The sequence below is a fragment of the Sebastes umbrosus genome, chromosome 19 (assembly GCF_015220745.1).
Source record: "Sebastes umbrosus isolate fSebUmb1 chromosome 19, fSebUmb1.pri, whole genome shotgun sequence".
NCBI lineage: Eukaryota > Metazoa > Chordata > Actinopteri > Perciformes > Sebastidae > Sebastes > Sebastes umbrosus.
Genome location: NC_051287.1, coordinates 26,705,694 through 26,849,872, shown reverse-complemented (window position 1 = coordinate 26,849,872; position 144,179 = coordinate 26,705,694). Strand labels below are relative to the sequence as shown.

General features: G+C 40.2%; 5 protein-coding genes and 6 long non-coding RNA genes across 28 annotated transcripts in view; 4 read left to right on the top strand and 7 right to left on the bottom strand.

Moving 5' to 3' along the window:
• The window catches only part of LOC119478810 (disabled homolog 2-interacting protein-like), a 212,994-nt gene extending 195,065 nt beyond the window's left edge, over window positions 1-17,929 (top strand). For 13 of the 14 annotated variants that reach the window (XM_037753792.1, XM_037753791.1, XM_037753798.1 and 10 more), the window contains 5 exons: window positions 1-166; window positions 2,828-2,965; window positions 10,372-10,574; window positions 11,868-11,955; window positions 13,593-17,929. The exon at window positions 1-166 is cut by the window's left edge and continues 702 nt beyond it. In XM_037753792.1, the coding sequence (XP_037609720.1) occupies window positions 1-166; window positions 2,828-2,965; window positions 10,372-10,574; window positions 11,868-11,955; window positions 13,593-13,760 (763 nt within the window). In that variant the 3' untranslated portion in view covers window positions 13,761-17,929. The remainder of the gene's footprint in view (window positions 167-2,827; window positions 2,966-10,371; window positions 10,575-11,867; window positions 11,956-13,592) is intronic. The other variant, XM_037753793.1, reaches the window with a different exon arrangement.
• Window positions 17,930-26,852: 8,923 nt separating this feature from the next.
• ttll11 (tubulin tyrosine ligase-like family, member 11) lies at window positions 26,853-62,372 on the bottom strand. 2 transcript variants are annotated; one of them, XM_037752426.1, is made up of 10 exons: window positions 60,969-62,372; window positions 56,141-56,240; window positions 55,641-55,774; window positions 52,168-52,458; window positions 51,757-52,041; window positions 44,991-45,086; window positions 44,792-44,904; window positions 33,933-34,211; window positions 30,155-30,261; window positions 26,853-28,552 (listed from the first exon to the last, which is right to left on the bottom strand). In XM_037752426.1, the coding sequence occupies exons 1-10, from the start codon at window positions 61,497-61,499 to the stop codon at window positions 28,239-28,241; spliced, it is 2,250 nt and encodes a 749-aa protein (XP_037608354.1). In that variant the 5' UTR covers window positions 61,500-62,372; the 3' UTR covers window positions 26,853-28,238. The 2 variants fall into 2 exon arrangements, with proteins under 2 accessions (XP_037608354.1, XP_037608355.1); XM_037752427.1 differs by having other exon boundaries at window positions 33,933-34,175; window positions 60,969-62,365.
• Window positions 62,373-64,517: 2,145 nt separating this feature from the next.
• LOC119478041 lies at window positions 64,518-65,445 on the top strand. Its single transcript, XR_005204373.1, has 3 exons — window positions 64,518-64,659; window positions 64,755-64,853; window positions 65,189-65,445. It is a non-coding gene; the product is annotated as an uncharacterized LOC119478041 (long non-coding RNA).
• A 1,158-nt stretch (window positions 65,446-66,603) lies between these two features.
• Window positions 66,604-68,198, bottom strand: LOC119478040. The gene is made up of 2 exons (XR_005204372.1): window positions 68,047-68,198; window positions 66,604-67,670 (listed from the first exon to the last, which is right to left on the bottom strand). It is a non-coding gene; the product is annotated as an uncharacterized LOC119478040 (long non-coding RNA).
• A 288-nt stretch (window positions 68,199-68,486) lies between these two features.
• On the top strand, window positions 68,487-79,027 carry dipk1b (divergent protein kinase domain 1B). Of its 3 annotated transcripts, none has more exons than XM_037752429.1 (6): window positions 72,288-72,427; window positions 72,565-72,660; window positions 74,427-74,561; window positions 76,048-76,155; window positions 77,079-77,255; window positions 78,092-79,027. In XM_037752429.1, exons 2-6 carry the CDS (start codon window positions 72,592-72,594, stop codon window positions 78,902-78,904), a joined length of 1,302 nt encoding a protein of 433 aa, XP_037608357.1. In that variant the 5' UTR covers window positions 72,288-72,427; window positions 72,565-72,591; the 3' UTR covers window positions 78,905-79,027. The 3 variants fall into 3 exon arrangements, with proteins under 3 accessions (XP_037608358.1, XP_037608357.1, XP_037608356.1); XM_037752428.1 differs by having other exon boundaries at window positions 72,290-72,427; window positions 72,568-72,660; XM_037752430.1 differs by lacking the exons at window positions 72,288-72,427; window positions 72,565-72,660 and adding an exon at window positions 68,487-68,504.
• Window positions 79,028-79,086: 59 nt separating this feature from the next.
• LOC119478042 lies at window positions 79,087-80,656 on the bottom strand. The gene is made up of 2 exons (XR_005204374.1): window positions 80,053-80,656; window positions 79,087-79,897 (listed from the first exon to the last, which is right to left on the bottom strand). It is a non-coding gene; the product is annotated as an uncharacterized LOC119478042 (long non-coding RNA).
• A 314-nt stretch (window positions 80,657-80,970) lies between these two features.
• Window positions 80,971-81,446, top strand: LOC119478468. The gene is made up of 2 exons (XR_005204453.1): window positions 80,971-81,089; window positions 81,377-81,446. It is a non-coding gene; the product is annotated as an uncharacterized LOC119478468 (long non-coding RNA).
• A 3,752-nt stretch (window positions 81,447-85,198) lies between these two features.
• mrps2 (mitochondrial ribosomal protein S2) lies at window positions 85,199-89,294 on the bottom strand. Its single transcript, XM_037752556.1, has 4 exons — window positions 89,157-89,294; window positions 87,995-88,096; window positions 87,776-87,896; window positions 85,199-85,803 (listed from the first exon to the last, which is right to left on the bottom strand). Exons 1-4 carry the CDS (start codon window positions 89,179-89,181, stop codon window positions 85,260-85,262), a joined length of 792 nt encoding a protein of 263 aa, XP_037608484.1. The 5' UTR covers window positions 89,182-89,294; the 3' UTR covers window positions 85,199-85,259.
• A 15-nt stretch (window positions 89,295-89,309) lies between these two features.
• On the bottom strand, window positions 89,310-102,388 carry ppp1r26 (protein phosphatase 1, regulatory subunit 26). Of its 2 annotated transcripts, none has more exons than XM_037752555.1 (5): window positions 102,167-102,388; window positions 93,217-96,496; window positions 90,196-90,310; window positions 89,916-90,001; window positions 89,310-89,835 (listed from the first exon to the last, which is right to left on the bottom strand). In XM_037752555.1, exons 2-5 carry the CDS (start codon window positions 96,423-96,425, stop codon window positions 89,784-89,786), a joined length of 3,462 nt encoding a protein of 1,153 aa, XP_037608483.1. In that variant the 5' UTR covers window positions 96,426-96,496; window positions 102,167-102,388; the 3' UTR covers window positions 89,310-89,783. The 2 variants fall into 2 exon arrangements, with proteins under 2 accessions (XP_037608483.1, XP_037608482.1); XM_037752554.1 differs by having other exon boundaries at window positions 89,310-89,815.
• Window positions 90,490-92,247, bottom strand: LOC119478117. The gene is made up of 2 exons (XR_005204387.1): window positions 91,896-92,247; window positions 90,490-91,849 (listed from the first exon to the last, which is right to left on the bottom strand). It is a non-coding gene; the product is annotated as an uncharacterized LOC119478117 (long non-coding RNA).
• A 32,331-nt stretch (window positions 102,389-134,719) lies between the features above and the next one.
• LOC119477848 overlaps window positions 134,720-144,179 on the bottom strand; it is an 11,247-nt gene continuing 1,787 nt past the window's right edge. Inside the window, exons 2-3 of the long non-coding RNA XR_005204331.1 lie at window positions 136,530-136,534; window positions 134,720-134,730 (exon numbers count right to left, since the gene is read on the bottom strand). This is a non-coding gene — a long non-coding RNA (uncharacterized LOC119477848). The remainder of the gene's footprint in view (window positions 134,731-136,529; window positions 136,535-144,179) is intronic.

Here is a 144,179-nt window from a genome sequence, read left to right as displayed (position 1 = left end):
CACACCCCCGAATCTGCTCAACAGCGGACCCTACCCCCGGCCCTCCTCTGGCAACATGATGACATCATCACCCGACTGGCCTGGCAGCGGCGCACGGTTACGACAGCAGTCCTCTTCCTCCAAAGGTGACAGTCCTGAGACCAAGCAGAGGGCTCAGCACAAACAGGTAAGGGACTGGCTCTGTGGCGTACACATCTTTAACTTACAGTACAACAATTGAGGATGATATTCACCAGGCCATTATTCAGGACAGCCAACTATAGCCGAGTCAGTCTATGTAATCACCTGAAATTGCAGTGATGGAAAAAGTTCCTATTACAAAACACCCATTTGTCTCATAGCATGTTGAAGCCATGAGACAAATGGGCTGTGTGGGTGGACTCAGCACAGACACACTGCACATTGTGCCCTAATGAACTACAGTCATTGTGCGTGTAATAACAGTAATTTGCATACAGGCCGCTCATCACTTCACCACTGTTTTACTGGTCAGGTTTAATGGGCTGAGAAGGAGGGTGGTGGAGGCACAATTAGCATCTTATTAACTAGCGATATATTGTGCTCACACGTGCTCACAAGGCAACAGAAAACAGACGTCTTAGATACAAACAGATGTTGCTGGGTTGGTGTATCGATGCAGCATGTGTGTCAGCGTGTGTCGTCTCAGTGGGAGGTTTCCATTTCTTCAATGGCTTCGCTGGTAAGTCTATGTTCAATATTGGCAGGTCAGGACTGTAGGCTGTAATTAAAAACACTGGTCAGTGGTTGCCCTTGGTAACTGGCTGAAGGGGAGGACATCTGCATATTAACCATAATGCTTTGCTCTCCTCTCTATGGAATAGTCTCAGCAGGAGTGCTTTTAGATTGACTGATAGCACCAAACATATTTCATTTGCATGTTGGGGGAACTCAGCACACACATTTATTATCAGTGGTTGAAGAAGCAAAGGACTTTAAAGCCACTATGTGTAGATTGTTTATGCGATTATAGTATTTTTAAAATGATTCTTTTGGATGGTAATATTGGTTGCTCCATCACTTTGGTCCAGAATGAAATATCTCTGGATGGATTGCTATGAAATTGTACTCATGAATGGTCCCTAGAGGATGAATCCTGTGGTCCAGTGACTTTTCCTCTTGTCCACACCTCGAGGTCAAAGTCTTCACTTGTCCAGTGAAATATCTTGACATTTTCTACATGGATTGGCTAACATTTTCTACATGCATTCATGGTTCCCAGATGATGAATCTGTGGTGGCAGTTTCTGTTAAAACAAGACACAAACCAACGTAACAACTTGTCTTTCAGTGAATTTAATAAAAAGGCATACATTAATAACTAAAGCATCTGCAGATGGACTCACGAGCACAGCCACCTGTTGTGGACTGTGGCAAGTGAGCCCCGAATACAAAGAGTAGTCAGTATTTATACATTTAAAGCATAACATGAAGATAAGTGCAAAGAAGAAAAGAAGAGAAGGATAGAAAGTGTATCAATGTGTCAGCACACAGCAGACAACAGAGCATCACAAGACATAACAAGTATTTCAGCAAGCTGTTGTTTGCAGTTACAGAGAACTAAAATGTCAGGTCACTGTCCTATGGTGACAAAGTTGAACATGTGAGGCCCTGAGATTATCTAAAGGTACAGTGTTAAACTGCAGATATGAAAATTGCCATTACAAATCCTACTGACTTTGGTGATCCCCTGACTTTCCTCTTGTGCCACCATGAGGTTGACATCAGTGGTTTTGAGTGAAATGATTTGACAGCTGATGAATGGTTTGCCATGAAATCTTGTATAGACATTTGTGTTCTACTCAGGATGAGCTGGTTGATAGTGCTGGTGGTCCAGCGATCATCAGGTCAAACTACTGGTTGGTTTATGACCAAAGAAACTGCAAACTAATGACATTCCCATCAGTGTACTTTGCGTTTACTGATAATTAGCAAATGTTAGCATACTAAGATGGTGAACATGGTAAACATTATACATGTTTGTTTCATACTACTACTGAGGGATGCCAAAGTCTGAAATATTTACATTTGCATAGTGGCTTTAAGTTGAGTTTCCTTCCCAGTGTAGTTTTATTTGCATGTGAGTGTGACATATACAAAAGATGAAATAATAATTTATGTTTTATAAAACAAAAACAGCTAGATCTTGATTATAAATGAAATGAGATTATATCTTCAATCTGACAGGATGAAAATTAAATTTTTCTCCATTAATTGGCATCAGTCACTAATGAGGGTATAAAGCCAGCAACATTGATACATTTGATCTGTAGTCTGACACAAAATCAATTTGATCTGTTTGCAGATATTCAGATTCTGATATTTCAGCCTTTACAAAAGCCCTCAATGCTGATGAGTGTGCTGGACAATAAAAACATCCTACATTTCCTCTATGAACGGTTACAGCCCACGGCCACGTCCTCTACTCATCTGTCCATCATAAGATTGGCAGATAGAAACACCTTAACTGCTAGTAACTGCCTCAAGGCTCATTACAATTTCTCTTATTTAATCTTACAGTATTTATCTTCCCTGACGCTACTATGACACTGAAGGTGTACACATTCACACATGTTTAAATGGGTGCTTAGCGGTGTGTGCTCCGGTGTATGTGTGAGCTTGAAGACTCAGGGGTGTGTATCCATTCCACCTGCTGCTTTCAGTCCAGATGATTTGGTGCATTTCAAGCTTATTTCTGTTGTTTCTGTGCTGTTATTGCAACCTTCCCCCCCTTCCCCTCCCTGTCACTTGCACTCGGCTCATGTGTGTGTGTATGTGTGTGTGTGTGTGTGTTGTGTTGTGTTCACTAGGCCCCCTCCCCAGTGAACCCCAGTGCGCTGGACCGCACAGCAGCCTGGCTATTGAATATGAATGTGCAGTATTTAGACCATGAGGGGATGGAGCCCGAGTCACTGAGAAACAGAGAGGATCTGACTCAGGTGGAGAAGGTAACCTGCCTCCTCATCCAACCTTTGACCTTTACCAACCCCTCCTTTCACAATCCACCTCAACCTTCAGCCCTGATACTCCCACTTAACTCTCCTTCCTTTCTTTACCACTCATTAGTTCCCGCATACACCTCCCTCCTTTAAACACCCCCTCTACACTTAATTGTCTGCTGGATTTATTCCCTCTCTCCCTTTCCTCTAAGCCTGAGGTCCCTTAGACGTACCCAAATTGTCACTTAAAGTCATAATATGCACATTTCTAACATAAAATATGAGGTAAATAGGATATATTGTGCGTCAGTCTGGCTCTGCATGTGACCCCATAATACCTCAATCTCCCATTTTTCCGAAATTGGCTTTTCAGTGATGTTCAGGCTGCTGTTCTGGGATGTTTTCTGGCATTTTCACAGCCAGCAGTGAGCCCGGTTGTGGCTATCAACTGCAGGAAAGTCATAGCAACAGCAATAATGGCAGAAAGTAGCTATTACAGTCAAAATAATTTTGAGGCTGAATACAGCAGGCAAGAATGTCAGCGTCAGCAGCTGCCAGTAGTGAATATCTGGACAAGGATGATTTTCAGTATCGATTAATCTGCTGATTATTTCTCGGTAATCATTGGTTTATAATGTCAGAAAATAGTGAGTAATACCCATCATTAGCCCAAGGAGATGTATTCAGAAGTCTTGTTTTATTCCACCAACAATTTACTATCATAAATAACATGAAAAGCATCAAATTCTCACGTTTGAAAAACTAGAATGTTTGGCGTTTTTGCCTGAAAAATGACTCTTGAGGATAGAATAGGAAAAGAGGGTAAATAAAATATAACTAATAGATATCACCATGAAACTTCCCCAGTTCATTACTTACATTGAGGCAATTGTTTTTGGTATTTCAAACTTTCAGAAAATGTATGTTTAAATATGGAAATTAGATTATTACGTAGCCCCCCCAAACCCTTTAGGAGAACATTTTTATTAACTCGTTCCCTCAAGTTAGTATCTCGTTCCCTCGAGTTACTTCATAGAGCACTTCTTCCAATCATTCCTGCCTGTCCACACATTGCTGATGTACGGAGCCCCCCCAGATGATGTACTTCGATAAAGTGGGAAAGATATTGACAGATTCAAACTTCCTGGATCAATAACTCATAACAGAAACGTTGTTAAAACACAAACAACGGCTCTTTCTAACCGTAGTAAGGTAGACAACAAACTACAACCTCATTTTAATCAACACATAACACATAACGTTGGTCTCTATGCGCAGCCGGCGGTGAGACGAGTGGTCAGGGACCGTCTACAAAATGCAACGCCGAAAAGAGAAAAATATTCCATAACTTCAGTATTATACAGTGCAGTACCATCAAAATTACTTCACACATCAATGATCTCCTCATGGTTGTACTACAACATTTAGTTTGGAAAAAATATTATATTGCATAATTCTTTTGAATTTTTAATGGGAAAAATATTCAATAACTTCAGTATTATGCAGTGTAGTACCACCAAAATCACTTCACACATCAATGGTCTCTTCCTGATTATACTTACTCAACTAATTAAGACATTTTGATGGCGCTACGCTTTATAAAAGAGAAGTTATTGAATATTTTTCCCATTAAAAATTAACCAAAATTACAAAAAAGCACATTTTTCCAAACTAAGTGTTATATTGCAACTTTGTAGACGGTCCCTGACCACTCGTCTCACCGTCGGCTGCGCATAATTACCAATGTTATGTGCTTGTGTTGATTAAAATGAGGTTGTAGCTCGTTGTCTACCTTACTACGGTTACAAAGAGCCGTTGTTTGTATTTTAACAACGTTTCTGTTATGAGTTATTGATCCAGGAAGTTTGAATCTGTCAATATCTTTCCAACTTTACCGAAGTACATCATCTAGGGGGGCTCCGTACATTAGCAATGTGTGGACAGAATGATTGGAAGAAGTGCACTATGAAGTAACTCGAGGGAACGAGATAATAAAAATGTTCTCCTAGGGGTCTAGGGGGGCTCCGTAGATTATCTAATGCTAACTTTTGGTGAATTTAGGAGAAATCTACAGACACAAATATACAAAGTGTAGTCAAATAAACACCTAAATGTGTTTTTTTATGCTTTCTTCCAGTAGTCTGAAAGAAGACATCATTGAAGCAAAATAACCCAAATCTCAAAAATGTTTTTGCTTGGTGTGTCTCCCCTTAATCTCTAATGAAAATAATTAAAGCTGTCAATCAATTAATCGTCTAATCATTGCGTTTGGACAACTTAGCTAGCAATATACTTCCTGTATTGTCAAAAACTCTCTTGTCTCATATAGAAATGGAAGAATAACTTTTAGAAATATAGTGTTGATTCAGTGAGACTTCATATTGTAGTTTTAACCTTCTTACTTCATTAAAAAATGTCCTTCCACCTGGAATAACTCCACACAGCCTCACAACTTCCCCCTGTCTTTCTTACCATCTTTAGAATGAACTTAAAAGCCCAAAGCAGGTGTGTGTGTATGCACATGCAATACATCCACACAGACATGTTGGAGCTTGTGTGCGCTTGCATCTATGTGAGAGACGGAGACAGAAAGAGACTTTCTTTTTTTGCTGCTTCCTCTGCCTGTGTTACTGCTTCTCTTCTCAGCAACCTTTACAACCATTCACCCTCAGCTTCGCTTCCATGCTTTGATTGGCTGCCACATGCTCCCCCATTTCTTTTTTTCCCATCCATAATGAATACAAACCTGTCATCCTAACATAGCTCATACTTTATGGAAGCCAGCAGCCCAGGCAGGGAGAGCAACCAAAGAAGGCAATAACTTCAGTCTTAACAAAGAAGCCGCAGCCACCTTAAAATAGCAGAGCAGCAACACGAGAAGGATCGGAACACAGTACATCCTCCACAGCAGCTTAGACACAGGCTGCAGCTAATGGTCCATACAGGCTTAACAACACAGGCCCTATGGTAACCCTTTTAAGCTTTCACATCCATTTACATATACTGTATGTATTCAGTGATCCGTAACAAATTAGGGCATGACTTTGTCTTGTTAGGCGGAGTAGACCTCAAAATAGAAATTCCAGTAAATCAAATAATTTGCTCATTTAGAAAAACACAAGAACAATAATAAGATATTATTTGCATTTTTTTTAATTTAAAAACAGATTCTATTTGACTTTTATTTTCCAGTTGAATACCACTGAATATATAGGAGAGAGTATTTGATTGCATAGCAAATGTGAAACACAGGAAGGTCGAATTTTTGTTCCGTGCTTTTTTTTTTATCTTGATGCCTGATTCTGCATGAAGTCGAGGATGAATGTAACTGTCTTTAGGAGGGGTGTGAGTTCTTTTTTCCATACTTCATTGCAAGATAATACAAAATTCCCAATTGCATAAAGAAAAAAAAGGAAAAGAAAATCATATATAAAAGAAAAACATTTTATGCATAATTTATATTTAGAAAATTATCAAAATACAGTACCAAAAAAAATAATTATTTAAATAAGTTATTTTGATTAATGACCAACTTGTTGATTTCATTGATCATCCATGTAATGATCAAATTGCGGGCCTCATAATCAACAATTTACTCCATCATCTGCAAAATTTGGTTTCCTTTTTAGATATTGATTAATTTAAAGTGTCAGGTTAGCTGGTGCTATGTATACGTTTTGGTTGATCTGCTTGTTTAATTGCAAGATTTATGCGTTTGAATTTCCAATTTAAACTATTTAACTTTAGAAAGCAGAAAAAGTTGTTATTTTTGAGGTGATAACTTTTTCATGATTACCATGGAAACTGTTTGGACTTACACGTTCGGTTTTCAGACATTTTCCCAATCGTTCTCTGTTAACAGTCCTTCTAGCTCGGACTTCCATTATGACTTAACTGTGTAATTGTGTGAAAGATGTGAGTTCAATGTTGGTATGGTTGGAAGTAGTAGTATAGTCTATCTTGATTGATCATCAGGTGTAACATCAGGACAACAGGCGCAGAGATGCATCTGTTCAAACCACCGTTGTTTTCCAACTCTCTTTTGTTCTGTTCTGTTTTATCAATATATTAATGTGAATTCTATTCCATAGTTAGTTTAATTTCAAATGCACATAATCACAGAACAGTAAAAAAGAAAAAACACTAAGGTCATACGCTGTCTGTTATATATACAATCAATAGAACAGTTACAGCCATACAAGAATAAAATACTCACATCTCACTCAAATATTTATTGGAGGTCAGAGATGCAAAGGCACAGGGTTATATTTCAGCAAAACTCTTCTTATATTCTACAGTCAAAATAGACGATTGAACACGTTAATAATGTGGTTTCAAGGCTGTGAAAGAGGAGAACATCTGATTCATTCTGTGTTTCTACAGTAGTTGATCCCGTGTTTCAGATATATAGAGAGGATGCAGGTAAGAAGGGAGAGTGAAGGTCAGGAGTCAGCAGTTAGGTTAGACCAGGGGGCATTGTTCATTGCGGTGCCAATGTTTATGGATGGGAAACACAGGGTTGTTTTTGTTCAATATCTTTTGTTTGTTCATTTCTTTTATTTGATGTAAGAATACATTGAAGTTTAAATTTAAAGGCTTCCTTTCAGCACTGCGCAGAACGAGATGCAGTTTTCGTGGTTTGCATGTCTCTTCACGTGGGCGTAGTATCAGATGTTATGAGGTTGTATTTATTGGGGTTTTCAGTTAGTCTTGTTTTTACATAATCTACAGTAAATCTTATTAGTTTAGTTTTGATGAAGACTGTGAAAGTTGGAGGGCCATATTTGTTCCGCGGGCCGCCGTTTGCCCACCACTGGGGTGCAGAGTAGATGTATCGTGCGTTTGAGAGGGAGCAGTGCAGGACAAAGGCAGTTACAGATGCAGTAGATGTCATTTCATTCTCAGGGGATCTAGTGACAATAGCAGAGGGATATTAGAGATAGAGAGGGGAGTGGAGGAAAGGGTAGAGGAGCCGATAAGATGAGTCTATTTGAGGTCACCATTCCTCCTGGGAAGAGCACCCGGGGGAAAATGTCCCAGTGGTGGGAGGGTGACGTGGGAAAATAAGTAGTAGGTGACAAGGAAAGATAAATGATCCCAGCAGCATCCTTGTTGTGTGTAATTGAATCTGATAGTTTGTCTTTCACAATGTCAGTTATTGCTGAATAATGAGCTGGATTATGTTCAGATATAAACCACAGATCAACTTGTTCTTTTTAGTTTAGGCTGTAACTTGTGGTCTAAAAATGTTATATGAATACTATTAGTTAAATGATTGATATACGTTTATTTTGAATTCTTTTATCCCTAAAAGTCTAGTAGTCGATACAAATACCAGTGAATTTCCACGATTCTCGATACCACGGTAAAAAACCCCAATAAATCCCATGTAATGAGTACATGTGTCTATATCTATCCTCAGATTGCAGTAGTTTAAATTCACTGGGTGTAGGCTACCAGAGGTGGGACCAAGTCATTGTTTTGCAAGTCACAAGTAAGTCTCAAGTCTGTGACTCAAGTCTCAACTCAGGTCTTGAGTCCTAAACAGGCCATATGAGCTCTTCACCAAATGTAATGTCATTCTAACAGCAGAGTAACTGGATCCAACTGGTGCTCAGTAACAGAACATTAGTTCTTCATGGTTCTCTCCTGAAACTTGATTGGATGCTGTTGGATTGGTTCAAACTAAGTGGAACTGGGGAGTTAAGTGTAAGATAATCAAATGCAAGTCCCAATAACATTCACCGGAAATACAGAGTCCAGAGTTCAATAAAACAAAACACCACTTTTCAGAGATTTAGCAATAAGCAACAAGAGATAGAAATTCAGTTGGTTCAGTTCAGTTTCCCCCACACCCCCCTCCCGCACCTGAGTGAAACATCCTCTCGAACATAAAGGATCTCTGATCAGTTTGTTCAGTTCAGTTTTTTCCCCATACAAGTGAATCCTCTTCTCAAACATAAAGGATCTCTGCATCTCTGGATCTCGCTGCTGCATGGCGCTGTTGTGTGTGTGTGTCAAACTCTGACACAGAGAGCAGAGGACAGAAGCAGCCGCATTTGGCGCTTGGCGGGTGTTGATTTCGGACCCTGCGGGCATCTTACGGTACCGTCGGTACTGTAGAAAAAGAGTTCCGTCAAGTTTTTTAGAGTTTTTGCATCGACTTGGTACCGAAGTATCGGTTCTCGTGACATCCTTAAGGAGATGTAGCATTTTCTTAAAACAAATGAAAAGGCAAGGACTTAATGAAGTAAAGCAAAGTGATTCTAGTCTACCAGAGTATAATGATGTGATTAATCCTTACAGTCATGCTAGCAGCGTGGCTTTAAGGATGTCAGCGTGGCTCAGCTGGACTGGATTGCTATGAAAATGTGTAAAGACATTCATGGAAGTTGAGTCCTACTGACGTTCAACTTGTCATCAGGTCATTCCCATCAGCCTCAGCTGTGCTTTGTATTTGGTGTTAATTAGCGAATGATCGCATGGTACCACTCTAAACGTGCTTCACATCAACATGTTAACATGGTCATTGTGAGCATGCTGATGTTGGTGTTTAGCTCAAAGCACCACTGTGTTTCAGTGCAGCCTCACAGAGCTGCTAGCATGGCTGTCGGCTCTTATTCCTGTTTCCTTGTCTGTAGTTTCACTCTCACTGGTCTTCCAGTGACACGCTGACTGATCACAGCATCCCTCACTGTTAAAAGAAATGTGTTTTTCTATCCAGAGGAGATTCGATTTCTCCATTAGTTTCCCCCTCGCCTGAAGAAAACTACTTCAAAAAGCCTCTCTAAGGTCCAGCGAGAGGTCAGGGAGAGATTTCCAGAGCTTATTTCACAGACTAGACTCCTACTTCACTGGTTGCATCCCTCCCTCCTCACCTCCTCTTTGACTTTATTCATCCTAAACTTCCTTTCTTTTCTTTCTCTCTGTTTTGTGCCAGTTTAACCTCTCGACGGGTCGTTGGTTTCAGAGCCAAACCAGAGGTCTGACTGGGGAAAACAGCTGAATTTGACACTGTTTCTGGTTAACTTGTTTGCAATGAAAGCGTTGCTGGTATTGATCAAAGCCTCTCCGTGTTAGTAGGAGGGTTTGATTTGGAAAAAAATCATTCGATTCGATTTTTTTTTTTTTTAGGGCAGCTATACAGATCTAGTATGAAAGTGCAATAATGAAAATGGCTTGTAAATGAACCGTGTGATTCCCTTCTCTGTTCTAGACAGAAATTATACCCTCTCAGGAACAACAGGACATAATCTCAGGCCTGATTGAGAGATTTCTTTTTGTTCTTGTCAGCTATGGTAATGAAGAAGGGGACCCTGCTGATAGGGTTGATGATGATGATGATGATGATCATGATGATGATAATGACAACAGCGATGATGAGAATCTCCTCATCTCTCTGCTTCTTTGTTCAGTACCAGCAGGAGATCGCAGTGCTGCAGGAGAAGCTACGGGCGTCGGTGCAGAAGCTGGAAGAGTACGAGGCCCGTCTGAAGGGTCAGGACGAACAAGCCCAGAAGGTGCTGATGGAGTACCAGGCCAGGCTGGAGGAGTCGGAAGAGCGTCTGCGCAGACAGCAGGACGACAAGGACCTCCAGATGAAGGGCATCATCAGCAGGTAGGGAGAAGAAGAAGAAGAAGAAGCTGTTGAGTCAAAAAATGCAGATTTGTATTCTTAGTGTGTAGCATTTCAGGGGATCTATTAGCAGAAATGGAATAACATATTCCTGAGAGGAGGGAGGTGTCAGGAAGGAGGAGAGGAGGGAGCTGAGAGTAGAGAGCTGATAGGAGGAAGGAGGGATGTGAGAGCTGGGAGAAGGGAGGTGAGAGGGAGGTGTCAGGAAGGAAGAGGGGAGGGAAATGGGATGAGGGAGGTGAGAGGAGGGAGGTTAGAGCTGGGAGGAGGGAGGTGAGAGGAGGGAGCTGTCAGGAAGGAAGAGGGAAGTGAGATGGGTTGAGGGAGGTGAGAGTAGGGAGCTGTCAGGAAGGAGGAGGGAAGTGAGATGGGTTGAGGGAGGTGGGAGTAGGGAGCTGTCAGGAAGGAGGAGGGAAGTGAGATGGGTTGAGGGAGGTGAGAGTAGGGAGCTGATAGGAGGAAGGAGGGAGGTGAGAGCTGGGAGGTGAGAGGGAGCTGTCAGGAAGGAAGAGGGGAGGGAGATGGGATGAGGGAGGTGAGAGTAGTGAGCTGATAGGAGGGAGGTGAGAGCTGGGAGGAGGGAGGTGAGAGTTGTAAGGAGGGAGGAGCGAGGGAGCAGGGAGCTGAAAGGAGAGAGGTGGAAGGATGGAGTTGAAAGGAGGGCGGGGGAGCTGTGAGAAGGGAGGATGAAGCGGTGAGGAAGGAGGAGGGAGCTGTGAGGAGGGAAGTTTAAGGGGGGAGCTGAGAGGAGGGAGCTGATAGGATGGAGGTGGGAGGATGGAGCTGTAAGGGGGGAGCTGAGAGGAGGGAGGAGTGAGGGAGCTGGGATGAGGGAGGTGAAAGCTGTGAGGAGGAAGGTGGAGCTGTGAATAGGGAAGTGAGAGGAGGGAGGAACGAGGAGTGAGAGAGCTGTGAGGAGGGAGCTGAGAGGAGGGAGAAGGGAGCTTTAAGGAGCGAGGTGGGAGGAGGTAGGGGGAGCTGTGAGGTAGGAGGAGGGAGTTGAGTGGAGTGAGGGGGGAGCTGAGCGGTGAGAGGAGGGAGCTGATAGGAGGGAGGATGGAGGATGGAGCTGTAAGGGGGGAGCTGGGATGAGGGAGGTGAGAGGTAAGACGAGGGATGAGGGAGCAGGGAGCTGAGAGGAGGGATGAGGGAGCAGGGAGCTGAGAGGGGAGCTGAGAGGGGAGAGGAGGAAGAATCTGCAACCACACCACTAGATGCCGCCAAATCCCTCACACTGTGCCTTTAAGATTTGAATTCAATTAGTCCTTTTTGCAGGTTAATGTCGGTGGAAGAGGAGCTAAAGAAGGATCATTCAGACATGCAGGCAGTGGTCGACTCTAAACAGAAGATCATCGACGCACAGGTCAGTTTGCTCCTTCCCATTTACAACACATGGACAGAACATGTCTATGCACACGCTTCTGTAGATACTTTCTGTCTGTGCGTTTCAAATTTGTATGTGCTGTCACTTGCGTCCTCTGCTTGAGGAAACAAAGGGTCAAAGAAATGTTTAATTCATAGCCGTCTAAGCTCTGGCATTGTCAAGCTTGAATGGCTGAGCAGAATTTCTCGGCTCCCTCCCACTCTCTCCTTTATAAAACTTACATTTACAAATTTCATATCTAGTTTTCTGTCAACATGTAGCTCTTCTATAATCCATGTGGTTCTTATTCATATAAAACTGTGTTTAAAATCTCTCAGAAAACAGCACAGCGTTGCTTTAGAGCGCTTGGCTGCAAGGAATCCTGATTGTTGAGAATAATTATAAATGAAGCAGATCTATAGACTGGAATTATGTACATCATATGCATGCAAACACACAAATGTGCATGTTTGGAGATTAATGTCAAAGTGATTTCACAACAGAATGGGGGGAAAAAAACAGCCATGCTGCTACATGACATTTGCACAAACCCAGACACGGACATGCAAAGGTGATTAATCTCCTTCACGCCCAAAGTAATGAGACATTTGCATCTGCTAACAAACACGCCACAATATGGCAACACGTTGTTTCCCTCAGTAAACAGGCAGAGAGGATGAAAATAAGAAATCTCATTATAAAGACAGAGAGGGAAGTTTGCTTCTGTGGCTCAGTGCTGCTGATATGACATAATGAACACAGTGAGCCTCATGCAAGAACCATTCAAACAAAGACATTTCAATCATTTTCTCGCACTTAGAATTTTCTCTTAGGTTAGGTACGAAAACTTACAAGTGGCCGGGATGTGACGTACAAGTCATGTTGAAAAATGTCCTAAAATAGTCATAGTATAATATGTCATCAAAATGTCAACCAACTTACCAACGTTGCCTCTTTAGACCGATGTTCCCTTCTCGTACCAACGTTTCCTGTCATTTAAAAATTCATTAAAAAGTAAAAGAAAAAAGTTGTAGTATAGTATGACGAAAAAAAGTCAGCGAAAAATTAGAAAATAAGTAAGGGATAATGTACAGCAAATCAGTCAATGTCGGGGAGTGCAGCAGCGCCGTGTCGGGGGTTCTTTCACATTAATAACCCGCTAGCTGTACATTATCCCGCTTATTACACGGCTACTTACTAAAGAAATCAATATTTTGACACAAAAACGGTCCGCCAGAGTCTGACATCAGAACTCTATACAGAAATTACAGACCGCAGAACGCCGCGATCGACCAATCAGAATCAAGTATTCAACACAGCCGTGTAATAAAAAATATATATATATATATATATATATATATATATATATATATATATATATATATATATATATTCCCTTGTTTGAACCGTCGCAGGCGCTGCCTATGAGTACCGTTACTACCGGTAAAGCGTATATGTAAATATATATCGACTAGTTCCCAGTGATTATTGAATAGTATTCTTGCTTGGAATGCACATTCCTATTTTAAATGTGAAATAAACTCGTTGCATGATAACCTCAGCATGAGGAGGAACAGATCATTGTGGCTCGTCTGTAAATATAGATTCTACAGTACGTTTCATTTTTGTGTGAGCAGGAGAAGCGCATAGCATCGTTGGATGCAGCCAACGCCCGTCTGATGAGCGCTCTGACCCAGCTGAAGGAGCGCTACAGCATGCAGACCCGCAATGGCATCTCTCCCACCAACCCCACCAAACTGCAGATAACTGAGAACGGAGAGTTCAGGAACAGCAGCAACTGCTAGACATACTGGCATCTGCCAAGAGTGAGTGCTGAGTGCCTGTGTGTGTGTGTGTGTGTGTGTGTGTGTGTGTGTGTGTGTGTGCGTGTACAGTTATTCAGTGAGAGGACGTCTACATGCATGCACGGCTGCATGCCTGTCTGATAGACTAAGAGGGTGTGCGTGTGTTTTTAAAAGCGGACAATTTTTTGGAAGACATTTCAACTTTTTGGACACCGGTGCAGGAGTGAGGTCATCACTCTGAGGGGGCCGACCAGAGAAGGCGGGACTTCAGCGTGACAGACAGATCCCCAAGAGAACAAGATCACCAGACGGCCTTCGTTAACGAGGGTGACGGCCAGAGGAGGCGGGGCTTGTACATAAGAAACTCAAAGCTGTCCATCAGTCAAACACTTAGCCAGTGGACGTATGCGGTCGCTGGGACAGACCCTGCCTACGCCTGGGACAAACCATTATATAACCACACACAGTGACGACCGCCAGACACGGTCACCCTAGCAACCCTCCTCTCCTCCTCTCTCTTTATTCTTCTCCCTCTTGACGACCAAGTGGACCCACTTAAAAACAATAACAGGCATCGAGGGTTAACAAGTACGTTGTCTTGAGACCATTTCTTTCCAGTGCTTTATTTTAAACTCATTGTTTATAAAGAACCAAATAGAAGCTCAAAAAATAGATATTTTAATCCAAAATGATCTTTATGTCCCTTTTCACTTCTTGGGTGTGTTCCGGAGAGTCCCGATGAGCCCCCCCTTCCCTCCCTCAGCCCTATGTAGTGCACTTTGTGAGAAGCTATTGGTACAGGAAACGCCTTAAGTAAGGAACACACCTCGACTTTATCCCACAGCTCCCCTATTTCTGCAAAAAAATAAAAAGGCACAACTTATACTGTGGATTTGTAAAGGATACAAAATTGTACACACATAAATGTATTATGAACACTAAAGTAAATTCTATGTGATACTATATTAATGAAATTTAATATAGATGTATGCATTTCTTTTCTTCTATAGAGTATACACACATATCTATATTTGATAATCTCAAATATAAAAGCAGCCCTTTATTTAGGAGTGAGATCTACTTTTATTTTTCTTCTCTTCCGATGAAAGACTGTAGTGTGTAGCTTGCTTTAGAGCCCTGGAGGAGACGATCACACCGAGCAGTGATCAGCACCATCGCCTCCGTTTACCCCTTCAAATCTCCACGATGCTTAACCCTTTACATACAGGAAGTATGCACGACATCTGAGAGAAATGTCTGTACAGTAAGTTCGAACAGCTCCGGCGTAGCTTGCACAACTTGCACAGTCAAGTGATCGGTTCTTCTGGTGCTCATCATTGCTCCTAAAGACAATTAAACCCAGTTTTAGATTTTGGTTTGAGTCACACGTGTGGTCTTCTCACTCTAGTAGCACAATAGCTATTGAGAGACGTGTGTAGACACACTCACTCATACTATACACTGGACTGGTGAGCCGTTGTAATAATGGCCTCCTTAGTTACAACATTTTCTCTCTAACTGCTTTGTTTGTCAGTGGTAATGAAGTATGCTGCATCCAAACTGTGACTCTATTAATCCTTGTGGCATCATCTCTCTCCTCTGTCTCTCTTTCTTACTCGCCTCCACCCTCCTTCATCCCTCGTTCTTCTGAATGTGAAGATGCTAACTCACAGTTGGTCTTAACATGGGGTTTGGTCCTTCTACTCTCCCCCTCGCATTGCTCTCATTGCTCCACACCATTTCAACATTTTGTATATTTTTGTATTCATTTTTCTTAACTGTACCAGACTGTAAACATCAAGTGTGAGGCTCTGCATGCTTCATCCTCGCTCTAGAGCCAATGGTAGCGTCCGTATCACCATTTGTTTTCTTTTTGTTGCCAATTAGAAGGTGATGATGACGATGATGAATGCTTTGCTGCGGATATATATAGTGAATATATGATAACCGAGTGCATCAAGAGGCTGGACAGCCTGGGAACGTGTAAATAAAATGCTCACACTATTTTTACCTAATGTTAACAGAGCTTTTTGTAAATGTATCTCGTGCTCAAACTCTGCTGTATCATTATGGATATTGTAAATACAAAATAGCTCAGTCGGTCATCTGTCCTCATCGGGTAGAACTATACAATTAAATTAACCTTTCAGTGTTCTCCCTGTTAAAGCTCTTGTTTTTGTATTTAGAGTGTATATCACTAGCCAAAAAAACGGATTAAGTAGGAGTGTGACTCTTAGGAAGTCGTAGAGGATGCCACACATTCCTGGATTCCTCAGCAGTCTAGCTCGATGCACTTTTACATTCAGTGGTTGGTGTTTATAATTAGCTTCTTTTTCTTTTTTTTCGCACACCTGTTTCAGGTGTTAAAAAACGTGGCAAAGTTCAAAACCCAAGAAAGGGATTTTTGGTATAACTCATTCACAAACTATCATTCATCTATCAGATAAAACACAACTATTGAGCTTTTTCCTCTCAGAGAGGAGTCTGACAGCCTCAGACTGAAGAATCAAACCTCCTCTTCATCATATCTTACCAGGCATTCAGTCCGAAACAAACATTGTAGAACTGCAGAGATAAAAGCAAGACTTACTTTTGACATAAGAAAAGTATTAAGTTTCTTACAAATGAATAGTTGAATTCATAAGCAATAAAACACTATTGCTCAATTCAATCCTAAAGCCTTACTGCTACATGCTCTTTTTTGAACCAGTAGCTTTTGGTGGCTAACGTTAGCACATGTTAAACTTGACTGATTCAGTTTGCTGACTTGTGACTCTTCACTTGTGCTACTCTTACAATAGCTTAGCATTTGAGCTAAATGCTAAACGGTAAACTACTATTGAGCATCTACACTTGATAACCATGCAGAAATAGTGATGCTTAATGTTACAGACTTATAGACGGGTTTCTGTGCAACGTCGTCACGGAGACGTCAGAGGAGACAACCGCAGAAAAGATGGACGTAAAGTGTTAAATATTCCGAGGGGATCACGTGCCTTTGCTAAAATCAGAAGGAGATTATGGATCCAGGCCTGATGGGTAAAAGCATTCTAGTCACACAGTGCTAGCAGAGCAGCGGGTGGTCATGGCGAGCTGTCATGCTCCACAGATCGATTAGAAACAGGCTGATCGACCAACACTCTGAGGAAATATAGCGACTATGCCTTCAAACTTCAAAGTGATGGAAGACTTTGTTACGGCTCTAATTTGCTGTAACGTTACGCAGCTACGGCGGGGGAAAGCTCACTCCGGTACGCCGTAACGTTACATTTTGAAGGGAAGACGTCTGGTAGTCTATCGGGCCGCCGCTCCTCCTCCCCCGCCGCCAGGTCTGGTAGTCTACCGGGCCGCCGCTCCTCCCCCGCCGCCCAAAGTCCAATCACACTACTGTCTGATCTAACATTACCCATTTCACAACAGGTGATAACAATAAACAATCTCACACTAATACCTCATATGATAATAGTATCTGGTGGTTCCGTCTAGTATAGGCAACAAGAATATACAAACAATGCTAAATCTACGTCGATTACAATGGTGGTTTTTCCTCCTGAATGCGCATGCACCTGGTAACGTTCGTACACAAGCAATCCGTCTATTTGGTCTGTTACGACGAGTAGCTTTTGCCAAGCTATTGTTGAGCTAAATCGTGAAGTACGGTTTAGCATTAAGCTCAAACAGAGGAGTAGCATTACAGTATAGTATTGAGCGTCACATTGTCTTGCTTTAAACTGCAGTGTACAATAAGAACTGATAAGGCTGTCATGTATGTAGGCTATCCGTACTTCTACAAGTAAAGAAGGAGACGCACTCTGCTGGTTTCTAGCTCTCAGTTCATTTATCCCATCCATGTTCCCACCTCAGTTCTAATTCTACGAGTCAGAAAACCCATGAGCTCACTCTCCAAACAGTTCAGCCAGTCCGACAAAAGATCAATCAAAAATATAAAGCTATAAATAAAGTAAAAGATGTTGTATGTTTTCTATTATCTTGTAGAAAATACTTTTGTAAGTATGTTGAAAGTATAAAGTATTTGCTGGATTCTGCTTCCTTTGACGACAGTGACAAAACAATAATGTACAGAGGAATTTGTGTTGACAAAATGTGGCTGTGCAATTTATGTACATTTGCAACTAGACCTATTAAAGTTTTATTTAGCTATTTTAAAACTGCGTGGCCTTGTGTCTGTCCCTCATAGCCTCGCTTGCATTGTTCTCGGTGACATTTTGTTATTATGAAATGTAAATGAAGCTTAATTTGAGTGCCTGCGAGATGAATCACATGTTCATTAAATACTCAAGCAGGCCTAGATAGATGACAAGCAGCTAGAGAGACCATATGCTCAGACTGGAGGTCCAAAGGCAGAGTGGAGGGGATGATGGAGGGATGTGACAGACTGGTTTGAGCGGTGTCTACTCCTCAGCGAGGCTGACCTACATACTGCCTGATTGTTATTCCCCACAGTCGGTAGGAGAAAGTCTGAAAATGGGGGCAAATGTCTCTCTCACATAGCTGTAGCTGTAAATTGAGCTGATTGTTATATAAAAATGTTCACACTTCTAAGTATAGCTCACAGCCAGGAGAAAGTCAGTATTAAGTCTTTATTATGATACGATGGAATGGGGGAAGTGGACCTCATTAACAGCAGATCCTCATCATGTTTATTTTACAGGAAAGCTCCCGTGTTGTTAATTGCTCCCTGTGAGGCACACTTATTTCTTTGGCCAAGTGGAACCGGCTCCCTGGGGCTCCCAAAGACATGCAGTTAGGACATCAGACTGATAACACAAGGTACACTCCAATCCTCCCACCCATCATTCAAAAGTATCAAAGGATAGTAAACAAAACCACATATTAAGCCACTTATTGATGGCCAGATGATCTCCAAATATGCAGTGCAACAGCCGAGGTTCTTTAATTCCACTCCAAAACATCTCCAAATGGAAAGGCCAAAGACATAAGTGTTGTGTTGGATATCTATTTTATGCATAACTAAACATTTTATAGAAACATTATTTTTGACCTATCACAAGGCTCTGCATTGGGTATCAGGTTGAGCTTCTACGCTCAGTCAAGCAAAGAGCAGATACTCAGCAGCATGACTCAGCATTATATCTACAGTATATCTGCTCAGGTTAAACTACAGTAGCTGGCCCAGCTGTGGCATTAGTCCAACCACCATCACTGTAGAACTAATTCCACTAGTCTTACCAATAGCCGCTAACTAGCAGCCCCTCTGGTATGACATGTCACTTGTCTTACCACATACGGGAACATGGTAGCAAAAATAATTTGTGTGAGTGTAAGAGTGGACGCAAGTATACAGGTTCCTCAGGTGGACATCCGCTCAATAACTGGTGTTTCATTGAGCTGGTCCCACAACATATGTATAGTATGTCTTAAAAATGTCACAGTATAACATGCCATAAAAAAATTACATAAAATGTTATAGTATAGTATGGCATTAAAATGTTACAAAAAAGTACTGTATGTAGTATAGTAAGTAATATAGTAGGTCATAGAAATGTCATAAAAAAAATCGTAGTATAGTATGTAAAAAAAAAGTCATAGTTGCGTATACTATGAATTTTTCTTTTACATACTATACTATGACTTTTTCTTTTACATACTATACTATGACTTTTTTCAACATACTATACTATGACGTTTTTCGACATACTATGACTTTTTTCGAAATGCTATACTATGACTTTTTTAATTTTTTGAAATGCTATACTATGACTTTTTTATTTTTATGACATGCTATACTATGACTTTTTTATTTTTTTGACATACTATACTATGACTTTTTTTATTTTTTTGACATACTATACTATAACTTTTTTATTTTTTCGACATACTATACTATGACTTTTATTTTTTTGACATACTATGACTTAATTTTTTCAACATACTATACTATGACTTTTTTTGACATGACTATTTTTATTTGTTCAACATACTATACTATGACTTTTTTAAATTTTCAAAATGCTATACTATGAATTTTTTAATTTTTCGACATGCTATACTGTGACTTTTTTTTTTTTTTTGACATACTATACTATGACTTTTTCAATTTTTTGACATCCTATACTATGACCTTTTTTCAACATACTATACTATGACTTTTTAAAACTTTCAAAATAATATACTATGACTTTTATTTTTTCGACATACTATATTATGACTTTTTTAATTCTTTCGACATACTATACTATGATTTTTTTTATTTTTTCGGCATATTATACTATGACTTTTTTCGACATACTATACTATAACTTTTTTAAACACTGACTTTTTTTTACTTTTTTTCGACATACTATACTATGACTTTTTTTTTTGATAGTCTGCACTATGACTTTTTTAAAATTTTCGAAGTACTATACTATGATTTTTTTTTATTTTTCCGACGTACTATACTATGACTTTTTTTAAATTTTCGAAGTACTATACTATGATTTTTTTTATTTTTCCGACATACTATACTATGACTTTTTTTTATTTTTTCGACATACTATACTATGACTTTTAAAAAAAATTCGACATACTATACTATGACTGTTTTTTATTTTTTCGGCATATTATACTATGACTTTTTTCGACATACTATACTATAACTTTTTTAAACATACTATGATTTTTTTTATTTTTCCGACATGCTATACTATGACTTTTTTATTTTTTTGAAATGCTATACTATGACTTTTTTATTTTTATGACATGCTATACTATGACTTTTTTATTTTTTTGACATGCTGTACTGTGACTTTTTTTAGTTTTTCGACATACTATACTATAACGTTTTTAAACATACTATGACTTTTTTACTTTTTTCAACATACTATACTATGACTTATTTAAAATTTTCGAATTACTATACTTTGATTTTTTCGACATACTATACTATAACTTTTTTAAACATACTATGATTTTTTTTATTTTTCCGACATGCTATACTATGACTTTTTTATTTTTTTGAAATGCTATACTATGACTTTTTTATTTTTTCGACATACTATACTATGACTTTTTTATTTTTTTGAAATGCTATACTATAACTTTTTTATTTTTTTGACATGCTATACTATGACTTTTATTTTTTTGAAATACTACTCTATGACATTTTTTTTTTTTAAATACTACACTATGACTTTTTTTTTTTTTTACATGCTATACTATGACTTTTTTATTTTTTTGAAATGCTATACTATGACTTTTTTTATGACATAGTATACTATGAATTTTTATTTTTTCAACATACTATACTATGACTTTTTTTATTTTTTCGTCATACTATGACTTTTTAAACATACTGTGCTATGATTTTTTTTACTTTTTTCGACATACTATACTGAATTTGAATTTTTTGACATACTATACTATGACTTTTTATATTTTTTCGACATACTATACTATGACTATACTATGACTACTATTTTTTCGACATACTATACTATGACTTTTTTCGACATGCTATACTATGACTATTTTTATTTGTTCGACATACTATACTATGACTTTGATAAAAAACTTTTCGACATACTATACTAGGACTTTTTAAAATTTTCAAAATACTATACTATGATTTTCTTTTATTTTTCGACATGCTATACTATGACTTTTATTTTTTTGACATGCTATACTATGAGTGTTTTTTATTTTTTGACATGCTATATTATGACTTTTTAAAAAAAAAAATTGACATACTATACTATGACCTTTTTTCAACATGCTATACTATGACTTTTTTATTTTTTTGACATACTATACTATGACTTCTTTTTCGATACTATAGCATGAGCTTTGACTTTTTTTTCGACGTTTCTCACTACGACATGCCATACTATGCCTTTTTTTCAACATGCTATACTATGACTTTTTAAAATTAATAGTATACTATGTCAAAAAAAGTCATAGTATAGTATGTTAGAAAATGTCATTAAGAAGTCTAAGGTCCTGGTATAGTATTTAGAATTTTCTTTTTTTTAAGTCATTATATAGTATGTCAAAAGACGTGATAATATAGTATGTCAAAAGAAGTCATAATGTAGTATGTCAAAAGAAGTGATAATATAGTATGTTAAAAGAAGTCATAATGTAGTATGTCAAAAGACGTGATAATATAGTATGTCAAAAGAAGTGATAATGTAGAATGTCAAAAGACGTGATAATATAGTATGTCAAAGTAGGTGTCATAGTATAGTGTGTTAGAGAAAGGTTAATTGTAACCCGAAATAACTTCAAAAGGCCCCCAAAGCACTTAATAAATATGCAACTCAACTTTATACTACTATGTAAAAAAATGTAAAACATTGTTGTACTACATTTAGCTGACAGAGAAATGTTAGCTACTTGTTATGTTATGTTCTATTATTCATTTTAATATCCAGCATCATATTAGAATTGAAAGCTCCACCTTGAACAGACGTTTAGTAAAATTAAGTACATTGTGCTGATAATTACCTCTCTTTCACTCTTCACTTGAAGTAAACACTTGAATGCAGGACCTTTACTGTATTAGTTGTTTTACTATAGAAACATTGTTGAGTATTTCTTCTACCACTACACAGATAAAGATAAAGAAACGGTTCAAAGTTAGCAACATGGCGTTTGCCTGGGGATCCCACATCATTAAATCGGCCCCTGGGTAGCCTATTCATACCTGCCAAATCAAACTGATTCTGACTCAACAAGACAAACATTACCAGCATGGCATAGCCTGGCACGGCACGGCAGGGCGGCCACATATCCACACACACACAGCTGACAGACGCAACAGCATCATTAATCAAGCGTATGGCTAGAGCACTGGCATTAAAGCTGAAGTTTAAAGCTTTTATTTATTTATAATTATTCTGATAAAATGGTCACTATATCTTGGAGCCTGCCGCCTGAGCAGCTGTCAATCACTCGCAAACTCCAATCAAACTGTCAAACTAGGCAGCGCTGATCAAATATGAATCAATATTCTGTCACTGTAATGTCTATTTCTCGCATAAAATGTTTTCATAATCTGTAAAATGAGAAAGTTTACTCCGGCTGGTGGGCGGTGCTTGGTGTTTCCTCAGCTGATCTCAACATTGCCACAGCCCATTTTAAAGCTAAACAGTACACTACAAGATGTTTCTGATAACATAACAGCCAATAGGAACGCTCTCTCTCTGAAATGACCTATGATTGGTCAAAGTCTCCCGTCACTGTCTAGATGTTCTAAAGCCTGAAAACAGAGCCATGAGGAGGAGCAGAAGTCTAGTTTTCTCTCAGAACACTTGAATTACAATATGCTGAAAGGTTATTATGGGATTTTTGCCCAATGATGCCAAAAACATTCTGCCTACTGCAGCTTTAACGTAAAAAATGAACACTTTAACATAGTCTGGCACGGCGGCCACATATTCTCACGCAAACAGCTGGCAGCAACATCAGCATAAAATCCAATTGTTCACTGAATAAAAACTATACCCAATAAACAAGAATATTGAAATAGGCCACTAGTCCAAAATTGTAAATGAGCTTCCCTCCGTTTGCTGATGACAGCAGGAGACGGCGGGGCTTCTTGGTGTTGAACACTGAAATGAGTCTCTTTCAGAGGAGAGCAGGGCCAAGAGTTCAGTCTGATGCCAGGATTTATTTATCCGACTGACAGTTAATACCAGGTCTGAACAGGGCCTAAGTCTTTTACCAGCAGGCCTACAGCTTGTTACGGGTGACGAGGGACCATATAACGTGTCCTTAACTTGACATTTGTTGAGGAGAAAGTGGCGCAGGAGTAGTACAGTAGGTCTTGGTTGAGAATGATGTTTGAACTTAGAGTAGATGTTCGTCCTCGTGCTCCTCATGGGCTCGTGCTCCTCAGGCTTGTGCTCCTCATGGGCTCGTGCTCCTCAGGCTCATGCTCCTCAGGCTCGTGCTCCTCATGGGCTCGTGCTCCTCAGGCTCGTGCTCCTCAGGGGCTCGTGCTCCTCAGGCTCATGCTCCTCATGGGCTCGTGCTCCTCAGGCTTGTGCTCCTCAGGCTCGTGCTCCTCATGGGCTCGTGCTCCTCAGGCTCGTGCTCCTCAGGGGCTCGTGCTCCTCAGGCTCATGCTCCTCATGGGCTCGTGCTCCTCAGGCTTGTGCTCCTCAGGCTCGTGCTCCTCATGGGCTCGTGCTCCTCAGGCTTGTGCTCCTCAGGCTCGTGCTCCTCATGGGCTCGTGCTCCTCAGGCTTGTGCTCCTCAGGCTCGTGCTCCTCAGGGGCTCGTGCTCCTCACTAGGCCTACACAGGTAGTTCTGTTCAACGAGTCTGGTGACTTTCAGACCGTGCGTCTGTGCGCTCCTGGTAACTTTAATGTAACTGTTAATATAATAAACATAGAGGAGTACTTATTTAAAATGGATAAAGTAAAGTTCATCACCACGTGTCTACAGGGACAGCAGCTGGACTGATTGAAGGAGGAGGGGCCGCTCGCAATTGGTGAGATGGACTGTCACTCAAAGAATCCGACCTATCACGGAGCCTGGACAAAAACAAGAATTGCAGGCCGGGGTCCACCCACCTGGCACTTTGGAGAAATTTACATTACAATATGAATCGTACAGAACAGTCAACAACTACAAGGGAACAGACAAGCCTGGGAATTGGCGTACAGTGTAGATGAAGAGAGAGAGAAAAAAAAGTGAGGGAATGTGGGAATAGTGTTAATATTGTTAATAGTGTTAGGGGTTCTCTGTAGGTTGAGGTCCTAAACTAATATTGAAAGCTTCATAGCATTCTTTTTCTTCATATTTTTCAGAGATGAAATATAAAGACATAGCTCCTTATGAAAAACATAGAAATTTGGTCTTGATTCCAGGAATCTATTTTTATGTATAAAAAACTTTCCAAGAATGATTATGGAATTGATTGCCAGGTCATGTACGGGAACTTTCACAATTGTACCAAATATAACATTTTCCTTTGTTAGATTAGAAAAATTTACAAATTTAGTGGACAACCAATAATGCAGATCATCCCAGAGAGCATTAGCATTAACGCCTGACTCGCCTGATCAAAGAGCTGATTGGCTCTTAGTTTTGACAGCAAACACCACGGGTTGTAGAAAGTCACAACTTTCTGTGTAGTTGTAATATTTAACTCTAGATTGTATTAGTCTCATGTTGTGCAATGAAGGTTTCATCTGTTAACAAACACATCTTGTGTGGTTGATAATAATAATTATTATAATATTGAAGGTTATCTATATATAACACTTAATAATAAAGGATAGAATCCAACACCAGACACACGCACATTTGTGGCCTACAGATTAGCTCTAACAGGAAGTCACTTTTTCTATGACTTCCTGTAAATTCCGTGAAGGCTGCTCGAGACGGCTGGAAACTGTCCGACTTGACAGCAGCTTTTAGTCTCCCAAACCCCCCCCCCCAAACTGGAAAGTTTCTGAAAGCTCTGAGTTTACGACGTGACGTGTTTGTTGACGTTGTCAGAAATGGCGGCGACCATGGAAGTTCATTTTTCGGTGCATAATAAGTTAATATATTGTACTTTTAGTCATATATTGTTTTCCTTCGTAATTTTATAATAGGTCTGAGGAAAATGTTGATATTCCCAACTGGATAATCTTTCTCCTCTGTCATGCCTTTGCATTTCCTGCATTATGTTAGCCACTCTTTAGCTTGCTAAATTGTAGCAGCTGTGTTCTCATGAGTTAACCACTTGAACGCCAACTAGGCCTATATCATGTACACGTCTTCCCATGGTGCAAACACGAGCTCACCAGTTTCATTTGAAGGCACCATATAACATGAAATGACCTGTGATTGGCCAAAGTCTCCCGTCACATGTTCTAAAGCCTGAAAACAAAACAGAGCCCTGAGGAGGAGCAGAAGTCTAGTTTTCTCCTGGAACACTTGAATTACAATATGCTGAAAGGTTATTATGGAATTTTTGCCCAGTTATGCCAAAAACATTCTGCCTACTGCAGCTTTAATTGAAACAGCGCTGACAGCTATTCACTGGATGATCCAGCAAAAAAGGAAACCTTCTAATTGGGGGGACCTGAGTGCCCAGTGGATGGACCCAATCAGACTGATTCGACCCCAGTCTTTGGTCTCATATGTGTGCAATAAAAGTCCAAGAGGTCTGTGCTTTATTAATAAAGCTGTAATACTTTTGTTCAGAGGCATTGCATTAAATGTAGATGTGCAATATGTTACAGCAAAATAATTCATAAATGCATTGTCAAAAAAGCCTACGAATATTTTTTTGCAGACACTTCATATAAATGGACCTTATTGGTGTCCACTGCGGGCTCATGGATTCACTTCATGGTTGATATTTATGGAACATTTCATATGAGTCGCATGGTGATGTGATTGGAGAATGACATTCATTAACACAGACTATTACTTTATTTACATTCTTACTTGGTATCAGATGGAAATGTTATACTATTGATTGTCTTTCTAGTGTACATTGCCATATTTCTCAGTTATTCGTCGCTCTTCTTAGCATAGGAATATAGTTTAGTTCAAAACTGTAAAAATGATTGAAGCGCAGACCAAAGACAGACCAAAGTCAAGGACAAGACGAGGTGTTTGACATGTGCAAACCAGTACAGCATTTCAGAAGCTAAACGGCAAAATCTGTATTTGTGACTGGTGACGGACGCCTCAGCTGCTGAACCACCGGGCAACAACAACCAAATCTATGAAAACCAAATACACGAGAGCTTCAGCATCAACCGGCGTCGCCAGCCTCCGCAACAGAAGGTTGAGGAAACATTGGCAGATGGTTGTGCTGTGAGACATATCTAAGGTCTTAGAACATGCAAAAAAAAAAGAGGCTCATCTATCTGCCTTGTTCAAGACAGAGATGTAAATAGAACAAACAGTCAACAGGGCTGCCATTATGACATATCATCCCCTAATGATGTGACAAATGGTGTCTTTTAATGAGCCCATGGGGGAAATCAGTCCGAGGGACAGTAATGGTGTACATACAGGTTGGACAGTATTTGCAGCAACATGCACATCCAGCACATATATGTGGTTAATAAGAACAATAAAAAAGATATCATTTGTTTAAAAAAGAAGAAAGAAAGCTAAAAGTATTTTAGGACTTTTATTTTTTGCAGAGCCATCAATACATTTCATTCATATGATTGATCACTGTTAATAACCTCATAAATCTACTTCATGTTAACAGATACATACTGCAGTAAATATGTTAGTCCTACAGTACATACAGCAGAAGTCTTTGTTTAGTTCACTGTCTGTGTTAAACTGCTGCCCACGTTGCAGTTAAGTGATTTGATTGGTTTGATTGTTCTTCTGTGTAACACATCACACTTCATTATTGGTCTGCATGTGAGAAATTAATTTAATAATCTTGGTGTAAACGAAGAAAACATAAATATTAACATTCAGCGAGTAACTTTAGTGTAAATAATTTAAATGTTTACGATCTACGACCTTTCTGGTTGGCAGTCATTTAGTGTGTCTCCACATCACACATTGGATGAGGTTTTGTTACAAACTTCATCTGAATCACATTTAACAAACATCAGACTAAATTGTGAAATTTTTGTGCCATGCAATTACTTCTGAAATAATGACTTGCCGATGGCAGTTGTGTGGCTACAAAGTTATCATCCTAACAACGTGTTGGCTGGAGGGCTGAGGGCTGCCTGACTGGGATAGCTGCTGAACTGAAAGTGTAGAAGTGGCGGCACGGCCTTTCCCTTTGAATACTTATTCACTTAACACATCACTAATGGGCTCACGGAGCTAGGATGCACAGCTGTGCCCCTGGCTGTAAATAGGCTTTCACCATCAAGCTAAACACAAATAAATACAGTACAGATCAGTACACACGCACTCAAACATACACAATATGCCCACACAAATGCTCAGTCACCCTCACATCCATGTGCAAATGTAATAGTTTAAAGAGTTGTGCAAATTCAAGAATATAATACACACACTAAGGACACTCCCGTACACCCATTTATTCATGTGTGATGTGTGTGACTGCATTGAAAGTGAATCCCTGAAAAGAAAGTTTGATTCAGTGTAGGCGTTGCCAGAGGAAGGTGAAGGGAAGCACATAGCTGCCCTGTAGAATCAGTGAGTATATTAAAAGCAGCCATATCTTCCTCCTGACTGGACGTATATGATCACACCAGGAGGGGAGGAAGAAATGCACCAACCTCCTTATATATCGTGTTCTATGTCGTCTCCAACCCCCCCCCCTGTGGACATCTTCCCCCTCTGAGGAAAAAGCAATCAGGCAGAGAACAGTTCTCCTGCAAGTCAGACAGCAGGGGTTAAGCAAGTCCTTCTCTCAGCTCCCATCATGCCCCTCTCTCTCAGCTCCCATCATCCCCCTCTTGCGGGAGCTGCAGAGCAGAGAAGAACATCTAATTCCCTGCTCCTGCGGAGAAGGCTAAAGGCAGTGTTTGGGAGTTGGATGTCTAGTTGGGAGCCGTCTCTCGTCAGTTGTCCACGTTGGCCCTGAGTGTGCGAGGCTTGAGTCTTTGATGCAGCCGGTAGTCCTGGCTGGACGCCCTTCGCAGGGGAGCCGGAGAGCAGAGCTGAGGGTTGGTGAGACCCAACGTCTGGGTCTTGATGGCTCGTGGCATCGCCCTGCTGCAGCTCACGGAGCGCCTCTCTTCCACGCCCGACTGGGACTCGAGCTGAGCCTCGCACAGCTCCAGCAGTGACACTACCTGCTCCCTCAGCGCCAGGGATTTGAACTTGCGACCTGCCAGGTAAAAAAAGGCTTCCACAAACGCTTGTAGTCCCATACCTGCAAAACAGAGAGTGGAACTATGCTCAGTAAAAGGAACACCTCCTTTTTGAGATTGTGTCTGCATGTCTTTGGGCTGTGGGAGGAAGCTGGAGGACACAGAGAAACGGCGGGTTTGAACCCAGAACCCCTCTTGCTGGGAGGCGACAGGGCTAACCGCGGCACGGTGGTGTGGTTTTACATTATGGTGACATTATTATTATCTAACATTACCACAGGCAGTATAGAATGCTGGGGGCACCAGGATGCTGAAGGGTTGAATGCATCTAGAGGAGAAACTGAGGATATTGGGGAACTAAACTAAAACTAAACTAAAACAATGTTTTTTGGTTAAAAAACGGAAAAAAACTAACGTAAATTCATCTCAGTTTTTTTTTTTATTTTTTTTTTTTAAGCTATAATATATTACTGCCGAAAAAGGAGACAGCATGAATTTCCATCAACTCTCATAAAATCGAAGTACAGAAACTGAACGTGCTCGACCTTCCAGGAGATGTCGCCATGCCGCAATCGCTTCACATCGGACACTAAAGTAGCGGGAAGATTAAACATTAAACTTTATGGCCATTCCTATACAGATCTCCAACCATGTATTTTGTATGTATATGTAGCTGCAGTATTCTGAGACATTATACATGGCCCGAACAAAAACAAACTACAATTGTAAAAATAAAAATAAATATATAAAAACTAAAAATGTAACCATTCTGAAAAACTGAAACTAAACTAAAATGATATTAAAGTCAAAACTAAAAAAAAATAAGGTGGGGGCAAGGTCGGAGCGACTGAAGGTCAAAGAACGAATAAGAAAACAATGAACTGCTTAGAAAACGATAGCAGGAGCTGATTTTCCACCCAAAGGCTTTAATATTTCCTACTGCAGCATCTGTTCTCCTCAACCTAGAAGAGGAAGACAAATGTGCAGAAAAAGGAATCCATTGAGAGAAAAAAAAGAAAGAACAAAGATGTCAAATCATAGCGTACTAACATGGGGAGGGTTGGGAGCTCATTTGATGTGAAATTATCAAATTTGTTACAGATCTCAAGACAAGTCCGTTGCAAGAGAGCATTTTCATTATTCCTTCATGTGTCCTTTTAAAACTTTGCTGCATATCCCCCCCAAAAACATCATGATTTGTAAACAAGTGTTCTGCCTCCTCTTGGTTCCTCACAAATCCTCCAAAGCACATACACAGAAATAACAGACCTTGACACTTCAGTCTCCCTGAATACGTATGAGCTCATTCTAAATTCAGCCCACAATCTCCTCTGTACAGACCCTTCCATCCTGGTCCATGTGATCTCCATCCATCCGCTTCGCCTCGCAAACATTCCTCGCAAGGTGCAATGTGTGAATAATTCATGTCGGAGAGTCTCTTCGCTGTCACATTGTGATCTCGGCTCATTTCAATTACGGTAGCGCAGTCAGTGTCAGAGGGAATCTGACAAAGAATGACAAGCAATTATCTCCAAGCACATTATTTGCTCCGAGTCTCAAGGATACCCAGCTCTCTGTCCTCTACATGCTGTTTCTTTGTGTGAGCTGTGTGTGTGTGTGTGTGTGTGTGTGTGTGTGTGTGTGTGTGTGTGTGTGTGTGTTACCTGCTTCTCTAGCATCGGGCATCGTTCCTGACCACCGACGTGTGATGTCTATGTAGAGGATGTCCACTGATGCCATGGAGAAGTTACTGTTGCTCAGCTTACAGGTCCTAAAAGCAATCAGTAAATCTTACATGTTTAAAGCTGCAGTCACTAACTTTGAGCAAAAATGATAAAAAAAAAGGTGATTTTTATACCGTCACTATATCTTGACAGTAGTGCATGAGACAGGTAATCTGTGAAAAAGAATCATGTTCCTCTGCCTCCCCCTCGTACTCCTGATGGCATTTGTAAGTTTCTACCGCACCCGAAACAAAAACAGTCAAACTAGGCAGCTGAAATGTCGATTATTCGCCTGTATCGCCTAAATCAGGGCTGTCAAATTGGTTTTAACGCCTCTTATTTCTTTAACGCAATAACGTACACTTGTGATTTAGGTTGTAGCAGCTTAGTTTTCAAGCTAGAGTGAAGATACTGATATCATGAAACTACAAAAAACCTGATGAATCCATCGGTACCAACCATACTGTCATATTAGCTTGTTAGGAAAGAGGTTTAATAACGCTCCAAACTAATTCAAAATTCTTCCAGGAAAAAATGTCATGTCCATTTTCAAAGGGGTCCCTTGACCTCTGACCTCCAGATATGTGAATGTAAATGGGTTCTATGGGTACCCACGAGTCTCCCCTTTACAGACATGCCCACTCTATGATAATCACATGCAGTTTGGGGCAAGTCATAGTCAAGTCAGCACACTGACACACTGACAGCTGTTGTTGCCTGTTGGGCTGCAGTTTACCATGTTATGATTGGAGCATATTGTTTTATGTTAAATGCAGTACCTGTGAGGGTTTCTGGATCAATATCTGTCATTGATTTGTGTTGTTAATTTATTTCCAGTAATAAATATATACATATAAATTTGCATAAAGCAGCATATTTGCCCACTCCCATGATGATAAGAGTATTAAATACTTGACAAATCTCCCTTTAAGGTACATTTTGAACACAAAAGAAATGTGTGAGTTCATTTGCGATTAATCACGATTAACTATTTGAATCGATGGACAGCTCTAAGCTAAATCAATGATATTTGGAAACAGAAGGAGACTAGCTCATATTTCCCAGCTCTACCTTTCTATTCAGGGCTTCAAGGAGCTACACTTGATTACAACATCTTTATCTGGTCACTGCATATCCACAATATGTGAAGTCTTGATCAACTTCAATTAACCCAAAATAAGGCTGCTAGACTTGTTCTTCGTGTTCATACCGTACTAGCATTATTGATGTGCACTGACTGTAACATACCAAATGGGGTATGTATAAGATAAGTTTGATCAACTAGGCTACATTCAGTTTGCAGACAAATCAGATTTTTTTGCGCATATTTGACTCAGATCTGTTTTTTCCATAATAGTGTGAACAGCACAAATCACATGGATTCTGATCTTTCCAACTCTCATTTGGGCCACTTTCACATGTGGTTCTAAATCAGAGGCAGGTTGGATTTTTTGCAATGCGACCGCAGTCTGAACAGTTATATCGGAATTCATGAGACTTTTATGTCCCTCTAGATCGACATTTGTCACAATTGTGCGCTGTGAAGCCATTCACATCACGATCCCACTCCTCCTGGCTCTGATTCTGCATCTAAAAAAAACCTCCATACAGATATAACAAGCATTGCTCCACAAAAAGGCTCTCTTTCTCCTCGTCCTCGTTATCATCTACTCATAATTCTTTGGCTTTCGCTGCACATTAACGTATAAATAAAACCGTTAACACTGACTTTAGTGGCCTCTGTTTACTTCCGTACGACAGCGAGCTACATATGACGTCTTTATTATTGTCTTTTGCGCATGCGGGTCAGTTCATAACCGCGACCAGCTCACACTGGAATCTGATATCGGCCACATTTAAAAATAATGTGAACGGCCAAACAAAAAAAATCTGATCTGAGCAATAAATCTGAATCTTGCAGTGTGAACACAGCCTTAGTTCTCTCTAGACCCAAGACTTACACACGTGGACAAAATTGTTGGTACCCTTCCGTTAAAGAGAGAAAAACCCACAATGGTCACTGAAATAACTTCAAACTGACAAAAGTAATAATAAATAAAAATTTACTGAAAATGAACTAATGAAAATCAGATATTGCTTTTGAATTATGGTTCAACAAAATCATTTTAAAAAACAAACTAATGAAACTGGCCTGGACAAAAATGATGGTACCCCTAGAAAAGATGTAAAATAATGTGACCATAGGGACATGTTAAACTAAGGTGTGTCCTGTAATTAGCATCACAGGTGTCTTCAAACTTGTAATCAGTCAGTCTGCCTATTTAAAGGGTGAAAAGTAGTCACTGTGCTGTTTGGTATCATGGTGTGTACCACACTGAACATGGACCACAGAAAGCTAAGGAGAGAGTTGTCTCAGGAGATGAGAAGGACAATTATAGACCTTCATGTTAAAGGTAAAGGCTATAAGACCATCTCCAAGCAGCTTGATGTTCCTGTGACTACAGCTGCACATATTATTCAGAAGTTTAAGGTCCATGGGACTGTAGCCAACCTCCATGGACGTGGCCACAAGAGGAAAATTGATGACATATTGAAGAGACGGATAATACGAATGGTAACCAAAGAGCCCAGAACAACTTCCAAAGAGATTAGAGGTGAACTCCAAGGTCAAGGTACATCAGTGTCAGATCGCACCATCCGTCACTGTTTGAGCCAAAGTGGACTTAATGGAAGACAACCGAGGAGGACACCAAATCATAAAAAAGTGAGACTGGAATTTGCCAAAATGCATATTGACAAGCCACAAAGCTTCTGGGAGAATGTCCTTTGGACAGATGAGACAAAACTGGAGCTTTTTGGCAAGTCACATCAGCTCTATGTTCACAGACGAAGAGATGAAGCATCCAAAGAAAAGAACACTGTACCTAATGTGAAACATGGAGGAGGCTCGGTTATGTTCTGGGGCTGCTTTGCTGCATCTGGCACAGGGTGTCTTGAATCCATGCAGGGTACAATGAAATCTCAAGACTATCAAGGCATTCTGGAGTGAAATGTGCTGCCCAGTGTCAGAAAGCTTGGTCTCAGTTGCAGGTCATGGGTCCTCAAACAGGATAATGACCCAAAACACATCTAAAAACACCCAAGAATGACTAAGAACAAAACATTGGACTATTCTGAAGTGGCCTTCTATGAGCCCTGATCTAAATCCTATTGAACATCTGTGGAAGGAGCTGAAACATGCAGTCTGGAGAAGGCACCCTTCAAACCTGAGACAGCTGGAGCAGTTTGCTCACGAGGAGTGGGCCAACATACCTGTCGACAGGTGCAGAAGTCTCATTGAGAGTTACAGAAATCGCTTGATTGCAGTGATTGCCTCAAAAGGTTGTACAACTAAATATTAAGTTAAGGGTACCATCATTTTTGTCCAGGTCAGTTTCATTAGTTTGTTTTTTAAAATGATTCTGTTGAACCACAATTCAAAAACAATGTCTGATTTTCATTAGTTCATTTTCAGTACATTTTTATTTATTATTACTTTTGTCAGTTTGAAGTTATTTCAGTGATCATTGTGGGTTTTTCTTTCTTTAACGGAATGGTACCAACAATTTTGTCCACGTGTGTAAATACAGGGCTTCTCTTGTTTTCATGAATCTGTTTTATCTGGACAATTTGTGTCTGTGCGGACCCCAGAAAGATTAGCAACTGCTATGGCAGAAGCAACTGGGGATCCCATCAAATAAATGAATACGATTTGTACCTGATGAAGGTTCGGAAGGCAGTGGGGCCCAGACGCATGTTGCCCTTGACCCCGAGGAAGCGTATGAACAGAGCTGCGATCCGCTCCACCAGCCGCAGGTAGTTGAACTGTTTGGTGTACTTGGGGTAGACCTGCTTCAGACACAGCGAGGGCAGAGCTCCTTCATCTGGGCTCCTCTCTTGTGTCTCCGCCTCCATGGGTATCTCCTCCCCGTGGTCAAGCCCACCGGCCCGCGGATGGAAACTATAGCCATGAAATGATAAGACAGGAAAAAAACCACTAACATCACTATAAATAAAGCATTGTATTTCAATGACAGACATTTTATAAATGTATTAATTAGCGAGTTGACTGAACATGGAGTTTTTTACTGCGTTTTGTGCTGTCCAGCAGCAGCACAGAGTGTCCTGCAGGGCTGGAGCACAGGAACATAAAGCCAACCCAGAGAGCTTTTGTCAGCTGAGTTACAGATCACCTGAGGTAGATAAATGCACCAAGATTTTCATTCAAGCCTGCACTTACAGCCTGGCACTGTAGATAACTCTTTTAACTCCCTCATCTCTCAGCCTCCGTACAGCCTTTTTACCGTCTGTGCTTACATCCACAACATGAAATGCATCAGTAGTGTGATGGATCTACATGGTACGGGTTTTGCATTTAGAATTTAGAGATCAGTTTTGAATTCTTGTGAAGTTAACGGTCCAGTGTGAAGCATTCAGAGGCATCTAGTGGTGAAGCTGCAGATTGCAACCAACAGAAACTTCTCCTGTAATCGCGTAAACACAAATGGTCCTCTCTCAGTGTTTGGTTTGTCTGCTCTTGGCTACTGTAGAAACATGGCGGTGCAACATGGCGGACTCAGTGAAGGGGACCACCTCACTATGTAGATATAAACATTGTATTCTAAGGTAACGAAAACAACGATTCTTAGTTTTAGGTGATTATACACTAATGAAAACATACTAATAAAACATACTAATATTAATATTATATCCCATTTCTGCCAGCAGATCCCCTTAAATCCTACACACCGGACCTTTAAGTGAGACAAAGCCCAGAAAGGAAAGACACTTTTAATGGGAGCAGCAGTGTGACTCATAAAACACTGCATACCCACGAGATGCCTCTTGAAAAGCTAGTTGATCTCTGCAGTGGTTCTTATTCTGTGCAAAACATTAGTTAATGAAAGCATGCACTTGGAAAAAGGCCAATATTGCCAATTCCATTGCAACTGCTGATGGGGGACAAATTGTGCTTTAAGAGGTTAATTATTGACATCATATATGATGCTTTGAATGCTGATGAGGCGAAATAAAATACTTATGTCAGTTACTTAAATCACTCTCCTGTGGCACAAAGATAGTCAAGGGATGAGAGTTCAATGCAAATAAGGAAGTACAACTTGGTTTCAGAATATTCAAAGAAAGGCTTTGCAGATGCACACCGAGCCCCGAGGAAAAGCACTGCACTGTGGGGATATTTTCTTTAAGTCATGTGATCCCCACTGGCCCAAAATGACTTTTTCCTCATTCACAATCAGCTCTAAAAAGATGAACACTCTGAAGTGACTTTTTCTGATATCAGAATTAGACCCAATAGAAATAAAGGTACCCTGCTTAGATTCAGTGTTTCTTTGTGTATATTGTCAAGGCCTAAAAAAAACATGAGTACATTTCCTTCCTCACTGAATATTTGCAAATTCAATAAAACTTGAAAACTCATTGTTTAAATCTATGTTTGCCAGCTTGCCATCATCATACTTCCTGCATTTTTCTGGCATATTGCTATATTTCTTGGCGCTTTACCGCCACCTGTCGATGAGAATAGTATGAAACCGTTGGTAGATACTAGGGCTGTCAATCAATTCAAATAGTTAATCGCGATTAATCGCACATTGTATGTAAATGTACCTGAAAGGGTTTTCTGTCAAGTATTTAATACTCTTATCAATATGGGAGTGGGTAAATATGCTGCTTTATGCAAATGTATGTATATATTTATTATTGGTAATCAATGACAACACAAAACAATGACAGATATTGATCCAGAAACCCTCACAGGTACTGCATTTAGCATAAACAATATGCTCCAATCATAACATGGCAAACTGCAGCCCAACAGACAACAGATTATCATAAAGTGAGCATGTTTGTAAAGGGGAGACTCGTTGGTACCCAGAGAACCCATTCACATATCTGGAGGTCAGAGGTCAAGGGACCCCTTTGAAAATGGCTATGACAGTTTTTCCTCGCCAAAATTTAGTGCAAGTTTGGAGCGTTAATTAACCTCCTTTCTGACAAGCTAGTATGACATGGTTGGTACCGATGAGTTCCTTAGGTTTTTTAGTTTCATATGATGCCAGTATCTTCACTCTCACTTTAAAACACTCATTAAATCAAATTACATATATCTACAATAACTATATGATGAGTGTCAGGTGTGATTGGTTACCATCCCACTACTTTCCACCTCACAGTTCATTTATTTGATCTCCGCTCTACCTGCCTGCCTCTCGCCGCCAGCCATCCCTTTGTGCTTCTTGCCCGAGGGATTTGCCGCTTCTCATAGAAAATGAAGAGGAGTCATGAATGTGTGAGTGTGTACACACTGTGCTTGACTGACATCTCCCTCCCTATCGTGCACCTGTTACTGTAGGGCAGAACCAATTACCCCTTTATCATTGTTATTAGTTCATGGAGTGCTGTGACCTCAAATAATTCCCACCACAGCAACCTGAGCCGAGGTGGCATCAGCGAGAATAAGTGAAAACACCTGAGTGGGTGCGCAAGGCCGTTAAAGACAACTCTTCTGGTCAACACATAACACACAAGCAACAAAAGAGAAGCTCAAAAGGTACATTCACGTCGAGGGGATTCAGTACTGCTGACTTTTATGAGGCAGTTTCTTTCTCCATGAATTAGTAAGCAGTGTGAATGGCACTGAGAGAGCACTGCTGAATGTTTAATAGAATCAATCATCCCTCAGCAGCCAGAAGGACACCACCCACATGTATTTAGACAGGACAGGCTCAGCTAAAAACGGACACGTCTTCAACAGAAGCTGACAGCCAGACAGACAGTGAGGGGAATGTCGACAAACATTCCCAGCAGACGGAGAGAAGAAAATGATGATGAAGCGAGAGGGTAAAAGGTGAAGAATGGCAGGTTATTAAAAAGACATACAGAGGCCTGGTGCCAAATGTTAGCCGAGTGTACCCGAGGAGGGCTAGGCCTAATTTAGCTGTCATTACCCGGTGTAAATGCTATTTCTGTCCTCCTGGTGAATAAATCTTCAAAGCTTTTACACACTGTCAAAAGTCTTACAGAGGTGCCAGATGTGTCAATGAAAAGAAATCAAAAGTGTCTGCACACTTATCTCCATTTCAGAAATCTGAATTATTGCCTGAGTTTTTCTCAGAGCATGAGTCATACCAAAACACACACCCAACAAATTAGTTTCCCACATGTAGAAATACACACTTTGTGAGTTTAAATGATTTACAAGTATCTCCAAGAAATATTTATATTTCCAAGAAACGTATGAGCACATCTCTGGTAAACAGCAGATTTAAAGTGGTGCTATTCTGTGACTCTTTGTGGAGAAACTCAGCTTCACAGATCTGTCGATTAAATCTGCAGCTCTCCCCGGCATTACAGAGCTCAAGTTTCAGCTCATACTGCAACTTAGCTGTTTTAGTTCACTCACACCACTCTCATAGTGCTACTTTAAAAGCTCTACAGACCCACCGTGCACTACCTGCTCAGCACCAAACGGCACACAGTTAACAACTAGCTGGTGAACATAGTGCAGCATTTAGTAAACATGGAGAGATATTTTTAGAGACAAAAAACAGAGCTAAAAGATAGTGGATATTGAAATTACATTCACCAGCTGGCCAGAAACACAACTCCAAATGATTGGTCCATAACTGCTGGATGTGTAAGTAAGTAACTATTACAAGTTCGGCATATCAACTTGCAATGTACTGCTGTGGACTTGGCCGGCAGCAAAACATATTTTAGCGCACTAAAAGAAAGACCCACCTAAGAAAAAATCAATATCAGTTTAAGTGTACACTATATTTAGAATATTTTCACTGCTTCACCTTACCGTGAGACAGCTTCTTACAACGAGGAACTGAAGCCGTTATCTAAGCTCTCTTCAATGCCAACAGACTCCTTTGACAAAAAAAGTTATTTTACCTGGCAGAAAACGAGAGCTGCTGGTCTACCACTACCTCGGTCGGTTAGTTAGTTTGTGTTCTTGTGTGACTTTGGTGTTTTAAAGGGTTAGCTCGGATTCGCCAAAGTCACACAATAACACAAACTAACTAACCGATCAAGGCAGCGGTAGACCAGCAACTCCTGTGTTCTGCAAGGTAAAATTACTGTTTTTGTCAATGGAGTCTGGTGGCTTTAAGGAGAGCATAGATGGATATAATATCCCCGTCAGAAAGGTCTGTCTGACAGCAAGGTTAAGTGGTGAAAATATTCTAAATATAGTGTACACACAAATACATATTGTTTTGTTTTTTTAGGTGGGCCTTTCTTTTAGGTGGCTAGAATAAGTTCTGCTGCTGTACATAGCAGTATATTGCTTTGCTCCTGTGTTGGTACTCCTGTCTGTTTCTCCTAACTACGGGCGTGCCGACCGTCATCTACTGTAGGTAATACACTGACTATGGATAAGTACCTCATACAACCCCACTGAGAAATACCCGAACAATCCGTTCGAGACGTTGATATGTCAATGTGTGTTCACAAACTGTTTTCGCTGCACCCAGGTAGCCAAACAAATCGGTTTATCTGTCAGGTTTAAAATGGAAGATGTGAGCATTTAATTCACAAACTAAAAAGATTGCATTTTGGATACATAGTTCAACCTTAGTTACCTTAATCCACTTCAACATGTATCATTTGTGTCTATGCAGATGAGGTTTTAGTAATCGTGTCCCTTGCAACCTATTTTAAGAAATGGGTGCCTACATATATCAGCTTTTTGTTCTCACCCACACTCACCTCTCATAATGGCCCTTAAATCACCCACAGAGACATCATACACAGGATTAATGAGCTGGGTGTGAGACGAACATGTCTGAGAGTCACTGATACCATCACACCCTCCTCCTCATAATTCCCCATTTACCTCTATCCCCTTTTCTCCATAACACCACTCTTCTCCCCTTTATTCTACCATTTTGTATTTACTTATCTCTCTTATATAAGCTTAGAATCTATCTCCTTTAAATAGCAACGCTTTTTTCTACTTAGCTGCACCTTTGTATTGTGTGCCTGGTCAGTTCTCACCTCTCCTTCACTTCATCTTGACAAGTCAAACTCATACGGGGGTGGCTTCAGTTTAAACTCTGCATTCTGAATGACTGAATCCCATCCATCCCACTGCAGAACAGCTGTCAGGGACCACAACACAAGTATATTTACTTACGGGTGCACCATCTGTGCAGTAAACAAATTACTTAACCTCCCGTAACGATGTCGGGAACATTTTGTTTGTGCTCCAAAAGACTGCTTGGTAATGATTCTGAAAGTTTGCAGAAGAAAAAGGAATCCGTTTTTCCCCATTAAAATACAACTGAACTGAACCTAAATCTGTGCATATGAATGGCAGCTTAAATCATGTCTTCTTTTTATAAAAGACTTAATCCATTTAAAGGGACTGTTTGTAAGAATCAGAAATGCTTGTTAACAGTGACATCTGTGGCTGTTAAGTCAACGAAAGTCAGCGTCGGGCTCGCGCTTGCTCGCTCTAAATAGACATGAACGAGCATCGCTCAACACAGTGAGGCGACGCACGTCAGCTAAAACCACAATATCACTCTATATTTCAGCTGCTTGGCAGTAATGTTAGCTGACCAGACGAAGGTCTCTCCATGAATCAATGCTGATCCTAGTGTTGGCTTTTCCTGCTTCAGCCTCCCGACTGCGGTCGGAGGAAACAGGGGAGACACCGGCACCCGGTTGGAGACGATAACGTTTCTCTCTGCGGAGCCCCGTCACTTCACAAGACACGGGAAACCTCTGTTGGTCTGGAGGAGCTGCAGCAGTTATTTCTGCACAAACGTCCACTGTACATTCACTAGATATTCTCAGAGCTACAAAGTCTTCTGCAGTGAGGAGTGTGCGCGCATGCACGTGAGGTGGAGCGAGCTGAGTGAAGGCAGGCAGGAAGGCAGAGGAGCAGAGTACAGCAGAGACTCCGGTCCTGGAGACCAAAGCTACAGTCTCCCCCGCGTCCTCCGACTGCGGCCAACACTGTTTAACAGACGGGCTTCACTAGATAGAACTTTGCGGTTTTAGTGCTTCCGTGTAGTTTGTGTTGGAGTCTTGTCTGAACAGCGTAGCCACACGTAAGCGTGCAGACGCGCTGAGCGCACATGAGACACCGACCCGGGTGATTTATACATGTAAGAAGTTACAAACAGTCCCTTAATGGCATCCCTGAGATGTATTTTATTCTGTGATAATCAAAAGACTGTTTGATTCTAATGTAAAATGGTTACCCAATTTCTGTCTCCCTTGCATATTTGCCTCAAATCAGTCAGCGGAGTTTGTTTTTCAGAAAAGCTTTGTTCACTTGTAGCTTTGTTCACTTTTCACATTCTTAGGTGGATCTTGGATGCTGGAGTTTCTCTTATTTTTAGCTAGTGCCAGTGGTAAAAAGAAAACAAAGAGTATATTTACTCAAGCACTATACTGAAGTACATTTTTTTGGTACTTGTACTTTACTTGAATATTTGCATTTTATGATACTTTATGTTGCTACTCCACTGCATTTCAGAGAGAGATTTTTTTACTCAACTACTTTAATTTGACAGCTGTTACCAGTTGCTTTTCAAATTAAGGTTGCATATAAAGAATAAAATGCATGCATCTCATACCTCACATCTCGTCATATAAATTATTAATAAATCAGATACATTTCTTGCAGAACGATTCATTTTGTGTTGATTCTTAAAATTAGGGCTGAAAAATTTTGAAAAAAATACATAATTGCGATTACTTTGACTGATATTGCAAAAATTGGAGGAGGCCATATTGTGATTTCGATAAAATTTAGATTCATTGTGCAGCCCTACTTAAAATACATTTGCTGAGGATACTTCTGTACTTTTACTTTTCAATGCAGGACGTTTACTTCTATTCATATACTATGGTTACTTAAAGGGGAACACCACCTAAATTAAGAATTCCAATATGTTATTTCCATGGCCTGAGAAAGTTCAATCAATATGGAGCAGTTCCACACTTTATGACATCACAAGTTTGAGTTTTAGCACTCCAGTTTTTGGATTTGGGAGTTGTTCATGTTTACTAATATTTTTGGACTCTCTTAGACCATAGGAATAACATGTAGGAATATTGAAAATGAGTGTAGATCCCCTTTAAGTAAAGGATCTTAGTGCTTCCACCACTAGCTAGTGCCAGATCTTTACACACAACTGGCTTGATTTTAAATGATAAATTCAAGGTAGCATTCAATGTCGTAAAGATGTGTGTTTTCCATCAGACAAATGTATGTACAATGCATCTGCTTTTGTTCCCATGTAAACACACAAAGAACACACTGTGGAACTGAGTGATTAATGAGATCTTAGTTTGAGCCCGCGTCGTTGGCTGCAGTGATGATTACATTTTTTGGAGCATATCCAATCTAATGGCTGATTTAATAAATATTAGCACTAGCTAGTTGGGACATAATTAGCATATCACCCTCCCACCCCCAAACCACAAAGCTCATTCACTAAATGCTGACAGCACACTTCCCAGCAATCAAAACCTGACATGAATGCTAAATGTTTGTGGTGGAGGATACACACATTTTCAAAATCCCAACAGAATTATTACTGAGTTTTTTTTTATCATGTATACAGACCATTGGCCAAAGGATTTTCAATATTACAGTCCTAATTTGTGATAAGATATGTTCTCAAAGAGGTTCAGCTGACAGCCACTGATTACAGGTTAGTGGACCTTGGGTCCACTTTTTATCTGCAATCATTGATTAGCAGTAATAAGTATTCTTATTACTGCTAAGTATTCTTATTACTGCTAATCAATGATTTGTATTATTTAATAGCAGAGTATTGACTGTCTAATCATCAGCATCCCAAATCTCTAACCACACACCCCATACACCTGCAACCTATTACCTGATAGACTACTGTACTGTTACTTACTATTTGATGTCATTATTGACATTTAGCACTACTTGTAGTTATTATTGCTCTCTAAAAAATAGAACTGCTCAATTTATATATGTTTAGTGTCATGGTATGTCCCGTCACTGCAAACAAAGATATTTATGCTAGTCACTATAGCCTCTCTCACAACATAAACCCTGTCTTTTTCACTGTCACTGATAAGCAGTGCTACACTCTTATAGGCACGCTGAATTCTATCATATTAAAGACCACTGGACTTGTTTCCTTCATGATGCACCATGATGCTCCAGTCTGGACTTAAGCCTCTTTTCACCACATGAGTGCAGATTTGAAATGCTCTCTCACACTGAGATATTTTATAAAGATATTCTTCCACTACTTAATTGGCTTTAGGTGGCTTAAAATTTTGAGATAAAGTGACTGTGTGTGTGTGTGTGTGTGTGTGTGTGTGTGTGTGCGTGTGTGTGTGTCGAGAATAGAACAGTGAAATAAGGTACACAGTGAAATGAGCCAGATGATTTAAAAAAAAATCAGTACTGTTATAAATCACTGAAAGATTGCTGTATATTAGTGAAACTTGTTTTATGCAATGTTAGGAGTAATAGCTAACTAACTAAAAGCTACATTTACAATACAATAAACATTGTTTTCTTAAATTAATAACATACTGCTCATGAAAAGGGTCTTTGTGAATACAAAATTATAAATTGTGTAGAGCTGCAACTAACAGTTACTTTATTATAGTTCAACTGATACTGGATGTTGTGGTGGATACCAACACACTGCAGAATGATACATCAGCCAATACAATTTCAGAAAGGATCCTTTGAATGAGTAAGTGAGTGAGTCAGATGAAAAATAAACTTTTCAGTGCTTTCTGGTAACAATCTTTTTAACGGAGACACTGCTTCAACATATCCTTGGTATTTCTGATACTGATTTTTTTTTGTTATTTGACGAAAAACAGCAGCAAATCCTCACAATTGAGAAGGTGGAAGAAGAGAATGTTTGACATTTTTGCTTGAAAAATGACATGAATGGTTAACTGATTATAAAAACAGTTGCATCTTAACTGTCTGTTGATCGACTAAGGAGGCTTTCACATCAGGGACCCGGGCCCGAGTACACTTGACCCCAACACACTACACTCCAGTTCGTTTGATTAGTGTGAACGCTCTGTACCGTACTCGGGCACGGTTCGTCGATCTGTAATTGAGTCCACTTAAAAAGGTGGTCTTGGGCACAGACCGGATGTGTACTTGGGTAAGGTTCGCATCAGGTGTGAAAGCCAACTGTACCAAAACACGGACGTGTACTGCTAGCTAAGGCGAGTAACATTTAGTTTTGAAAGGGCAGGCTTTTCTCAATACCGCCGGTCTCCTCTAAAATCTGTAGGCTACATGCTCGCAGCATGCGCCGATCTCATCCTCTGAACTGCATGGCCACTATAAACAATAGTAGGCATTAGGGTTGAGTGTTTGTTATTTTATTTACCTAATTTAAAGGTCAGCCTCTGTAGAACGAGGGCCGCTCAGTGGGCAGAGAGAGAGACAGCGGGGGGGAAACAGCGTGTAGAGGTGGCATATTTTCACATCTTACTCTGTCAAACCAGAGTTGGTGATTGTTGGAAAGACTAGGTTTACTTTGTTTCTGTCGAGTTTGAATGAAGTGTGTTTTATGATGCTCCGCCACTAGAACAGCTGATCTCAACATAAACAAACGCATGTGGATGATGACGCAAGTGTACTCGGGTACGGAACAACTTTACTACAACTACTTCTTACTTTCGTACTCAGACATGATACGAATCAATCGTACCTAATGTGAAAATGCCCTGATTGAGTATTATTTGTTCAAGCTCAAAATGTGAGAAATGTAAAGATACAGATACAAAGGTTTTCAGTAACTCCCACTATCTCAGGGCCTGAGGCCTAAATCAACATAAAAAGTATGAGGGACATTAGATTAAAGGATTACGAGTCTCTAAAAGTACATAGATAGGAATTAGTGGAAAGGAACAAAATTCTAAATGTGTATACTACATTATACTGTAATTCAGCCACGGACAAGTTCCAGATGCGGTTCTGCTGATTCTAGCTGGATGAAAATATCTAGCAACGCGGGAGGGACGAGGATTAAACTTATTATAGGCGTATTATATCAATGTGTTGCTGGCCATGAATGTAAGAGTTAAGTGGGTATTATCCCTGAGAAGATATCCCTGTCACTTGCAGAACAAAGCAGATCAAATATCTGATATAGAAGATAATCTGGAGAGGAGAGACGTGAGGGAAGGAATTTCTCAAGAAATTGAGATGGTGGTGGAATAGAAACAGTAAATCCTCTTGTCATAGAAGAAAAACAGATTAAGAAGGGGGAAAAAAAAAAAACACAAAACCTAATGGTAGAGGAGATTTATTGCCAGGCACCACGCAGGGCCGGGCAGCCATCAGACTACAGTACAGTAATGTGTGAATTTCCACCTCGGCTCAGCTGAATTTAATTTTTCCATTTAACAGGCTTATGGAGAGCTGTTGAGCGGTGCAGTGCTGGGCTCTGAGGAGGGATGGGCAGAGTAAGGTATCATGTCCTTAAAAGTGGACAGCAGACAAAGAGAGGACGATGGAGGAACATCAAACTGTGTGTTTATTGCACGTGCATGTGTGTGCATATTTACATTGAAGGTTTCTTGTGGCCAGGGTCCATAAGGCGCAGAGTGTCCCTGATCACACCCACTTTGACCTCTTCGTCGACCGGACTGGGAACATATTCAAAAACTCCTGGTGACACCTGAGACAAACATATATACTGTATATAAATACATATTACAGCAAATTGAATAATAAGGATAATATACTCTGATAATACGACATTACCTCCTGTTCATGTTCTATTCTCATACTGGGGTTGGAGTTGACCTCTAGTAATACTGGCTTCAGGTTCTTCATCAGCAGGATGTCAAAACCTAATATCTGAAACACAAACACATCCTTAATTAAATACGTTGTATATTTTAGAATAAAGTGGACTGTATACTAGGGTGTAACAGAAAGCTGTATCTGTTTGTGTCACGAAATTATATGAATTTCTATCGGATCTATGCAGAAAGCGGTCATGGCTTACACCAGAAGTTGTTAGAAATAGTCTAGTCTGCTTTTATTTTCTGTACATATATAGTACAAAACTGTGTAACTGTTAAAGCTGGGGAGGCAGTTTATTTTTGGCATTATTGGGCAAAAATTCCATAATAACCTTTCAGCATATTGTAATGCAAGTGGCACCCCGAGATAGGCAAAAAAAACGGCAGAATTTGGAAATACAGCCCTCATCCTGCAGCTCTCCTCTCTCTGTCCTAAACCCCTCCCACCAGACGAGCAGGGACATATGCATGCACTTCATACAGTAACCTGTACTAGTACTAGTCATTCAGTTCAATCACCATCCTTCATACAGTAACCTGTACTAGTACTAGTCATTCATTCCAATCACCATCCTTCATACAGTAACCAGTACTAGTACTAGTCATTCATTTCAATCATCATCATCCTTCATACAGTAACCTGTACTAGTACTAGTCATTCAGTTCAATCATCATCCTTCATACAGTAACCAGTACTAGTCATTCAGTTCAATCATCATCCTTCATACAGTAACCTGTACCAGTACTAGTCATTCATTCCAATCATCATCATCCTTCATACAGTAACCAGTACTAGTAGTAGTCATTCATTCCAATCATCATCCTTCATACAGTAACCTGTACCAGTCATTCAATCCAATCATCATCCTTCATACAGTAACCAGTACTAGTACTAGTCATTCAATTCAATCATCATCCTTCATACAGTAACCAGTACTAGTACTAGTCATTCATTCCAATCATCATCCTTCATACAGTAACCAGTACTAGTACTAGTCATTCAGTTCAATCATCATCCTTCATACAGTAACCTGTACTAGTACTAGTCATTCATTCCAATCATCATCATCCTTCATACAGTAACCAGTACTAGTACTAGTCATTCAGTTCAATCATCATCCTTCATACAGTAACCAGTACTAGTACTAGTCATTCATTCCAATCATCATCATCCTTCATACAGTAACCAGTACTAGTACTAGTCATTCAATTCAATCATCATCCTTCATACAGTAACCAGTACTAGTACTAGTCATTCATTCCAATCATCATCCTTCATACAGTAACCAGTACTAGTACTAGTCATTCAGTTCAATCATCATCCTTCATACAGTAACCTGTACTAGTACTAGTCATTCATTCCAATCATCATCATCCTTCATACAGTAACCAGTACTAGTACTAGTCATTCAGTTCAATCATCATCCTTCATACAGTAACCAGTACTAGTCATTCAATTCAATCATCATCCTTCATACAGTAACCAGTACTAGTACTAGTCATTCCAATCATCATCCTTCATACAGTAACCAGTACTAGTCATTCAGTTCAATCATCATCCTTCATACAGTAACCAGTACTAGTCATTCAGTTCAATCATCATCCTTCATACAGTAACCAGTACTAGTACTAGTCATTCCAATCATCATCCTTCATACAGTAACCTGTACTAGTACTAGTCATTCAGTTCAATCATCATCCTTCATACAGTAACCAGTACTAGTCATTCAGTTCAATCATCATCCTTCATACAGTAACCTGTACTAGTACTAGTCATTCATTCCAATCATCATCCTTCATACAGTAACCAGTACTAGTACTAGTCATTCATTCCAATCACCATCCTTCATACAGTAACCAGTACTAGTACTAGTCATTCATTCCAATCATCATCATCCTTCATACAGTAACCTGTACTAGTACTAGTCATTCAGTTCAATCATCATCCTTCATACAGTAACCTGTACTAGTACTAATCATTCATTTCAAACATCACCATTGTGATCCTAATGCCATTACATAGTGGCAATTCTATGAGAAGTACCGTTGTGTTTTCTTTGCAACCTTGTGGGCCTGTAAAACCCTTTAAGATGACAAACTGTGATTCGAGGCTCTAGTGAGCTACAATATCGGCAAAGCATTTCAGAGATGGAGAGAAGAGCTCCGTTTTCTTTATACATCCACAGTGAGCTCTCGCAGCAGGCTAAACTATAGAGATGGAGAGAAAATGAGGCTTTAACCGGCCTGAGCTATTGTCATAGCTACCATAGCCGTTTGGCTAGCTCATGGCGGTAACCGCAGCCGTAAACAGAAGGCTAAACTATTAGCAACATTTTCTCTCCATCTCTGAAACGCTTCGCCGATACTGTCAGACTCTTTTAGATAAGTCCGTCTTCCTTTTTTAGGTTGCTTTGCAGCGTAGGCAGCTGTTGCCAATGCTATAATAGCAACTTGAATCAAGCTTTCACTATCTGAAGGGACGTGCTGAAGATTATTATGGAAGTTTTTCCCTAATGATGCCAAACAATATATTGCCTACCCCCGCTTTAATGGTCTGGGTGGAAATCAATAGTGAAGATAGAACGAGTGGTTAGTGGAAAATAAACAAAAGTCTGATATGCGTTGGGCCATATTGCAAGACTTTCTTTAAAAACTGGAGGTTGGGTAAATAATGTGAGGGAGCCCAGAAGAAAAGACATTTGGTTTTAAGTGTAAGAGCAAGTTATTGACAAAAAATGGGCCATTATCTTTCCTCAAAGAAGGTTGTGCATGCAGTAGGAGAAGCTCACGATAACAATAAAGTTAGTTTGAAGCAGGCCTGGAATTTCATCATTTTGGGGGCAAGGCCACTTGGCCTTTGGTGTTGTCAATTCTTTGAGGGCTCAAAGGCCAAATGCCAGGGAAGCAAGGTCATCAAATAAAACAATGATTGAAGTCCGTGGAAATAATAAATTTAACTTAAGGGTTAAGGATGATTTTATTTTGAATACATAGTGTAACTCTCAGTGAAATAAATAGATAAAAAGCTGTTTATGTCACAAAAATGTACCAAAATTTGTTGGTATTTACGTCTCTGAAGCCGAGTGGTTTGCCTGCCTGATTTTGTTGACTTGCAGGTTTTTATTTGGTCATTTTTCCTTGAAATTTGGGCTTTTACCATAGCCTGCCTAGGATAAGTATACCTAGTTAAATGGTTTCTTTTTTGTCTGTTTTAATTGTGTTTATTGTTGTTATTTCCTACTTTGTTGTGCTGTAGCCTATAAACAGTTAATACAGTTAAAATTCCAGTTGTGAATGAGGGGGGATAGAAGGACAAGGAGCTGCTTTTGGGTGCATCGCCTCAACCAGCGAAGGAGGCAGTCTGTATACTGCGCTTCTGTTATGCTTCTGAAAAGCGCAGCAGTGCGTTGGTGGAAATAAGCGTTGTGTGGAGTGGCCGCAATCAGCTCCAGCGACCTCTGGTGGAATCCAGGGGTAACATTTGTGTCAAACTATCGTCATAAATAGCCGGTTTTACAGCAGTTCAAACCAGGCTCGATATCAAACCCACTGGTTATACGCGCATGGTTTCACTTGATGTTGCCCGAATTCAGAATCACAACAAAAGACACCGGTGTCTAAAACATCGTATTGACAGGAAAGAGGCAGAGGAGAAAATCAGCTTGGGCAGTGCGGGCGGGGCATCAAGGCCACTGTGGCCGCAGGGTATATCATTTATTTGAGGGGCAGAAGGCCAAACTGAAGGGGCACGGCGGCCATGGCCCTCATGGCCTCTGTGAAATTCCTGCGCTGGTTTGAAGTGTCTATGAAAACACAAAGACAATGCTATTGTTTAGGATTGTTTTGATCACGTGGACTGGGAGATGTTCAGGACTGCAAACGACAGCATCAGTGGCTTCACAGACACAGTCACCAGCTTCATCAGGACATGCACGGAGGAAGTAGTCCCCACAAAAACCATAAAGACAAAGCCAAATCAAAAGCCCTGGATAAACTTTGATGTCCGTGCAGCCCTCAATGCACGGAACACAGCCTTCACCTCAGGCTCACCAGACGACTACAAACATTCACGTTACTCTTTAAGGACAGTAATCAAACAGGCAAAGAGAGACTACAGACAACGGGTGGAGTCCAAGCTCACTTCCAACAACCCAAGGCACTTGTGGCAAGGACTCCAAACCATGACAGACTTTAAAGGACCTAGACAACAGATCACAGACACAGCACCCAACCTCCCAGACGAACTCAATCATTTTTATGCCAGGTTTGACTCCTCTGTCAGACCCTGTGTCATGTCCTGCCCCACCCCCACCCCTGCAGACAATCAGAACCCCCCCTTACCACCACTACCATCCAACACTGACAACCCCTTCCCTCTACCCCTACCTCAGCTGAAAACATGGATTGCCCACCATCTCCACACCCCTCCCCCATGACTGTTGCAGAACAGGACCGTCCCCTCTCCATCACAGAGGCTGATGTTCGCCGGACCCTCCTGCGTATCAACCCACGCAAAGCGGCCGGCCCAGACGGCATTCCTGGACGCGTCCTGAAGTCCTGCGCACACCAGTTGGCGGGGGTTTTCACAACAATTTTCAACCTATCGCTCTCTCTCCGGACTGTCCCCACCTGCTTCAAATCCACCACCATCATCCCCATCCCCAAACAACAAAAAGTAACCAGCTTAAACGACTGGCGCCCCATAACCCTCACCCCCATAGCCCTCACCCCAATAATCAGCAAGTGTTTTGAGAAGCTGGTTAAATCCCTCATCTGCCCCATGCTTCCCCCCACACTCGACCCCCTACAATATGCATACCGCCCAAAGGCACAGAGGACGCCATCGCCCATGTACTACACACCGCCCTCTCCCACCTGGAAGGAAGGGACACCTATGTGAGGATGCTGTTCGTGGATTACAGCTCAGCGTTCAACACCATAGTGCCCTCCAGGCTCGTCAGTAAGCTAAAGGATCTGGGCCTGAACACACCACTGTGTGACTGGATCCTGGACTTTCTGACGGGACGCCCCCAGGTGGTGAGAATCAACAACCTCACCTCGACTTCACTGACTCTCAGCACAGGAGCGCCTCAGGGCTGTGTTCTCAGCCCCCTCCTGTACTCCCTCTACACCCACGACTGTGTGGCAACAAGAGCTTCAAACACCATGGTGAAGTTTGCGGACGACACAGCAGTTGTGGGGTTGATCTCCCATGGCGACGAGACGGCTTACAGGGAGGAGGTGACCACCCTGGAACAGTGGTGTCAGAACAACCACCTCTCCCTGAACATCTCAAAGACCAAGGAGGTCATCGTAGATTACAGGAGGGGGGGTTGCACTCACCCCCCAGTCACCATCAACGACACAGCGGTGGAGAGGGTGGACACCTTTAAATACCTGGGTGTCAACATCCATAAGGACTTGACATGGGCCACCCACACCACCGCTGTAGTCAGGAAGACCCAGCAGAGACTGTACGCTCTGAGGCGACTCAAGACTTTCAGACTGAAACCGCAAATCCTCAGGGACTTCTACCGGGGCACCACAGAGAGCCTCCTGACAGGCTGCTTCACCACCTGGTTCGGCAGCTGCACCAACGTGGACCGTAAGGCGCTGGGAAGGGTGGTGCGCTCGGCCCAACACATCACCGGGTGCGAGCTGCCCAGCCTGCAGGAGCTTTACACCCAGCGGTGCCTCAGGAAGTCCCTGAGGGTCATTAAGGACACGACACACCCCCACAACAGCCTGTTCTCCCTCCTGCCCTCTGGTAGAAGATACAGGACCCCCAGGACTCTCACCAGCAGACTGAGGAACAGTTTTTCCCCCCAGGCCATCAGACTTTTAAATCTATAATTAATTCGACACATTCTTACACAAAAATATTTCTTATACTGTATATACTGTATATATTCTTAATACATATGTTCTTGATATGCCTGTATATGTTCTTAATATGCCCTTGTATAAAGTATTTCCTTTTATAATTGTAATGTAAATGTAATATAATTTATTATTTAATGGAGCTTCCCAGCGAAAAGTATTTCACACGTTTGTACCTGTACAACCGGCGTGACAATAAACATCTTGAATCTTGAATCTATTGACAAAAATATGGAAAGCTCACTCAGCCCAACTGCATGCACTTTTGAGACCGTCAATAACTTCAATTCTTCAGATTCCAGTCAACTGTAAAGTCACGCACAGCGCCAGGAAGATCAGTAAAGCTTGATTCGTGCACTGAACAACAAATGGTGAAAATGAATGACAAGTTCTTTAGGAAGGACCTCGCTGAATGTCTGAATATTGAACTTAAACCTCAGCACACCTGAGCACACACCTTCCTTGTTTTTAGCCTATTTGTTTATATTCTGGCACATCTGTATCAAGAAAAGTTGTGCTGCTGTGGCTAATAGTCTAGCAGTTCCTGTTCGCACTGTGCAGACAACAATCACCTGGATTACTTTTACAGAAGACAATGCAGTAATGTCTGAATTTGATGGCTATGAGAGAAGATCTGAAGTTATTAGGAACTCCTTCTTATATGATTTGTAAACAGATTTATGGACGTTTACTTTGATGGACATTGTAGAAGTGCATGATGTCTTTGTGTTTGGTATCTGTTCAGAGACTCTTATGTGTGCATATCTGAACAATGCATTTTTATTCATTTACAGTTCTACTGAACACATTCTAGTCCAAAGACAATGTTACCCACTACCCACCTGGAAGCAAGTGGGTCCCGGTTTACCAGGTGGTATATCAGCCTGATAGTAGACTCTAAGTTCAGGCACCACGGCGATGGCAGTCTTGATGACGAGCGCGATGATATCAGACCACACCTTCTTGATGTCTACGCCTTTAGCTGCCAGCCTGTACAGCACGCTGGACAGAGTGCGCTTGCTGCCTGTGCTCTGGCTGTCTGAGTGGACAAAGTTGCCGCTGTGGACATTGAGGGAGTAGTTTGTCAGGTGCATGAAGACATGGCTCAGATTCTTCTGGCTTGGTTCCTACACAATCGGAATAAGAGTGGCCTTAATTATATGTATGCTATCAAAGTATGGGTACATGGTTCATAGCATCAAAGCAAAGTAACAGCTTCAAGGTAAACCTGCTGGCATCATCGTCATGGCTACCTGGTAGGGTTCGGTGCAAAAACGTGTCAGGCCTTCCTTGGCAATGTAGATCTCCAATGGCTCCAGGGACTTCAACAGCACGTAGAGGCGGATATCAAACTTGAGCTTGTCAATGAGCAACGGCTTCTGGATGTACTCCTGGACTACAGCCTGTTTGGCCTGTGAACCCACCATGAGTTTAAGGTCACCGGGGTCACGAATGAGGTAGATGCCGTCCCCCTGAGAGCCCCCATCTGGCTTGACAATGAAGGTGGGATTCACTGTGGCGTCGTTCTCCTTCACCATGCGAATCTGCAGCAAAATCAGAAGGTTAACAAAAACAAAGACTCAAAGACTGTTATTGGTAACACTTGAATCACACAGGTTTCACACACACTGTGGCAAACTTTAAAGGAGCGGGAATGTTTTTTGACCTGCAGAAAATATGGATTGAAGCAGAATATTTTGTTAGATGAAAACTTGATGTGAATTTTGGGAATGATCATATTTTGACTTTTTAATGGAGACAATTATATAGAGGAGGACTGAGTGCCATGTCACTCGCTCTGTGTGTGACAGAGACAGGGGAAGACAAGGAGGAGGGGGGACGAGGCCTATTGCTCGCAATGTTTCTGTAAGTTATTAATAACAACAATTAGAATGCCAATGTTATGAATGAAGTTTCAAAATATACGGTACAGCCATAGTTCTGTCTCTCTCCTCCAAATCATTCAGGTTTATATGCGAGGGATGCTGACGTGAAACTATGACAAGGCCTACTACTACTACTAATAATAATAATTTAATACATTAATGGGTAAAAGAGACAAATATCGTCTTGATATTAGCAAAGGCATCGGCTACTGGCGATCGTTCTGACAATTGTAGATCCCCGAGATCATCGTCTATTGGCACAACCCCATTGGACGGACTTATTACAGACCTGCAACAGCCACAGAAGTTTTTATTTTTTTTGTCATTTGATTTATTGATTGCTGTCAGGATGTTATACGAATTTCAACAAATATATATGAAAAAAATGCTTCTAAAACAAATTGCCTACCCTATCTTTAACAACTCGTCATATCTCTTTAACAATCTGTCATTAAATAAACAGTCTTATTTAAAAATGGAACAACCTTATAATGCAGTTAATGGTTGAGTTACATTACATATGCAATTAAACATTGAAATAAAGTCACTGTTCATCTTCTGAACTTAAAAATGAATGAGTTAATGCATTTTTGTAACAGGTCACAGCAGACTGGCGGCAGAGAAGAACAATATGACATAACGTTCTGATGCCAAAATTAAACCAAGAAATTGCGAACATAAAAAAGTGTGGTTACTCTAACTCCAGAGTTGAACCCTTGATGAGCAATATGGTCAAATAAATACCCTTATTTCATTTCTAGCTGTATTGTATCCATATAAACCAGATAGAAGTAATCAAATATATTGTCTCATGATACACTGCATACCTTAACTTGGGCATTATCTCTGCCTACAAGCTAAACATCTATCTTTAAATTATACCTTTGAGTCAAGTATTTGCATATTATACATGCAAAGTCAAAGCCAAACATTATATTTCTGTTTTAGTTCGATATTTTATGTTATACTCATTTGTGTTTGCTATCACGTGCCTTATTCCTGACACTGTAACATACAGAACATTTGGAACACAAGATAAATTAGATTGGGATATAAACCGTGATAATCTGGTGCCCCCTGCTGGACATAATATATTGTTGTTATTTATGATTTCCTTAAATCTGAATTATTGACCATCTGCTCATGTAATTGCATCACAAATTTAACTGGCACCTGTCGAAATCACTTAAGTTTGGCATTAAATATCTAATTTGATTTAATTTTCTAAATAAAAAGCACACTGAATTTCTGAAATGATATATGATGACAAAGTGAGGAAAAAATTGATAACAACGAAACACATATTGTAAACGGTTCTTTCCTTTTCTGATCAACTTTCAACCTAAATTGATTACCATAACACACATTTAGGTAAATGATTTCAATTCATTTATTTTTTTTTTTGGTTGGTGAATGGCACACTTGTTAAGTGGTTGTGACGTGCTTGTTCACTGTAGTCAACCAGGGAAAAGCATCTGAGGGAGGCTCATTCCCCTATTCTCTTCACGGCTCTCCCCCCCTGTCATATGTTTACACTCACTCAATACTGTGTCTCCTTCACAAGATAATCCTACTAGATTCAACCATGTGTTAAGGAGTGCTTCATGACCATAAAGGGTCATATTCATAAATGTGGTACAGTTTGTCTTTTTCCCTCAAGGAGAATGAGCAATGAAGCGAGCACATGACACAAAGACTAAACAGGTCATACCATTAAGAATACTACGGTTACCGTGTAGCATGGTGAGCAGTTTTAACAGTGGACAGAGAGAAAAGAGCTCTAGCAATGTAAAGACAACAGTTTTCAGAGCTCTCTTTTATTTATAAAGCTACTCTGGGATCTTGCAATCTTTATCTATAATAGCCATAATCTGTAGCCTGTCCCAAATATAAGAGCAGAGGTAGGAAAAAAGGCAGACTACTAGCAAACTTCAATATGTTCAAAACTGTGCTGCCCGTAGTCTCACATGGCACCTCCCCACATCAACATATAACTCCAATGTTAATTAAAGATAGGGGCAACGATGTTGGAAAGCTAGCATAATTTGAAAGTAGCATCGCCTCAGGAGCTCCGTCCAAGGCAACGCCCCCCCCCCCCACACACATGCACAAGCACCGCCGCATCGGAACTACTTCACAGACACAGAGCGGAGAGAGGACCTCAACTCAACAACGCTACCTCATGACAAGTAACCTCGGCAGTGCTACTGCAGGCGGAGTTTTCTCATCCATTCTCCAGGAAACGTGCGGCGGCGACGCGCTTTGAGTTCAGGCTGGTGCACGCCAAGGGTAGAGAATGAGCAGGGAGGCAGGGAGGCATCTGATTGGTTCTTTTCAAGCGGACCGCGAGGCAGTGATTGGTAGACGTTTTTACAGGATTACAGCAGCTACAGATAACGGCTCTTTTCTGGTCCTTTTTCAGAGCTCATCCATAACGGATCGCTGTCGGGGGGTAAAGACCATTTCAACCAATATAACAAATAGTAGCTACTGGAGAACATTGTCAACCCTGCCTTTAACTCACACTAGCTTCCTGTTCACCCCGCATTGAGTACAAAATCCTCTCACTAACCTAGACATGGCTGTAGTAGCCTACCCATTCTCCATCAATCCCACTATAACCGGAAAAGTCTGGGCGAGAGAGCCTTCTGCTGCAGTGCCCCTTTTTGTCATAATGCATAATTTTACTGAAACAATTCCATATCTGCTTGATTTTCTACTCAGACAATATATAGAATCAGATGTTTTCACTGCACACAAAACGGTTTCTTTCAGTTCATCAAAAGGAGATCTCCGTGTATCATGTCCGGTATCATAATGCTTTTGTTATGCAACTATACCTGTGTGGAAAACTGCTGGCTCTCCTCGGGCAGGATCCAGGAACGGGGATAGAAGTCGTACTCTTCTGGGAACAACTCTTGCATAGTCCGCACTGCCCGACTCATGTTGATCTTCCTCAGCATTTCAATCATTCCTGCAATGCACAAACAACTGTTTCACATATATCAAATGGAAGAGTTAACTCAATACGACACAAGTATCATATAGTGCAAGATAAACGCAAGCCAGGAGACTCCGGTGATGTGCATGTCTTACTAATACAATAATCTCTGGAGTCTTAAAGTAATGATTATTGTCATGGCATGAAAAGGTTAGCATTGGAGCAATGAGGATCAGTAAGGGTTTAACTAAATCCCTCCTGTTGTGATTACAGAATACTGAGTACACATGAAGTACTGCAAGCTGAAATAAAGCCATCTCTCTATCTACTGTTCAACAAGCCTTGGTGTAAGGTGCTTCACATCAACAGAAGGTTCTAGCGGCAGAAGCATTGAAGTACCTGGGAACTTGTTCACCTGCCCTGAGACGATATTTTCATTGTCATGGAAGGAAACGCCGTGCCAGTAGATATCACAAGCTGCTCGTCTTCCCAGAGGAAACTGAAGAAAGAAAGATCATTTAAAAAACAAAGAATGATAAGAATATTAATTTTAAAAAAAAACAACATTTTGTTGCATCTGTGAATGAGAGAGAAGGCTTAATCTGTTAATATGACTCAGGACATTAGCAGGGTGTTTGTCCTTCTGGTGATCCCTGAGTGCAGGGATAATCTTGCCTAAAGATGGTACTACTGTAGGTAGTGCGTGTTCTGTTGTGATGAGCTGGGAAAAAGGAAAGGAGGTGAAACTATAAAAAGGATTTAGAAAGCTAGGAAATCCTGCTGTCACAAGGCACTGCTTTTGTCCTCTACACCTCAACTCCTGCCCACACTCACACACGCCAAACTAGGGCTGCCTGCAACTGATGATTATTTTCTTGATTAATCGATTAGTTGTTTGGTCTAAAAATGTCAGAAAATGGTGAAAAATGTTGATCAGTGTTTCCAAAAGCCCAAGATGACATTCTCAAATGTCTTGTTTTGTCCACAACTCAAAGATATTCAGTTTACTGTCACAGAGGAGGAAAGAAATCAGAAAATATTCACATTTAAGAAGCTGGAATAGTTAGCGATTAATTTAACATTTTTTTTCCAAAATAAGGTCCCATGGGGTCCACTGGAAGGGGAGGCACTTCGCCTCTCTATTGAAAATTCAAAACTATGATAACTTTGGTTGAGATACAGCTCCTACATATGAGAAGATCATCCTATTTTAATAGGGAAGCTTTCTCTCCTCCGAATATCAACTGCAAAAACAAGGAAACGAGGAAATGAGTTCCAAACAGGACGGTCACCTGACATAACTGTCTGTCTTTCTCTATTGAAACAGATCGGAATACTTTATTTTAAAGACTGTCTGATTTAATTTATTAAAACTTGACATCTGAGCTTCATTCAACATTGGGAAGAATTGTGTAACGGGGTCTGTATATATATATATATCTCAAGTTATACTGAAAGGTCAACAGTATATCGTCACCATTTCTAAATTCTACTGTCATACGAGCCACCCCACTGCCCAGCTATAAGACAGATCTCTGACAGAGTTGCATCTCATTAACGAGTTAGCATGGGACCGTGTGAAACAGGGAAACCCTGTTCAACAGCCAAGACCTGCTATAAATACTGCCACACAGATGCCAGCGTATAACTGTCTAATCGCATCAGGGAAGGAGGTCAAATTAATTTGAGTAGTTTCTAGGGATCAGGCCCAAAATAGCCATATTGTTTATTAATGGACAGATAGATATAGGAACACTTTCAACTAGGGCTGTCAATCGTTTACAATATTTAATTGCGATTAATCGCATGATTGTCCATAGTTATTAATCGCGATTAATTGCAAATCACACATTCTGTTCCAAATGTACCTTAAAGTGAGATTTGTCAAGTATTTAATACTCTTACCACCATGGGAGTGGACAAATGCTTTCTTTATGCAAATGTATGTAAATATTTATTATTGGAAATGAACAACAAAAAAAATGAGAAATATTGTCCAGAAACCCTCTCGGGTACTGCATTTAGCATAAAAATATGCTCCAATCATAACTTGACAAACTGCAGCCCAACAGGCAACAACAGTCAGTCGTGGGTACCCATAGAACCTATTTTCATTCACATATCTGGGAGGTCAGAGGTCAACGGGCCCCTTTAAAAATGGCAATAGCAGTTTTTCCTCGCTAAAATTTAGAGTAAGTTTGGAGCGTTATTTAGCCTCCTTCGCGACTAGCTATTTTCAAACGGAGCCCGCTACGACCTAAAAATCACAAGCTGCGTTAATGCGTTAAAGGAATTAATGGCGTTAAAACTAATTTGCGTTAACGCGTTATTATTGTTAACTTTGACAGCATTACTTTCAACCCATTGTTGTGGACTTCATGCGAAAGCCAAATTCGCTTTCCGAGCCACTTTGTAGATGAAAATATTATACTCACTGAAGCCCAGCCAAAGGACAATGTATTCCATTTTAGGTATTATAGCAAAAATGCAGCCATTTATAGGATATTTCAAGTTGCAGCACATTTGTCATGCCTCCAGTGAATTGCATTTATAATCTCAGTTATACAGGTTATTACTTTCAAAATGGTAACTCAAAGGTAACCTCCAGGTGGCAGGCCTTTTAAAATGTCAGCTTAGTCTGTAGAATCCTCATCAACATACCCACCCCATGATTAAATGCACGGTTATTAGTCTTATTTTATGAAGTTGTCACTCAGACCCTCTGGCTTGGCATTCTCTCTCTGCCTCAAAGAGGACTAAAAGTCTATCGGATTAGAGGCGCTTAAGGCTAATCATTTCCAGGGTGTGAGAGATGCCATATGTTGAAAGTCAGTTGACAGCCGTCTCTCAGGCCAGAAAATACTGCAGCTGTAGAGACGTAGTAATTTGGATGTACATAGACCAAATTCATCAGTCACTAAAATGTCTTCATCAACTTTCCAGAATTGTGTCCAGTATCCTATTTTGTAAACCTACTGAAGTGCTTCGTCTTACAACTCATTTAAGGGATCTTCACCAATCAATGTTCATTTCATAATTGATAAAACAAGGCTACTGGAGTTTCAAACCCTTCAAAGATGTTGACAGGCACTTTCAAAATAACACAGTTATCTATAGCACCCTTCACTTTGTTGGGGGTGCACCGTGAGGACAAAGCGTGGCAATGTATAGGCTTTCTGTCTACCGTTTCCGATACCAGACCTGGAAGGGTTTAAGTGTCACTGCGTGGTCACCGGTGATAAGTAGAGTCTTTACTTCACCGGTCTCATCGCGCTGCCCTTCTTTACTTCTCATGCATAATGGAGACCATGTTAATAATGGCTGATAGCAGGTATTAATTGCATCACATTCAAATTGCCCAGATGGTGCTTGTGGCTCGGACAAAGAAGTACTGGATCATAAATGTTTTAAAGTTGTTGCTTTTCATTTAGAACAACTTTCATCCTCATCCATCCTCTGTAACTTTATACATTAGAGGCAAACCGGCACTGTCAGGTTGTCTCTGAGTTAAAGGTGATCGCGTCATCTAATTAATAATGTGCCAAGTTTTCAATCAAGGATTTTTTCAAACCACGATTCATGTTAATACGGACGTAACTTGCACAATATGCGCAAAACTTGCATACATTTTTATTAATTATTAAAAACTTTGTGAATTAAATATATATAGTAAATTGTAAATGGAGTCATCAATCAAGAAAATAATCTGCAGATTAATCATTAATTAAAATAGCAATACTTGCAGCTCTAATTTAGAGTATGATGACTTGTTATCCTCTTAAAAAATAGATATGACAACACTGTCTGACAAGAAAATGACCACACAGATCTATTTTTACTGTCCATATAGATCAAAAATTAATGCTCAAAGCCAGTTGTCCATACTATTTTAATGGATGGACAGATTCATCAACATATTATGTTCACTTCACTATCAAATCTCCTGTGCATTTTCTGACAGTTTGTCACTTTATGACGGGTACATAAATAACTTTAAAAGGGCCGTCTAACTCCTGGAATGCTGTGCATGAAGTGCTGCAGCTTGAAATATGAAAAAAAGTCTTTATAACCTGTTTTCATAGATTCCATTAATGAATTAATTGAAACACTACCCTCATGATTTTGCGTAAAATAATTAAATCATTTAAGTTCAAGTGTGTAAAACTTTCTTGCAAACACATAACTCATGTTTTAGAATTGATTTTAAGATATTACTGATTACGTTTTAGCCAGTTCATGACCTCTCGCCCTGCTATATCTCTGACCACTTAGTACCACACACACCGGTATGTACTCTGAGATCCTCGGGTAGAGGTCCTCTGTCGGTTCTAGAGACCGGCTGAAAACTAGAGGGGCTAGAGATTGTATTCAGGGGCCTGAGGCTCTGGAACGATCTGCTCGAGGAAAACAGGTCAGCTGAGTCAGTAAACATCGTTAAATCCCTTCTTAAAACACTTTTATGGTAGGGACTTTCCTGATTATATTTTAGTTTTAATTTCCCTGAGCTGTCTTCTTCCTTTTAAATAATGTCTTATTTTGCGGTCCGTGTGAAGCACTTTGTAACATGGGTTTTGAAAAGTGCTCTATAAATAAAGATTACTATTATTATTATTATTATTATTAGGGCTGTCAAAGTTAAGGTTATAATAACGCGTTAACGCAAATTCGTTTTAATGCCACTAATTTCTTTAGCGCAAACTTTACAAACTAAATTTTGGCGAGGAAAAACTGTCATGTTCAATTTCAAAGGGGTTCCTTGACCTCTGACCTCCAGATCAGTGAATGTAAATGGGTTCTATGGGTACCCACGAGTCTCCCCTTTACAGACATGCACACTTTATGATAATCACATGCAGTTTGGGGCAAGTCATTGTCAAGTCAGCACACTGACAGCTGTTGTTGCCTGTTGGGCTGCAGTTTGCATCATATTGTTTTATGTTAAATGCAGTACCTGTGAGGGTTACTGAACAATATCTGTCATTGTTTTGTGTTGTTAATTGATTTCCAGTAATAAATATCAACATACATTTGCATAAAGCAGCATATTTGTCCACCATATAATCAATACTTGACAAATCTCCATATAAGGTACATTTCGAACAGATGAATCGTGATGAACTATTTGAATCGATTGACAGCCCTAAATAAAACCTGTACAGCACATGGGTGAATAGCATTTCTCCAAGTCAAACAGCAAAAGAACAAGAAAGAAAGTCAAGTAGCACACCTCTTTCCACTTCAGCTGTTTGATGCTTAACTTCAGTGCCTCCAACGAGGTTTTGGCTTTCGAGGTATCCACTGTCACTGGTCTTCTTTTCCTTGCAGCTTTCAATCCGTCTTCACGGCGTGTCTCTTGGATGTTTTTAGAAGGATGGATGGTCACATAGTTCCCATTAGTCTCAGACTTGCCCTGCAGGATTTTTCCAGTTCCTTTGATGTGAAGTGTCCTCTCATGTCCTAGTCTATTCAAGTTCTTCCCAACATGAACTGCAGACCCATGCAATGACACATCTGACGTGTGTTTGCCACAAGAGTTCTTGGCATCTTTTCCCAGCTTGCTTCGACTTTTGCCCCTGTGTTTACACGCGATGGAGGTGTTGGACGCAGCTCTGGTGATGCTGGGCAGGTCTGCTGAGAGAGAAGAAGCAGGAGGAGGACACACTGGACCCTCAGCATCCACACCCTGCTGCTCTGCATCCTCCACAAGTGACTTCATCTGCTCCACTTGAATCTGGACTTTTACATAATGATCACTCATTATGTGAGATGCTACTAGTGAGGCTGCTGGGCAGGGCACGGTGGGACCACGGAGGACAAAGATCAGACGCCGGCGGCTCGCTAACGTGATTCTGATGTGATGTAGACCGCATCGCTAGCTTCAGTGGCTAACTGACTAGTAGAACCATCTGCTTCTGTCCGGTGAGCAGACCGCGGAGATCTGCCCACAGCCTGTAACGTTCTCTAGCTAGTTACCGGTTGAAGAAGCCACGGTAACGCTGGCTAACGCCTTCTGCCAGATGGCCACATTCAATGAGCAACTTCAGATGGCTAGCGGCTCTCACCAGCTGGCGATCACCGAGCTGCTGGTGGCTGCACTTGTAGGTTTAGCTAGCTACTTGAAGATAGCTAAAGCTGACGTTAGCCTGTCAAACTTCATGTAGCTAACAGATGGCTCTGATGGCTCTGTGCAGTCTGCAAAACGACCCGTTAACTGTAACTCATGACAGACTTTACCTGACGCGTACCGTTATATCTACTTTTGAAGCGATGCCCAGTGTTGTAATGATGCCCACAGTCCTCTGCTTCTGCTCTGTGTGATCGTCCCTGTCGGTGTTGTTTAGCAGCAGCAGCAGCAGGAGGAGGAGGAGGAAGACCAGAGACCAGCCTGTTGTCCAGCCTCCATCTGCTCTGAACCGTAGACTGCACTGTACCCAGCTGATGCTGCCTTTAGTGCACCTCGTAACCTCCAGCTTTCAGAAGAAGTATTGACTCTATGACTTGTTGCCAAATGTCAGAAACTGATACAACACCAATATCACATGAAGCCGCTTCCAGTATTGTGTAGGTATTAATCTGTTGATTTTACAGGTGGGTTGTTAGCACTGTGAAGCCGTACTATTTACCTTTTCAATTGACCTGCTTATAAGTAATATTTCTTTCCGACAGTACCTGAAGGTAACACGGGGATGCCATATTGTAGAGGCTGTGTCCCCCTATTACAGCAAAGAATGATGCAATATCATCAACCAAATACCATTATTCACCTTACTGAGAGCTACATTAGTGCTGTTCTCTGTACGTGATGAAAACAAATAGTAATTAGGTAAACCTATGTTTAATGTCTTTTTGGATTTAATTTCTCGATATGTTCACCAACAACTTCAATTACAAGCACCTTCAACAGCCCATGTATACTGGCACCCTTAGCAAACTTAAACTCTATGCATGAATATAAACAGACACATTCAAACAAACACTGTCTGTAAATCTGATATCTGTGCATGCCTGGTGTGGAAATGATATGACCCGGCCATTCATTCATGCACCTGCAGAACAGCTGTAAACAGATGCTGGTATCACTCATTAATTAAAGAGAGGTCAGAGATCACAGTTGCATGATCGATGCAGATCAGCTTCTCCCAAGAGGAAATTTTTTCTTTATCTACGTTGCTGAGGGCAATTTCAGGCAATTTTACATGCTAGGAATAATCAAAATCCTCGTTACCATTTTATTCTTGTAGTCATATTTGCTCTGGCCACGTAAGACGAGGTGCTGTCCCAGAGGGCACAAATCTGTCACAAGTGTCCAGCATTCTGCACACATACTTGCCTTCATCTACCACATACAGTCCATATGATTAGATAGGCCTACAGGTGTATTTAGGGCCGGATGTAAGGCATGGACCATATAGGCGGTCGCCTAGGACGCCACCTTCTGGGGGGCACTGGTTGCCATCTAAAAATAAAAAAATAATAATGTTTTTTTTTCTAAATGCCAGTGGGCACCCTTCCTTATTTTCTGAATTGAATTAACAAATGAACGAATAAATAAAGAAAGAAAGAAATATTCAATGTGAACAGGTGACTGATTTTTAACATGTTGAAACTGGTGTATAAAACTGTCAAATTTAATCTTGTAAAACAGAATTTTGTTTGAACGTTATTAGAGTGACTTTAAACAGTGTAATATTGGAGCAATTGAGAGCTCTAGAACAGTGGTTCTCAAACTGTGGTACGTGTACCACTGGTGGTACGCGAGCTCTCTGTAGTGGTATGCGGAGGAATATCTGAAATATTTTTTAAAACTTATTAAGAAATAGAGCTGACCCATAAATCATATTTTTCTTCGGCATCATATGAACATGCGCGATGAAGACATTGCAAAAGGCTGTCTGAAACACGATGAATCAGAAAAATCATTATATTTAAGGATGGTTAACGCTGCCGCCTCTCCTCTGCTGCGCTGTGTCAGAGCTCTCCACTCACATCAAAACAGTCAGTCAGTCTGAACAGCTGATCAGAGAGGCCGCGGTAGAGACAGCTAGAACTACTCGTTACTGTAAGTTCAATAAAACTTTGCAAGTGTAAAGCCAAGACACGTTATCATTTCACCTGTTCAACAAGCATAAACATGATGAAACGGTTAAACATGGAGGAAAGTGTAGCACTTATATCGACCGATACAACTATAAAGCCACTGGACCAGTTCTAGGTTCGGATGGAGTGGGGGTAGCAGTATAAAAATAGACCATGTACTTTAAATGCAAAAGCCGGCACTTTACTGAACATAGGCAAGGTAAACCACAGTAAAACACTCAATCAATGGATGACTATCCTGCAGGTACCAAAAGCAAAATAAAATTCAGAAAATGTTAGTACAACTCACTTTTCCCTGTTTTAGGCTCTTTAAACTTCACTAGGAATAGTTTAGTTTGATCAATCCATTTGGGTGGGATGGTCCCCAAATAGCAGTAGTCTCAGGGGCGGATCCGCCCCCAGGTCGGTACATCCGCCCTAGTTTCTCACTCATTTCGGCTACGCGCCACGGATCCGGCCCGCCTCAATAGAGGGCACTGTCAAACAGCGGACTCAATGCTGACACCAGGCGGATCCGCACACCGAACTCGCCTTTTTACTCCATGCCACAGCAATTACTGATTAATATTGTTGGCTATAGTAGGTAATTGAGTAATCACTTAATTGTTTCAGAACTTCTTGGAACAGGAAGTTATATTTCTGTGATTAATGGTGCTGTTTGTTTTTTTCCTTCTCAGTTAAGGATGTTCCACATAATAGAGTCGGTGTCACCTTTTGGCCAAACTATAAAAATGATGAAAGAGTCGACAGGGCAGTAAGGAAAGCTGAGGAGCCTGGACCTGACTGGCAAAGCTACGATGTCAGAGTTGTTAAGTCATTTGGTATGCTAATTCTCAAAAATATATATATCTACAACTGTTCTTTTTTATACTGTTACTTTGAAACTCAAGTGACGTGTGACACATTTCATTTTTAGATCATTACTTTGAGGCACGTCATCTCTTAAAAAATCTGCAGATTTACAGTCAGAAGAGGAAGAGAAGGAAGTTCAATCAAAGAGAAGGCTAAAGCCGATGTAAGTATTAGGGGTCAGAAAAAAAACTATATTGCTTTTTTTTCTTTTCTTTTTTTTTTAACAATTCCGAAATCGATTTTTGTACAAAGAGAACGGAGCTGACACTTCGATGACACAGCTGGTTGAAAAGCGACTAAGCATCCCTTTAAGGCAGAACTGTGCATGCAGAATATTCCTAACAACCATCATGGCATTCTTGACCTTTTACACTAGTTTACAACTTGAGTTCTTTAGCCAGTGAAAACATATATGATATTATTAATAAGGGAGTCTGCAAATCAAGATAACATTATGTTGACAGCTGAGCATGGTTATTTTTCCATCCCACTTTATAGTCATTTCTTTGGGGACTCCGATGATGACAGTGAGGAGGAAAGTCCTCTAAAAAAGAGAGCCAGAGGTCCAGCCAAACCCTCACCACAGCCACCAGCTCCCATTATCCCACCCCCACCTCGCTGTGTGCCAAGTAGCGTGACAGTTGCCCTTCCTCCACCCGTTGCTCCTCCTTCACCCACTCCACCAGCAGTAGAGCAAACCCCTTCTTCAAGCCAGGTCTACAGACCTACCTGGCAAGGGGGAAGGTGTGGATCAGACACCACGACCTGTTCGGGGGAGCAATACCTCAAACGGCTATGAGATTCAAATTGAACCTTTCAATCATTGTGCATTCGAATTGTTGAATCATAATCAAATCGTGGGTGCCAGTGAAGATTCACACCTCTAGTAGATATGTATAACATGTAAGACATTAATTTGACCTTTACCAAATCAAGGCTTCTTTGTGGTAAAGAAATAAGCAAAAATAAACATAACCATCTGCTAAGTTAAATCTTTCTTAATGAGTTGTCCAAAGCAGACTGACATTTTTTATATACTATATATATATATAAATATATATTCTAATCTTTTTTTAACAGCGGCAGAAGTCCATATTAGGAGCTTACTGGAGTATATAAAACACCAGCAAGAGCAATTAATTGCCAAAGTGAACTATCTGACCAGCAAGAACCCAGCTGACCAAGAAATGGAAAGGCCTGTCCCTGTACAGTTTGTAATGCACTACAATTAGGCTCAAAATGTTGTGCTCATATAGGATGACATCTCCCTTGGGTCTTAAGAAAACATATGTAATTAACACTGGATATTTATACACTGTCTGATAAAAATATATTTTAAAAACATTCTGTAAATTATAAGATATTCTATAGACTTTTTTTGTTCCATTTTAGATTTCCTCCCTGGCAACCATCGGGGGACATGACACAAAACGTGTGACATGGAACATCCTTGCCCAAAGGGATAAATGGGAAAAAGTCTTTCAGCCAGATGGCATCGAAGACGTTGCTCCTGAGTAAGCAATTGTAATAAATATAAAAATCAATTTTAAGTCACTCAACAGTTTTAGGCAGTGTTCAAACTGACATCAGCACTCATGAGGAAAAAAACAGCCATGATAATTAATTTGATTGAGACCACTGCATTGACACATAAGGGTGGGGGCCAATGCAGGGGGCTTCAGAAAACATTGCAGGGTATGTCTGGCTAAAAAGTTGAACCAGGCTCAAGTTTTGCTGCAACACAACTTCATCTGGCAAACCACTCAATTGGCCAAGATACGTGCAAGTGCATATTTCTGGTAGACTCTGACTTTACTGTTTACATTACAATTGTTGGTAGACATTACTCCTTTATAACTTTACATAGACAATAGTTGATGATGATATATTAATGCTCTGAATATTGTATAGAGAACATTTACATGTCAGAAAGCAGCCTTTCAGTCTAAAAGCTAGTGGTTATGTGTATCCTTTTAAAACATAAAAACTGGTGGTTACAATGGGGGTTCATGAAATTTTGTATGATAATCTTCTTATGTGATTACAGATGCCGTGAGAAAGAGTGCCTTCTCCCGTGCCGCCACTGATGCTGACATTTCAAAAGAACGCAATACGGTGGTTCGACCTTGCCGCAGATCGGGGGAGCTCGAGGAAGCGTGCCACTGTCGGCATCCCTGCTGAGCCGACCGGTATTTAACCCTCTGACTGTCTTTCAGAGGCTCTAGTAGGTTCAAGTTTAAGGCTAGAGTAATGAGCTCAACATCAACAACAGCCAATCATATTTGTTGCCTCCGCTGTTTTCATACAGTTGAATTTGCTGATCCTCATCATCCTGTTAACCCTCTGAGACCCAACTTTACTGTCTTTCTGAGGCTGTGGCAGGTTCAGTTTTAGAGCTACAAATATCTTTAAGTTAGTTAGTCAATGTTATTTTAAATTACACCAGTCTTTAATTAACTATCTTTTCTTAGGTTAACAAGTTATTCCTGTTTGGTTTAGTTATTTTCTCGAGTTAACTTTTTTTTTCTTTGCCTTTTCACAGGTAAGAGATTGATATCACAAAATCCAAATTAAGTGAAACCATATACCATAAATCAAACTCTTGACAATTATGAAGGAGTACAGCATACAGTAGATAACACTTCAATTTGATTCAAATTGTTTTAAACTCAGTTCAAGTTCAATTCTTGATTCCAGATGTGTTTCCAGATCAAGTTCAGTTCTTGAATCCAGATGTGTTTCTGAATCAATTCAGTTCAAGAAAAATAGGAAAAAAGGGGGTCAATACTCCTACCGCTCTGGCAGTGAGTTTACCAACAGTCCATCTGTGTGCAGCAGATCTTCTCACTGGCACGACGAAGCAGGGTCTGTAGAAACTTAGTCCGTGGGTTTGGCATCTTGTCTCCCGTGTCGTCCCACACACACAGCAAAACCTCCACTCCAAGTCCAACTTTAAACAGATATAACAGAAAAACCTGACCTGCACAACAGGTCATGAAAGAAAGAAATGACTTTCAATATAAATCAACTCAATAAAGCTTTACAGTTACTGTGAGTTGTAACATTACTGCCACTGTGGCTCAACACGGCGGCGTAACGTTCCTGTTGTCTACACAGGCCTAACATAGCGGCAAAGCTACAACGCGACTCTCACTCCTCGTGTCTAACATGGAACGAATCAGCATTTCTCCACTTAACACAATGTACATTCACACAATACACTTGTAATATTAGGTGTTTATGGCCTTCTACACACAGCTACATTAGCTCTCTGCTAGCATTCATTCACTCATGTGTAAACTTTACAGATAAAGTGCATCACGAGTAAAGTCTCAATTGAAGGAGTTAAAACTCACCAAAACCGATGTGGTTCATTGAGATAAGGTGCTCATGAATCACCAACCAGGTGAGTATTATTTCACAGGTTCTAAATCAACTCTTTATGACTTATTTCACTCGTTCATTTCTCTCTCCGCTTTGGGCTCCTCCGTGCTCAAGCTAGGTAAACAAAGTGCATGGAGGCTCTTAAAGGGGAAGTGTCACTACCATTATTTGTAGGCAGACTTTTAACTGTTTCCATTAAAGGGCTATTAAAACGTTTTTAACTGAGTCTTTATCAATGAAATGTACAGATTTTAACCATTTAAACATATTTATGCATTTTAGTGACATTTATATTTATTTATTTATATCATGGTTTTTAATATGGGTTACAGAAGCAACGTTTCATTCTGCTCTGTCTGCAGTCTCTCATCCACCGCCGCTTTAGACAGACACGGTTAGCTCGGCGGCTAACAGCGATCTGTAAACACGTGTAAGTTATTTAGTTGAGTTGTGACTGACTTTAGTTCCCTGGTCAGCAGTGATCCAGTGTTCAGTGTCCGGAGAGTTTATTGTGAAGGAAAGGAAGAGGTGAAGCGGTGATGCGCTGCAGACTGAACCTCTGTTATTAATTTATTATCTTCATAAAGTATCATAAACCCTCAGCTACACCAGCTGAAACTAAAGCTGGCAGTAGGCTGTGTAGTCTCACTGTTTAGGTTATTGTCACATATCTTACTAGTAAACTCATCAGCTGAAACCAAACAGCCCCTCTTCCCTTTATCAGCCCTAATGTTACTGTAGCAGAGGACAGGAGGACAGAGGACAGGAGGACAGAAGGACAGAGGACAGGAGGACAGAGGACAGAGGACAGGAGGAGGGACTGATACAGACTGATGCCTGTGTTCTTCAGTCTTTATAAACTTCATTTAGTATTTTCATGTCAGGAATATGATTTATTTTATTAACATGTTAGATTGTTCCCAGTGAGATATTAATGAGTTTATATGGTGGCTTTACTGTTGTAAACATTACTGTTGCTGCTCTAGAAACAACATTGAGCCTAGTTATATATAAAATACAGTAGCTATATGTATATGTATAGCTAACATGCACACTTCAATATTTGTTTATTTATCGCAAGTCATATCGTCATCACAATATTGAACAGTGTTATCGCACATGGCAGATGTTCCTCATATGGTGCAGGCCTAGTGTGAAAGGCTGCCCCTTGCGTAGTATGAGAGTTGTGTGAAAGAGTTTAAGTGCCAGTTCTAGTGCTCCCTCTTTGACAAAAGTCAACAATAAGTAATATTCTTATTAGGAATAAATGTGCCTCCTGCGTGAACTGTGCATTGCTGAATAGGGTAGGCCTACGCTACTCTATTTTAACATTGGTCATAATGGTGGTACTTGGAGAGCCAAATATCTTCTGAGGTGGTACTTGGTGAAAAAAGTTTGAGAACCACTGCTCTAGAAGGTTAATTAGTTATGTAAATGTAATTATAGGCTATAGATTATATGGTGAAGATAGCTATTTGTTTTCCATACAAGTGCCAGGCAAGTTCAATGTTAAAAGCATCCTATTTTGACACGTTATTTTATTTGATAGATGTAAGGGTAGGCTATAGGATGCAATTTAGATTCCATTTAGAATATGAGGTTTGGATCTTTTCTGGGAGAAACTTTTTGTAACTGGACCTCTCTTTAAAATTTGCCCCTGGCCAGAAGTATAAAGACTTTTGACTTAAGTAAATACTACAGTGTAAAAATTAGGGTTGTCAAAGTAAACACGATAACGCTTTAATGCAGCTATTCTCAACCACTGGTCCGGGGCACACTGGTGGGCCTCAGAGAGTCACCCAGTGGGCCGCGAAGGTGCTGCCAAATGCTTAGATTAACTGCTATTCTGTATTTCAGAGGTTGTAGCGGGCTCACTTTTAAAGTTAGAGTGAAGATACTGGCATCAAATGAAACTAGAAAAACCTAATGAATCCATTGGTACCAACCATGTCATGCTAGCTTGTCGGGAAGTAGGCTAAATAACGCTCCAAAATTAAGCTAAATTATGGCAAGGAAAAACTAGCATAGCCATTTTCAAAGGGGTCCCTCGACCTCTGACCTCAAGATATGTGAATGAAAATAGTTTCTATGGGTACCCACGAGTCTCCCCTTTACAGACATATACTGTATGTCACAGATGCATGGACAAATTTTTTTTGAAACCAGTAAAAGTGTGTGGTGAGGAAATATGACCCTGAATACTTTGGATTCATAATGGCAGGCCGTGATGGGTAAGGGTAAGCTGAATATTTATGTGGGTCATTACACCTGACAGTGGCATAACACATATTTATAGCCCAGTTTGTCATTTATTTGGGAAGGTGGTCCTCGGAAATTTTTTAACAATCGGAAGTGGGCCTCGAGTTACAAAAGGTTGAGAAACCCTGCTTTAACGGAAATCTGTTTTAACGCCACTGATTTCTTTTACACATTAACACAATTGATCTGTCGGAGGTTGTAACCTAAGAATCCATCGGTACCAAACCATATCATACTAGCTTGTCGTGAAGGAGGCTAAATAACGCTCCAAACTTACGCTAAATTTTGGCAAGGAAAAATTGTCATGTCCATTTTCAAAGGGGTCCCTTGACCTCTGACCTCCAGATGTGTGAATGTAAATGGGTTCTATGGGTACCCACGAGTCTCCCCTTTACAGACATGCCCACTTTATGATAATCACATGCAGTTTGGGGCAAGTAATAGTCAAGTCCGCACACTGACACACTGACAGCTGTTGTTGCCTGTTGGGCTGCAGTTTGACATGTTATGATTTGAGCATATTGTTTTATGCTAAATGCAGTACCTGTGAGGGTTTCTGGACAATATCTGTCATTGTTTTGTGTGGTTTTGTTGTACATTTACATAAAGCAAGCGTATTTGAAAATTAAATACTTGACGAATCTCCCTATAAGGTACATTTTGAACAGACAAAAAATGTGTGATTAATTTGCGATTAATCATGATTAAGTATGGACAATCATGCAATTAATCGCAATTTAATATTTTAATCGATTGACAGCCCTAGTAAAAATACTTTGTTACAAGTAAAAGTCCTGCGTTCAATTAATCAATCAAACTTTATTTAAATAGCACCTTTCAAACTAGTCAAATGCAATTCAAAGTGCCGTACAGACGATTGACAAAAATGTAGAATGTTAAAAATGGATTTAGAGACTAATGCACACCAAAACATCATATATAAAATTTCATTGAATAAGAAAGCAATAAAAGATGGGTATTTAAGATAATAAAAGATAAACAAATACAACGAAATAAAAATAACAATAAAAATAAATAAATAAAAATTATGAAACTAAACAAAATAATGTATTAAAATAATGAAATTTTAATAAAATAAAATAAAAGAGATGATAATGATCGTCAATAAAATGTTGATTTAACAAAACAGTAAAATAAACAGTATAATGATGATGATGAATCAAATAAGTATAAACAAAACCATAAAATTATAAAACACTACATAAAAGTCAGACTAAATACATGTGTTTTTTTCAGTCTTACTTAAGTAAAAGTACAAAAGTATGAACATCAAAATATACAATAAAGTATGCATTATGCAGAATAGCACATTTCAGAATAATACAGACTATATTATATTTGAATCATAATTAGGCCTGGTGATGCATGTGTACATCACTTTAATGTTGCAGCTTGTAAAGGTGGAGCTCATTTTAAGTACTTTATATGCTGCTGATGCATCATAATATATTGGTTGATTTTTTTTATTATTATTTTCTATTAATAATCTGAATAAGTAACTAAGGCAATTAAAGGTAGTGGAGTGAAAAGTTCAATATTTGCTTTTAAAATGGAGACAACTTAACTACATATATGAGATACTTGTACTTTACTGGAGTATTTACATTTGATGTTACTTTATACTTTTACAGTACTTGAGTAAATGTACTTGGTTCCACTCCCCCGCTGCCCCTGGCCTGTTGTCTCCTCACAGGGACCTTAATACATCCATGACAGGGACAGTCACAGGAAGGAAGCACAGGCGGGATTTCTGTCGGCGGAATAAAAGCTACTCCCAGCTGAGCTCCAGCATGTTCCCCTTTAAAGGAGCGCAGTGATGCGTCGCTGTGTCTCTTCATCACTCCTCATCGCTCCTCATCAGGACCCGCTGCCGCTGTTATTATAGCACCTTTTATTATAGCACCTTTTAGTCTGGTTTAATCTGCTGAGATGAAAGAAGAAGATGCTTTTATATGACTCTGATGAGGATCTCTTTGATTCTGCAGCTGTAACGGACATCTTCTGGCTCATATGGAGCTGAAATGTGAAACTGCTCAATCTCAAGGACGCACTCTTCATCATTTGATTTCTCCGGTGATTTGTGTTAAACAACCGTAAAGCATCGTGTTGGATCCCGTGTTGTGGTGTTGTAGTAAAGGAGATATGATGGCATCCGCTGCGTGTAATAACTAGACGCGTGTGTGTGTCTGTGTGCGTCGCATGGCGTCCAGTAGGTCTGCCTCCTCACAGAGACGCTCATGATGCCGAGGGCTGTACGGAGACTGGTCCATCTGGTGCTGTTCTGTCCTCTGTCCAAAGGTCTGCAGGTATGTCGCCTGTATGGACAGCATGATGTCACTCTGCCTTGTGTTGCTATAGAACAGCAGATTCTACCTGTGTGCATGTCAAACTACCAGGGCTACTGAGGGCTCCATCTGCTGCGGACAGACCAACACGCAGCACAAAATGTCGCGAGTGTTAACAAATAGAAAAGAGAGAACTCGAGACCAACAAATCAGCTGTCTTTGTTTAAGGTCAAGTGACCAGCTGGGTATTCATTTATGTAGAGAGAGCAGCTGAGTCCGATTGTATGAGTACTGAGCAGGCCTCCACATCATTAGAGCTCATTGTGATTATTGGTGTCTACAGGCCTCAGTGGTGGAAAGTAACTCAACAGCCTGGATTACATTTATTCAGACTTAAAGCTGCAGGAGGCACAATGTTTTTGGCATCATTGGGCAACAATTCCATAATAACCTTTCAGCATATTGTACTGCAAGTGTTCTGAGAGAAAACTAGACTTCTGCTCCTCCTCATGGCTCTGTTTTCAGGCTTTAGAACATCTAGCCCGTGACGGGAGACTTTGACCAATCACAGGTCATTTCAGAGAGAGAGAGAGAGAGAGAGAGAGAGAGCGTTCCTATTGGCTGCTCATTCAATGGAGGCAGCTGTCAATCACTTGTGAACTCCAATCAAACGGTCAAACTAGGCAGCGCTGATCAGATATGAATCAATATTCTGTTACTGTAATGTCTGTTTCTCTTGTAGTGGACTGTTTAGCTGTAAAATGAGAAAGTTTGCTCTGGCTGGTTGGAGGTGCTTGCTATTTCCTCAACTGTTCTCAACATGGCTGCCGGGTCACAAACTTTCTCATTTTACAGCTAAACAGTACACTACAAGATGATTCTGAAACCACCCCCCTCTTGTGGTATTCACGACCTCATAAGTGGAAAGTTTCTTAAAGCTCAGAGTACACGAGTTGTGACGTGTTTGTTGACGTCAGAGATGGCGGAGGCCATGGAAGTTCATTTTTCGGTGCATAATAAGTTAACATATTGTAATTGTAGTCGTATATTGTTTTTCTTCATAATTTTATAATATGTCTGAGGAAAATGTTGATATTCCCAACAGGATAATCTTTCTCCTCTGTCATCATGCCTTTGCATTTCCTGCTTTATGTTACCTACTTGTTAGCTTGCTAAATTGTTAGCCTCTGTGGCTTCTAGACGCCGACAGTAACGTTAATATTGCCGTTGCTTAGCAGCGGTGTTCTCATGACTTAACCACTTGAACGTCAAGCATATCGTGTAACTTCCCATGTTGTAAAAACAAGCTCATGAGTTTCATGTGAAGGCACCACTACACTGCAACTGTAAATAACCGGGACACATTTAGAATGTAGAAACGTTTCAAACTGTGAAATTGTCTGTATATTGTATATTTGTGACATCACAAATGGACAGAAATCTTGACAGCTTGTTTCAAAGGCACAGTTTCTGAATACGGGCTGTGTGTATTTCTCCATGGATTGAGCATTTCAATACTTTCACAGTAATTTCTATAGCACTTAAACCTGCTTTATAATAAAAAAGACTTGACAATCTCACTTTTTACGATATGGCAGCTTTAAGTAAATGATCTGAATACTTATTTTTCACCCGTGCATATCAAATATCTTGGTTTTATCCTGAGGTCAAGTGATCATCTGTTCTTTCAATTATTATTAGTTATGTCTTCTTGGCTTACTGTGTTTTCTCTTTTCCCTCCCATCCATCCCTCCATCCCTCCATCCCTTTCCTCCCCCCCTCCAAAGAGTCGTCTCCCAGCCATTAAGGTGAAGTACCTTCTCCTGGCATGGCTGGGCATCCTCATTGCCAGCTGGGTCATCTACATGCAGTATGCCTCTTACTCTGAACTGTGCCGCGGGCATGTCTGCCATATGGTCATTGTAAGTATACTCTTTTTTTACTTACACTGTGACAGCCAATATTCATAACTTAGTTAGTTATGAGTTAAATGGTTCATTTGTGGTAACTAAATTCATATTATGGTCAGATTTAGGCAGAACAGATGTGATGTTTGTAAAATGTTGTTGCGATGCAGGAAGGAAAACATATTGCAACAAATTCAGATGGGGGAAAGCTCTGCTAGCACACATGCAAAGTAGGATGTCAATGTTAGCGCGGTAATAACAGGTTAACGCAAATTCATTTTAATGCAACTTGCGATTTTTAGGTTGTAGCTAGTTCTAGCGTTTCGTGAAGGAGATTAAATAACGCTCCAAACTGTCAGCGACATCTTCAAAGGGGTCCCTTGACCTCTGACCTCCAGATCAGTGAATGTAAATGGGTTCTATGGGTACCCACGAGTCTCCCCTTTACAGACACGCCCACTTTATGATAATCACATGCAGTTTGGGGCAAGTCATAGTCAAGTCAGCACACTGACACACTGACAGCTGTTGTTGCCTGTTGGGCTGCAGTTTGCCATGTTATGATTGGAGCATATTGTTTTATGCTAAATGCAGTACCTGTGAGGGTTTCTGGGCAATATCTGTCATTGTTTTGTGTTGATTGATTTCCAATAATAAATATTCACATAAAGCAGCATATTTGCCCACTCCCATGTTGACAACATTTTTCCATTTTCAACAGATAAAAAAAATGTGTGATTAATTTGCGATTAATCACAATTAACTATGGACAATCATGCGATTAATCATGATTAAATATTTTAATCGATTGACAGCCCTAATGCAAATCAATACAAAATGTTTTGAGCCAAGAAAAAGAAGATGCAATGCTCTTTGTTTCATGTAATTCTGGCACATTTTGTAATATTTCGGACTATGCTTGGGGTAGATTTGAAATGAGCCTATTTGTTGTTGCTCCAGCTGCGTCTCAGAACTGCAGATAGTCTTCAGGCAGAAACAGAAGAATACAGCCTACATGGAATAAGACAATAATGTTCCAGTGTCTGTAGTGAAGTGCTTAGACACCTTTTAACGTGCAAGAATTCAAAACAAAGAGAAACTTTGACGCTGGGTAAAGATACAGCCTATGGCTTAGCTACTCTCCTGCTGTGCCCAGCTGTTTCCAGAGCCTTCGGCTGTTGACAGAACAGGCGCTGACATTTAAGGACATGAAACTCAAACATGTTGTCTATATTAGCTTTGATTCTATTTCTAATTCTATTCTATTCTTTGAATAGATCTAGTTTAAAAGCATAAAAACAAAGCCTTGTTCTGTAATCAGTCACTCTGGGTTTTGACCGTATATAATAACCGATGTCATAAGCATGTTTGGATAAAGGAAGAAATCTTGAAATAACTGATAAAGGTTGGATTCGGCATTGCAAGAGGACGAGACACTCGGAGGACCGGCCTAACTGTTTCCTGTTTTTAATGAAGTGCATTTCCTGTTTCCTTTTTGCAGTGTGATCACTACAGGAGGGGTATAATATCAGGCTCGTCCTGCAAGGCATTGTGTGATCAGAGAAGTCTAACCCTGCAGCGCTGCATGTCCACCTCCTCCACACAGCAGGTCAGATATACACACACTGTACACACACCCAGAGAAGAAGGAAAACCCCTTCCAAACCAGGCACACTTTGCATGTTTATGATAACCAGAGATGCCGTGACCAGAGCATTATGTTGTCAGTTTGTCCCTCCGTCCGTCCCATTCTTGTGAACGCCTGTTGGAAATTTCTTCAAATTTGGCACAAACGTCCACTTGGACTCAAAGGGGTCAAAGGTCAAGGTCACTGTGGCCATAACTCAAGAATTCATATGCTAATTATGACAATTTCACACAAATGTCTAATAGGATAATGATGAAGAGATGACATTTTGGACAGACATGGTTGGTGGAGGCGGTAATTCTAGTTTATATTAAAAATATTGAATAAAGTGGCACAGGTTTTATTTATTCTTTTAAATATAAGCATATACCCCTAAGGAATATTCAATGCGGCATCATCCCCATATGCATATTCCTGAAAATGATAAATATGTCAATGACATGATTTTGTCATTTAATTAGAGGACATTTCTAAAACAAATTTAGTAGCTCATCAATTTACAATTTAGTCTGAAACACAGATTTTCCTGTTTTCTGCCAATTATTGTCCTGGGGGATAATAAAACTTAAGTGTAGGGCTTATCCACAAAAATATTATAAAATATGACATCAAATTTTGGGAACACAGGCAAAATGTTTGGACTACATTCAGTATCAGACATGACTCATGTCAGGTTTACTGGTTTTCTTCCATCAGAAAAGGGTCGTGTTGAGCAGTGCTCATTAGTATAACAGCTGATGGTAAATCAGTGTAAAGAACAACAGTTCTGAGCACTTTATCAGCTGCCTGCATTTATAAAAAAACAAAACACTAGCCTTAATTGTATCACAAGCATACATACATTAATTTCTGATCTCTTATTATTGTCCCATTTTGACTTGCAGGTGTACAGTGGACTGTGGAAGGAGAGACCTGTTGTGATCAAGTGTGGGATTGAGGATCCAGTGAAGATTGATGGGGCTCCAGACTCTTTACTGCGACAGGAGATGAGCTTATTTGACAAACCCACTCGTGGAACCTCAATGGATGAATTTAAAGAGATGCTGCACAGCTTCCTCAAGGTCTTTTTTCAAGCAATCAAGCCATATAATATATCATAATATATACAATAAGGCTGTCAAAGTTAAAGCGATAATAATGCATTAATGCAAATTTGTTTCAACGCCTCTAATTTCTTTAACGCATTAACACAACTTGCAATTTTCTACATTGTAGCGTCTCAGTTTTAAAGCTAGGGTGAAGATACTGGTATCATATGAAACTGCAAAGCCTAAAGAATCCATCGGTACCAACCAGGTCATACTAGCTAGTCAGGAAGGAAGCTTAATACGCTCCAAACTTGCGCAAAATTTTGGCGAGGAAAAACTGGAATGGCCAATTTCAAAGGGGTCCTTTGACCTCTGACCTCCAGATCAGTGAATGTGAATGGGTTCTCTGGGTACCCACGAGCATCCCCTTTACAGACACGCCCACTTTATGATAATCACATGCAGTTTGGGGCAAGTCATAGTCAAGTCAGCACACTGACACACTGACAGCTGTTGTTGCCTGTTGGGCTGCAGTTTGCCATGTTATGATGTGAGCATATGTTTTATGCTAAATGCAGTACCTGTGAGGGTTTCTGGATCAATATCTGTCATTGTTTTGTGTTGTTAATTGATTTCCAATAATAAATATAAACATACATTTGCATAAAGCAGCATATTTTTACACTTCCATGATGATAAGAGTATTAAATACTTGATAAATCTCCCTTTAAGGTTCATTTTGAACAGATTAAAAAATGTGTGATTAAATCCCAATTAACTATGGACAATCATGCGATTAAATATTTGAATTGATTGACAGCCCTAATATATAATAATATATCTCACCATGTGATACCTTCTTCTTGCAGACTAACCTTGGTGAGCAGCCATCTTTGAGCAGCTTGGTGGACAGGGTCATTACCCTGGCTGATGTCAACCAGGATGGCAAAGTGTCTCTAGCAGAGGCCAAGTCTATCTGGGCTCTCCTCCAGATCAACGAGTTCCTCCTGATGGTGGCGCTGCAGGAGAAGGAGCATACCCCAAAGCTGCTAGGTTTCTGTGGAGACTTGTACGTGACAGAACATGTGGGCCACAGCTCCCTCTACAGGCTAGAGGTGCCTCACTACCTGCAGGCTCTGGTCCCAGAGGCCTTCAGCTCCAGCCTGAACCACTGGCTCGCACCAGCCTGGCCCCGCAGGGCTCGCATCACCATCGGCCTGCTGGAGTTTGTGGAGGAGGTCTTCCACGGGTCCTACGGCAGTTTCCTAATCTGTGATGCCAGTCCTCGCCATGTGGGATACAATGCAAAGTATGACTGCAAGATGGCAAACCTGCGCAGTGTGGCATCTGAGGCAGTTGTGCGGGGATATTTGAGGGGGCGGCGATGTGAGACTAACACAGACTGTACCTACGGCCGGGACTGCACGGCCACCTGTGACCGACTAGTGAAGCAGTGTAACACTGAGGTTGTGCAGCCCAATCTTGCAAAGGTGTGTGTGCTTTTGCAGGATTTTCTGCTTTTTGGAGCACCTTCAGACCTCCGTGGGGATCTGGAAAAGCAGCTACGCACCTGTATAACACTCAGCGGTCTGGCAAGCCAGATGGAGGTGCACCACTCACTAGTCCTCAACAACCTGAAGACATTACTGTGGAAGAAAATTTCTAACACTCAGTACTCTTGAAAGCAGGTTGAGATTATCCGACCTGTCCATCTACATAATGAGTGAATTATGACATGAACACGAGTAGCTTTTGCTTATGAAGCTTTGCCAAATGTTGTAGAGGGTGGTGGTTATTTATGTATTTTCACTCTACATTGACTGTGAAGAACAGGAAACTGTGAAATAATGAATATACAATATGAAACTGCAGATGAAGAAAACTTTATTTTTTTCTTTTGTTTTCCAATGCATTATTTTGAGAAGCACATTCATCTGTTTAGACATACTATTCTCAGGGCACTGCCTATAACTTTATTTGTAAAATAATCTGTGAGTAAAGTTAGTTTTTCAAATAGTTTGATAGAATACTCTGTTGTCTATCGCTGTAGAGGCAGAACGGCAAATATGACATGGTGTGATTTTTGTACAACTGTAAATATCGGTGGAACTTTGTTGTTTCCTGTGTTTAAATGAACCTCCATGTGAAGCAGAGACAAGATACCAACAATGGATGAAATAATGCATATTTACAGTAGCGCTGAAACGTGATCTGATATTGATAATGTATTTAAATCAACCTGAACAGAGTTGTAAATGATGATCGGACATTAACTTGAATGAACTTCTAATCCATGAATAAACGTAAACTGGTTCAAACGATTGCTTTTCAACTATTGTGAATAAAAGTGCATTCATGTAAACCGGGCAGCTGGTGTCAGTATCAGAAGAAGTCAAAAGTCAAAGATTGGGAGCAGATATAACTTGATCAGCTTTACTGATCCTTTTAGAGCACACAGTCCTGTTTTATATGATTGAAGACTGGTGGCTGCCTTTCAGTTGTTCATGTGTTTATGTGAACTGCAAAAATGTACACAGACAAGCGGATGGATGGATGGAAACACAAATCACAATTAGATGTCCGCTTATGTTCATTTTCAAATTCAACAATCATTTCATCTTTTACCAACTTCCAAAAAGTCCTCTGTTGTGAACCTCCATCCCTCCAGATCCTCCCTGTTGTTGGTATTGAATGCAGATGATGACGTAGACATTTTATTCTCTCATGACACAGCCTCAACACAATGTGGGACTGCAGCACCTCAAGTTGCATGCTAGACGAGCGCAAAGGAAAACGCAAGAAGTCTGCAAGTGTCAACATGAATTCTCACCTCTCCGAGTAACTGTGCTGCTGCTCCGCGGGTTGATCTGGTCCATCAGAGGGAGGGGGGGTGCGCCCTGGGCCTCTATATGAAGAAGACCTTAATCAGTGGGAAACAAACAAGGCCAAATGTTAACTGAGTGTTTGTCCTACTCCCTATGTGCCTCTTAAGGTGTCTTATCAGCTTCAAATATGGATGTACTGCACATTGATTTTCTTTTAGAAAATAAACAGGACTATTTGAAGTGAATAGTTGCAGTAAAAAGATTTATGACCAACTACATATACAACAATTCTGAAGCTGCTCATTTCAGAAACATAACACAACTAATCCTTTTTGTTTTTGGTGTAACTGATGGGAACTATGTGCTTATAGCAGCCTCAAACCCAATAAACAAGACACATTGATTAAAGGCAACAACAAAAATGTACTCAAAGAAACTCAGGTTTTATTCAATGGGAATAATATCAACATTGTAGTGAAGTGTAGTCAGAGTATCTGGCTCGGTTCTATACCCAAAGCCCACAGAACAGTGGAAATTGAGCCATCATGAGCCAGTCACTTACTGTCTGCCCACTTATTGCACAACAGAGACACTGCAGCCAGAGTTGCGTCTCAACATCTTAACTGATGGTGCACTGTTGTAACTATCTATATGATTTGATTTTGTTTAGATTTTAAGTTCTGGGTGTTAATTATTTTTTATCATGCTTTTATTGGAAAGCACTTTGTAACCCTGTTTTGAAAGGTGCTATATAAATACAATTATAATTATTATTATTAGGGCCGTCAAAGTCAACGCAATAATAACGCAAATTTGTTTTAACGCCACAAACTTCTTTAACGCATTAATGCAACTTGCAGTTTTGAGGTTGTAGCGGGCTCAGTTTTAAAGCTAGAGTGAAGAAGGTGTTGATATGAAGTTACAGATAGATTTTCTTTCGACTAATCGTCGCAGCCTTAGTTTGTATATTGTAGTCTATGTTAACATGGTGTTGATATGAAGTTTCTATCCATATACAAGAATAATAAGACCTTTGCTGAAGGTTAACTATAAGGTGTTTCATATGAATAAGATATGCACTGTACTCCCAGTCTCATTAAATCTGTTTAAAATTAGAAAAAGTGCATCTTGACTGTAATGTCGTCATTTCTCTTCAACTGATGAAAACACAAACTCAGCTCAGCTAAAGTAGGATCTATTTACTCCCACGTATCCGGGGCCGGATCGCGGAAGGATATTCACTGAAATGTTCTCTGGTCAGGTAGTTTATGAATCCATATTCCATAATGTCCCTTAATTATTGTGTAGTTAATAAGACCTTTGCTGAAGGTTAACTATATGGTGTTTCATATGAATAAGATATGCACTGTACTCCCAGTCTCATTAAATCTGTTTAAAAATAGAAGAAGTGCATCTTGACTGTAATGTTGTCATTTCTGATCATCTGATAAATGTTTAATTCTACTATTTCTTATTCTTTTAGGAATCTTAATTCAAGCAACTGTTTCTTCTGTTTCTGTTAAAAAATTCATGATGTTTTTGATGCTACATAAATACCTAACACTGTCTTAGTTTATTATATGAAGACATTTAGGTCTTTTTCACCAAAGACACAAACTCTCAGCTCAACTAGAGTAGGATCTATTTACTCCCACATATCCGGGCCGGGTCGCGGAAGGATCATGACTGAAATGTTCTCTGGTCATGTAGTTTATGAACTTATATTCCATAACGTCCCCTACTTATTGTGTAATTAATAGCAAACAACTAAATGGTTTTTTTTTTACATATGATATATAGTATCAAACTAGTAAACCTGATGAATCCATGGGTACCAACCATGTCATACTAGCTGGTCATGAAGGAGGTTAAATAACTTTCCAAACTTAGGCTAAATTTTAGCAAGGAAAAACTGTCATGTCCATTTTCAAAGGGGTCCCTTGACCTCTGACCTCCAGATCAGTGAATGTAAATGGGTTCTATGGGTACCCACGAGTCTCCCCTTTACAGACATGCCCACTTTATGATAATCACATGCAGTTTAGGGCAAGTCATAGTCAAGTCTGCACACTGACACACTGACAGCTGTTGTTGCCTGTTGGGCTGCAGTTTACCATGTTATGATTGGAGCATATTGTTTTATGCTAAATGCAGTACCTGTGAGGGTTTCTGGACAATATCTGTCATTGTGTTGTATTTATACATTTGCATAAAGTAAGCATGTTTGCCCACTAACCATGTTGATAGTATTAGTATAGTATTAAATACTTGACAGTTCTCCCTTTGAGATACATTTAGAACTGATATGTCTGGTTAGACCTACATGCACTCTCATGCACTCTCATGATCATGTAACCGATCTGACAGGACCTGAGACAGCATCTAATAATAGCATGTTGATCACCATGGAAGGTAAAGCAGCAAACTGTGAGCAAACACAACGAACAACACTGTTATGAGCATTTATCTGAAAGTTAACCTCGACTGTGATGAAACCTTCAGAAATATTAATATCACACTGCTAATATTAGTGAGATTAATATTAGTGATATAGATGTCCAAGAAATCGCGTTCACTTTTTAAGTCAATGCAAACATTTAAATATGGACACACTTGAGGCATGGTGTGATACTACATAATAAAATACAACGGTTATGAACTTATGGGCTTTAATAAAAGTCCCATATTCTAACTCACCGTTTGGTCCTCACAGCTTGCAGCCTCTCTGCTTTCTCCATAGACATTAGTACCCGTATGTCTATTAGTACCAGTGTAGTACTAATAGTCTGTAGCTTCACTCCTCATCCCCCTGGTGGTCAGAGAAAGTCATTACAAGGTAACCTGTACAACTACGGACACCGAGAGCGACCAAACTTCATGTATTTAGCGAACTGCCCCCAGTGGATTAACAGGCTTTCTACTGTATGTGACAGTCAGTGCACTCCAGTGACTCCCTTAAACAGAGAGCCATACTGCTTACTACCATTTACACTCTAAGATGCCATTGGAACTATATGTATTTGATAACTTTTCACCCTAAATACTTCAGAACTGTTTTCTCCTCTCTCTGAGCAACAGAGAGACTGATGACGCTTTTAGAACTAGCAGGCTGGACTATTGTAACACTCCTTTCTGCTCTACCAAAGAATACAAGAAATCTGCTACAATTAATTCACAATTCTGCTGCACGAGTGCTGACTAAGACCGAAAGGAGAGCACACATTACTCCTATCTTAAAGTCTTTACACTGGTTACCTGTTAGTTTTCGTATTGATTTTAAAAATGTTTTATTAGTTTATAATAAGGCACTACATGGCCGTGCACTAGACTACCTTGCAGCAATGCTTTTGGTTTATGAACCAGGAAGGCCCCTCAGATCCTCCAGTTCTTCTCTATTATTTATTTATTTCCTTGTATTTTGTTTATCTTTTATTATCTTAAATACCCATCTTTTATTGCTTTCTTATTCAATGAACTTTTATATTGGTTGTTTTGGTGCATTAATCTACATTTTTGTCGATCGTCTGTACGGCACTTTGAAATGCATTTCACTTGTTTGAAAGGTGCTATATAAATAAAGTTTGTTTGTTTGATTGATTGATTGATTGATAGTGATAAACAGAAAGACACTTCAATTTAAATCATATTCAAATAAGATAAGATGAAATAACCCTTTATTAGTCCCACAGCGGGGACATTTGCAATGTTATTAATGTTAAACCCACTTATATACTGTTAAACAAGGTGATTTCATTCAAATTGCATTTGGACTCAATTTATCTGTAATAAAGTGAAGGTGCCATAAAAACATTTTAGTTGTGTGCCATTAACTACACAATAGGTAAGGGACATTATGGAATATGGATTCATAAACTACCTGACCAGAGAACATTTCAGTGAATATCCTTCCGCGACCCGGCCCGGATACGTGGGAGTAAATAGATCCTACTCTAGTTGAGCTGAGTTTGTGTTTTCATCAGTTGAAGAGAAATGACGACATTACAGTCAAGATGCACTTTTTCTAATTTTAAACAGATTTAATGAGACTGGGAGTACAGTGCACATCTTATTCATATGAAACACCTTATAGTTAACCTTCAGCAAAGGTCTTATTATTCTTGTATATGGATAGAAACTTCATATCAACACCATGTTAACATAGACTACAATATACAAACTAAGGCTGCGACGATTAGTCGAAAGAAAATCTATCTGTAACTATTTTGATAGTCGATTCATCTTTTAAAACTTTGGGCTCTGGGAATTATAACAGGACTTCATCAAACTGCTTAAAAAATACCCGTTTGAATCTACTCCCACGTACTGCAGCAGCGTTTTTCTGCTAAATTTGTATCAACATGGCCCCAAGGGTGCACCATAGTGGCAACAAGACAGAAAAATTGGACCTAGAGTTGAAAAGTAAAAAAGAATCTGTCTGATTTAGAATGTGAACAGTCAAGATTGTGTCCACGTAAACATGCATGTCTGTAACAGGGAGACTCGTGGGTACCACAGAACCCATTTTCATTCGTATACTATGACAGTTTTTCCTCACCAAAATGGAGCGTTATTTATCCTCCTTTGCGACAAGCTAGTATGACATGTGGTATATGTATATCCATGTTGGTACCAAAATATTCTTTAGGTTTTCTAGTTTCATATGATACCAGTATCTTTACTCTAGCTTTAAAACTGAGCCGCTACAACCTAAAACACAAATCACATCAATGCATCAAAGAAATTAGTGGCGTTAAAAGGAATTTGCGTTAACGTGTTGTTATCGCGTTAACTTTGACAGCCCTGCATAATTAGCATATGAATTCTTGAGTTATGGCAAAAAAAACGTGTTTTGTGAGGTCACAGTGATCTTTACCTTTAACCTACAAATTCTAATCAGTTCATCCTCGAGTCCAAGTGGACGTTTGTACCAAATTCGAAGAAATTCCTGAAGTTGTTCTTGAGATATTGTGTTCAAGAGAATGGTACGGACAACCCGAAAACATAAAAATGTTAAATCAGAACCAGAAAGAAGTTAAAGAGTAAAATGCACACAACTTCAGTCTTAACACAGGACAATGTTGTGGCCTCGGACCCGAACACTAGCTTCTGATTTTTTTCCAAATGCAGATGCATGATGAAGAGGAGCAGGAGACGGTTTGACTTTTTAAAATGCTTTTTTTTAATGTCTCTTATTTAAGAATATATTATATCACTAGCTTGGTGTGGAGGGAGCTGACAGGCCGTGCAGTAGCTCCATCTGTCTCCTTTTGTCCTTGGCACGGTTAATAGTCATCTTGAATAAGCGACAGTACATCTCCACAGCAGCTGGAGTGTCATCGTTCCCAGGCACGGGGTAAGTCACCAGGCTGGGGTTGCAGTTCGAGTCCACCACACCGACTGTTGGAATGTTCATCTTTGCCGCGTCTCTGATTCCCACGTGCGGCTGAAACACGTTGTTGAGGGTGGATAAGAAGATGATGAGGTCTGGTAGGCGGACTCCCGGGCCGTACTGGATAGGGGCGTTGGTAAGGAGGCCGCCCTGCCAGTACCGTGTATGGGCGTACTCCCCACAATTCTTAGCAGTGCTGTCCACCAAGTGGCTAAACTGACGCTTGCGGCTGACGAACAGTATGACGCCACCCCGATACGCTACATGGGCAGTGAAATTCAGAGCTTGCTGAAGGTGCTCCACAGTCTGGTCCAGGTCAATTATATCTTGTTCCAAACGGCAGCCGTAGAGGTACGACTCCATGAGCCTAAGAAAAAGAGAATGAGATTTTAAAAAGTCAAATTAAAATGGAAAATTGATGCCTTCCACCTCGAGGTACACAATTATGCGCGTGATGTTTATACTATTCTTTGTAAAAGCATCCACAGCAGCATACTGTGCTTCAATTTTCAGGGTCACCACAATCCAATGTGCATAACATTGACTTGTTGATTTGTCAGCAGTCGCTCTATCACACTATTTCCTGTTCTGCTTTGTTTTTTCTGCTGTGGTAAGCTGATGTTGGTGCATAAAGTTAGTGTTGCTACTAACTCAACATTTCCTTCATGTGTTTTAATGTAAAGGCAGTGGTGGGCCTTTATTGTGGCACAGTTTAAATCTTTGTTAGAGGTGCAACTGTACATTTCCAACTTGCAAACCACAATTAAATAGAGAGGCTCGGGAAAAAAGGAGACTGATGTTCAATCATAAATAGCAAGTCACTTTTAGCAACCTGAGGAAGTGGAGTTATGTCGTTTAGCGGTGTCTGTAGTTGTACCATCACTTTTAGTTGTTCTAGCTTTACTCCAATGCATTGGATCTGAAATTAAACCATTATCATCCTGAGCATAGTGCTGGCTAAAGATGATATGTACTGTGCCGAGGTTTTGAATCGTGTGTCGAGTAATTCAGGAAGTTTTCTGTGAAGCGCGTATCGAGGCTTGTATCGTCTTAGACCAATGACGTCATTGAAGCCGAAACACAGTTATGAAATTATTTTTCCTGAATAAAAACAAATAAAGCCTCCTCTCTATCATTCACTGCCTTCTGCCCGGTTCAACCACTGACTGACATCTGGAATATATCTGCCTGTTTCTCACTCTTTGACCAGCAGGTGGTATGAAGCCCAGATGAAGCCTCGTGAAATGAACCCTTTGGCGAATTAATTTGCTAGAGAGCTTCAGTGCTTCATGAAGCGCCACCTTGCTATCACTAGTGCTGACTCTCAGCTTTACTCTCAGTCTTTATCACATCCATAGTGGGTGTGGTAAAGACTTGCAGCCCTTTCTCAGCAACAGGAGAATGAGACCCAAACAAGCACCTACACATGAGCAGGTTGTTTTCATCAGGCTGAAACTAGTGATTTACAAAAGGTTTTGCATTGACGAGGGCTTGGTGAGAGAGGTTAAGGATAAGAATACAAACATGTTGTAGGCCCAATAACCCTAAATATATAGCCAAAGGAACCAAGACTTTTAGAGCCAATGGAATGTTTTTGACTAGACAAGTCCAGATGGAAGGCAAAGATTCAGAACAAGCAAGAACTGAAGATTGGTGCAGTGCACGCCCTGCAGAGCATCACTTGTAGATTTCACACAAGTATTGACTGCAACTAGATTTGCAATCAAATATTAAACAAGATGAATCAAAGTGTGTGCTGATTTTTCCAATCGCATTTGGTCTCCTCAAACAGAAAGACTGTTTATAGAAATGACTTGAAAACCCTCAAGTAAACACTTTATCACAGTCGTTTTATTAGTTCACTAGAGCTGAAACAATTAGTTGACTAATTGAATAGACCAACAGAAAATTAATCACTAACTATTTTGATAACCGTTTAATCATTTAGGTCTTTTTTCAAACAATAATGACAAACATTCTCTTGGGCCGCCTTCTCAATCATGAAGAATTGCTGCTTTACGTGATCTTTTGTGATAGTGAAATATATATCTTTGGGTTTTGGACTGCTGGTAGGACAAAACAAGTGATTTAAGGGTGCAACATTGGGCTTTATAAAACTGTAATCGCTGGAAAATGTGATCTTTCAGTATTTTCTGACACTTTAGAGATGAAAATAATTATTAGTTGCAGCCATATCCCTCACACTCAAATGGTGTTTTCCTCTGCACTACTGTAGCCTATAGCTGTTGAAGTAATTGAGTGCAGATCCCTTTTGACAACGCATTTGGGTGACAACTTTTAGGTTAAATAGTTGATGGACTGTGGAAAGCCATACCAACCTGTGCCTGCAACCTTTTTTATGGCCAAGATGCACTCTGGCGTCGAACAGGTCTTTCAACGAGAAGAGCTCTGACACACGGAAGAAGTCCGGCTTCTCAAGTGGCTCGTTTAGCACTTTTTCTGTATGTGGGAGAAATCACATTACTGAAAGTCTGGAGAAAAAACAAAATAGACTTAACTCATACACACTCCTGTGAGTGTCGCATTCTGTAGCTCACCTGAGATGTCGTCAGTTTGAAGTTTAGGTGATTTGATGGACGTTGCGGTGGCATACTTTTGTCCGATTGTAACAGCCCGTGAGTGTCTCAGCCCCCAAAGCCCTAAATATTAGACACAAAGTATCAGTCAATACATTGGACATTAAGTGCTGGATTGGATTGAACAACCTTTTATACTTGGGTAATGCCATACGGTAATGCTTGGAGGGAATACCTCAATATATAATTCCAAATAGAATCAAGGAGTTTCTATTTCAGATTGTACACAGGTACTACCCTGCTAAAGCTAATATTTGCAAGTTCTTTGCAACTGTTAACAGTGGACACACGTTTTGTAATTGTGAAGGGGAAACTATTGAACACGTGTTGGTAGATTGTTTCTTTTTTGTATTTAATTAACAGAAGAATTTCTCAAAACATTCTGGAAAAGATCATCCTAACAAAGATTGAGATATTACTCACTTAATCCACATTTTTCGGCAGATGAAATTTACATAATTAAGTTGATTAATAACTTAGCAAAAGTATGACATCCATAAAATGATATAGCTTAAAGAATACCCTCCTTTTATACCTTTAAAGATACTGATTTTAAAATATTTTCCTTTCCTTACATTTTATTTGTTGTATAATTTATTTCATTTTTATATTATTTTTTTACTGTGAAATATATTTGCTGAATTTTTTGTAATGAAAAATCTGAACATGTTTATTTTACTACTATATTGAACTTTGGAAATAAGAGTATGGGACAAATCATGGCTGTATTAAAAGAACAAGCTGCTTGGAGGGAGAGGCAGGCTGATGACGTCAGAGAGAGGGCGACGTTGTTGTTGGTTCTCTTTATACAGCCATGATTGTGATGCTGTCAAATAAACCTGTCGCTCCAAGAGTACAACTTCCTGAGATTATTGTATACATAAGAGACCATTCTTTGAGCCATCCAGCTCGATGAAGGCTGTTCAATCAGCGTTAGTCTAGCGGTACACTTCTACATGCCTGCTAGTTAGCTCCACAGCCGGCTACACACGAGCTACATGATACACTTCTAATTAGTCCGGACTGTAAGCATGAAACAGAACAATGACAACTCTCCTCTAGATCTATTCAGACGGTCATTGACTCTGTCGGATCATTACATTACTTGTGTACAGATAGATACCTTTGGTGAGCGCGCGGGCAGCCATGCTTCATGTAGCACCTCAGAAGGTCAGCGGACTGCGCCTGCGCGTCTGTAGTTCATGGACTGTCGTAAAGTTGTGTTCTGTCGTGACCGTTTTCTACAATACACTACAATACCCATGGCGCCAAATGATTATTTTCAGCTTCACAACTTTATTGAAAGAGGAATACAACACAACGCTCTCGTGTTATTTAGCTACAATAATGTATAACAAAATGTATGTTAATACCTTCTGATATGGAACAAATGTCTTCACATAAACAACAGATGTATTATAAAGAAGAATTGACACCAGTAAACTTTACATGTGGATTTAGTTCTTAGTTAATGCCCTTCATTGACTACATAAAATAAAAAAAGTGAACTTCCATTTATTGTTATATATTTTGGAGAATCTCATTAATATGTAATTTACAACAAAACATGGCAAAAATAAATAAATACCAAAAGAAAATCCAATACCACGTGCCTGCAACATCAAATCTAACAGGAGGCAATACATAAACAGCACTTGAAAAAGTGCAAACTACTCAACAACCCACATGCTGTAATATCAAACGTGAGATACATCCATGTTTCAAATTCAGAATGACGTTTTATTCTTGGTTATGCTGTGGTGGCTGGGTGCTTCATTTCTCCTGAAAAAGATGAGAATAATCTTGGATGAATGGGTTTTTATTTGACTGTGATCACTCACTCACCTCAATCATTTGGGTCCAACCACACACACACACATACCTGTTGACTGGAATGAACTGAAGCTTTCTTTTGACACGTTGCACAGCCTTGCTTTGCGATGGAGCGCTACGGTGAGAAGGCAGCCCCTGCAACCATGGTGTTATACATATTTCGCATTCACTGGATATGGACAACTTTTTACAAACCAAGGTAAAAAATATTCCCAGTTTTCCTTGCCATTGATGGGGCTGGTGACTTCAGCAAACATGTTACTGAATACCTGGTTTCATCATAAAGGGATACAAATAATGGAGTCATTCACGTCTCTACATAACTGTACCTTCTTGTATTTTTCAGCCAGGTACCTCCTGTTGAACATCCTGCTTCTCTCCTCTGTGGTAAGAGCTATGCAAGGTCTGAAGCTGATGCCAGGCTCAATGGCACTGGACAAAGACCTGGGCAAGGCAGAGCAGGACATTCAGTACATCAGACCAATCCCCAGTGATGACTTAATAATTCATCCCAAAGTCCATCTTAAAGCCAGTAAATGTAGAACTGTTCCATTAACCAGGTGTTACTGTAATGCAATTAGTGTTACTCTTATACATTATTAATGAGGAAGACCCATTGTGGCTCGGATTCCACTCTTTATTACACAGATGCACTTAAAAGACACAGCAAAAGTTGTTTTTTTCTGAAAGAGTAAAAGAAAAAAGAAACACTTCTTACAAAATATTTACAAAACCTGGCAATGCACAGCATGTTCAGTAACTTTTTTTTTTTTTGATAAACAAAAATAAATAGCCTTTTTTTCACATAGGAAATTCAAGAAAACTGCAACATGACAAAGAAATGAACACACTAAATATCAAGTTTAGCAAGACAGAGAGGGGTAACGATGTGGCTTTTGTGGAATCTGGAACAACACATGAGTCATAGAGGTAATATGTCCAAGACTGTTACAGTGGCTTTCATCAACAACTGAGCTTTAAATTCATCCATATGAGTTTAAACCATACAATGAACTAAGAGCACTGTGTTTGAAAAAAACTAATGTTGTTGGGAAGATGTAGTATAATATCTCCATAGTTGTCGAGAAAGGATACAAGATTGTTCCAGTACCAAATGCTGACCTAAAATTGCTCTGAAAACAGTGCCTATTAAGGGTCGAGGGTATAATCTGTATAAGTGTACACCGGCTTTTCTCTTTATGTGCAAAAGTTAAAAAGGCTATCCTCATTTTCTGGAATGATCATCATTAGAAGAACCCAGATTTAGAGCTGCAGCAGTGTGAGGTGATGAGATAAAGAGGTGGGGTAGGGAGGGATAAAGTAAGGTGATGAGATAAAGAGGTGGGGTAGGGAGGGATAAAGTAAGGTGATGAGATAAAGAGGTGGGGTAGGGAGAGAGAAGGTGAGGGGTGAAGTAAAGAGACGTGTTTTAAGTGACTCCTGTTTGCTGGACTTGAGTGGGAACGTACTATTTGACACAAGCAGCCATATTTAAACATTGATAAATACAGTAAATGGTTGGCAGGGTAGAACGTGGGCAGGTAAAGTCATGGTAAACTGTATTATGCTAGATTAGTTGGCATCTTTTTTTTATTATGAATTTATTATAAAAATAAGCATTTAGGAGAATAAGCATTGATTTTGAGAAATGTAACTGCATGTTATAGTATATAATATATATATGTCATATTTTTTCCAAATCGCCCTGCTCTGCATAAGATATTCCCAATAATACAGTAGTGTTTAGGGACGCTACTAATGCTTATTTTAACTAGTGATTAATCGTTTAATTATTTTATTGATCAAATGATTAATATTTTACTCAGGAGTGAAAAAAAGTTTTGTTTGACCAACTATCCACAACCCAAAGAAATTAAATTTACAATCGTCTGACAAAGAAAGGCAGCAAATTTGTAACAATTAATCAATTATCAAAATAGTTAGTCATTTTCCTTAAACAAACCAATCATTTCAGGTGTTTCACTCTAACCACCCCCGTCATCCTACCAAGCTGTGTGAAATGTGTCACAGAGCATGAATAGATCTAATCATAAACTATATGTTTTGTCTTCTGGCTTTTATTGAGATTGTTAAGATGAATGCAGTGATGGAAACATGTTACTACTAGGGCTGGGCGATATGGTCAAAATCTTCTATCCTGATATAGGACAGAGCAATTTCTTTCTTTTATTTAACAACAACAACCCGCTTGCTGTACATTTTTCCGCTTACTACACGACTGCTTACTTGACGAATCAATAATTTGACACAAAAACAGTCCGACATCAGAACTGCGCCCATAGCAACAGTCTGCTATGCATAGCAACGGTCTGTTATACGTAGCAACGGTCTGTTATACGTAGCAACGGTCTGTTATACGTAGCAACAGTCTGTTAAAAAGAAATAACAGACCGTAGAACGCTGTGATTAACCAATCAGAATCGAGTAATCAACAAAGCCGTGTAAGAAATCACAATATAGCATGTTCTCTGGTAGTTCAAAATGTAAATAGTCTATATGAAATAACCACATGGTAAAACCTTTTTTTAAATACTCCTGTGTGAATTGAATACTTGACAAATGAAGAGTATTTCTCATTTTAAGAACTTGGGTTAAGTGAAATTATAGAGAAAAAAAGAAATAAATAGAGGGATAGCCTATATTATGAAACGATATAGAAAAATATATACGATACTTTTTAATATAATTTTGGCGATATATATCATCATATTGCCCAGCCCTAAATATTACAATAACATCCGCAATAATTATTTTTTAACTTTTGCACATAAAATGACTTCTTAAAGTAAACCCACATATCACAGGTAAACTGGGAAAGATTATGTAATAACATGTATTTTCTTTTTTGGGGGTGGTGGGGTAGGGGGTTGTTAGCATTGCTAATTGTGTCCAAATCTTAAGCATTTGGTCTTAACCATAATCTTTATTTTGTCATATTCAGAGGTTATTTTTCTTGGTCACTTCTTTTTTACATAAAATGTGAGAGATATTTAGGATGATGTTGTTTTCGGCATTTTGATGGTGCTACGACTCATGCAGTCTGCCTCTTGTACCAAAATGTCACTGTATTGCTTTTCAAAGATGTGACGTCAGAGCACAAAGAAATGATGGTGCCACTGTGTCACATAGCCGTATAAATGTACAAACACATTTTTAAAAAAATGCTTGTTTTGTTTTATCGTATAAACAAACATTCCCTTCGAGCCTATAAATGAATGAGCTTGATCATAACCTACATTATATTTATTAGCAGGGCACAATCGAGAAATGAACTCCTATAAAATTGAATTATGATGCTATGGGACATAAAGGCCAAAGAAAATACTTACAATGTGGAAAAGCCCTGCTTCTTCTCTGGATTTCTCCTGTTGCCTGACTCACAATCTGCCTCATCTATAAATTCTTCCTCTGTTCTTTCTAGATGTACTTCTTTATCGTCTATCTTCATGCTCTCGCCTTCTCTTTTTTTCTCACTTAGCAAGTCCGCTCTCTCCTTTCCCTCGCTCCTTTCCCTGCTTCGAACCTGGACGTGGTTGGTCCTATTAGATTCCAGTTCGACAAACACACTCTTGTCCTTAGACATATGCACCATACTCTCTGTCTCTCCTTCTATAGGGCACTGGGACCTGTGGCCGGGTGCAAGACTCCGTGCAAATGACATCCTTGGATGCAGCCTGGCAGTAGAGAAATGATTCAAAACGGGGGATCTGAACGTGGTATTTACATTAGTCTCTGTAGAGCAGGGGAAAGGTGCTCTGCTGGTCCTTGCAGAGGACCAAACAGTGACTGGAGTCTGTGGTTTGGGCCCCCCGCTTTGATATGGTGCAGTTGCTGCTGCAATGTTGCTGATTTTAGATGAGGTGATATGGAATGAAGGTCGACTGAGAGGCCTGGTGTCAGCCGTGGGGAGTCCGAGGCTCTGGCGCCACTTGTTTGACTCCGAGCGAGAATGAGCAATGTTCGGACTAAAAACTGTCTGAACTCTCTCCACCTGTGGGGTGACATCCTGGACGTCCCCTCTCCCAGAGCTAGGCCTCCTTTGCTCAGTTCTAGCAGACCCCGCGCCGTCTGCTGGCTCCAGAAGACTGGGGCTGCAGGACTGGACCGACGACAGACGTGATTGTGCACCAACCGTAGCGATGTCTGGCAGCAAACTCTGTGGCGTTGGAAGAGGAGATTGTCCAGAGAGAGGACTTTTTCTTGGAATTTCAGCCAGCTGATTTTCCTGTTTCATGTCTTCATCTCGGAGTGCTGCACAAACCACGACAGTACCATTCCTCGATACATCTCCATCTTTACTTTTCTCAGTGGTGGAAACTTTGGCCTTTTCAGCCAGAAACCTTTGGATTTCTTGCTCGATGCTATCGTCGCTGTCTACTGAACTGCTGTCTTCCTTTATCTCAAGAGCAGTCTGAGTATTGTGCGGCAACAGGGTCTCTTGAGCTTCATCTTCATGCACATCATGCTCTTTACTCTTATTAGTTTGCTTATGTTGTGAAATGCTCTTTTTACTCAATCCAAACCTGTCTTTCATGTCATCCTTACTCTTTTCTACTTTTTTCAAAGGACTGTGCTTGGACGTAGGATCAGGTTTCAACTTTTTTAAAGCATTTCCCAGCAGCGGTTCTCCATCCTTGAGGCACATCCTCGATTTCCGCTTTAAGTCTCTTGTTTTTTTCGTTGACTTCTTTTTTGTCTTGAGCAGGTCTTTTATAGCGGTGTCTAGGTCCTCGTCACTGTCAAGCGAGCTGCTTTTGTCTCCACTTTGCTCCGTCTTGCGTGATCCAGCTATTGGGTGTGTTTGACTTCTCTGGGAACATACCGATGTGCTGGATTCTTTTCCGTGCTCAGGTGAAGGTTTAGTGGCTGTTTCTAGAACATCATCTGCTCCTGACGTGTTGGAAATGCTAGAGTTCTCCGCTTTGTGTTTTCTTCTCTGTGTCAAAGACAATCTTGGAGGTTTCTTTTGTGTTGCAGCTTGTTTTGCTTTCACTTTCTCCGCTTCATTAACACATTGAGGCTCTGGAGTCGTAGCGGTGGGCGGCTGTTTTTGCATTTGGGCCTTCTGCTCAAGAAATTTCCTGATTTCTTGCTCTATCCCATCTTCACTATCAATGGAGCTGCCATCACTTTCTTCATCTGGGCAGTTGTCAGGAGGCGAAGATTGCAAGGAGGATTCGGTGGGGGTGCAACTGCTAAGGCTAACACTATGATGGAAGGGCCCAGGCATGACGGTTTTTGAAATGTCCAGTATCGCCTCGGCACACATGAGCTCTGCACTTGTATTAACCTTTGGAGGGGTAGGTTGCTCCTTAAAACCTTCTACTTTAAACAAAAGCAATCCATTTCCTTTACCCTTGGAGCTCTCTGAAAGTGTGTTCTTGGGGATGAAAACAGATGGAGGAGGAGGTTGAACAGATTTCACTTCTTTCTCTGCTCTGCTCCTTTTCTTTCTCAGTCTGTGTTTCTTCATGTTTTCCGTGCTTGTACTTCCAACTGCATGTGTTAATGATTTAGTAAAGGGTTTTTGCTTGTGTAAGAATGGTTTCAGGACGCTCTTCTCCTTGAGTTGCTCAAGCTGGTAGCAGCGGATAGCTTCTTCAATCCCATCATCACTAGTGGAGTCAGACTCCTCTTTGAATACACGTGGACTGAACGTTTCCCTTTTGTTCTGCTGCTCCTTTTTCTCTAGCTGGTATCTTTGAATGGCTTCCTCAATGCCGTCATCACTACTGGAATCATTTGAGTCTTCCTCCACCTTAACTGTGACCGGGCACATGACTTTGTTGAGGAGGCTTACTGTTGTAGAGGGGCTCTTTGTCTGCTCTCTGGGCAAGACTAAACTTTTGGTTGTTGTACTTTTATTTGAATCCAATTTCTTAACTGTGTTGTCATTTAGTAAGGCCTTGTTTTTGATATACATTTTTATAGGTATAAGAGCGGCTGCTGTGGGAGTCTCAGCTTTGACACTTTTTGGAAGCTGGCTACTGGCGATCAAAAATGTATTGCTGTCAGAGTTCTGTTTGGAAACCTCAGGAACACTAGGGCTTTTCCTGGGAATCTTGGATGATTGGAGAAAGGTGAAGCACGGTTCCGCCTTGCGTTTGTGATCATCCTTTTCCTTCAGGTATTCCAGTATCGCCTCCTCGATTCCTCTGTCCACAGAATCATCGCTGTCAGAGTCACTGCTCTCGTGGTTGACTGGGGAGGAAACATCTGCCCGTTGGTTTTCAGTGGGACCTTTCGTTTTGGACTTGGCTCCCACATAAGAGCCCATTGCAACCTTGCAGACTTGGGGATGACCTTCCTGTCCCGTTGGCACGTTAACCTCCATCTCGTCGCCCATCTCGAGTGAGGACTGGGTGCTCCTAAGGCTCTCTATGATCATCTGGACCTTATCTGAGATAGGTGTGCCTCTGGTGGACAACTCGGTGTCAGAGTCATTGAAGCAGATTGGAAGGCTATAGCCTCCAGGCGGGCCACATGTTCTCCATTCTGTTTGCGTCGCTGCGACAGGAGGTACATTCATCAAGTACATTCTAGTGAAGGGAGGTGAGGTCCTCGACCATTGGAGTGCAGCTGCCTCCGATCACAATCACATTGTTCAATCTGAGAAGAAAACAGAAACAGAGAAACATTGATGGACAGGTCAAACTACACTGAGAATTAAAGCCACTGTGTGTAGAGTTCCTGTGTGAATCATATATCAAATTATTCTGATGGCAAACATTAATATTCACAACATGTCAAATCCTTTTGTAAGAGCTGTGAATGAAGTCCGTGCCACTGGAGTTTTGCAAACTAGGGCTGTCAATCAATAAATATTTAATTGTGATTAATCGCATTATTGTCCGTAGTTAATTGTGACTGATCGCATTTTTTTTATCGGTTCAAAATGTATCTTAAAGGGAGATTTGCCAAGTAGTTAATACTCTTATTTAACATGGGAGTGGGCAAATATGCTGCTTCATGCAAATGTATGTATGTATTTATTATTGGAAATCAATTAACAACACAAAACAATGACAGATATTGATCCAGAAACCCTCACAGGTACTGCATTTAGCATAAAACAATATGCTCCAATCATAACATGACAAACTGCAGCCCAACAGACAACAACAGCTGTCAGTGTGTCAGTGTGCTGACTTGACTATGACTTGCCCCAAACTGCATGTGATTATCATAAAGTGGGCATGTCTGTAAAGGGGAGACTCGTGGGTACCCATAGAACCCATTTACATTCACTGATCTTCAGGTCAGAGGTCAAGGGACCCCTTTGAAAATGGCCATGACAGTTTTTCCTTGACAAATTTTAGCACAAGTTTGGAGCGTTATTTAGCCGCCTTTGCGACAATCTAGTATGACATGGTTGGTACAGATTGATTCTTTAGGTTTTGCAGTTTCATAAGATGCTTGCTAGCTTTAAGACTGAACCCGGTACAACCTCCGAAAGATTGATCGCTTTAATGCGTTAAAGAAATTAGTGGCGTTAAAACGAAATTAAGTTAACGTGTTATTTTAGCGTTAGCTTTGACAGCCCTACCAATAATATAATATATAATAGTATGGTGGACAGGTGCCATTGGTACCGATGAATTCATCAGGTTGTGTAGTTTCATATGATGCCAGTGTCTTCACTGTAGCTTTAAAAGTGAGCCAGCTACAACATCAGAAAGATCAATTGCGTTAAAGAAATTAGTGTGAGTGAAACAAATTTGCGTTACACATTATTAGCGCGTTAACTTTGAAAGCCCTGTTGCACACTGATCCACCCCCCCAAAAAATGGGTCTTAAAGACGTCCAAATTTACATTTCATCCAACCGTGTACAGACATCTTGAATTGATTTTTATTTCAGAAAGATTTGAGGGACGGTAGCCGACTACTACAGACAACCACCAACACACATTTAGAGAAAATAAGCTGCAATTTACAATTATTCTTATAATTGATTAATCTGATTACTTATACTATACTTATAAAATGTCAGAAAATAATGAAATGGCAATTACGATTTCCCAGAGAACAAGGTAACTCCTTCAAATTATAGGCTATATTGATCAATAATCTTCTTTTTTATGTAAACAACATAGCATAAACAAACATTTTTGAGATTCTCTTGAATTGTTATTATTGTTTTTAAGAATTGTGGCTAAGATATGCACGGACATTTTACAGCTGGAAATGAAACTTGACAGGACTCTCTGGTGGACAAAATCATGTAACGGAAGCGCTCATTGTAAATGACCTCAACACATTTTTAGCAATTTCTTCTTACTTTTCGGCTAACACATACAGTACACAGATACCGATATAGTTCCAGCGAGCCCACTTTATAAATAAAAATATACAGTATCAGTCTACTATTACATATAGCACTACTTTATATTGATTATTCAGTACTACAGAAAATGCTGCAATATATTTCTAATATTGTCTCCGATAATATTATTATTATACTTTTTCATATATCTGTACCTGTTGTTGTACCCTGACAGAGAGGAACGTTTGATGCTATGTAATAAATAATAATGTACTAGCAGTTGTTACTGAACATTTAATTTTGTCAGTTGCCTACAATTTGATTTAACCATAAGGATCAAGATGATAATATTCCCCCTCTTTTCCCCTCACCTTGCTAACAGCTACACATGAATATTCAGCACAACAGGCAATGTCAGTGCACTGCTGCCATCCTGTGGAGGAACTCAATACGACCATTCTGCAACACTTCACTGCAGGCTGTGTGTTGTTATCATGATTAGTGCAACGGTGCTGCGTGGTTCTGGTTGATCTTCTGTGCAGCTCGGGGGTGCAGGAGTTTGTGCTTATTTATGTGTGATTTGAGGAATCACTGGAAGACTTGATATGGTTGTAACAGTTTGGACTTTTCAGTTTCAGTTTCAGTTTAGTTTTAGTTAGTTTTCAGAGTGCTTGCTAGTTTGAGTTTAGTTTCAGCTTTTCAGAAAGGTTTAGATTTGGTTTATATATATATTCAGTTTGAGTTTCTTTTTGTTAGGTCCAGCTATAATGTCTCAGAATTATGTAGCTACATATACATACAAAATACATAGTTGGAGAACTGTATAAGAATGGCCATAAAGTTTACTGTTTAATCTTCAAGCTACTTTACGCTTCGTCCACACTGGGAACATCTGGAGCGCGTCGCGGCTTCGTTGCGTGGCGGCTGCGTTGCGTGGCGGCTGCGTTGCGTGGCGGCTGCGTTGCGTGGCGGCTGCGTTGCGTGGCGGCTGCGTTGCGAGTCAGGTGTTCACACCAGCTGTGTTTCTGCTGCAGCTGCTGCTGTCAGCTATTTCTTTCTACATAGAATTTCATTATAAATGTAATTTATATTTATTTTAGACAGAGAAAGGTTAAGAAACGTGTGGTAAATAACAGTAATAATCCACAATTAAAACTCTGTACTATATTCATTCATGGAGCTCTTCAAGTCACTGCATGTTTCAGTATAATCCATTTCACCCTGAAATGCGATTACTTTGCACACACTATCACAGTAAACTCATGTTTGCTTACTTAATAATCTTGCTGTGACTGAGATTTGCTTTCAAACGCAATTCATATCCAAATAATTCATTTTCCAGACAAAATCATGTTGAAACAGACCTAGTTGTTTCACATGCTCTCTTTATGTTAAACTTTTAAGTGGCTAAATAAACATTTGTTCCCCTGGGGGGCCCCATGTAATCCGCTAAAAGGCCCCTATAGGTCCCCAGACCCCACTATATTAATCTCAGAATAGCAGATATTAATTTACAGAGCCTGGCAGGTACCAAGGGAAACATTATGGGTTACTTGTGCACACAAATTTGTAAATTATACCCTACAACTTTTCCAAATTCTTACTGTTAAGATATTGTAGGAGTAGGAACTGAAGTTAAAGGTTGTTGTGGCTAATCCGTCCGTATATTAAGGAGCACCCAGAGCTAAGCTTTGACACAAATGTGTCCTCTAATTAGCCTGCTGTATCAATTCCCTCAAATTAACAGTGTTAAATTATCATGTTTATCCAATTGGTCCGTGTTCCCTCAACAGCCTCTCTTCCATTCAGTTGTAACGCTACATCGGATGTTGTTTCAGCTCTCGCTGATGGACAGATCGACTGTGCACACATCAACGGTGTAATGCAAAACAAAATAAATATGGAAAGTTGTCACGTCATGAGCAGGCTGGGCTGCTAGTGGAAAAAGTATTAAGATCTTTTATGCAAGTAGAGCTGCAATATCAGAATTGTATTAAAAGTATTATCAGCTAAATGTACTTCAGTTATCAAAAGTAACAGTACTCCATATGCCAGAATGGCACCTGTCCACCATACTATTATATATTATATTATTGGTAGGGCTGTCAAAGCTAACGCTATAATAACACGTTAACGCAATTTAGTTTTAACGCCACTAATTTCTTTAACGCATTAAAGTGATCAATCTTTTGGAGGTTGTACCGGGCTCAGTCTTAAAGCTAGCAAGCATCTTATGAAACTGCAAAACCTAAAGAATCAATCTGTACCAATCATGTCATACTAGCTTGTCTCAAAGGAGACTAAATAACGCTCCAAACTTACACTAAATTTTGGCGAGAAAAAAACTGTCATATCCATTTCCAAAGGGATCCCTTGACCTCTGACCTCCAGATCAGTGAATGTAAATGGGTTCTATGGGTACCCACGAGTCTCCCCTTTACAGACATGCCCACTTTATGATAATCACATGCAGTTTGGGGCAAGTCATAGTCAAGTCAGCACACTGACAGCTGCAGTTTGCCATGTTATGATTTGAGCATATTTTCTATGCTAATAATAATAATAATAATAATATATAATAATAATAATAATAATAATATAATAATAATAAATAGATACATATGCTTGCATAAAGCAGTATATTTGCCCAATCCCATGTTGATAAGAGTATTAAATACTTGACAAATCTGCCTTTACAATACATTTTGAACAGATACAAAAATGTGCATTTAATTTGCGATTCAATATTTTAATCGATTGACAGCCGCAATTGTTGGATATTATTATTGATGTACAATGGTTTGTGTATACAAGGCACTTTTTTAAACAAAAAACAACAACAATGCATCATATTTCACATGCTCATAGATTTTTTTTTAAATATTAATCTGCAAAGTAACTTGTAATACTAGACATACAAGTAACTTAAACTATACTACTTCTTTATGGTACCTTACTAAATGTTATTCATTACTTTCCACCACTGGGTTATCTTGACTTTGGACTCATAGGTGGATAGCTTTCAGCATTTTAAAACCACAGCTATGCAGAGTTATTTTACAATAAATGCAGCTTGTTTCATTGTGTTCTGTAACATGGTGCAAACATAATGCTATAGGCTCTATAGATACTGGATGGTAAGGTGGCACTTGATCTTAATACTACTAGAGATCAAAGGTGCAACAGCCAGTACTGTCCCTCCATGAACACGCGTGCTTTGGGACATTTCCCCAGCTATGCAACCACCGACCCCAAATAGAAAGCCTCCCTTCCAGCTCAGTGTGCACCCTGCAGGGGGACTGGGCAGCCCGACTACAGCCTGACACCAACAGACTATATGTCCAACTCTGTCTCCTTCTCCTCCTCACAGATGATATTATATTATAATGCTAATAACTAGAGGAAACCACGGTGGTGACCAGAGACGCCCCGCTGGAGAAAAGAGCTGAAAACGAACATAACGTAGTCGTATGCCAACTTAGTTTGACACATCATTATGTACAAAGAAAGTTTCCTGCCAACAGAAACGGGGAGTATTTTGTGTATTACATAAGCAAACCGTGTTGTCGCGTGTGTTTTCCCTCCCGGTCGCAGCAGAAAAACCCCGGCTGTCCTCGTAACCCTCTAGCGGCGCGGACTGCACCGCTGCCCGGCGTGCAGCGTTAGGAGACTCCGCAGAGCAACCATGTTTCTTGGTACCCGGCCACGGTTGTCAAAAGCCCCGATATATCGGTTGATAACACCGCTAAACGGAATTATTGTCCGTAAACACGTCTACGTTAACCAGTGTGGTTATATTTCGGGCAGAATGTGAGGAGATGGTGTGGAACATTGTCGGGATAACCGTGGCTAGTAGTCGGGGACTTGAAAGACCTCGGCGGGCCTCCCGGCTGCTGCAGCCCGGCATTACTCCGGCAGAGAAAGCCTTTGTATGTAGCCGTGGCTTCCTCTCCTAGCCTCGGCTATTCTCCACACAGCTACAGCCACGAAACACAGCGGACACGTTGAACTCACCTGGATATGACACGAAGCCACGTCTACAGTGAGACTGTGTTCATAACTGCATCAGAGACGCCGTCGTGGAGATATCTCTGTGTCCGTCACCAGCTCTCTCTCTCACCGCCTGCAGCTCTCTCACCGTCCCCCTCCGCTCCGCTCCGCTCCCACTGCCGACCGGGCGGACCAGCAGCTTCCTTAAAGCCAGCCAAGCATGGACCCTTTCAGACGCGGCATCGGCCTATTTCCCGGAAGAAGTGCATTTTATATTACACTTCTATCAGTAGAAGTAGTAATACCACAGAGTAAAAATACATCCTGCATTCATAATCTTACTCAGGTAAAAGTTCAAATGTATCAGCAGCAAAATATAAGTAGCAAAAAATAAATAAATAAATAAATAAATAAGCAAATAATAATAGCAAGCATATTTGCCCACATCCATGTTGATAAGAGTGTTAAATACTTGACAAATCTCCCTTTAAGATACATTTTGAACAGATGAAAAATGTGTGATTAAATCATGCGATTACTCGAGATTAAATATTTGAATCGATTGACAGCTGTAATATATATATATATATATATATATATATATATATATATATATATATAGTTTTGTTTAATATTTTTGTTATGTATTTATATATTTTTATATTTACATATATATTTATATATAAATAAATATTATAATTATTGATGCATTCATGTGTTCATCACTTTAATGTTAAAGCTGGTAAAGGTGGAGCTAATTTTAATGACTTTATATGCTGCTGGGTAGGTTAATCTATAATCATACTCGGGCTGACCCCGAATGCTTCGAAGCTTCGACCGTTGCCGTGGTAACTGACCTCCAAATTAGTATTCGAATGCTTCGTTTTTTTTTTGTTTTTTTTTTTAAATATATAAGTATGTAATAATAATAATAATGTATAAATCTCAAAACAGCCCATGAAATAAGGGATAATCCCACAACATTATTCATATTCAACATAAATAATTATTAGTTATTCTCAGACAGATATCGCTGTTTGTTGTGTGTAGAGGTGCGGTATGTGTACAGTAGTCTGGCAGCTGCACTGTTCTGAAGCTTCGAATACCTTCGAATATTTCTCACTGAGGCTTCGAAGCCCAAAAAATGGTATTCGGGACAGCCCTAAATCATACATCATCATTTATTAGTTGATTCTATTTTTTTTATTATTAATCTGAATCTTCAAAGTAACTAAAGCTGTCAAATAAATGTAGTGGAGTAAAGAGTACAATATGTTAACCTCTGAGATGTTGTGGAGTTGAAGTAGAAAGTACCTCAAAATTGTACTTGAGTAAATGTATTTAGTTACTTTCCACCACTGATTATTACATTACAAAACACAGTGATGTGAATCCTTTTTTAGTTTGATGAATGTAGACAACTACATCCTACGTATTGTACTACCAGTGGTATTTAGTTCAGGTTCAACTTAATTCATATATTTTAAAGTTTTTCTGTAATATCTGTACTATAGGCTACTTCTAAAGGCCAAAGCATTACATCCTAACAACAGTTTTTTTCTTTTATTATTATTCATGATAATGCAGCAGACATTGAAATATTCAAGATCCAGGAAAACAGATTGTTTTTGCATTCGGTTCTTATTCTCAGTTAGGCTACACCCCCCATGTGACTCAATCTAAATGGATATTGGTACTACATTTAATTAAAAAGCATATTTTAAACCTTTCTGTAGTCTGTCAGGTTGGTAGATTCACAACTTTCACTTCATAGAATATTAATCTTCAAGAAAGGTCTCTGATAGGATGCATCACATAACTCAATACAACTCTTTTCTGAGGGTTGCTCTATTGCACTTTATTGCAAAGAGGTATTTTGGCAGAGGGTGTACTATTGGACATGTTAACACATTAACATTATTAAATGGCAATGCATCAGAGACCATGCCAGCCTTTATAGCCTCAAACATGAAAAAAACAAAAGCGGATGCAAAACAAATTGGATTTACCAATACAGGGATTTAAAATTGTGTTAATAAACCGTTGATGAGGGATAATAGGCACATTCACGGGAGACATTTGCATCACCTGTTTGACATTAAGTCACTAGTAATGCAAACCTCTTTAAATACCTTCAGCCCTTTGACATTAGGTGTTTACACAAATGTAATTTGAAACACTGTGGATATAAGCTTTTTAATCATTAGTAGCCCATAAAAGATGTCTTTAGATGGAAAGTTGCATTGTCCTCTTGAAACATCTTACGTTAGATAGATAGATAGATAGATAGATAAAAGTGATAAAAATACGAAAAATGGAAACACACACACCAGGAGCTGCTGCAACAGGCTGCCACCTACCACAATGCCACCTTGCCAAAAACATATTTGTATTGTTCATGGTGTATAACCTTGAATTAAGCAAAAAAGTGAGCAGAAATGTTGTTATAGGTCCTATAAATGGCCATTATTAGGTATTGTTAATATTTGTATTGGAATCGGAGGGATAGAACAGATATGTAAGCTCTGATGCACTCCACTTGATGATGATGTATCTGTGATTTAGGATAGTTGTGATGGTGTTGGACCATCAGCAGTGCCACTCCCCGTTGGCACAGAATTTTCCGCCTTACAGGAGCTCTGAGTCATGTTCTGTTGTTTCAGATGGGATGTGCCACAGTTTTTCTTTCCAGGGTTGTTCTTCTGATCCCAAAAAGCAACACTGCTTCCCGAGAGGCAGTTAAGCCTTCAAAGTGTTTGGCCATTTGCCTTCTGGAAGGAAGCATCCTGTTCTGTTTGGCCTCGAGTTTTAGTGGAGTGTAGTTAATATTTATGATTCAAATTCAAACAACTGTTTTTTCATTATCCATTTAAGATGCTATTGATAACATTGATAACACTCAGCCAGTAGAGCTCGCATTCCCCCTCCCCCGTTCCATTGCATTCACATGCATTTACCGTCATTCTCAGCCGTTTATCTGTTTGTTTCCACACTAACAGACGACCCAGAGACACCACATGATACCAATGTCGTTATACTATTGGCTCACATGCCTTGTTAGAAGTGGGAACCAAACGTCAGATGTCTACCACAGAGATAAACAAAACATTAATTTGGGACCTGCCAAAAGTTTTTAAATGATAATTCAATATCATAATAATTTTTTTTCAGGAAAAGCCATACTTTTATTTGGCACCTTTGTAAAAGCTCTGTTGATGTATTATTTCTAAAAAAATATATTTGTCTACATAAAAATATGATCAATAATACCTTTAATTTGAGTAATTAGTTAACTGTAGTCTATGAACTGTCAAAAAACAGTGAATAGCCATTACAACTTCCTAGAGTCCAAGGTAACGTCTTCAAATGTCTGGTTTTTGTGAACAAAAGTGCAAAATCTAAAGACTTTCAGTTTCCAGTGAATTATGACAATGAAGGCTGAAACCACAGAATGTTTCAGAATTCTTTTACTATTTTTGCTTAAAAAATGACTGAGATGCCTAACCGATTATCAAAATGGTTGCTGATTAATCAACTTTTTGTTTCAGCTCTAGAGGGTTTCTTTCATCTGTCAAACATTAAACGTTTCAGAAAGAAAAATGACATGCAAGTATACTGGCTCTAAACCTTTTAGTGCCGCTCTAGGGTTAGGGTTCAACCCCCCAGAACCCTAACCATGGGGGCCATGGTTAACCGCAACACACATCTGTCATCGCACTGGTATTAAGACAAAAATCAAGATTTTTATTTTCATAAATAACTGTATTTATTATAATATAAATAAACAGTTTGTCCCTGATATTGTTGGATTAAAGTGTTTAGTCAGTTTCACTACAACGAGAGTTACAGGGGTGGAAAGTGTATTTCTTTCTTTATTTGTTCATTTGTTAGCTCAATGCAGAAAATGAGGATGGGCGCCCAGTGCCCCCGAGAACTTGGGCGACCTCCTATATGGCCTATGCCTAAAGCCGGCCCTGAGTATACCCGCTTCTCGAATTTGAAGTTCAACAATGATTGGTTATTATAATTTTGTTAGCATTCAACACCTCACATGAGTTTTTGACAGCATGCTATATCTAATATACGATGCAATGCTGGTAGCTGAGGGCTTGTTCGTAGCTCAGTCTGAGTTATCACTTAGCTCTGTAGCCCATGGCTAATGTTCTGTTGATGAGTAAACCAGTTACTAAAACAGTAGATTGGGTCAGTAGGAATCAACTACAGCAAGCTAGTAAAAGTAAGAGAGTGACTCACTCACACTGTGACTTGTCATGCTGTGCAATGATCCACATAGTGACAAACCCGATACTCAGGCGTCAGTTCACCTTTGACATTTCACTACACTTCTCCAGGATGGAATTCAACTTCTTGCTATCCATCAGCTTCACAGTCTCCACACACTCCTGCTTATCCTCATCCCGTGACTTGACTTGTGATTTGGCCCATGTGTTTTTTTCTTTGTCACTTCAACAACTTTATGGATTCATTGATATTGATGATATGATGATATGATCTTCTAAAGATAAGAGGTGGTTCAAAATGAGATACCTTTAACCTTCATCCTACCAACCTATTTAACATATAAGGCCTACCAACTGGAATAAACTGCTGTAAGAAATAATCATAATGTCCATGTCATCTGAAGAAAGAAACCAAAAATAGACTATTATTATTTTAAGGAAAGTTACAGTTAATTTGCATATTGTGTAAAACAAAAATAGACAGAGCACATGAGAAAGTCTCTGTCTGAGAGTCCCTACCCCCCTGATAGTGTGTCTTACTTTAAATTAGGACCCGTGGCAAACATTTGATCTATCTATTCTATTTGAAATATTTTAATTGCATGAGCTGCAATTGGGTGATTTTGACTGGGGTCCCCTAGGATCCCAACACATTGGTCTTTTTAAAAAACACTATTACAAACAGAAACAGAAAACAACACTTACATTACTAAGCAACTATAAATTAAAAAAAAAATCTGGTCCTCTCATGGTGGAGAAGTTGTGTTGCTCTGGCTCTATCTATCTGGGGTGGAGAGGAGGTTGTGTTGCTCTGGTTCTATCTATCTGGCATGGAGAGGAGGTTGTGTTGCTCTGGCTCTATCTATCTGGTGTGGAGAGGAGGTTGTTTTACTCTGACTCTATCTATCTGGCATGGAGAGGAGGTTGTGTTGCTCTGGCTCTACCTATCTGGCGTGGAGAGGAGGTTGTGTTGCTCTGGCTCTATCTATCTGGCGTGGAGAGGAGGTTGTGTTGCTCTGGCTCTATCTATCTGGCGTGGAGAGGAGGTTGTGTTGCTCTGGCTCTACCTGTTTTGTGTGGAGAGGAGGTTGTGTTGCTCTGGCTCTATCTATCTGGCGTGGAGAGGAGGTTGTATTGCTCTGGCTCTACCTATCTGGCGTGGAGAGGAGGTCGTGTTGCTCTGGCTATACCTGTTTTGTGTGGAGAGGAGGTTATGTTGCTCTGGCTCTATCTATCTGGCGTGGAGAGGAGGTTGTGTTGCTCTGGCTTTACCTATCTGGCGTGGAGAGGAGGTTGTGTTGCTCTGGCTCTATCTATCTGGCGTGGAGAGGAGGCTGTGTTGCTCTGGCTCTACCTGTTTTGTGTGGAGAGGAGGTTGTGTTGCTCTTGCTCTATCTATCTGGCGTGGAGAGGAGGTTGTGTTGCTCTGGCTCTATCTATCTGGCGTGGAGAGGAGGTTGTGTTGCTCTGGCTCTACCTGTTTTGTGTGGAGAGGAGGTTGTGTTGCTCTGGTTCTATCTATCTGGCGTGGAGAGGAGGTTGTGTTGCTCTGGCTCTACCTGTTTTGTGTGGAGAGGAGGTTGTGTTGCTCTGGTTCTATCTATCTGGCGTGGAGAGGAGGTTGTGTTGCTCTGGCTCTACCTGTTTTGTGTGGAGAGGAGGTTGTGTTGCTCTGGTTCTATCTATCTGGCGTGGAGAGGAGGTCATGTTGCTCTGGCTCTACCTGTTTTGTGTGGAGAGGAGGTTGTGTTGCTCTGGCTCTACCTATCTGGTGTGGAGAGGAGGTTGTGTTGCTCTGGCTCTACCTATCTGGTGTGGAGAGGAGGTTGTGTTGCTCTGGCTCTACCTGTTTAGTGTGGAGAGAAGGTCGTGTTGCTCTGGTTCTACCTGTTTGGCGATGCCGGGAAGCTGCTTGACATATGTTCTTACATATGTTCACATTACATGTATTATTTTTTGTCATATGGATTGTCTATGTTGTATTCATTATGTTGTTACTCTGTACACACAACATCCATCGCACATCTGTCCACCCTGGAAGGGGGATCCTTCCTCTGTTGCTCTTCCTGAGGTTAAAACGTTTTTCCTTATCCGATGAGAGGGTCGTACTGTAAAGGACAGAGGGTGTTATATCCTGTACAGATTGTAAAGCCCTCTGCGGCAAATTTGTGATTTGTTATTTTTGGGCTATACAAATAAAATTGACTTGACTTGACAATGATATGAAGTCATTAGCGACAAATTGAAATATGGAATGAAAAAGCACCTGTGAGATATGACAAAAAGTAGCCCTCTGGGGTCTGCGGGGACACAGTTGGTAGGATGAAGTTCAAAGTTAGCATGAATGCACATGTATTAATCAACAGAAAAACAGAAAAACTGATCGGTCAATAGTCAAGTCAATTTAATTCATAATAATGGAACAAATGTAATTCTGTAGATCTGATATTGTGTGTGATATGATTCAAAAACAGCCAAACAGTTTTGTAAACATTGTATAAAGTTGCGTGTATAAAAATGACTTATTATAATTACCATAGGTGTTAAACAAATGTGTGATATGCTTCGCTGCTAATGTGTGGTTCTTCATTTAGATAAGAGTAATGATATTCAACAGTAGTACTGAGTGAGTATGTAATGTACACAATAATGTCTACTGAATTAAAGATTATATTCACAACAGTATGAAAAGCAGTCCATTGACATCTAAGTGAGAATTAGGCAACAGCTTGGGTTTATTTCTTTTATTTGTTCGTTTTTTCCTTCCAAATTCTCCTATAATCATCCATCCATCCATTATCTGTAACCTCTTATCTTATTCAGGGTCGTGGGGGATGGGGGGGGTCTGGAGCCGATCCCAGCTAACATTGGGTGAAGGCGGGGTTCACCCTGGACAGGTCTCCAGACTATCACAGGGCTGACACATAGAGACAGACAACCAGTCACGATTCTCCTATAATCAGCCAGGTAGAAACACAAATGAGGGTGGACACTAAAAACCTCGCACACATCGGTGAAAGAAGAGGCCTGTGAACGGTGCAGTTGGTGGTTAATGGTCCTCATCTTCCACCTTAACATTTGCTGCCATTAGGGATATTAATGGATGGGACTTTTCACCGGAAGAACATGTTTTGTCTTAATTAGTGTTTTAGTTACATTTCAATAGGAAAAGCAATCTTTGTCTCTCTTATAATGTGACATAAAACAAAAAGAAACATGAGGATTTTAAGACATGTCGCTACTCTACTCATGTTTGATTAGTCTGACCTTTGAGACACTTTTGTGGGACCATAAGAAAGTATTCAGGACAAGGAGACAACATACTGTAACTACACTATTCTAAATGTGGGATCATCTGTTCTCTTTCACTTCAAAAAACAAAGTGATTTCAGTTGCACTAAACGGTAATGTGACTGAATCCCGTTTTCATGGCGGTGAAAAGAGGGCACAAGCAGCACTACAACATATTGGTATATGTTCCTGACCTTGAAATACACTTTGCCTGTTCATTTGGTGTTTTCATTTGCATGCAAATGAGGAGGTGATGGGCTAGTTCTTGGTACTTGGTGATAATTGAATTGAATAGATGTCGGAGGACCACGTCAGTCAGACCGGCATCATTCATTTGATGTAATAAAGCAAAAGGCATGATGGAAATACAAAGCAGTCTCTCTGTCTCATGTCTCATGTCTCATGCAGGCACAAGAGTTACCAATGGGAAAAAAGAGCTTCAGCACCACGGACAGCAGCCATGCTAACTCCAGCCTCGGAGGGGAAGAATATGGGAACATTTAATATAACCTGACATTACATTAAACTTTTACCTCCACAAAACATACCATGTATCATTAAGGCCTTACAAACATGTTGAGCTAACTGCTGCTGGATATCAGAATAATATTGATATAATACAGGTTGGACCATCTAGTAATTTTAGAGGAAGATGGTGGAGGAAGGCAATCAAACCGTCTAAAAATCTAGGACCGGTTTCCTGGACGGGCTATAAATTAAAAGCAATGTTTAGCATTAATCTAGAGTTAAAACTTCTCTAACACTGACTTTATATTTGGATTAGTTCATTATTGAGTGGGGAGTCGTCGCAAAAGTTAAACTACATTCATTTTTACCACCTCTGTGTGTTCATTAGACAGTGAGCCTGGGAGTGCTCATAAAAGCTTGATCAAATTAAATCCATAATTTGATGAAAGTAAGGAGTAAAAACAGTCAAGTTAATAGACATGGGGACAGTTGAAACGTTCCTCTAAAACTAGGATCACTAAGAGGAGGGGAACTAACAAAAATGCCACTAGAAAACCCAAAACTCCCAAACCAAAGGGCTAAACCACAGTAGAGGGGTTCATGGGGGTGAACACACACACACTGCTTAGGGGACTGTAAAAGACAGTTTGCTTATCTCATAGAACAGCTTATCTTAGTTAGGTGGAGTTTCCATTTGTTCACTTTCAATGGAGCATTGAGGAGAGACTTTGGTGATTAACTTCTGCTTCCCACAGTATTATTCATTCTCTATTTTCCCACCACATCATCTCTTAATGGAAATAAAAATAAAACATAAATAGAAAAGTGTGAAATCCATCCAAATCCATTGGCTAATGACTTACTCATGAGTTCTTTTATCAGGGAGGCTATAAAATTGATTATAGTTTTACAGTACCTATTATTATGGTTTTACTAGGCTATTTTTAATATATAGGCCTACTCAATTCTAAACAGACACATCACCTGTATTTTAAACCCTTCATATTAACACACAAAATGTAATACGGTTTCTTTCTGTAGAAAAAACATTGATAACATTATTTTAACACTGTCATGTTGTCATTTTAACTGTATTGTATTGCTTTTTGTATTACAGTTTTTCTGTGTGTAAACTACAGTAATCTGTAAATTCTACAATGAAATCTGATTAATTTAACATATTCTTATTATGAAATTAACAGCTGTGATTGGTTCAGTATTTTACAAAATATTACTGTAACTCAAACACTGCTTCATTGTTTTTCTATTTACAGCTTTTTAATGTTAATTTCACAAACATTTTTTACAGTGTGCACATTGATGAGATAAGGGAGGTAGTAAAGCTACTGAAATTACAACCTTGACATGTGCATATTTAAGGCAATGGGTGACTGATAATGATGTTAACGGATTTGCTAAGGGCTTTTTCACAATCTAACAGCTGTGAAAGTTTTGAGATGATGTCCAAGACATATGAGAGGTGATTAACCTTGAGAAACACCTGAGGCGGTCTGCATGAAGCTTAACATATTGGTCTATTCTATTTTATTGTTATTTTATTAATCACATATTTTATTGTATTTAAGTTGTATAATTGTATTCTCTTTTATTGTTTTTTTATTAATCTAGTTTTTATTTCACAGTGTTTTACTACTGTTATTATAGCTTTTAATTACATTTTCTAAAAATGTTTAAATTATTGTATTGTCTCATGTGCATTGGTCTCAAATGATTAAATTGTTTGTCTTTTCTGTTGTTTTCATGGTCCACACTTGTGGACTTATTTTCGGCTCGTCAGTCTTCTGTGAACTATTTTGAACTGCACTAACCTGTATGAAAGGTGCTATACAAATACAGTTTGGTTGATTGATTGATAACATATGCTCTACATAAACATACAGGTAGGGCTGTAACTAAACCACTCTGTAGTGCTTGAGTCCCAATCAAATAATTAAGCATTCAAGTTAATGTCCCTCTATATAACTACATCATGTTCAAGTAGGTTATCCTGCGATGTACCACCAGATGGCAGCGTAGACCTGCAAAAACACAAACAATTGACTTTTTCCCATCATTTGTTTTTACAGCAACCATAGAGGATAAGCACAGTGTGCAGCAAGAGGATAGGTCAAATCAAATAAATACAAATAAATACAAATAAATATGAAATGAATGAATGAAAATAACCTTACTTACAAAAACAACAAATAAATACTTGATTAGCGCCACTCTATAAGTCTGGGGGCTGGTGAACACACACATATACAGGACTGTCTCAGAGAATTAGAATATTGTGATAAAGTTCTTTATTTTCTGTAATGCAATTAAAAAAACAAAAATGTCATGCATTCTGGATTCATTACAAATCAACTGAAATATTGCAAGCCTTTTATTCTTTTAATATTGCTGATTATGGCTTACAGCTTAAGAAAACACAAATATCCTATCTCTAAATATTAGAATATTTCCTCAGACCAAGTAAAAAAAAAGATTGATAACAGTAAAACAAAATCAAACATTTGAAAATGTCCATTAATGCACTCAGTACTTGGTTGGGAATCCTTTTGCACGGATTACAGCATCAATGCGGCGTGGCATGGAGGCAATCAGCCTGTGGCATTGCTGAGGTGTTATGGATGCCCATGATGCTTCAATAGCGGCCTTTAGCTCATTTGCATTGTTGGGTCTGGTGTCTTTCAGCTTCCTCTTCACAATACCCCACAAATTCTCTATGGGGTTCAGGTCAGGGGAATTGGCAGGCCAATCGAGGACAGTAATGCCATGGGCAGTACACCAGTTACTGGTGGTTCTGGCACTGTGGGCAGGTGCCAGATCATGCTGGAAAGCTCTATGGAGATGAGGATTTCATTTTCCAGCATGATCTGGCACCTGCCCACAGTGCCAGAACCACCAGTAACTGGTGTACTGCCCATGGCATTACTGTCCTCGATTGGCCTGCCAATTCCCCTGACCTGAACCCCATAGAGAATTTGTGGGGTATTGTGAAGAGGAAGCTGAAAGACACCAGACCCAACAATGCAAATGAGCTAAAGGCCGCTATTGAAGCATCATGGGCATCCATAACACCTCAGCAATGCCACAGGCTGATTGCCTCCATGCCACGCCGCATTGATGCTGTAATCCGTGCAAAAGGATTCCCAACCAAGTACTGAGTGCATTAATGGACATTTTCAAATGTTTGATTTTGTTTTACTGTTATCAATCTTTTTTTTTACTTGGTCTGAGGAAATATTCTAATATTTAGAGATAGGATATTTGTGTTTTCTTAAGCTGTAAGCCATAATCAGCAATATTAAAAGAATAAAAGGCTTGCAATATTTCAGTTGATTTGTAATGAATCCAGAATGCATGACATTTTTGTTTTTTTAATTGCATTACAGAAAATAAAGAACTTTATCACAATATTCTAATTCTCTGAGACAGTCCTGTATATAAAAAAAGTGTCTTTTTCCCTTTGTTTCACTTTTCATTTTTATATTCACTCTGGAGGAACAACAGGATGATTTAACATCTTCTTCCATGCTTTGTGTGCAACTAGCTCTGAGCCTGCCATAATGCATCGGGTTGAAATACAGCAGACTGACTCCTTTTTAATTATAATATATTGTATACCGTCTATGTGAGGCCCAGGAGCATAAAAACACACAAGTACCTTGAACTATACTCTAAAAAGCAGTATGATCTTCATTATTACATGAACCCATCTGCAGTATATTTTTGTAAAACCTCCAATATGAAGTTGGATTTCTCAAAGGGGACATTCAGTGTTATAGTAGGTATAATTCAGTAGCGTTGCTCCTACAGGGGGCAGCAGAGACCCACTGTGGCGCTTCAGCTCATTTTCTTGGCAGAATTTGTAGTGTTCAAATGGTAGTACAGTAACAGTCTTAATTACAACACAAAGTTCAATCTTAATTTGTCTGCTCTCATCTCGCATAATCTCCTTAGAGGAGCCTGACAGTTTGATATGATGGTTGATGTTTATTAACCAAAATGAAACTGATCCAGAGCTCAAAATGCCACTCAGCAGGGCCATTATTTCTCTTAATGCGCCTGTCAGATACCAAAAGTGCACACACGTCTTGCTGGCATGTGTGTGTGCATTCAGAGGAGCTGGTGGTCGGGGAAAGGAAGATTCTACAAGTTCAAACGCAGGCAGACATTCATGTTTTTCCTGGGTTAGTTGACATGTCAAGTTTTTTGCTATTTCCTTCATGGGGTTCAGCTGAACCAATACCATATAGGCATTATAATCATAGCGAAGGTAGAAAGACACAATCTGATGAACAACATACAGTAGACAATAGTAACAGGAGCTGCTGCAGAGGGAAGGAAAGCAGAGGTTTCACAATGAGATGTAAAAAGGCTTGAAGATGGTGTTCAGAGAGAAAGCCAGGACCCCAGCTGTGCCCCTGCTCCCACTCAGCACACATGTATGCACATATGCACGTCCACCCACACACAAACACACACAGTGGGCCAGCGATGATTTGTGTAAAAAAAACTAAAACAATAACAGCATATTTAAGCCGGTAATACTTCTTACCATACTGTATAGTGAGTGTATGAACAGCAAAACCATCAAACTCAATCACAGTGGAGAATACACATATCTTAACTGAGAAAGCAAACATTACAACTGTTCAATATAGTCTGCAAGTCAAGCAAAGATGATTGAATTTATGTTATGTTTCTCCAGCTTACTGAGAGATGTGACACCCGGAGGTGTGTGTTGCATTTCAATAGCCAACATTATACATTTTTAAAGGAGCAGTGTGCAGGATTTAGTGACATCTAGTGGTGAAGTTGCCCCCTGGACCCAGTGGAGGTGGTGGGAGAGAGGAGGATGATGGCTAAACTGTCACCCATTGTTACGGGTTCCCTAAGTTTAAAACTAATCAGAGTGGTAGATCTATAGCATTAACTATCTTTGCAGGTTTCCAAGCTGTTGTCACCGCTGTGTCCACCACTCCGCGGTCGGGGCGGAAATCGGTCGAATCAGTTAAAAGAGGCCCGGAGATGAACGACAAGGGTGGCTGTGATAATGCTTGATCAGTCCACCTCGTTGCTTCTTTGTGTGATGTTAACTTTGGAGTATAGAAGCATTTGTGATTTGGTTGGACCTGGGCTAGAGAGTAGTAGTATTTTTAAGTCACATATTACTGTGATAGTTGGTTAGTTTTTTTCCTCCGTGTAGATGCACTCGTTAAAGAGGTGGTTACCACTCGTGTGTTTTGGTTATTAGTGTTGAGCGTAGTTAAAGTAGAGTAGAGTAGTTGTTTGCCAGCTCAGCTGTGATCCTAATTTCTAGTTTGCAGTCATTTTTGTTTTATTAAGTTATTGATTTTGGCGCCATCAGAAGCCCGTTCCTAATTTATATTTTATGTCAACACACGTGTGTTCGCTTTTGATTGCTGCAACTTTGTTGGTTGATTGCCTGCAGCCTGTTTTTCTCATTTTGATTGTGCACTTAACAATAAACGACTACTTTATGCCTGATACCATCGGCTCATGTTGCTTCCCTTACCCCCTAGACCTTACTGGGATGTAACATAAATGGGGGCTCGTCCGGGATATGAACCCGGGTGGGGATGGGTAACGACTCCCACCTCATGCAGGACACCATCTCAGCACGGGAGAGCTCCTTCAGCGACAGGCTGCACCACCCGAAGAGTGTGAAAGAGCGCTATCGCAGGTCCTTCCTTCCTGCTGCTGTCAGACTCTACAAGCAGCACCAGTAGACCACGGACACACTCAATAACTGCACTATACTGTACACTGACTGTCTATCAATACTACTCAGGTGTAATTCATACTGTGCAATACGTTCAGGTGGAATTTCATTTCAATCACTGTGCAATATCATATCATTATTCCACTTGTGCAATATTATTTTTATTGTCAATACTGTATATATTGTTCCTATTTTTTAATATTTCCTCTTGTTTATGTTGTTCTTATTTTTATATTTCCTTCTATTTAAATTGTTCATATTTTGTTTCACTTTTTGTTTTGCTTTTTCACTGTGTTGTATCTTGCTTTTTGTTTTTATGCTTCTTGATTCTGCACTATCCCCTGTGCTGCTGTACACTGCAAATTTCCCCACTGTGGGACTAATGAAGGAATATCTTATCTTATCTTATCTTATCTTAAGTTGCAGATTGCACCATCTCCAGTGTGCCAACCGTGTAGGAGAACTACAGTGGACAATGTGAAAACGGGAATGGCACTATCTAGAGCTGCTGTTGTAAGAGTAGCCAGAGAGCGGCGGCGAATGTATGTGATGTTGTAAATTAACAAGTAAGCAAGTGGAGCAGAAGACTGAGTTATATGGGAATACTGAGAATATCAAGTGAATGTTCAGTGGAAGTTGCAATTTGTGCAGAAATAAACGCTGCAGAGACAAGGGTTAACTCCACAGTGAGTAACGTTATCGACTCCGGCCCGAGCAAGAAAAAGGTTTGGTTTGTCCGTTCTGGGCTAATGTAGAAACATGGCGGCCGGCTCCGTGAAGAGGACCTGCTCCCCATGTAGACATGAAGGACTCATTCTAAGGCAACGAAAACACAATGATTCTTATTTTCAGGTGATTATACACTAATGAAAACATACTCATTAATATTATATTCCATTTCTGTGAATAGATCCCCTGAAATATTACACACTGTTCCTTTAAAAATACCTGAAGACCATCTCAACTCTGTTTTTGCAGTTTCCAGAAGCTTCAATAATAAATTAGTTTTCTGATTGATTTACATCCTCGTGTAGCTGAGTCAATATGTTGTTCATGTTTTATTTCTATTATGGTGAACATTCTCAAAACCTGTGATATTTTCTGCCATAAAATCAAAATTCCTGCGTATTGCCAACCTTATATTGAGTGAATGAATATGTCTAATCTGTTAGCTCTAATTAGTGACACAAAATGTGCAAATGCGCAAAAGTTGGACAGCTGTTGTGCTGGGGACTGGGAGACAGTATTGACTGTGCCCTGTGCTACTTTTATAGAATAAACATGCAGATCCTGGTTCCTGGTGTGAATAGTGTTCTTCAGTCTATAGGCAACCATCCTACTGCTGCTTCCCCCTGAGCTTTGCTGTGAATGTCTAAGAAAGAAAACAATAGTTTGGATTGCCTGTCAGGTTTGACATGTAGGATGATTCAGTGATTCACTGATCTCTGATCTCCACGTGAACGCTTCTGAACATGCACAGCACAGACTTGAGCCTGGTGGCAGAGCTGTGGCCTCATGTTTGGGATGAAAAGGCAAACTGTCACCTCAGGAAATTAAACCTTTCAGTTCACAGTTAGTACTCTGCGACCTTCTCCGCAGCAACTCCAGATGAATTTGTAAAAATGCCAACATAATCAGGGAGAGAAATCTGCTTAATTCAACTCGGAGTTTGTGCCGTGTTTAATTTGTTCTTGTATCCCACTCGGGGGGGAAAATAGTGTTTGTCAGCATGTTTGCTATTGACCAACAAGTGAACATGAGCAGTTGTCCTGTTGTATTTGGCTCTCCTGCTTTCACCGCATGCTTATTTGTTATTACAGCTTTATGTCCTTGCTGTTTCCCCAGCCAGGGTATTTTGATGCTCCGCAATGTCGCACAGAGGCCGTGTTGCATAACCACTGTTCACTCACGACCTCAGAGACAGGCAGCCTTTGTCTTGATGCAACACAACTGCTGTTTCTCTCACAAATCTTGCAGGATTTTTACATTTTGACTTTAGCTTCATTTTAAGTGTATTTTGTGCGGCTTATAATCATCTGGTGGCATGTGAAGTATGGGAATGTGCAGGTGATCCATGGTTGAACATGCGTGGGAGGGGATAACTGCTGTTACTGTTTACCATATTTCCACTGTACAGAGTGAACCAGAATGACCTGCTGGCATTTGAAATAGACTGATGAAGAAGAGAGAGACAAATGATGGTGGGGGCACCAAAGAATGCATACGGACAATTTTGTTTCATTATTATAAACTTTATTGTATTGATTTAGCAAACATATAATGCTTTTTATCTAAAGTTTGCAGATGCGTGATGACCCTCAGAGCTCTGAGGACAATGCCATGTCACACAAACACTCTATTTCTAACCCCAACCAACCTCTATCACATCCACGCAGCGGGGTATTGATTGGTAGAAAGTACATTTAATTTCTCTCTCAGCAGGTTGGCTGAGCCCAGCTGTCCTTCAGACCCCTATTTCTCTACTTAATGGAATATTCCAGAGAGAGAGAGAGAGAGAGAGAGAGAGAGTAGATGTGTGCCTTCAACACCTCCGCTCCACAGGGAATGCTGATTTGATGAGTTCCTGTCATGGCAGTAATGCACTTGGGAGTTTTTCCCCAACTCATTCATTCTGTCATTTGAATATGATTAATCTTTTGTGTAGGATGGTACTTATAGTAGATCAGCATGCATTTAATAAGCAGTGTATTCTCCCCTGCATGATGGAAATGATTTCAAATGCTCAACAAAACGTTGCATCAAAGAAAAGTACAAAAAGCAGTGGTATCTTTTCCACAATATGTAATAGCGTCCTTTCCCTCCTGGACAAAATCATTTTACTTTGAAATCTCAAGGTGTTTGCATGCAAAAAGAGGGAAATGCATAATTTAGTATTTTGCACATGAAATCAGACACCTGGTGTTTACAGTAACAAAGTAAAAAAAACAGTGTATTGATGTATTAAGTCAGAATTGTGTTGTATTAATTACTGATTTTGAGTATCAATATCTATCTATATATTAATTTACAATTATATTAATGGGAAATCCTGAATAAATGAGTGAAGAGACATGCAGTATGTCTACATCTGTATCTTTTACTGTATACCATCATGCCTCAAATTGCTACTTGAAAGTGGAAGTGTGTCTATTTTCCACACCATTGTCCGTTTACAGGTCGTGGGGAGTGCTAGTACATGGAAAACATGTATAAAGCCTTTAGTGGCTCCAGAGGGAGCTGTGTGGAATCTGGTAAATTGCCTCGAGTTAAAGTCAGTTGTGTCTGAATACTCAACACAGTCTCACAGCAGTTTGTGGTCACAAAATTTAATCTATTTGATTTGTGTATATTGACATAAATTTTCCTTTTTTTTTCGTAACCGCTCAGCACAATTTTGACAACCTATTTTTTGTGCATTTTCCTACGAATGTCCAGCAACAGGTGACACACGTGTCAATTTCCGCTCCAGTCTTTTCAAAATAAAACTACTTAGTTAGGTTTAGGAAAAGATGGTGGTTTGGGTTAAAATAACTCAGGAAGCGTTGTAACTTAAGTACGGACGTTAACTGGAAAAGTCAACTTTGACTTGTGATTTCACACGGGACACGAACACTGCCCCCCCCCATCCACCCCATGGTGTGGACACGGTGTTCGCTGCTCTTTATACTTCCCGGTTCACAATTCCGTGGATTACATGTGAATTGATTGTGTGCTGACCATCACAAAAAAAATGGGAAATTCGTGTCTATGTACACGAATCAATACATTAAATTTCCTGACTATTTCACAAACTGCTGTGCGACTGGGCTGGAACACTCCACGCGTTCTCATTCCCAGGGTGCCTTGACACGGCCGTGGGCATTCCCTCCCAGTATTAGACACACTGCGCTTTCCATTAACTAAAATGTAAACCCATTCGCGTCAACGGTAAACACTCAGGGAATGTGCTGTGGTGACGTAGAGTGAAAATGACATACACGTATGTTGCCTGAACCGAGCAAGTTTTTTTGTTTAATCCCAACACTAAGAACGTGTTTACTGCGACCGAAAAGTGCCACCGAGGGTCCTGACAGAGCGTCAGTATGTGACGAGTTGAAATGAGAACGTGTTGGATTACTACAAGTTAGTGGAGTTAGAAAGAAGTGAGCTTGTTAGATCTCTGCTTGAGGCTACAATAACACACCCGTATCTCCAACCCTACTGCTGATGATTGAGTTGCATTGTGGGTAATGTAGGCACCAGGTTTTAACAAGGAAGAAGAATGTTTGGAATAAAAAAGATCATAGCTCTGGTTCTGCTGCAGCGAGTTTTAAGTTTCTAATTTGAAAAAAATACTTTTAGTGCAAACCAGGCTGTGCATTAGGAGGATTTATGTGCTTGTTTTTGTTTTTGCTCCGGCAGCAAGGGGGAATCATTTTCTGCAATATAACTGATGTTATGAGAAACTATTAGTTGTTGAAAAAAAAGTTGCATTCACCTTTTATACTCAGAATGGGTATTTTTGTACCTGAAGTGAAAATTGAGTTTTAGATCTTCTGAGCTTTTAGCAGTTGACACCTCGTGCCTTTGGGAGTGTTTTTGAATTTCTAACTCTAACCATATATCTCCTAAAGGGATGGTATCCCCGAGTGTCCTTTATTTTTTCCCGGTAACCCCTCCTCTGGGGCTTTTACAACCGCATCCAACCTCATTATAAGTAAAGATGACATCATGTGCAGTCCTTCCTCTGTCTCTGAAGGCCCAGCGTGGAACAGTGTTGCTAGGATCACTGATGAACACAGGAGATATATATATACATATATATATATATATATATATATATATATATATGTATATATATATATATATATATATATGTATATATAGGGCAGCCTATGCACATCTGCACATTCGTTTTGATGGAAAGAATCTCAAATCTGGCCAGTTACATTGAGCTCTCGTATCATATTAGAAAAATTTAAGAATTTGATGAAACCCAAGGATACTAATTTCGCTAGCACTCAACAATATACACAACACAGTCTTACAGCAGTTGGTGAAATAGTCACAAAATGTAATCTATTTGATTCATATACAGAGACAAAAATTTAAAATTTTTTTCGTGATGCTCAGCACGACTTTGTTTTTCATGCTTTTTCATACGAATGTCCAGCAACACGTGACACACGTGTCAATTTCCATTCCAGTCTTTTCAAAATAAAACTACTTAGTTAGGTTTGGGAAAAGATCGACTTAGCTAGGCTCAGGCAACAAAGTACTTAGTTAGGTTTAGGAAAAGATCGACTTAGCTAGGCTCAGGCAACAAAGTACTTAGTTAGGTTTAGGAAAAGATCGACTTAGCTAGGCTCAGGCAACAAAGTACTTAGTTAGGTTTAGGAAAAGATCGCAGTTTGGGTTAAAATAACTCTGGAAGTGCTGTAACTTAAGTATGGAAGTTACGTGAAAAATAAATCAACTTTGACTTGTGGTTTCACACATGACATGAACACTGCTCTCCTGGGCAAAGGTCCTGTGCTTTTTGACCCACCCATCCACCCCGACCTCCCCTCTATGTGGCGTTCGCTGAAGTTTATACTTCCTGGTTCAGGATTACGTGGATTACATATGAAATGATTTTGTGCTCACCATCCTGAAAAAAAAAGGGAAATTTATGTTGATGTACACGAATCAATACATTCAATTTCGTGACTATTTCACAAACTGCTGTGGCTGATATACATGGACCTACAAATGAGAAATGCACATTTATATTTACCTTGTCTGAAGCAATATAAAGATATAAAACAATACATAAAATATCACTAAACATCATATCGAAAACAAATAGACTTAACCTCCAGTATTAAAACTCAGTGGTGGTAACACTATTCTATTATCACATATTGTCAATAGTAAATATCAAATATGATTGAAAATATCAGTGCTGTGTTTGAGTTGGATTGCATTTAAACACTTCCTATCCTGTATGATCCAATAAAAAACAGCAAGATTAACACCGGTGGAAGTTAACACACATCCGACTGAGTTCTTGGCAGCCGGGAAGAAAATGTTTGCGTAGTCGATGTGACTTTTAACCAGAATGCTCCCCCGGGTTCAGGACTGGGATTGGAGTGAAAGGTTGTCTATAAAATATGCATGTCACACTAGGGGCCAGTGGTGGAGTAGGTGTGAGAGTGTGTGTGTTTTCCGTGTGTGTCTGTGTGATGGGTAGGGTGCTAAGGGATTACCTGAGAACCGGAGAGGTGTGGAGGTGTAGTTTAAAATACACTCACATTCTGGGAGTAGATTTATGCTGCGACTGTATGTTTAATATGGCCATAATTCAAATGAAAATGCAAACCCACAATAGCATTTTGCACACAAAACAGGATGTAAAAGCCCTCAAGTCTCTTCTAACCACACGGCAACTTCCAGCAGCTTTTTGTTTTGCATTATTTAGTTCCTGTTTCTACCCCTCCATTGGGCTTTTAAATGATATGATGTTTCTTAATAATGTTCTTGAATTGTGACTATGAATTTGAATTTATATTTAAAGCAGCATTAACTGCTAAGACTGCTTTGGACATATGGGGACAGCGGAACAAAGTGTACACACCATTGAATACATTTACATGCACATTAATATTCCACTATTATTATGACAATATTCTTATTAATAGTCTTGTAAACAGCATATTCCATTTGGATATTCTGAATTAGGCCTTATTATCCGAATGGAGCATTTTCCGATTAAGACATGTGGGATATGTCGATATTATTCAGGTTTTAGGAGCATTCTTAGGACATGTATACAGCACATTCAGAATATGCGTCTCAATCGGGGTTTTTACAGCAGTTTGTGACACACGGTCTCTTCCCTGTTTACCTCCAGCTCTGTGCGTTGTACACAAACCAACTAGCCGACAGTTTGCAGAGATGCATGCCCAAAAGAAAAGCCCACATTTCTGGTCAGAAGGAGAAACACATCTACTTTTAAACATGATGAAAGACTTGGATATCTACAGGTTTTTGGATATGTGCAAATATCACAACGCCGACCTTTTCAAGAAGGTGGTTGAAGGAATGAAAGAGAGAAGCTGAGTTCACACGGTCCAACAAGTCCGTGGAAAACTTTGAAAAAAACCCAATTATTTTGATGCAAAGAAGCAAAGCATAAGCAGCTCCTGCCCTTCCTTTTCCATATTTTGACATGATAAGCAACATGTTAGGGCATGGACCCCTGTCAAACACAGCCGAGAATGGCGTGGGATTCAGGATGCCCTGAGCTCCTCAAATGGACCAGATGATGATGATGGTAAGAATAGAAAAAAGACAACTAGCTAGCCAGCTGACTTATTTAGCCAAATGGATAGTTTGTAGGTCAGCATGATGTACGTCAAGGGGACGTTTTTATGTTTTTGCACGGCTGCATGTAAACTGGAATATAAGTGCAATATTCATGTTCATTAGACAAGTAAACAGTTTAGTAGGAATATTGTCTTTTTCAGAGTAAGGGCAAAAAAACGGAATATTTGCTGCATGTAAATGTAAATTTCCCCTTTTAATTGATTGGACTAACACAATTGTGTTAGCAAACAGTGGCTCATTTACATATTCAGCAGACACATAGCATCATTAGCATTCATTTAGAGTTGCGTTTCTGGCGACCTGATGAATAGTCCAATAATCACTTTCCTTTTTGTCTCCACCAACCCCTGAGAGAAATATCTGTCTCTATTGCTGCTAAATGTTCCACTAGGTTCACCAGCTAGTTGCTAACTTGCTGAAAAGAGCAGCCTGCTGCAGCTGCAAACGGGGGTCTTAGTTTAGAGATGTGAAAGTGAACCAAACATTGGACATTGAAACAACATGGGGGGGGGGCTTTCACATGATCTGCAAGAAAGAGTCCAGTGCTTTGAATGACAGGAGAAGGGGGGGCTTGGCTGATTGATACCTGGATTAAAAAGGACTGATGGGACATAGAAGCTAACTCAACCCTTACACAAGGCAAATAAAGAAATGTAAGGAAATTGCTGCACTGTACAGTGAAAATATGAAATCTCTCCTGAAAAGGTTCCCTGCAGCTCAACAGGAATGCAGCTGGCATGAAGTATAAATTCAGCTGCTCTAGCAGGTACAAATATTTATTCCTGAGTACTCCATCCTGCTTCTATGTCAGGCCACGTATATATCTGGTGAGGTTCCAGGGTAAAAGCTTTCAAGAGATTATCTTCTGTTGTGCGTTCTAGGCATTCAAGGAGAAAATACTGAAAGGAGACAATCCATTTATAATCGTTATCTTCAGATGACAAAAGCTTATCACATCAGCTATAAAACACAGTCTGGTTCAGGCGAAACAAACACTGAATCTGGCTATTTATCAACTCTTTTTTTTACGGTTGAGAAAAAAGCCCAGCAGCAGCTTAGTAAGATGTTCCACTAATGAACATGGACAGATCCTGTGGCACCAATTTAACCAAACCAAAAACAGAGAAACGGCTCCCCTTTGGGCTTCAGCCACATCTTCCTTTAATAAAGCATGGACATGCAAGTACTCCACCATACAGATGGAATTGCTGGATGGTGGTTTGGGATAATGTCACCTCTTGCTGCACTGCCAACCCTTTTTGTTGGTTGCTAGGAGACAACACTGTAGTGCCTAAAGGTTCTCAGAGATAGTGTAATGTTCCAGTGCCCTACTTTTTCAGCTGAAGTGGGAGAAACATGTTTGCAAAGATGGAGGAATCTTCGATAATCAGTCAAAGGGAGAACTGCCATGTGTGAATGTTAATCACAGGTGTAGGCTACTGAAGCGTGTGGCAAAAAAATATTGTTCAACTAAAGGATTATGTGTTACAGCAGTCTAAACAGCAACTTTATGTGATATGGCAACGGAAAGGTTATAAATGACACTGGAGAACACAATGATTACATAAACTGCTTGATCATATCCAGGGATTAAAAAAAATCTTGCAAGTTTCTCTCTCTCTCTGCCAGTGTTTGATAGCAAATAACTCATCTCCACCAGTCGGGGGCAGTAAAGATCTATATCAGGTTGACACTCATTCATTGGCAACTTTATTGTTCTTTTCCCGCTTGTCTTTATCCTCGTTATCTTTCAATTTTCTGTCCATCCACTCAAACTACGTTCCCACAACGGGAGCGTGGAAAGACGCCAGGCAGTGTATTAGAGAGGATCAGTTCCAAACACCATTTGGACGAAAGGAGGATTTCCCAGGAGGCCTTTTTGTGTTCATGAAATCCCCCCCCCCAAAAAAATCATATGTGCAAAATATACAGTTGGTTCAAACAGCTCCAAAGACATTAAGACTGTTTATCCACCAGGCACGTCTTTTACACTTTAAGAAAAAAAACCCCCACTAATCTGCAAACAAGCCTTTAAAGCTTAATTTTGGCTTTAGACCTCAGAAGCTAACCCCCCCCACATCTCCAGATATCTGATCAGTGACACTACAAGCTTAAAAAACAGGTGACTTTTAGGTGAACTGATGGATGCCACAAGCGTTATGGGCAGGAGTGTTTGAAATTAGGGTTTAAGCAAAGGGTTAAAGAGGACCTATTATGCCTTTGTACTTTCTCCCTTTCCTTTAGAGTGTTATATCGTTTTTTGTGCATGTTAAAGGTCTGCAGAGTTACAAAGCTCAAAGTCCACGCCGGGAGTTACTCTCCCCACAGAAACACTGCTCCTCAACTGCCTGAAACACCTTGCTTGAAGTCCAGCCTTTTCTTTCGTAATGTGGTGATGTCACCCGGGCTGCTGTCGAAAAGTCCTTTTTGCTTAGCAAGGTTCCTAACGGAGGGAAATGACCCAGAAGTATCTTAGTAGCAGCCATGATAAGAGCTGTTTGAATTCTCCAAATGCTGAGGAAAGGTGCTTCAATGCTTCCTACTTATCTCCTTTAGCAGAGGATACATTGGACATCTTTCCTACATCCATCTTTCCTTGACCTCATGACGTTTGTTGTTGGTTAGGAGAAGATGTAATGTTTTGACTTTTCGACCGCAGCTCAAGTAACACATTTACACAACGGCTAGCTTGGCTCGCCCTAAATAAAGGTAGTTATAGCGGAACTGGAGCGGAGCCTCAAAGGTTTGGTTTGGTTGACCAATCAGAGCAGACGGGGCTTTTCGGGTAGGGGTGGACATGACATCATGTAAATGTTCTAGCAGAAACCCAAAATACAAGTATGCACCTGAAAATGAGCATAATAGGTCCTCTTTGACAATAGATATGTTAAAATCACAGATGGTCGGATAAAAGTTCAATGTAGTGGAGAATATGGACAGCCAACACAGTCTCACGGCAGTTTGTGAAATAGTGGCTGAATGTAATCTATTTGATTTGTGTAAATAGACACAAATTTCCCCTTTTTATTCATGACGCTCAGCACAACTTTCAACAACGTATTTTGTGTGTTTTTTCCTACGAATGTCCATCAACACGTGACAGACAAGATTCCATTTCTGCTCCAGCCTTTTCAGAATAAAACTACTTAGTTAGGTTTTGGAAAAAATTGTGGTTTGGGTCAAAATGATTCCGGAAGTGCTGTAACTTAAGTACGGAAGTTACGTGACAAATATATTAATAGTGACTTTGCTTTCACATGGGGTACAAACACCAGTTGCCTTAGTGAAATGTGTTTTTTGACCCAGTCATCCCCATGACCTTCTCACTACTCAGCGTTTGCCACTCTTTATGCTTCCCGGTTCACAATCACGTGGATTACTTACGAATTGATTTCGTGCTGACCATCACGAAAACATTGTGAAATCTGTGTCTATGTACACGAATCAATACATTCAATTTTGTGACTATTTCACAAACTGCTGTGCGACAGGGCTGGGAGAGCACCATCTCTGCACATAACCATGATGGGATCCATAAGAAACTACTGTTTGGTCATGATCTCTTGAGAAGTGAGGAACAGAAATGAGAGATCTTCTTGATTATGATGTAATGGAGAAGTAAAGTCTTTGACCTGACCCACTGAGCTTGATCCATCTCACTTTTAACTCGTCATTTTTCCTCTTATTGGGTTCTTCCCCCGTCATTAGTAAGTTAAATGATTTAATTGGTTGAATTTGATTGAAATTTAAATGATCGAAATGACGCTCTCAAGCTTAAAGGTCCCGTATCGTGCTCATTTTCAGGTTCATACTTGTATTTTGTGATTCTACTAGAACATGTTTACATGCTGTAATGTTCACAAAAACCTTTATTTTCCTCATACTGTCGGCCTGAATATGCCTGTATTTACCCTCTGTCGGAAACGCTCTGTTTTAGCGCATTTCGACGGAATTGTGACGAAATTGCAACAGAATTGTGTTGCTAGGCAACAGCTTGGGTCCATGTGTACTTCCTGTCAGTTGATGACATTCACATACACTGCAACCAGGAATAAACTGGGACACATTTAGAATGTTTACGTTTAAATCTGTGTAAAGGATCTAAATATTGTATATTTGTGACATCACAAATGGACAGAAATCCTGACAGCTTGTTTCAAATGCAGAGTTTCTAAATACGGGCTGTGTGTATTTCCCTGTGGATTGAGCGTTACGATACTTTCACAGTATTTATATTGGACTTAAGCCTGCTTTATAATAAAAAAACATAAAAATCTCACTTTTTATAATATGGGACTTTAAAAGTCCAGGCTACAAATAAATCCCTATTTATTTTCACTATATTGCCAACCTTTTGTTGAAGCTACTTTCCTCATTTGAAACGTTAAGCTACTGGAAGGAAACATTCTTTAACTTCAGACTAGCTATAGCCAGAATTCATGTTTGCATAGTAATGGGATGATTTAATGTGCCTCGTGCAGGAGGAAAACCTTCTTTATATGCATGTTTCCCCCACAACACATACATCAAAGGCACTGCCATGCTGCTCTTGCCCATGGTAGCCTATTTCCAGTGTTTATACCGCCTCAGAAAATAAAAGATGCCTGGAAGAAAGATGAAGTATGAACCATCAGAAGTACAATTTAATATCAGCTCTGTAGACTGACAAACATGCCTGGAAGGAGGCCACAGAGTGAACCAGCACTGTAAGCATGTGGTTTCATATCAGCTTTAGAGACCGTCTGATAAACTGGACTGAGAGGAACAGAACATTGTGCACACAAACACAGTGAAGGGTTAGAAAGACCAGTGATCCCGGTACTGGCTATATTCCCGCAGTAAGTGTTAGTTTGGTCTGATAAAAACTATATTTACCAGCAATGGTTTTTGGACAAATTGAGATGCATTGGCTATATCAGGCTTATGACAGACCATCCCCAGCCTTGTCCCCATCTATCATCTTTTATCCTCAATGCTGCTGATCGATCCCTTATGTTCTACCCATCAGATGTGGCATTTCCAGGAGTCAAACATCCTAAGTGTCAATATTGGTGGTTGATTTGTCCTTGTTGTAACAGCGTTCTAGAGTCACTGTTGGTAAAAATTTGTGTAAAAAAAAAAAAAAAATCCAGGGTGCCATTCACCTCTAAAAATGTTGCTAAAACCCACTACATCTGGAATCTGTTCTTTTCTTTGCTGTCGGCTGTCATTTTCTTTGAAGAATAACTCTTTCTCCTCTATCTGCCGTCTATCTCAGTTGAAGAGAAAAGGCATGCCTGCAGCTACAATGAATGAGGAGATGGAGTTTGATTCATTTTACTGTGACAAGTGTGCATTTATAGCAAGCAGTCTATAATAACGTAAGTTGTTGTAAGTAATCCCAGTTACTACATCTTACGACGGAGTATTAGGGCAACATTGAGGGGAAAATAAATCGGAGGTTTCGAGAATAAAGTCATAACTTTATGAGAATAAAGTCGTAATGTTACGAGAATAAAGTCATAACTTTGCGAGAAAAAAGTCGTAACATTACGAGAATAAAGTCATAACTTTATAAGAATAAAGTCGTGATATTACGAGAATAAAGTCATAACTTTACGAGAAAAAAAGTAATTTCCTCCTCCACAAAAGAGGCCGTTTCCCCATCAGGTCCGTGTGGTTCTTTCTTCAAAATAAACTCAGTTTCTTGCACAATCTTTTCAAGGTCCTGATACTGATTATAATGTGCTGCTGATGTCCCAAAAGATGAACTATTTGGTTATTTATGAAATCTAAACAAAAGTAGAACTTCACAAGATGCTCCACTTTCCTCATTTTCACACAGCTGCTCTATTTCCCCTCTAAAATAACACGTAAAACTACTATTTTATGATATTACGATTTTATTCTCATAATATTACGACTTTTTTTCTTGTAAATTTATGACTTCATTCTCGTATCTCAGATTTATTTATTTTGAATCAATGTGGCCCTAATACTCCGTCGTAATATCTGAATGCAAACTGTAACAAAACAAGTCTACAGCCATGCTATCAGCTCTGTGAGGCTGTCTTTAGGCACTGTAGTGCTTTGAGCTAAATGCTAACATCAGCATGCTAACGCGCTCACAATGACAATGCTAAAATGCTGATTAAGGAGGTGTAATGTTTACTTTGTTCACCGTGTAAGTTTAGTATGTTATCATGCGAACATTGGCAATAATCAATGCATGAGCCGATGAAGGCACGATCCAGTTTTTCTGCATCACGTTTGCTCAGGGGGGGGGGGGTGTTAAGGTCCCGACACACCAAGCCGACGGTCGGCCGTCGGACAGTTTGGGGGCATCGGTGAGCGTCCGTCGGCCTAATTTTTGCCGGTGTGTGTTGCACCGTTGGCTCTAGTCTGCCCATGTCGGAGGCTTTTCGGCTGGTTCAGCATGTTGAATCGGCGGCCGCACCGCGTCTACAGACAATATCAGATATGGAAATGTATTTCAACGCATAAGTGAAAACTTGGTGGCTTAAGAGGAAAATTCAGAGGATTACCAAACTCAGTACATGAACGTCTGCACATCATTTTATGGTGTAATCTCTCCAATAGTTGTTTACCTTGAGTCTGGACCAAAGTGGTGGACCGACCAACATCGCCATCCCTAGAGCCATGCCGCAAATGTGACTAAAAACATGGTGGGATTGGAAACCTCGATGGTGCACCATGCAGCAAGAAGCAACTGGTGAATGCCACGGTGAGCAACTTTAGGGATGTGTTTGCTTGTGTGGTAGCCATAAGGACTTAATAAGTTGGCATATCAATACTTGTTGGAATGTACTTTCTCCACCCAGGCAGTCAAAAACACAGTTTAATAAAGCTAAATATCACCACTAAAAGATATACAAAGGGAGAACTTCACTTCCATTTCATTCGATTCCCTGCTATAAATGCTCAGTTCCACACAACACCACAGCGAGTGGCTCTACCGCCAACAAAACACACTTCATAATAAGACAAACAATCAAAACAAACCCATAAACCAATACCTTTGCATGGTGCAAAATTATAGCCCCGTCTGTTAGGATTCGATTTTTTGAGCATCCTTTTTAATTCCATGGTTCAGTCTTGAATTTGTTATTAGCCGTGTTGACAGATACAGGCTGTTAATGACAACAGAGGGTTGTTTTAAAGCTCTATTCATTGTTTATATTGCCAAATGTTTGAGATGCGACTGTTATAAAGAAGACAATCCTGTCTGAAAATGAGATTTTGGACAAGATAACTGACAGGTCTATTTGATGGTCGACAAACAACAGAGAAAAAAACAAGCTGTTTTCGTTATTGGTATTTCTTCTGTGGATTCTCTGTGAATACAGGGTATCACTTCTCTCAGCTGTGCTCCCTCTGATGTGATCTTCATCTTTGGGGACTAGAAGTAGAGCACCACCCTCAGCTGAGAAAGACTCCGAGTTTCTCGGCATGCCTGGAGGCCCATGTACCTGAGGTGATTTGGGATTTGTTGGGAGAGACTTTGCTGTGGTGGCAGAGCACGGGAGGTGAAGAAGTTGCGCTGAGCTAATGGCCCATTAATTTTGTTGACAGTATGCTGGTGAATCTGGACTTAGGCCATGTGCTGAGGTTTTGTGTGGTCGTCCACAGCCACACTTCCAGGAAGCACAGTTTAATCCTCAGCGGATCAAAGGCTGAAAACACATTTGTTGAAAAAGAGCAATTTGTTTAGTGGCGTGCTGGCTCTCCTGAGGAAACTCAACGATTGAAAAACGTGTAATGGATGTCTGCACTCTGAATAAAAGGGAGGACAGCTACTGTAAACGACAACAAGCCAAAGGTATCAGGATTCTTAATACTGTAATGAATTACCCCAAAGATCGTTGCCAATTCAAGCTTTTCCAAAAACCTTTAGAGACATTACCAATCTGAGCATTTGAAGTATAAGTATAATAGATCACAGTGTTTATTTAACATTAGCAAATAAATGGTGAATTGAACATATCCATTTCCCAACAAAATGCACATCAGGTGGATTTAAATAATAAATTAAGCATGATGGAGGTTTGAATGACGTCACACTTCTGGTAGGGAAACGTTGTGATGACGTTGATGCTCTTTACTTGTTGTAATGACCTGCAGGAGTGAAACTGTGTTTCCATCCACCTGTTTTTATGCTAACTTTCAGTTTGTGCGTGAAAGAAAATCACGTAGAAATTTGAAAAAAAGCAGTATATTGCAAAAAAAGTTTTTACGCTTGGGGGATATGGAAAAGTTGGTGTATTGAAAAAAGAAACACATTTAGCAAATAAAGCATGACGTACATGTGACTTAAACATCACTCAAACTTCTGCTTCACTAAGGAGACGAAAAATGTCGGAAGATGAAAACATGAGATGTGTGGAGTGATGAGAAGGCTCAAACTAACACACAAAACACACATACACACATACCGGTAAACAGAATATCACCAGGAGGATTTCCACATAGTTTTCTATTTGAGGTTTGCCTGGCGCTCTTTTGATTATGTCATCTTGTTGTATCCTCTTCTTCTGCAACGGTTTAGAATTAACACCCCCAACTGTTGCACAACAGAAGTGTATGGAAAACAGTGAGTTACCTCCGGGTCTGAAAAGTGAAGCCAATGCTGAAGTGCCTTAAACTTGCATTCTTTCTACCAGCCAGCAGGGGGTGACTCCTCTGGTTGCTACAAGAAGTCTGAATGTATGTCTATGAGAAAATGATCCTACTTCTCTCTTGATTTATTACCTCAGTAAACATTGTAAATATACTCATATTTATGGTCTCAATCTCTAGTTTCAAGTCTTCTTCAATACAGCATGATGTTCATTTAGTAAATTATGGTCCCATTTAGAGTCAGATAGACCATAAAGCAGGGGATGCTTTAGGGTGGGGCTACCTTGTGATTGAAAGGTCGCTACATCGACGTTGTCCGGTCTGGGAGTTGTCCGTGTTTTCATCTTACAACTTTAACCCTTTCACAGTGTGTTTTCACTTCATGAAAGTTAATATTAACATTTTGGTCGCCTAAAAATGTCTTATTCAGCGTTCAGTTGCTACACCCTCTCGGGTCACTTCTGGTTGCAAAAAAACAAGATGGCGATGGCCAAAATGCTGAACTCAAGGCTCAAAACGGCAGTCCACAAACCAATGGGTGACGTCACGGTGGCTATATGTCCACTTCTTATATATAGTCTGTGGTGAAAACACAGACAAACAAAGAGTGGCATAAAGACAATCTTTATTCTATTGAAAACATATTTACAGCACATAGAACCTTCGGACTAATGAATGTTGGATTTGCGTAATTGGGATTGTAATTAGGAATTGAACTGAGGATTCATTTTGAAGTGAGGCACTAAAAAAGGTGAAAATAAAATATGCATCAAGCGTATAGGGTGATGTCCTTCAGTATTCAGTATATTGTAAATATTCAAGTTACACTGATCTATATGACTGTATCAATTTGATTCTCCAAAGTTAGGTCTCGCATTGAATATAAATGCCTCCGATGGTTGGTAGTCGGAGACAAGGCTTCCAGCCAGATGCACCGTAGAGCAAGCAAGTGAACAAAACTGCAGCTGAATTATTAATGTACATTTGTAAGCTTGGATAGACAGCATGCCTCACTGTGATCTTATGTATGTCAGTTCTGACGTCCTTAACATGCACTTTTCAAAGCTAGTTCAGGAGCTATCATGAATGAATTACTGGTGTGTAATCGTGGTATATTTATATTGTCACTCTTGTAGATGAGTGTCCTGGGGGGGGGGGGGGGGGGTACAGTGTCTACACCAGCCGAGGAAGGTTTTCATGGCTGCTGAAGGTGGTCAGATGGAGGCCGGGCTGTCAAACACAGAAACACTTTACCAGGCTGCGTCTGTCATGGCCGTGTCATGAGCACAAGAGGGAAATAAGGGGCGAGATTTTACAGCACAACGCCCTCCTGTTTACACGGAGGCTGCTCCACTGGAATGTCACTCTGTGTATTTTGACAAAGATATTGAGGTCCAAAGACTATAGCTCTGAGCATTTAATGTAACCTTAGCTCCCGACAAGGCCAGCAGCCACTGAGCTGAGGGGGAGAACAATAAATCAAAGGCTCCTGAGCCGGGTTAGCCAGGTGAACCCATCACATGTGTCAGCTGTATACTTATCATAGAGCTAGTGAGCAATGGAGATGATGTTCAACCTCAGTTGGGGCATTGTGGATTTGAAAAATTGTTGGTGTAGCCCATACAAGAATCGCTATCTTGGTCTTTGGCCGTCACAATCTTGTTTTTTTGCAACCAGAAGTGACACGAGAGGGTGGAGCTAAGTACAACTGAACGCTGAATAAGACAATTTTAGGCGACCAAAATGTTATAATTAACTTCCATGAAGTGAAAACACACTGTGAAAGGGTTAAAGTTGTAAGATGAAAACACGGACAACTCATAGACCGGACAACGCCGTGGTAGCGACCTGTCAATCACAAGGTAGCCCCGCCCTAAAGCATCCCCTGCTTTATGGTCTATCTGACTCTAAATGGGACCATCAATTACTAGATGAACATCATGCTGTATTGAAGAAGACTTGAAACTAGTGATTGAGACCATAAACTCATGTTTACAATGTTTACTGAGGGAATAAATCCAGAGAGAAGTAGGCTCATTTTCTCATAGACATCTATACAACCAGAGGAGTCGCCCCCTGCTGGCTGGTAGAGAGAATGCAGGTTTAAGACACTTCTGCACTGGCTTCACCTCTCAGACCCGGCAGTAGCCCACTGGTGTAGCCAAAGCCTGACAGAGCTTATTCCTCTGTGCCATAAAGATTCATTGTTGTCCAAATAGTATTAAAAACACCTTAATGAGCCACATTGATGCACTGGGTGGCATATTAAATAGATCATCAAATGTGTATTAATCCGCAGCTGAAAATAGACCCCAACAAATACACGATTCCGGTTTGAGTGACGTTTGCCAAAACCCACAATGCCCTGGTGTTTTCAGAAAATATTTAGCCTTTTATAAAAATGAAACTACATATTTTTAAAAGAACCAATGAGCTTGATGATGAGCGCCACAGACAAGGTAGAGAAGTTGGAAAGTATTGAGAGACATACTGACATGTTGAATTTTGTTATTTCATTGAATTTGCTGACGTTGTTGCCAGCCTTTTCATTTGACATGTGAAAATATGATTCCACATTATGAACATACAATGTTTGTGTAATTTGTTTTACATAATTATAGCCACAGTAATATAAGTTTCATACTATTATATGCATTTATACATCCTAATTTAGATCCCTGTCATGCACCACACACACACACTAACACAGATTCTAGCCTCTGTGATTCACTTGTTCTTTTTTTCCCCCTATTCATTCAAATTCATCTTGTGATGTTTTATTCTAGGTCCACTGATGCGCTGTTAAAATCTGAAGTCTTGCTATGTTTTTATTCCCGGTACACTGGATTCATATGAAACTTTAATGATCTCTGTATAGAAACTGGGTCATTGCAGCAACTGTGAACGCGATATAGAATAAGACAAAGAGAAAGTACTGAGAATAGTACACGTATTAACAGCACTTTCACATTTTGTAAATAATATACAGATGTGCAAATTGGAGCAGATGTGCAAGTGCACATTCAGCATGAGAGAGGATTTTCTAATTTCTGTATTAACATCACTGTAAATGATTTTACAGTCAGATTCTGAGATATTTGCAAATTTTTATCTCGTCATTTTCCTCGTTCACCGTTCAGCAAAGTAATTATCATCAACAATAAAGAGCGGGGCCTGGGTCAGCTCATTGTCTGCTCATCCCTTTCACAGTCTCTTCTACCTCTGCCACTGTCAGATCTGCATCTGCTGTCAGTCCACCCACATGTCATCCCTCTGTTTTGCTTTGTTACTCCTCTTCTTTTTTATATTCTGCTCATCCCGTTCCCCTCGGGGTCCTCACTCCTGGAGGCCTTCGGGTTCTGCAGATGGACTCGGCTCAGCTTCGGGGAAAAGGAAAAGAGGGGTTTCTCTTCTGGTGGGTAAAAGAATGATGACACGGTGGACGGGTTGTGCCCTGCGGCCTGATTGTGACGTCCAAATTTATAGAGGACGGTGGACATGGAGTGGGAACTGCCTGTCAGTCCATAGAGCAGCGTGACAGGACAGATCGGATGGGACGTGTTTGAATACAATGAATGCTCTGGTACAGCGATAATGTTGATAATTAAAACACATACGCGTAATGCTTCAAGGCAAGAACAGGGAGTCCAGTCCCATCTTCATCCCCACACGTAAAATATGTAGAATCTATCAATGTGCTTTGAATTTCAACATGTAAAATAGAATGGAGGACAGGATATTAAGTAAGGAATAATACCTGACTGATTGTAATGGATGATGCAGGTCATAAGAACAACAAACAAACAAACAAACAACAAAATGCCATATGTTATCAAATTAAAAAATATGATTTGTTCTGATACTTTTCTTTTTGAAATATTATAAAATTGATATAAGCTCAGTCACCAGTGAGGAGCTCCACAGATCCTTTCAGTGATAATGCTGAGTCATTATAATCAGATCACTTTGAAGATTCTGTATTTAATCAATCATTTTTTGTATTTATATAGCAGTCAAACATCAAATGACACTCCCTGTGCTGAACAGGAGATAAAAAGAACACAAATTTAATAAATAAATATAGACATTTAAAGGGACTGTTTGTAAGAATCAGAAATACTTGTTAACAGCGACACCTGTGGCCGTTAAGTCAACGAAAGTCAGCATCCTGTTGCTCGCGCTTGTGCTCACTCTACATAGACATGAACGAGCATCGCTCAACACAGTGAGGAGACACACGTCAGCTAAAAGCACAATATCACTCTATATTTCAGCTGCTTGGCAGTAATGTTAGCTGACCAAACGAAGGTCTCTCCATGAATCAAGATCCTAGTGTTGGCTTTTCCTGCTTCAGCCTCCCGACCAGGATCAGGGGAGACAACGGAGTTCTGGTCGAAGATGATAACGTTTCTCTCTGCGGAGCCCCATCACTTCACAAGACACGGGAAACCTCTGTTGGTCTGGAGGAGCTGCAGCAGTTATTTTTGCACAAATGTCCACTGAACATTCACTAGATATTCTCAGAGCTAAACTAACTCTTCTGCAGTGTGGAGTGTGCGCGCATGCACGTGAGAGTGGAGCGAAAGAGCGAGAACGAGCGGGGTGTGTGAGTGAAGGCAGGCAGAGGAGCAGAGGAGCAGAGTACAGCAGAGACTACGGCCCTGGAGACCAAAGCTCTCCCCCGCGTCCTCCGACCACGGCCAACACTGTTTAACAGACGAGCTTCACTAGATACAACCAAAAGGTTTTGGTGCTTCACTGTAGTTTGTGTTGGAGTCTGAGTCTGAACAGCGTAGCCACACACAAAAGTGTGCATGGGACACCGACCTGGATTGGTTTATACGTGTAAGAAGTTACAAACAGTCCCTTTAAATGAGAAACAATCAAATTAAAATAAAGTATAGTATAATAAAACCAGCAACTAGATAAAAGCCAGGCTTAAAAGGTGTATTTTAAATTTCCTTTAAAAGATATCCACACTCTGCTCCACTCAGGTCCTCCGGCAGGCCGTTCCATATAGGCAGTCCTCTCCGTGGGTCTTAAGCCGTGGGCACACTGCCCGCTTCAGGCTCGCGTGACGGCAGCGTTGCATCGTGGCCGTGTGATGCCCACCTAGGGTGTTCACACTAGACGCGAGTTAGCTGCCTGTCGGGAGCGTATCTGCTACCTGTCAGCTGTGTTTCTGGTGCTGCTGACAGCCCTTTCTTTCTACATAGAGTTTGCCTTTTAATGGCCATTTAAAGGGACTATTTGTAACTTTGTACGCGCATAAATGTAGCGGGTCGTCACACATGCGCGCTCGCATATGCGCGTTCGCGTGTAGCCGCTGTACCCTCCTCCTCTGCCTGCTCTCCTTCACTCAGACAGCTCAGCTCGCTCCACCTCTAGACGTGAACGCGCGCTCACTCCACACTGCAGAAGAGTTAGTTTAGCTCTGAGAATATCTAGTGAATGCACAGGGGACGTTTGTGCAGAAATAACTGCTGCAGCTCCTCCAGACCAACAGAGGTTTTCCGTGTCTTGTGAAGTGACGGAGCTTTACGTTGTCTTCTCGTTACCGACCGGGTGCCTGTGTCTCCCCTGCTCTCTCCGGCTGCGGGCGGAGAGAGCAGGGAGACATGCTGCAGAGCCCCGCTGCCTCAGCCTGCACTTAGGCAGGAAAAGCCAACACTAGGATCAGATCTAAATCATGTTCATGGAGAGACCTTCGTCTGGTCAGCTAACATTACTGCCAAGCAGCTGAAATATAGAGTGATATTGTGGTTTTAGCTGACGTGTGTCGCCTCACTGTTTTGAGCGATGCTCGTTCAGGTATATTGAGAGCGAGCAAGCGCGAGCCCGACGCTGACTTTCGTTGATTTCACGGCCACAGGTGTCGCTGTTAAGAAGCATTTCTGAAAGTTACAAATAGTCCCTTTAACTTCATGATAAATATAATTTATATTTATTTTAGACAGAGAAAGGTTCAGAAACGTGTGGTAATTAGTAAATAATAGTAATAATCCACAATTAAAACTCGGTACTGTATTCATTTATGATGCTTTCCAAGTCACTGCTTGTTCCACATCACTGTCCGGCACATATTTCAGAATAAAAGCCTCGTGTTAACAAATGAAGGAATTCTGTGCAAAGAAAACCCGCTTTAGGGCTTTTATTTCGAAATGAAAGCAGGAAGTGTTGATTTAAACCCCAAACTTTATCCATTTTTTGAGCTCCCAAAGTTACTGCTCGTTCCACAGCACTGACTGCTCATATTTCAGAATAAAAGCCTCGTGTTAACAAATGAAGGGATTCTGTCTATAGAAAAAACGCCTGAGGGCTTTTATTTTGAAATGAAAGCAGGAAGTGTTGATTTAAAAACAAGTTTACTTAACTTTACTTTTTTTTCCATCTCCGTAACATATTCTACAGATAAACCTCGAAACTGTAGTAAAGTCTTGCTGGTATGAAGTTAATATACAGTCACTAGATCACTTTCACTGTCTGTGACATATTCTACAGATGTCTAGACATGTAAACTGTGGTTATCTTGCTGGTATGATGTTCATATACAGTCAATAGATCACCTTCACTGTCTGTGACATATTCTACAGATGTCCAGACATGTAAACTGTAGTAAAGTCTTGCTGGTATGATGTTAATATACAGTCACTAGATCACTTTCACTGTCTGTGACATATTCTACAGATGTCCAGACATGTAAACTGTAGTAAAGTCTTGCTGGTATGATGTTAATATACAGTCACTAGATCACTTTCACTGTCTGTGACATATTCTACAGATGTCTAGATATGTAAACTGTATTATGTAGCTGATATGATGTCCATATACTGTCAATAGATCACCTTCACTGTCTGTTGCTGCTGGGACACGCAGCTGAGACGCGAGCGGCTCGCGTGTAAAATAGGCGACCCTTCTATTCTATAAAATAGACGCGCGTCTCATGCGGGCAGTGTGTCCACTCTAACCTGTTAACATGGACGCCGAAATAAAAAACAACACGCCACGCGAGACTCACGCGAGCCTGATGCAGGCAGTGTGTCCACCACTTTAGACTGGACCCTGTAGGAACAACTAGAGACAACTACCAGAGGACCTGAGGGATCTAGTGGTTACATATCTTAAAACCATATCAGACAAGTAGTCGATTTAAGATTTGTTCATACATGAACACCTCCATCATAAAATAGAGTTCCTTGGCCTCTGAATTTCTCGCTAAACAGTAGGAGGAGTTTTTAAAGCGTGAGAGAAGATAGATCAAATATATTTCTCTCTAATAGCTATAGGATGTGGAATAGCGCCATCTGCCACACGGTATTATTAAAACTGTCTTTCCGGGTGGAGATACAACATTTCAACCCGTTCTCATTCCCAGGGCGTCAGATACCGACGCTTTGTCACGGCCGTCGGTGTTACAAGCACAGGGCACCGTTTTGCGGCGGTATGCGATGCAGCGGGCTTTCCATTAACTCCAATGTAAACCCATCTGCGTCAATAATAAATGCTCAGGCAAAGTGCTGTGATAGTGACGTAGTTTAAAGAGCGAAAGAGACACACATCGGGCAGGCAGGAGGGGAGGTGGATGGGTCCAACAAGCACAAGGCTTTCATCTATGATTGTTCGTGTCCAACAAGTGTTTTTGTTTAATTCACATCATTAAGCACGTGTTTACTGCGACAGAAAAGTGACGCAAAAGGCTCGTTATGCACGTGTTAAGTGCGATGGAAAAAGTGACGGAGAGGGGTCTGAAGATGACAAGTTGGAATGAGAATGTGTTTAACATGTTGGCGCTCTCACCTGCTCCCTCTGTCACTGGCTGGTCACCGACACCTCAGACATGTCAGCTCGCTGTCTCTCTTTACAAAAACTAATTCATGTTTAAAGGAGGAGAAATTGGGAGCTGTGGCATCAAATTTGCACTCATGCATATGAAATTTTACGAACAAAATAATAAAAGTGAGTTTATGTTCTATGCTCTTATCTGAGTTTTCAAAATAAAATAAATAACATCTTTTCAATTTAATGTAGAAGTGCAAACAAATATCTGCATCACGTACACTGTCCAGATACTGAAAGTCAATCCACACTTTCCAGCCAATCAGAATCCATAATTCTCAGTTAATAGACCCTCTGTGTGTGTCACTTGTGGATAAATATATAGATGTATTTTTATTAGCTGCTACAACTTTAGAAACTAGTATGTAAATCTCCCTATAAATTACCATTGTTAGTTGGTAAACCTGCTCAATTTGACACTTTGAAGTTAGAGAGCATAAAAAAATCAACATTACAATTTTTCAAAATTTTCCCAGATTCATTTAGTGCACCTCGGGGAGAACAGCATGCCTTTTATCAGAGAAATATAGTTCTAATAGCAGCTCGTAATGTAATTTAATGCATCTTTTCTCTTATCGCTGAAATCTGATAGCAACATATCCTCTCCGTCTCCAGGCAGCTGTATTTGGTTTCAAGATCCCGGAGCTAAGTGCTCTCTCTTTTGTGGGCCACATGTGTGCTGTCATTTCTATAGTGCATCCAGCCTCTGCTGTTGTACAGTAGTAATGGAAACATACTGGTGTATCTACTCCAGTCAGTCCCCACTGGCTGCAGGCCTCATTAAAGCTGTGGAGGGCTCAATGGCCTGTCACACCACATCTCTCTGCCCATTTATCTGGGGGTGACCATTGTTCCATGGTTGTGTGTGCGCGCTCTAGTGTGTCAGTGTGTGAGAGACCCAGGATGTGTGCTAGGGTATCAGTAGGTCACTGTGTTAGAGATGTTCACTGTCTGTGTCTATTTACGGCTTCCGTTTCACCACAGGCATCATGTGTCAGGACTTCACACACAAAAACATCCTCACAATCAACACTTCTATCTTTCATTGATGGAATATCAATGTTTTCTGTTTTTAGCAGAATAGTGGAAAAGCTTAATGGAAAGATTGCTAAAAAAATCATTTCACAGATTGATAATAAAGGTTGTAATATGGATAAATAATAATTTACTCAGTCTCATGTGTTCACCCCTTTAGGCCATGCTTACAATAGGCGGTAATTTATGATGTGGATATATTGTTGGCTTCTTATTTTTGCACGTTTCCTTTGCAGCATGTCTGAAAGTCCTTGCACTTTTGGCATTTTTCAGCTTATTAGAATTCCCTGCAGGAATAATCCAAGGACGCCCCTGTTCTGCAGGTGGATCATTTCAGTTGTCAGGAAATGTAGTAAACAACACTCGAGGAGAGTGATGGAGAGAATTGCTTCCATGACACTCAGGAGAAGAATGAAGGATGTCTTGTTGCATTGTATTAAACCTTAAGGACATGGGTCGGGTAGGATTAGGGCCGGGTATCGGTACTCGATTACTTCAAGATATCGACCGAAATAACCCAGTACCAAGTAGTCAAATGATACCTGCATTCAATGTTTTTGTTACCCAGATCTAGAAAAAAAAGACTGTTTGTATGGTTTCACCACAAGCATGCTTTGATTTAATGTAACGCGTGATTGGCCCACTACCACAGCAGCTACAACCGGGATTGCCTCCACACGGCTCTCAACATGGAGATGGCTGAGCCGGCAGCTAACAGCTAATGGTGCTAGCAGCTAACGGTGCTAACAGCGTGAACTAACAGGCAGAATTAACAGTATTAATTTGAGGGGGAACCGGAGGGCTTTATGTTTCTTGCAGCGGTAACTGCCGCATGTGCGCAGTGCGCGGCGGCGATTCGGGTAAGGGTAAAGCCCGGGGCACACATACAACGTCAGGAGCGCGTGGCGGCTGCGCGGCGTGGTGGCTGCGTGATACACGCGTCGGATGTTCACACCAGCTGCGTGTCGGCTGTGTTTCTGCTACTGCTGTCAGCCCTTTCTTTCTAGAGGGCTTTTATTTTGAAATGAAAGCAGGAAGTGTTGATTTAAAAATAAGTCTTTACTTTTTTTCATCTCTGTCATTTTTTTGTATTTTACAGATAGACCTCGAAACTGTAGTAAAGTCTTGCTGGTATGAAGTCAACATACAGTCAATCGATCAACTTCACTGTCTCTGACATATTCTACAGATGTCTAGACATTGAAACTGTATTAATGTAGCTGATATGATGTAATATACTGTCAATAGATCACCTTCACTGTCTGTTGCTGCTGTGAGACGCAGCTGAGACGCACGCGGCTCGCGTGTAAAATAGGCAAGACATCTATTCTATAAAAGAGATGCAGCCGAGACGTGCGTCTTATGCGGACAGTGTGGCTGCTCTAACCACGGACGCCGAAATAAAAAACAACAGGTAACGCAGCCGCCACGCGCTGCGCACGTTGCCAGTGTGGACGAGGCTTCCGTGTCCGATGTGAAGCAATTGCGGCATCTCCTGAAAGGTCAAGTCTATTCAATTTCTGTGGTTCAATGTCACATTGAGGGAAATTCATGCAATCTCCTTTTTTCGGCAGTGATATATTATAGGTAAAAAAAAATGAAAACTGAACGCTGTAATGGTATTGGTACTGGTATTGTGATTTTTAAAACGCCCAATACCCAGTCCTAGATAGGATGCACTGTTAAACATGTTATGCATATAGATTGTTTAATTGTATCCCATGATGAAATTAATCATCATGAATTTTCACACATGCATCACACTCACAAATCTCAAAACTATTTTGGTTGATCTGGACCAGTCCCAAACTCTCTTAGTTGAAGCTCTCCATTTTCTCTCTTGCTTCTGATGAAGCCATCAAACCTCCTTCTTAACCCCGCCCTGCCCCCATGACCTCCAACCTACCTTGATCCTTTATCTAAACGGTTCATATCCTGTATACAACACACACAAACACACACACGAGTGAGGCATTTGCCACTAAAGCTGGAAACACACTACACAGTATAAAGGCTGATAATCGCCCTGATGTGACCTTGATTTACTGATTTTGAGGATTGTGGAGTGTCTGCACTTGCCTGCCAAAGATAAGGCAAGACCCCTTCAGTGTCTTGCTTCCCAACTGAGAGTCAGATTTAGTCTGGGCCATCATAACTACAGTATACATGTTTGATTTTCACAGAAATCCGAACAATTGTGAATGTTGTTTGAGCTGGTAAAAGGGGCACTCCATTGAGTAAAGCTGGATTTATAACTCTGTGTTAAGTATTGACGGTGTAACTTACAAGCAGTTGCATGTAGCTGCCACATATCTCCTACATTGTTGATGCATTGATGAAGTTGAAGAAATACACCTTTTCAGTAACGCAGTCACGTTTCAGTAGACTAAAAGTCTTGGCATTTTAGTGAGAAAGTCTACTATGGGTGGGTGGGTGGATCAAACAAACACAGGACTTTCACTCAGGAGACCGCTGTACGAAGTAACCGTTGACTTTACAACTGTTACATAACATTACATAATTACACGGTTATTACGTTATTATTTTAACACAAACCATAACATGAGATTAAACGTATTTATGAATCAGATTTTTGGTTCAGAACGTTGACATTCAACGTATCCCATGGTTTGCAGAAACGTACAATTTTTCTGGCGACTGGGTTCATCCACAACACATCTATCTGCTATTGTGATGGTGTTATCAGCAGGTGAATATAAATCGAGACCTAGGTGTCAATAACTTATCTGTAACTATGGCTAATTAGCCAATCACAGCATTCTGCATTTTACATCTAAACTGGTTGATCTTGACATTTGGCAGGACATGAAATTAACAGAGCAGGTTTGTTTGAGTAGCCAAGAACAAAAACAACATATTTTTCAAGTGGAGCTGCAGAAGACAAGTTATTGTGACTTTTAGTCCCTAGTATAGGTCAAGCTCCAAAAACACTGGATCCTTCTTTTTAATCTGTAACGCAGTTTTTGTGTTGAAGAGCAAGTTGAGATAACGCTGATGACATCGTCAGGGGTTATTTTAGCTTTTCTCCTCAGACTTCACAAAGCTCCTCCAGAGCCACAGAAGACTGCAGTTGGAGAACAGGTCTTAGTGAAAAGGGAGAAAGGCTACCGGCTGAGCAATGCTCACCATGACTAATAAACTGACTATTATGTCTGAAATAGGTGGATTTCAAATTTAACAACTCAAATCTGAGTGGTGTTGCCCTTTTTGGACAGTTCTTCCCCTAATTAATTTATCATTTACTGGAAGAGATTTCAAATGACCCAGCAAGCTTTAGGCACTTACTTCATAGACTTACTTCCTATTTTATTTTCTTGATTTTCTTATAATGTGGTACAAAACAGAGGAGTAAAAGCACATTTTAATATATACATACGTGCCCCCTCCTCCTGAGTTATTCCTGTACCACACAAAAACACCCACAGGT

Excerpts from the sequence above, each read along its gene's own strand:
- ttll11 (XM_037752426.1), bottom strand. The coding sequence starts at position 61,499 with ATGAGTGATCATTATGTAAAAGTCCAGATTCAAGTGGAGCAGATGAAG. Across the intron at positions 56,241-60,968 it reads AACAGCTGAAGTGGAAAGAG|TTTCCTCTGGGAAGACGAGC; the intron begins GTGTGCTACTTG and ends TTCTTTCTTCAG. Across the intron at positions 28,553-30,154 it reads GCCCGATGCTAGAGAAGCAG|GTATGGGACTACAAGCGTTT; the intron begins GTAACACACACA and ends TCTGTTTTGCAG.
- dipk1b (XM_037752428.1), top strand. The coding sequence starts at position 72,365 with ATGGAGCTGAAATGTGAAACTGCTCAATCTCAAGGACGCACTCTTCAT. Across the intron at positions 74,562-76,047 it reads ATGTCTGCCATATGGTCATT|TGTGATCACTACAGGAGGGG; the intron begins GTAAGTATACTC and ends TCCTTTTTGCAG. Across the intron at positions 76,156-77,078 it reads CCACCTCCTCCACACAGCAG|GTGTACAGTGGACTGTGGAA; the intron begins GTCAGATATACA and ends TTTGACTTGCAG.
- mrps2 (XM_037752556.1), bottom strand. The coding sequence starts at position 89,181 with ATGGCTGCCCGCGCGCTCACCAAAG. Across the intron at positions 88,097-89,156 it reads TGCCCGCGCGCTCACCAAAG|GGCTTTGGGGGCTGAGACAC; the intron begins GTATCTATCTGT and ends TCTAATATTTAG. Across the intron at positions 85,804-87,775 it reads AAAAAAGGTTGCAGGCACAG|GCTCATGGAGTCGTACCTCT; the intron begins GTTGGTATGGCT and ends TCTTTTTCTTAG.
- ppp1r26 (XM_037752554.1), bottom strand. The coding sequence starts at position 96,425 with ATGTACTTGATGAATGTACCTCCTGTCGCAGCGACGCAAACAGAATGG. Across the intron at positions 90,311-93,216 it reads AAGCAGGGCTTTTCCACATT|GTCTTTGTCCAGTGCCATTG; the intron begins GTAAGTATTTTC and ends TGCCTTGCCCAG. Across the intron at positions 89,816-89,915 it reads CAGTTCATTCCAGTCAACAG|GAGAAATGAAGCACCCAGCC; the intron begins GTATGTGTGTGT and ends CATCTTTTTCAG.